Source organism: Haliotis asinina, chromosome 14 (assembly GCF_037392515.1).
Source record: "Haliotis asinina isolate JCU_RB_2024 chromosome 14, JCU_Hal_asi_v2, whole genome shotgun sequence".
In the NCBI taxonomy this organism is placed as follows: domain Eukaryota; kingdom Metazoa; phylum Mollusca; class Gastropoda; order Lepetellida; family Haliotidae; genus Haliotis; species Haliotis asinina.
In genome coordinates this window covers 17,178,934-17,305,353 of record NC_090293.1, presented here as the reverse complement: position 1 = coordinate 17,305,353, position 126,420 = coordinate 17,178,934, and the positions used below count along the sequence as shown (strand labels likewise).

Here is a 126,420-nt window from a genome sequence, read left to right as displayed (position 1 = left end):
ACTACCCCATGCCGGTACATGAAATACAGTATCCATCTGCCTTGTGAGAACGGAAACACATGAGAATGAATTCGGCATAAATAACAAAATAGACGTTCAAAATATACCATTAACAAGTAGGGGACATTCCATTTTGCGAGCATACCACTACCCCATGCCGGTACATGAAATACAGTATCCATCTGCCTTGTGAGAACGGAAACACATGAGAATGAATTCGGCATAAATAACAAAATAGACGTTCAAAATATACCATTAACAAGTAGGGGACATTCCATTTTGCGAGCATACCACTACCCAATGCCGGTACATGAAATACAGTATCCATCTGCCTTGTGAGAACGGAAACACATGAGAATGAATTCGGCATAAATAACAAAATAGACGTTCAAAATATACCATTAACAAGTAGGGGACATTCCATTTTGCGAGCATACCACTACCCAATGCCGGTACATGAAATACAGTATCCATCTGCCTTGTGAGAACGGAAACACATGAGAATGAATTCGGCATAAATAACAAAATAGACGTTCAAAATATACCATTAACAAGTAGGGGACATTCCATTTTGCGAGCATACCACTACCCAATGCCGGTACATGAAATACAGTATCCATCTGCCTTGTGAGAACGGAAACACATGAGAATGAATTCGGCATAAATAACAAAATAGACGTTCAAAATATACCATTAACAAGTAGGGGACATTCCATTTTGCGAGCATACCACTACCCAATGCCGGTACATGAAATACAGTATCCATCTGCCTTGTGAGAACGGAAACACATGAGAATGAATTCGGCATAAATAACAAAATAGACGTTCAAAATATACCATTAACAAGTAGGGGACATTCCATTTTGCGAGCATACCACTACCCAATGCCGGTACATGAAATACAGTATCCATCTGCCTTGTGAGAACGGAAACACATGAGAATGAATTCGGCATAAATAACAAAATAGACGTTCAAAATATACCATTAACAAGTAGGGGACATTCCATTTTGCGAGCATACCACTACCCAATGCCGGTACATGAAATACAGTATCCATCTGCCTTGTGAGAACGGAAACACATGAGAATGAATTCGGCATAAATAACAAAATAGACGTTCAAAATATACCATTAACAAGTAGGGGACATTCCATTTTGCGAGCATACCACTACCCAATGCCGGTACATGAAATACAGTATCCATCTGCCTTGTGAGAACGGAAACACATGAGAATGAATTCGGCATAAATAACAAAATAGACGTTCAAAATATACCATTAACAAGTAGGGGACATTCCATTTTGCGAGCATACCACTACCCAATGCCGGTACATGAAATACAGTATCCATCTGCCTTGTGAGAACGGAAACACATGAGAATGAATTCGGCATAAATAACAAAATAGACGTTCAAAATATACCATTAACAAGTAGGGGACATTCCATTTTGCGAGCATACCACTACCCAATGCCGGTACATGAAATACAGTATCCATCTGCCTTGTGAGAACGGAAACACATGAGAATGAATTCGGCATAAATAACAAAATAGACGTTCAAAATATACCATTAACAAGTAGGGGACATTCCATTTTGCGAGCATACCACTACCCAATGCCGGTACATGAAATACAGTATCCATCTGCCTTGTGAGAACGGAAACACATGAGAATGAATTCGGCATAAATAACAAAATAGACGTTCAAAATATACCATTAACAAGTAGGGGACATTCCATTTTGCGAGCATACCACTACCCAATGCCGGTACATGAAATACAGTATCCATCTGCCTTGTGAGAACGGAAACACATGAGAATGAATTCGGCATAAATAACAAAATAGACGTTCAAAATATACCATTAACAAGTAGGGGACATTCCATTTTGCGAGCATACCACTACCCAATGCCGGTACATGAAATACAGTATCCATCTGCCTTGTGAGAACGGAAACACATGAGAATGAATTCGGCATAAATAACAAAATAGACGTTCAAAATATACCATTAACAAGTAGGGGACATTCCATTTTGCGAGCATACCACTACCCAATGCCGGTACATGAAATACAGTATCCATCTGCCTTGTGAGAACGGAAACACATGAGAATGAATTCGGCATAAATAACAAAATAGACGTTCAAAATATACCATTAACAAGTAGGGGACATTCCATTTTGCGAGCATACCACTACCCAATGCCGGTACATGAAATACAGTATCCATCTGCCTTATGAGAACGGAAACACATGAGAATGAATTCGGCATAAATAACAAAATAGACGTTCAAAATATACCATTAACAAGTAGGGGACATTCCATTTTGCGAGCATACCACTACCCAATGCCGGTACATGAAATACAGTATCCATCTGCCTTGTGAGAACGGAAACACATGAGAATGAATTCGGCATAAATAACAAAATAGACGTTCAAAATATACCATTAACAAGTAGGGGACATTCCATTTTGCGAGCATACCACTACCCAATGCCGGTACATGAAATACAGTATCCATCTGCCTTGTGAGAACGGAAACACATGAGAATGAATTCGGCATAAATAACAAAATAGACGTTCAAAATATACCATTAACAAGTAGGGGACATTCCATTTTGCGAGCATACCACTACCCAATGCCGGTACATGAAATACAGTATCCATCTGCCTTGTGAGAACGGAAACACATGAGAATGAATTCGGCATAAATAACAAAATAGACGTTCAAAATATACCATTAACAAGTAGGGGACATTCCATTTTGCGAGCATACCACTACCCAATGCCGGTACATGAAATACAGTATCCATCTGCCTTATGAGAACGGAAACACATGAGAATGAATTCGGCATAAATAACAAAATAGACGTTCAAAATATACCATTAACAAGTAGGGGACATTCCATTTTGCGAGCATACCACTACCCAATGCCGGTACATGAAATACAGTATCCATCTGCCTTGTGAGAACGGAAACACATGAGAATGAATTCGGCATAAATAACAAAATAGACGTTCAAAATATACCATTAACAAGTAGGGGACATTCCATTTTGCGAGCATACCACTACCCAATGCCGGTACATGAAATACAGTATCCATCTGCCTTGTGAGAACGGAAACACATGAGAATGAATTCGGCATAAATAACAAAATAGACGTTCAAAATATACCATTAACAAGTAGGGGACATTCCATTTTGCGAGCATACCACTACCCAATGCCGGTACATGAAATACAGTATCCATCTGCCTTGTGAGAACGGAAACACATGAGAATGAATTCGGCATAAATAACAAAATAGACGTTCAAAATATACCATTAACAAGTAGGGGACATTCCATTTTGCGAGCATACCACTACCCAATGCCGGTACATGAAATACAGTATCCATCTGCCTTATGAGAACGGAAACACATGAGAATGAATTCGGCATAAATAACAAAATAGACGTTCAAAATATACCATTAACAAGTAGGGGACATTCCATTTTGCGAGCATACCACTACCCAATGCCGGTACATGAAATACAGTATCCATCTGCCTTGTGAGAACGGAAACACATGAGAATGAATTCGGCATAAATAACAAAATAGACGTTCAAAATATACCATTAACAAGTAGGGGACATTCCATTTTGCGAGCATACCACTACCCAATGCCGGTACATGAAATACAGTATCCATCTGCCTTATGAGAACGGAAACACATGAGAATGAATTCGGCATAAATAACAAAATAGACGTTCAAAATATACCATTAACAAGTAGGGGACATTCCATTTTGCGAGCATACCACTACCCAATGCCGGTACATGAAATACAGTATCCATCTGCCTTGTGAGAACGGAAACACATGAGAATGAATTCGGCATAAATAACAAAATAGACGTTCAAAATATACCATTAACAAGTAGGGGACATTCCATTTTGCGAGCATACCACTACCCAATGCCGGTACATGAAATACAGTATCCATCTGCCTTGTGAGAACGGAAACACATGAGAATGAATTCGGCATAAATAACAAAATAGACGTTCAAAATATACCATTAACAAGTAGGGGACATTCCATTTTGCGAGCATACCACTACCCAATGCCGGTACATGAAATACAGTATCCATCTGCCTTGTGAGAACGGAAACACATGAGAATGAATTCGGCATAAATAACAAAATAGACGTTCAAAATATACCATTAACAAGTAGGGGACATTCCATTTTGCGAGCATACCACTACCCAATGCCGGTACATGAAATACAGTATCCATCTGCCTTGTGAGAACGGAAACACATGAGAATGAATTCGGCATAAATAACAAAATAGACGTTCAAAATATACCATTAACAAGTAGGGGACATTCCATTTTGCGAGCATACCACTACCCAATGCCGGTACATGAAATACAGTATCCATCTGCCTTGTGAGAACGGAAACACATGAGAATGAATTCGGCATAAATAACAAAATAGACGTTCAAAATATACCATTAACAAGTAGGGGACATTCCATTTTGCGAGCATACCACTACCCAATGCCGGTACATGAAATACAGTATCCATCTGCCTTGTGAGAACGGAAACACATGAGAATGAATTCGGCATAAATAACAAAATAGACGTTCAAAATATACCATTAACAAGTAGGGGACATTCCATTTTGCGAGCATACCACTACCCAATGCCGGTACATGAAATACAGTATCCATCTGCCTTGTGAGAACGGAAACACATGAGAATGAATTCGGCATAAATAACAAAATAGACGTTCAAAATATACCATTAACAAGTAGGGGACATTCCATTTTGCGAGCATACCACTACCCAATGCCGGTACATGAAATACAGTATCCATCTGCCTTGTGAGAACGGAAACACATGAGAATGAATTCGGCATAAATAACAAAATAGACGTTCAAAATATACCATTAACAAGTAGGGGACATTCCATTTTGCGAGCATACCACTACCCAATGCCGGTACATGAAATACAGTATCCATCTGCCTTGTGAGAACGGAAACACATGAGAATGAATTCGGCATAAATAACAAAATAGACGTTCAAAATATACCATTAACAAGTAGGGGACATTCCATTTTGCGAGCATACCACTACCCAATGCCGGTACATGAAATACAGTATCCATCTGCCTTGTGAGAACGGAAACACATGAGAATGAATTCGGCATAAATAACAAAATAGACGTTCAAAATATACCATTAACAAGTAGGGGACATTCCATTTTGCGAGCATACCACTACCCAATGCCGGTACATGAAATACAGTATCCATCTGCCTTGTGAGAACGGAAACACATGAGAATGGAATTCGGCATAAATAACAAAATAGACGTTCAAATATACCATTAACAAGTAGGGGACATTCCATTTTGCGAGCATACCACTACCCCATGCCGGTACATGAAATACAGTATCCATCTGCCTTGTGAGAACGGAAACACATGAGAATGAATTCGGCATAAATAACAAAATAGACGTTCAAAATATACCATTAACAAGTAGGGGACATTCCATTTTGCGAGCATACCACTACCCCATGCCGGTACATGAAATACAGTATCCATCTGCCTTGTGAGAACGGAAACACATGAGAATGAATTCGGCATAAATAACAAAATAGACGTTCAAAATATACCATTAACAAGTAGGGGACATTCCATTTTGCGAGCATACCACTACCCAATGCCGGTACATGAAATACAGTATCCATCTGCCTTGTGAGAACGGAACACATGAGAATGAATTCGGCATAAATAACAAAATAGACGTTCAAAATATACCATTAACAAGTAGGGGACATTCCATTTTGCGAGCATACCACTACCCAATGCCGGTACATGAAATACAGTATCCATCTGCCTTGTGAGAACGGAAACACATGAGAATGAATTCGGCATAAATAACAAAATAGACGTTCAAAATATACCATTAACAAGTAGGGGACATTCCATTTTGCGAGCATACCACTACCCAATGCCGGTACATGAAATACAGTATCCATCTGCCTTGTGAGAACGGAAACACATGAGAATGAATTCGGCATAAATAACAAAATAGACGTTCAAAATATACCATTAACAAGTAGGGGACATTCCATTTTGCGAGCATACCACTACCCAATGCCGGTACATGAAATACAGTATCCATCTGCCTTGTGAGAACGGAAACACATGAGAATGAATTCGCATAAATAACAAAATAGACGTTCAAAATATACCATTAACAAGTAGGGGACATTCCATTTTGCGAGCATACCACTACCCAATGCCGGTACATGAAATACAGTATCCATCTGCCTTGTGAGAACGGAAACACATGAGAATGAATTCGGCATAAATAACAAAATAGACGTTCAAAATATACCATTAACAAGTAGGGGACATTCCATTTTGCGAGCATACCACTACCCAATGCCGGTACATGAAATACAGTATCCATCTGCCTTGTGAGAACGGAAACACATGAGAATGAATTCGGCATAAATAACAAAATAGACGTTCAAAATATACCATTAACAAGTAGGGGACATTCCATTTTGCGAGCATACCACTACCCCATGCCGGTACATGAAATACAGTATCCATCTGCCTTGTGAGAACGGAAACACATGAGAATGAATTCGGCATAAATAACAAAATAGACGTTCAAAATATACCATTAACAAGTAGGGGACATTCCATTTTGCGAGCATACCACTACCCAATGCCGGTACATGAAATACAGTATCCATCTGCCTTGTGAGAACGGAAACACATGAGAATGAATTCGGCATAAATAACAAAATAGACGTTCAAAATATACCATTAACAAGTAGGGGACATTCCATTTTGCGAGCATACCACTACCCAATGCCGGTACATGAAATACAGTATCCATCTGCCTTGTGAGAACGGAAACACATGAGAATGAATTCGGCATAAATAACAAAATAGACGTTCAAAATATACCATTAACAAGTAGGGGACATTCCATTTTGCGAGCATACCACTACCCAATGCCGGTACATGAAATACAGTATCCATCTGCTTTGTGAGAACGGAAACACATGAGAATGAATTCGGCATAAATAACAAAATAGACGTTCAAAATATACCATTAACAAGTAGGGGACATTCCATTTTGCGAGCATACCACTACCCAATGCCGGTACATGAAATACAGTATCCATCTGCCTTGTGAGAACGGAAACACATGAGAATGAATCCGGCATAAATAACAAAATAGACGTTCAAAATATACCATTAACAAGTAGGGGACATTCCATTTTGCGAGCATACCACTACCCAATGCCGGTACATGAAATACAGTATCCATCTGCCTTGTGAGAACGGAAACACATGAGAATGAATTCGGCATAAATAACAAAATAGACGTTCAAAATATACCATTAACAAGTAGGGGACATTCCATTTTGCGAGCATACCACTACCCAATGCCGGTACATGAAATACAGTATCCATCTGCCTTGTGAGAACGGAAACACATGAGAATGAATTCGGCATAAATAACAAAATAGACGTTCAAAATATACCATTAACAAGTAGGGGACATTCCATTTTGCGAGCATACCACTACCCAATGCCGGTACATGAAATACAGTATCCATCTGCCTTGTGAGAACGGAAACACATGAGAATGAATTCGGCATAAATAACAAAATAGACGTTCAAAATATACCATTAACAAGTAGGGGACATTCCATTTTGCGAGCATACCACTACCCAATGCCGGTACATGAAATACAGTATCCATCTGCCTTGTGAGAACGGAAACACATGAGAATGAATTCGGCATAAATAACAAAATAGACGTTCAAAATATACCATTAACAAGTAGGGGACATTCCATTTTGCGAGCATACCACTACCCAATGCCGGTACATGAAATACAGTATCCATCTGCCTTATGAGAACGGAAACACATGAGAATGAATTCGGCATAAATAACAAAATAGACGTTCAAAATATACCATTAACAAGTAGGGGACATTCCATTTTGGAACATCGAAATTTCAGAATACGGACACTGTATATGTGTGAACCAACCAATATCTACATACAGATCATTTATATTTTTTTTCAAATACAAAATGTGATGTATATGTCGCATAAAGGGTTTTCTAGACATTTAGAACTTCAGACTGAATGTCCAATATTGGGGCATATTTGTCGGGCCTTCGTCCTAACCAAAGTCTATTCAAAATAGACCAATGACAGGTAGACTTTACAGACCAATGAAGAAGCTCAGTTTGTTCGAAAGGTTCGTATCCTTTTCAAGTAGAGCGTCATATTGGTTCCTCCTTTGGTTCATGTTTTTGGTAAACGCTTTGGCAGCTTCCATAAGTTGTGATCTTTCACCGTTTAATATATATCTTGGCCGTATCTGGAAAGCTAAACAAGTTTTATTTCCAAACATCCTACTTAAGCTTAAAGGTGTATTCCACCCATTGCAAAATTTAACTTCCTGAAAATACGTCTGTTTATCAGTTAGTGGAAACTTAAATGGTCAGACCTTTCAAAGCCATACCAAGAACATCCCTGTTGTCAACACTGTGGACTTCGTCTGTAGACAGATCCATTCCGCACCAAGAGTTGATGAAGTCATTTGACTCTTATCAGTCATTCAGGATATAACATTGTCCTTGTTTTAAAAGTTTTAGAGGCTGTGGAAGGGGGCATGGACTCTCCAAAATCTAGCTTTTGTCCTTTCCTTGTTGACGTCAACCAAAGAAACCTTTACTACTGTCATGAACTCAGTGTGGTGTAACTCGGTGTGGCTTTTGTTGAACTAAAAAATAACTGTAAAGAGTATTTCCATCAGAAGCTGTGACAATGCATCTGACACAGCCAAAATAATTCATAAACATACGAAATATAGATCGACAAAGGCTGAAGGTCAACTAAATTATGAAGCACTTTTCCACAGTATAGATGTCCCGGGGTAGAATAGGCTTTCAGCAACCTATGCTTGCCATAAAAGGCGACTATGCATGTCGTAAGAGGCGACTAACGGGATCGGGTGGTCAGGCTCGCTGACTTGGTTGACACGTGTCATCGGTTCCCAAATGTGCAGATCGATGTTCATGCTGTTGATCACTGGATTGTCTTGTCCAGACTTGATTATTAATCGACCGCCGCCATACAGCTGGACTATTGCTGAGTGCGCTGCAAAACTAAACTCACTCACTCACTGCAGGTATTTAGATTCATATGCCTTTAACTTTCTCAGAATGCACATACAAGCAGTATGGGAAATAGTTGCTAGCAACGCCTGAAAGTTACTAGCCCATAAAATAATTCACTAGTCCGAAATTTGAATGCAGACAATGGTTTCATAATATGACTGGGAATTAAACATTTTTATCAGGCCATAATCTTGCATGATTTAAAAGTGTTTTTTACCTTAACAAGTCGGAGAGGGTGATATACCTACAAAAAGACCCCATGAAAATTCACCAGCAAGTGGAGATTTACTGGCCTGACTGGCCAGTGATTATTTCTCACACTGCATGTAGGTCAAAGGTTACTGATATGGAGGAATTCGTAACCAATGAAAGATAATAAAAGAGTGGAGTCTGAAAATTCCATTCATCAATTTACTTCAGCAAATATAGAGTATCTTGCATTGAAAGATATAACATCAGTTTTGGCACAGAGTAGATTCTGAATCTGACAAAAACTAGCTGTCTTCCATACATAAAGGCTAAAGTCTCCTGATGGAGATGTGGGCTGTTATATCATCATCATTATCATCATCATCATCATCATCATCGCACATGTAACCTTAGAACTCAATGAATAAGATGTGACAGATTACTATACATGGTGGTATAGGAGGTGATATCTACAATACTGGAATGTGAACTCCCCATATGTGGAAGAATACTGTTTACATTCCCAGCTACAAATATATTGCCTGTAGTATTATAAATGGGGACAATTACTTATCACATGAATATAGTGACTGCCTACTGAAAAATATTCAGGCAGTCTTTTCACATAAACACATCTTCCAATCTTCACTATTCAACACAAGTGAAAACTGTATCAGTTCAGAAAGATCACATTGTTTTCTCTTGACATCTTCCAGAGTCAGAAACTGATTGATTTAGCCCACCTTTACCTGCATGGACATGCACACACAAACACCATCAAAATGTTTATATATATTTTGTTGCATTTTTTACCATCAAATTTAAGTACTCTTAAGAGAAATATATTCAAAACCCCATTGAATGAAATAGAAATATTCAGCTTTACTTTACATTGTCATTAGCATTAAATTAACATTTAGGAGCAAAAATCAGCACAATGACTTAGAACGAAACCGATAAATTTGGAAGCTATTTGAATTTAACATTTACATGTTGTATATTTGTGTGAAAACCAATAGAGTTTAATATTATCTTAAATAGAGTATTTTACCCACAAAGGCTGAAGGTCAACAAAATTATGAAGAGAGGAGAGGATCTGAGTAATATACTTTAACCAAAAAATATATGATCTATAAAAAACATCATTACTTTTTGTAAACTACTCTCAATACATCAATAAATGTAAATTATCACACACAAAGGAAACAACTTTTGGATTATATGATATATTGTTTTTTTTCAAGTACTTTATACACCTGGGTGACAATCCCGTTTCAGTGAAATCACATACATGTAAGAAATACGTTTCTGTCCTGACTCTCTAATAGTTAGAATCAAGTATTATGTACTGGAAAGATTTTAAGAAATAGTAGAGGGCATGACAATGAGATTGTCATGTTTCATAACTTGAAAAAGAAGAAAGATCAAATAAACTCCAAATTCATTCCCTGCTTGACAGGAGTGTCACTAAATCTGCCATTCCCTGCTTGACAAGCCTGTGACTCAATCTGCCATTCCCTGCTTGACAGGAGCGTGACTCAATCTGCCATTCCCTGTTTGACAAGTGTGTGACTCAATTTGCCATTCCCACTTTGACAGGAGTGAAACTCGATCAGCCATCCCTTGCTTGACATGAGTGTGACTCAATCTGCCATTGCCTACTTTGAGAGTAGTGTGACTCAATCTGCCATTCCTTGCTTGACAGGGGAGATCTCAATATGTCATTGTCTGCTTGACAGGAGAGTGACTCAATCTGCTTGACAGAGGAGGATCTCAATATGCCATTCTCTGCTTGACAGGACTGTGACTCAATATACCATTCACTGCATTGAGAGGAGTTTGACTCAATCTGCCCTGCTTCACAGGACCAGGACTCTATCTGCAGTGAGGTTTGATTCATTTTGACATTCACTATTTGAAAGGGCATGCCTCATCAGCCATTCCCTACTTGGAGAGAAGTGGATGACTCAATCTGCCATCCTTGTATATAGTGAACCTCATACCACCCCGTTTGGACTGACCAAATCGGTGTCAATCCTCCCTTTGCATCACACACAACCCAAATACAACATTGCTGGATACATCAGAAACTGGACATCACTGAGACGGGTCAATGTAAATTCTTACAGCTTAAGGATCTTCTTAACATGTGAGACCTTCAGTCAACATCAGGCTCCTGCCGATGAACAATCATCATCGCTCAAGTAAATTGCAGCAGGTTCAGAAGAGGGGGGATGGGATATCGTCGAAGGGATATAAAAAACGTCTGTCACAAATACTGTCCGTCGTACCCCTTCCTACACCTGACTACAATCTACACCAACCCCTGCCAATTCATAGGGGGAGCTTGATGTTGACCTCTGACCTCATATGCTGGAACATCTGACAGCTATAAGAGATTTCACTGAATCATCTTGGGATGGAAACAATCTGCTATTCCAACCTGGAGATGTAAAGGGCGAGCAAATCTGCCATTCCCTGCTTGTAATGGGGAGGAGGTGGTACAAGATCTGACACACCCTACTCAATAGGGGTGTGGCTCAATCTGTCATTCCCTGCTTGCAATTGGAAAGGAGGCGGTGGTGCAATCTGACACACCCTACTTAATAAGGGTGTTGCTCATGACCCTATTCGAGAGGGTTGTGGCTCGATCTGCCATTCCCTGCTTGGAAAAAGAGGTGGTGTTCAATCTGACACATCCTACTACATTGGGGTGTGGCTCAATCTCCCATTCCCTGCTTGAAAAGGAGGAGGTGGTTTAATCTGACACACCCTACTCAATATGGGTGTGGCTCAATCTCCCATTCCCTGCTTGAAAAGGAGGAGGTGGTTTAATCTGACACACCCTACTCAATAGGGGTGAGGCTCAATTTGGCATTCACTGCTTGGAAAGGAGGCGGTGGTTTAATCTGACACACCCTACTCAATATGGGTGTGGCTCAATCTGCCATTCCCTGCTTGGAAAGGAGGAGGTGGTTTAATCTGACACACCCTACTTGGAAGGTTTGTGGCTCAACCTCCCAATCCCTGCTTGGTTCAATCTGACACACCATTCGTAACAGAGGTGTGACACAATATGCTATTCCCTGCGTGGAGAAGATGGGTGTGACTCAATCCGCAATTCCACATTTGGAGAAGAGGGGTGTGACTCAATCTTTCATTCCCTGCTTGACAGAAGTGTGACTCAACCAGCCATTCCTTACCTGGCAGGAAAAAGGTGACTCAATGTGCCATCCTTCTATATATGGAACCCTCATCACCACTAGCCTCACTTTACATCAAACACAACCTGCCCTCAACCAAGTACGATTTCAGAAAGTGATTATGAAGGAATGACTTGGAGGCTAACACATACAACTCCAGATAAAAGAGGGGCGTAATTGCAAACAGTAATCAAGGAGTAATTTCACTACTGAATCTAAGAACACTTTCAAGGTTATGTTGATACATTTTAAGTTCTGTTGTCACCCAGGTGTCTTTCTTACTAAAACAATCCATGGAGAAATAGAAGCACATTTCATCATATATATCCTTTCACACATACAATGTGCCTCATAAGTCCATGTAACCATGGTTACACAATTCTCAATAAATCATATCCAAAGATCATCTACAGCACTATACATTATAAGTTACTATCAAAGAAATATCACAGATCCAATAACATTGTTCATATAAGAACAGTAAAAAAATATCCATGTAACAATAAACAAATATCCAAAGTTATATCACAGTTCTATGGCAATATCAAGTTCATCGCTTAGTCCGTTAGGGGTAATCATTTGTAGCTATCTGGATGCTGTTTCAGTTGAAGCTGATGAAGTTCTTGGAACTCTCATTGGGAAGCTGCTTGGAGAGCTTCCTCTTCAGGAAAGACCGCTTGACCTTGTACTTTTTGTTTGTGGAGACAAGTTGTTCGGGGAAGTAGCCATAGACCTTCCTCTTGACCAGCTTTCCCTTCTTGATGTATCCATACACACGACCAGCAACGGCAGCTTCAGTCACATAGATCTTACGTCCTGGAAAAGACAAAATATTGTGACTACTTTGGCGTGGTATGAGTATTGTTTAACAAAACTGTTATTAGTGTGGTTACTGTCTGACCAAATTGTTATTGATGTGGATATTGCTTAACAAAATTGTTATTGGTGTGATTCTTCTTTTACAGAATTTTTACTGGTGTGGTTAACATTTTACCAAAACACAGCAACATTCTGGACAAAAAACAGGAGCATTTTCAAAATCAAATCAGAACAACATAACCCAGTGGAAGAGACTTTGAGCAAAACGCCAACATAAAATGAATGTGGGCTTTGACAGGCACAGTAGTGAACTATAGATTTATTCAGCACACCTGCTTTGAAAGAGATCTCATCCTCAGCGCGAGCAGCAAAGTCCTTGACAGCATAAACCTTGACCTTCTGACCTTGTGCCAAGTTTCTAATATCGGAGGCTTTGGTTTGTCTTTGTGACTGGTCCTCATCAGAGTCAGAGTCAGAGTCAGAGTCTGCTGAAACAATTATTAATTCATTTCAGGATTACTCATATAAGTAAGTTTCTGAACTTCGCAAGCCTTTCTAGAAAGACAAACATTCCTTTCATTTTATTTACACAATGCTGTTTTAAAAATGGTCAGTGTTATATATATCTTTGGGATTGCACTTTCAAAGTAAACATCAGATTCTAGTACTTTTCATCTGATACAAAGAGTATACTTCACTCATGATAACAGCTACAATTACAGAAGCCTTTACCAGCACATCTGACACAAAGTTTACATTCTACTCGTGATAAAACAGCTACACTTACAAAGGCCCTGACCAGTTCATCTAGCACAAAGTGCATATTCAACCCATAATCCAACACCTATACTTACAGTTCGCTTTGGCACATTCCACAGTTGTCTCCTTCACGATGGGAGCAGCCATCTGTCTCCTCTCTGTCACAACATTAGGAATCTCCACATCAGGCAGGTAGCGGACATCCTTTGGATTTGGGGTGGTAAATGTCACATGACGAGAATATCTTGCTGCCTCTGTAAGAATAATTTGGTAAGCTGCCATTGTTCACCCACATCACAGCACTTCACATAAGAGAGTGAGAAACATTCACAGAGATACTGACAGACTGCATGAGCAGGGACGTGTTGCCAACTGATCATAATCAGTCACATCCGAGATTCAAACCAACCATCTGCAGATTAGAACATGACAAAGGTAGACAACTATGCACAGAATTCCCTTGACAAATGAAGTTCATCTGGGAACATTCTCCATTATCCAAAGTATTTTGGGGGAAACAATAAACAACAGAATAGGACCTAAATCAACTTTCAGAATATGAGTCAAGAGGTATTTTTTCTATACAAAGACAAGAAGCGAAACATTCAGTCTGCAAACGTTGGTTTGCTGTAGTAAGTTTAGTATTACACTGCTTTTAGCAATATTCCAGAAATATCACGGCAGGGAACACCAGAAAAGGGCTTCACATGTGTTCATGGTAGGTTTTGTAAGAGTACATGCAGAAATAAAATTATTAATATGTAGTCTTTTGTGCGTAAAGTTTTCATTACAGTCCTTAACCATTTCATAATTTACTGGGTTTTTTTTGCATATTGCTGGTTTAAGGCTTTTTAAAGGTCACATGCAACAAAAAAATAAAACATAATTGAAATACAACTATCAATTATTCATGACATATAATATACACAGCTGCTTGTAAAAAAACAAATAAACAAAATTATAAGAGTACAATCGCGATTCAAAAGTGCAATATTTTGTACTTGAGTTTACTTCCCTCGAAACAAGCCGAAACGAACCCAGTCATAGTAGGTGGGGGTGCAGTCAAGTGTAACAACGAATTCCGATTGGCCGGTCCATTTGCTGATACACTGAGGGCTCATTGTGTGTACAGAAAAATTATGTGTTTGATGAGCATTTTAGAAGTATGGCGAGTCACAAGAAAGTAACATTCTTTATGGATAACGTCTTTTATTGTACTTACTGCGTCGTTTCAGTATGGATTCATATATCGTGGTCAAACAAAATCATATGCACTAGAAGAAGTTGTTATCCATAAAGAATGTATATAGAGATGTTGGGTTTTGTTGTCTGAATTTGCGTTCGATTCAATAAAAAATCATCTCTGTAGAGATGGTGAACTACTGCGCGGCTGGAAACTGTCATTCGTCCAAGTACAAAGCAGGACTCGAAACTGACAAGAGTTTCCATCAGATCCAGTCATCCGACAAAAATGGATGTACACGTAGTTTGTTTGCAATCCATAGACATAAAACATGTCATGTGTACAAGTATCACACCCGCCTAATTACATAATATGGCAGAGACAGGACTCGGGTGCACGAGTCATAAATCAATTTATTTTGTTTATGGCATATAGCCAAATAGGTGTTAAGTTCAAATTGCGTGTGGTCAATGATTGAAGCTGTGTACTGTATATTGTCATTAGAAGACAGGCAGGCAGACATATAGGTGTCAATAAATCAGACACTGAGCTTTCTCTGTGACAGAGGCTGCTTACCTCAATCAACAAGTTTTTTTTATGTAACGAGTAGATTATTTACTTGTTTGTGTACACAACCAAGACTAGACTACTGCTCATGACCTCATACTCTGGGTAGGCATACTGTTTCAAGCTCCGCGAACCTATTCACTATGCATGGGCGCAGCGCAGCACAGCTGTTGAAACCACTTTTTCCCCCCAGCGCTGGGGGAAATTTAGTGAATCGTTTGAACTCGGGCAGGCTTTTTTTTCATGTTCTTTTTTCAACTTTCTAGGTTGAATTGGCATTTTTGATGAGTTGTTTTGGTAAGTGCATACCGAAAGGTATCAGGATCTGCAAAGTTGTATTTTACGTTACATGTGACCTTTAAAATTAAGTTGATCAGATTCTACGCGTCCAAATATGCACACTAAATATTTTTTGCACTGTTTTTATTATTTTTTTGTGTGTGAAGAAAGCAGGTTTCTATGTTAATGCCAACACTGTTCACACATTGTTCCTATGTGGGGAATCGAATCTGGACCTTCGGTGTGATGAGCGAAAACATTAACCTATGGCTACCCCACCGCCCCTAGTTTGCTGTAAGGTACCAGGGCACACAATACGCCAGGACATGCCTGTTAGTTATTCTATCAAGGTGTTCTCCCATCAGGGCACCAAGACACACAATACACCAGGTCATGCCTGTTAGTCAGTCTACCAAGGTGTTCTCCCATCAGGGCACCAAGAGACACAATACACCAGGTCATGCCTGTTAGTCAGTCTACCAAGGTGTTCTCCCATCAGGGCACCAAGAGACACAATACACCAGGTCATGCCTGTTAGTCATTCTACCAAGGTGTTCTCCCATCAGGGCACCAAGACATACAATACACCAGGTGATGCCTGTCAGTCAATCTACCAAGGTGTTCTCCCACAGATCATCGACCCAGATCTCACCCAGATCAGTGACAGGAGACCTCACCCAGATCACACACAGAAGACCTAACACAGGTCACTAATGGAAGACCTAAAATAGAATGATATGAAAAGAGCTTATTTCAGAATTGTTGCTGTGAACTAAGAATGTAAAACTCACTTGGTTTCATCTCAGTTGCAGGATCTACTGTGGTCTGCACAAACACTGTTGTGTTGTCTTGGGCTGGCAGTACTTGCCTGTAACGCAGACATATCACTGTCAAGACAGCTCAAGCACACCACTATCTTAACAGCTCACAATATCACAGTCTTGAGATCCAAAGATCGAACACATCTAGAGAGCTCACAGTCAACAATATCTAGAGGGCTTCTGCACATCACTGTCTGAAGAGCTAATGACATTACTGTCTGAGAACCTAATGAACATCCCTTTCTAAAGAGCTAACATGTCCCACTGTCTACAGACCTAACAAATATCACAGTCTGGAGAGTAAAAACACATCACTGTCTGGAGACCATTCACACATACTTGTCTGGAGATCGAAATTGAAATACAGATACACAGATTTGGAATAACGTTGCAAAATTCCTTCCTATTGCAAATCCAGTACTTTTATGTCAAAGACCTAGTTGTTCATCGGAAGTGTTTTTCATCATTACAATCATGATAAATATTACTATTGTGAAAGAATGAACTTACACAATGTCGATCTCAACAGATGGGTCCACTTTAGCTGTCTCCTGAGATGACTCTTTATCCTCGGCTTCCTTCTCTTTATCCCCAGCTTCCTTCTCTTTATCCTCAGCTTCCTTCTCAGGCAACACTTCAGATGGGTGAGGCTGTATCAGTACAAAAAATGCTCACATATTTCTGAGCTTAACCCTGATACACAACACCCAAGCCCAATGTTTCACCTCCACTCACAAACATTAGGTTTAGGTGGTCCAGTGTAGAGAGCAGCATATTTTGATAATTTCTGGAATGAATCATTGATCATATGGACTGGTGGATGAAATGTGCTGTCGATACAATGAGTTATATTGTGCTTCCCTCAGTTCATAGGGATTTTTTTTCTATGTGCCTCCTCTACATATGTACATACTGGACCCACATTTGCCAACCACAAACCCTAGATACCCACCCTGACACAAAACACCCATCCTATCCATCAACATGTTTCCCTATGCCCATCCCCAAAAGCCCATCGTTCAACTATTTCCACATTTGCACAACACTTTTGACTCTCACAAGCTACCACTATCCTTCAAAAAGTTACTTTTATGAACCTGACACCTCAAACAAACACAAACGTCTGTCTTTAAAGAACAAAGGACTCACAAGCCAATTTTCGCACACCTTTTTCCTTTAAAATACTACCCTAAAAAATTCATCATCCCCAAATGTCTTACCCTCATCCTCCATTGTGTTAACCAACATATGCAGTACATCAGTCATGTTGCTCCACTCACCTCTTCCCTGGGGAACTTGTGTTGATACACATAAAACACATTGTAGAGATCAATCTCTTTCTGTAAGTTGTACTTCTGGAGGTGGGAGATTCCTTTGTCATATAACTGCCCCAGCACTTCATTCCTGGAGTAAGATGACAACAATTTGTCCATGGTGTACAGCTTATTCAGCAGGAACATGGTTTGAATGTCACGTGTGCAGTGTGCAATGTATCTGGCACATTTTGCTAGCCAGTTGGGCTATCTATGTCTGAAAGTTTCTAGTCCCTAAAATAAATTCACATGTCCGAATTTGAATGTAGACAGATTTCATCATTAAGCTGCTAAGATGATGAACACTCTTATCAGGCCATCATCTTGCATGATTTAAAAGTGTATTATAACTTAACAAGTCGTACAGAGTGACATATTTACAAAGTGACCCCTATGAAATTTCACTTGCCAGTTGGGCCTGTGACTATAGAGGTGCACTGGCTTGACTGGATTTTTACTTGCCACAGGCTTGTGGACCAGTGACTGTGGAGATTTACTGACCCCACTGGATTTTCACAATTGTACTTCGCACACTGCACATGGGACTACAGAACCCTTATGGCTGCTATGTATATCAGAGCTTCATGTTTACCTTCTGCACACATTGGATTCATACATTTGCCTCTCATTACACAAAGACATATTGAATATTGTTGACAACTGATTATCAATCACCATATGTAAAAAAATCGATATAAAGCTCTTTGTCTGTTGCTGAAATTTTGGGAAATAACAAACATATAATATACCTCAGGATTTTACCTTGATTCTTCACTTATTAACTAATTTTAGCACTGACATACTTTGTGTACATGAATGTGCTGAGAGACTTACAGGACCTCTATTCTTCTGGTAAATAATTTGGTACAATTGTACAGTCTGCGTGTCATGTATATTTTTTTCTGCATCACTCTCACAAATTTGCACTTATAGGATGTATATTTAAAAATATATATTTAAAATCCTGATACACAATTCTAGCCTGGATATTCACTGGGCCACAGTGTCCAGTCTAGGCTGTGCCCTTGCCCCATTCGCTCACTGAAAGTTCATGTGGCGCACTTTAAAAAATACTGGCAGGCTGTGGTGGCACATTCAAGACATTAAATTTAAATGTGAACTGCTTGTTGTTTGTTTTCAAGCGTTAACTCAGGCAAAACTCAAAACGCAGACTTAGTTTAGCTTTAACAAACTGATTAAACTGACTTCTCTCATTGATGTGATTATGTTTTGAGTAGCAAGAACTCTGCACATCACTTTCAGTTGCAATCTATTTCACTTGACCATGCAAACCATAAAATTCAACATCATGATGTTCTAATGAAGATCTGATGTGCTTTGTAAAACAGATTCCAATTGGTCGGTTTCTTTGAGAGAACCAATCACATTACATGCAGCAGTTTTACACTTTTCTTGCCATGGGGTACACATCAGCCATCTCTGTCAATTGGAAATTCTTTCTTTTTTTATCGAAAAAGCAAAAACCTTGTCACGATGACAATACAGAGAGGACAACCAACCATGACAATGATAACCGAAAAGAAGATGGGTCTGAGGAGGAAGGGCAGGATAAAGTATCAGGTTCACATGTTTTCCAAAAATGTAATTTTCTGAATAAAACTGATATTTTATACTTATCCTGACTCATGCTTATTTGCTTATCTCCTCCCTCTAAGTGAAGATAGTGGAACACCTGATATCCCTTGAAATTCCCTTTTTGAAGCAGACGTATAATCACACTCACCCACAGAAAGCCTCCCCGTTTTGCACCACACTGGTCACATGACCAGCCCTGTTTGTCACTCTCTCCATAATTCCATAAGCACACAATGAAAAAAATTGCAGAAAATCCAAAGTGTCTGAGTGGTAGGTGAGGGAACAAGTGTTATGGATGATCAAGTTCTTTATTTTCACAATGGCGACATTTCTGTATGGATTCTTATACTGTTTTCAAGCATAAATGCCTCTAAAACAGTGTCTGAGAGGGGCAGTAGTTAGGGCTTGACGTAATGAGTCAAGATAAGTAGAAAATATCAATTTTATTAAGAAAATTACATGTTTTTCCTTATAAGGACTCATGCTTATTATGCTTACAGACCACGATGGAATCTGTTGGCTGCTATATAAGTACGTCCAGTAATTTCAATCACTCCGGGAACTGTACTTTTGGCTGTAATTCAGTCCTGTTCTTCCAATATTCATCCATGAAACTGGGGTAGGGGTGGGTAATATCACATCCAGTCAAACTTCTTTGACTGGAATGTGATGATATATAGATCAGTGACTACTGCAACTGTATGTCAAGATTCCTATAAAGACAAGTTGCGACCCTTCACATGTACAAGTATCTTCATTAGGAGTACTGAAGAATAATCACTTATGCTAGTCTGTTCGGGACATGGACTCAACCATTTCACTCCACAGAGCGTTGTGGTCTCAACAAGTCACATGATAAAGAGTGTGATTTCAGACATACTAGTTCCTTCCCCCAGCTAGCTGTCTATAGCAACTCTTTCTTCATGATATCCTCATCACGGAATTGTGACCCTTCTTCATGTATGAGTAACTCCTTTACAAGTACAGGGTTATGATCACTCTTGATAACTCAGCGCCTTTATGGAACCATAAGTTGTTGTGGTACAACAAGTGTCCCAAACTGGTGGACACTGACTTCGTCAGTGGCGTCGTACCAGTATCTTCATTACGAGTACAGGGTCATAACCACTCATGCTAGTCTGAACTCTCAACCATTATACTCCGCAGAGCATCTCAACAAGTCACGTGATAAAAGAGTGAGTGTAACTCATCACGTGATAAAAGAGTGAGTGTAACTCAGCTAGGAATCGTTAGCTACTGTGCAACAAGAAGTGGCCTAAATTCGTGAATCCCAGTGACATCCTCCGTGGCTATGTCCCATGGTAGCGGTTGGTAGTCACTGTATTTGATTTCCCAAAGCAGCCCTCCACTATAGATGCTAGTGAGCAGTTTCCATGTAGAGCAAGTGTAGATACCATGACTCTCACTTCATGAGAAGTGCTGCTGCTTCGCCCCAGATCCCCAGACGGTGATGACAGAGCTGAGCACTTTTAAGTAGGTTGATAGTGTGGAACCTTTAAGTCCTCTAGTATGCTGTAGGTGACAAAAGTAGTCCGCTACTTGAGGATGTGTGGTTTTGTTGCAGTGAAGCCCTTCCGCTTGGTTTATGTCTCAAATTGCATCCATTTATCGTTGTATAAGGAGTGAGTAGATCCACGTAGAACTAAAGTGACTAAGTTCGCCGATCAAGTGGAATATCCTTGATGTTTCAAGCAGATTTTGATACGATCAATACATGTAGTTGGAACAATGTCAGAGCACTTGTTTGGTGTGCGGATGGACGAGTAGGTTCTTCCATTCTGAGAGTCTCAGTGATGGTTGTCCTTGTTCATCGATGAATACTGGAAACCATTCCCTCCGTGGGCAGTAGGCGTGACAAAAGTCAGTTGCATGATCATCATCTATTTTACCTTAGCAATGACCTTTAGTAGTACGACTGGAGGTGCGAATGTGTTCTTTCCTTCCCAAGAGATGCTGAGAGTGACTGTTGACTAAGCAGCTAAGTACTGGAGATACAATGTTGGTGTCTGTTGAACCTGTTGACAAATACGTCTATCTGTGGTGACCCGAATGTTTGACTAACGAGTAGACATGCGTTCTGATGTCTCCATTCTCTTGGAGACAGTTGTAAAGAATGTGATATGTCTGCCACGTTGTCTGATGTTGCATGCCCCTGGGATATGTGTGTGTGTGTGTGTGTGGTCGATAATGTCGATGAGTTGAAAGGTTAGCTGTAGCAGTCTGTGAAATCATGTTGAGCCTTGCTTATTTATGTAGAATGCTAGTGTGGAGTTATCATTGTGGACCATCAGTAGTCTGTTCCTCAATGCGGTCAACCATTGTCATACTGCATTGATTACAACTTTCATCTCCACGTGGTTGACATGCAGAGTGCTTGCGTTGCTTGCTCAAATTCTTGAAGCAACCTTGTTGTTCAAGTGGGCACCCCAACCTTGTATTAATGCATCTATACAGAGATGACTGCTGCAGTTTAGCTAAATAAGTCTCTGCAACTCTGCACTCAAGTGAGTGGACCGAGAAGACACTGCCACTGTGGTCTGAGTGTCATAGTGGTAACGGAGAGAGTAGAATTTGCGGTATCATGGCTTGAATCTTGTCTCAACACTTTCATGTTGCAAAGAATTTCCTTCCCAGAATTACGCCAGATTCAACTCTGACTTCATCTTCCGGTAATGCGATACCATTCTGTGGATACCATGCTCATTGTTGCAGGAACATTTCAATCAGCTAAATATTCAAAATATTACTATTCATGAAGACTTTCATTGAAAGTCATCCCTGCGCCGAATGTCTGTGTGCATCCCTGAGTGGTCGTCATTCTGTGAATGCTTCCATGCAGGCCTGTGTGTGGAGACCACATCAGGCAAAGATGACAAATGATGATGACATCTGTGACAATCAGGGGGTGGAGTCAGGTGGGGGCTGCAGCAGGATACATGCATGCGTGCACTCGCAGAGTCGATGAGGGGTGCATTCTCTAAACTGTGTCTAGATGATACAGTTGATGGTGAAGATCTTCCTCTAATTGCATTGAGATGATACAGCCTCTTCTTCTTCCGATGGACCTGTTGCAACTGTTGAAACGTCATTGTTGAAAATAGACTCTTCGAAGGTTGCAGCGTTGTTGTAGATGCAGTAAATGAAGGTCTGGTAGATCAGGGATTTACCTTGAGTCCTATATTTGAGGATGTATTGCAGAGATGCCAACCCCAAAGTGTTGCAAATAGTAGTTTCAACATTCAAAATTAGTAGTTTGACCATAAAATTAGTAGTCAAATAAATACTTAAAATCATGATGGATTCTGAGAAAAAAATGAATGATATTAGTATTATTATGGTCACGTGGTTAAATTATTCCCACAGGAACTAAATGTGTCAAATCGCAAAGGTATTGAAATCAGCTTCACTAAAATTACGTTTATTACTTGCAATCATTCCAGTTCAAATATGTCATTAAATATGATGAATGGAAGGTATGTGAAGTCCAAAAATGTATTTCATCGTTGAAAATATATGTTTTTGTCTACATATCCAAATCTTAATGCATTTTATTCAAATTTCATAGGATTTCTAGTGGAATCGCATTGGTGTAGTTTGAAGTTAAAATTTGTAGCGACTGATAAAATCATAGAAGTTGGCATCTCTGGTATTGGACTCATACTCCTAAGAGAGAATAACAAACAGGGCTGGTCATGTGACCAATGTGGCTGGGAAACGGGGAGGCTTTGTAGGTGAGTGTGATAGTACATTCACTTCAAAAGAAGGGAACTTCAAAGAACTTCAAGAGGTCCACTGTCTTCGCATAGAGGGAGGAGACAAGCAAATACACATGAGTCAGGATAAGAGAAAATAACATGGTTGCAGCCTCTGTAGCCTTTACTCATGTGTAACGTTTATTACCCATCACAAAAATAATGTATTTACACAGAGTGGAACAGACAATTATTGGACCAGTACACTCAAAAGACATGCCAAATCTACAGATCAAATATCAATTGCAGCAGAGAATTTAAGCTGATGTTTAACAATGAAAAGTGACAAATCATTTTCTTACAACCAAGTAATGTCAGTTCTTATTCTAAAAATCAAATTCAAAGAATAAAATGAACACTTGTTACACTTAATACTAATAGATTTCCCAACAGTCAGACAAGTATATTGTATTCAACCTTCCTGATTGTCATTTTTCATTGTTAATCATCATTGTTGTTTCAGTGTGGCAGTTTTCCTTTTTTAAATTCATTTTGAATTAATCCTAACTGTTCAATACGTGCTGAACAAATCTTGGTTTCATTTCCTTTCTTCAAACTGTTGACTTATCTGTATGGAGACATCAAATATTGTATACTGTGTGAGTGAGTGAGTGAGTGAGTTTAGTTTTATGCCGCACTCAGCAATATTCCAACTATATGACTACAGTCTGTAAATAATTGAGTCTGGACAAGACAATCCAGTGATCAAAAGCATGAGTATCAATCTGTGCAATTGGGAACCAATGATTGTCAACCGAGTCAGCAAGTCTGACCACCCGATCCCGTTACTCGCTTCTTACGACAAGTATAGTCACCTTTTAAGGCAAGCATGGGTTGCTAAAGGCCTTTCCTACCCTGGCCCTTACAGGTACTATATATTGACGATAAGTGAACTGAAACTAGTAGCAACAAAGTACTGTATGTCTAATAACTGACAACCAGTTGCAATTGACATGACATGACCCATACTAATTTCTACATGGCCCACTTAACGGATGACAGGTAGCTATAGGCCCGTTTTTTATTAAGGTCAGAATGAACACTTGATGAACACTACAATTAACTGTTTAGAAGACTAGAGATGTTGATAAAGGGCAGAAAAAGAAATTTAATAGTGTTTAGCACTGTATGCCAAAACATCTCAAAGAGTTACAACCAAATCAATATATTGTAACGGTTTACTGGGGTAAAATGAGGAAGTTATTCTTCAGTTAAATACTAGTATAAGTAGCCTGTTGGTTCTGTGGATCACTCTCACTTTACCCTGTTAATTACAGTTTTTACTGATTAATAAATAACTTGATCACGAATGGTTGAAACAATGAACAAGAATTTATTACATATAAATTTATATGAATTAATAATGACACACATTAAAGATGACATTTTCCTCAAAACGAAACACCAAGAGCAGTTTTCAATTTCTACAGTCAGTCCTAGAAGATTTATGGGACGCTTCACTCAATTTACATATCGACGAGTGTAATCGTCTATGAATAAAAGTCTCAAGCAAAGCTTGGGCAGTTAGTCAACAACTCCCAACTATCAAGAACTGCTAACTGACGAGAGTTACGTCACAGTCCTCTTGACGTAATATGTTTACATAAACAAGCAAAATATTTCAATTTCCTATTGATGCAGTAGGGGTGCAGTACTATTACATGTAGAGCGTTATGAGTCTCAATATAAATACGGCAATGCCTTTTGATGCTCAAAATATAGAATTTGCAAAAGTGATTTTGTCAACGAACTGTGTACACATAAACTCATGACGTCATCATCAATATGGCTGCCTCCATGGATAACACATTCATAACTACTCGCCTCTTTCCGTAACCGGCTTTCCGTAATGACCCAAGTAGTTACGAATGATGGATAACATTGCTGAAGCAATAGCGCTGACAAACGGCAGTTAAATATAAGTTTTTGTCAGGTAACAAGGATATGCATTAGAGTGTACATAACACTGAATATCTATTGAATGTCATTTAAACTGTATTATGTCTCCTAATCTAAAGACTGAGGATAAATGCGATGACGCTCCCTGCCACTATGTCAGTATGGGAAAACTCGTCGCATGCAAACATCCGCGGGACCACTCCGAGGCCAAATGCCAACTTGGGCTGTATATTACAATATATTAAATTCTAAAAATACCTACCTGTTGAGTTCTATTGTCTTGCTGCTTTGTATCATCAACAGCATAACATTCTGCACGTTTTCAAGGCGAGTCCTCTCATAAGCATCTGAATCCTTCTGGAATGTTTCCATATTCTGAAATATTGGAAAATAAACTTTTCACAGCACATACTACAAAAATATGTACATTAGTTGTAATTAGTCTGAAACTGATCATATGACCACATTATCGTAACGTATGTCAACCAAATCAACAAGTCACTGAGCCTGATCTCCTGATTACAACAAGCATGAGTTATTGAAGATCAGTTCTAACCTTGATCTTATTGGGTACATATTCTTTGTATAGGTACACGATCTCACAATCTCAAAGCATGAAAGAGTAGATATTTGATGTCCCTACTTCAATGAAAGTCGTTCGTGTAGAGTTTTCCTCTTGCAGTTTTTGTCTGTAGAATTTCCTGGCCCCGTCTGCGTCACCCTCCAGTTTCCGCCAGTAGCCCAAGAGTTCTCTGAAGTTGGTGTTGGGAGTGGGGTTGAGGTCTGCTGCATCCATCTGTGGCTTGAACTGAACCATCTTGTCCTTAGCTAGGAAAAAGTCCTGAGAGCAGGGAGAACAAACAGCATTGAACATTTCACGAACGTAACTGTCTCTTGGACATGGCATGGCGTGGTATGAAGCCTATTTCTGGTGTCCTTCATGATATTGCTACCATATTGCTAAAACAGAATAAAACCATTTTCACTCACTCATTCCCTAAAGTAAAACTTTTACTAAAAGGTCAATAGAAGCAATCACCTCTTTGAGCTGGTCAATCTCCTTCTCCTGTTTCACCTGTCTCTTCTTTGTCCTTTCATAGAGATTCTGTGTGGCCTTCCTCGTAGCATTAACATCTTCTGAGTTGATGTAGCTAGGATGAACATCATGCATTCATGAATTGCTTTTCATGAAGCAACACTTTTGAATTTTGTCAGTGTATCATAGCAGTAACCTTACATATACAGTGGAAGCTGTCTAAATCGTCACGCATTGGTACTGAAGAAATAATCCGGTTTACATAAAGTGCTGGATTGTAGAGCTGATGGTAAATGTGTAAGCCATGGATGGGGACAGATTTTATGCCGGTGTTGACAACTTGCCGGATTAGACAGATGCTGGTTTTGACAGCTTCCACTGTAATGTAAACAGGTTCTAAAAACTTTCTGTTCATTCATAGCCAAAAACCCATAAGACTGGATCAAATTAAGTAAAAATATACTGAAAAGCCAAAGAAAACTATGACACATGATAGTGATGATTACAGGCAGTAAATAATCAATGACTCAATTTTTTCTGGAGCCGTGAGCTGAAGTTGGGTTTAATGGTTTCTAAAGTTAAACGTGTCAATAGCTGAAAGGGCTGACAGCTTTCTTACCAACTGTTTAGCCATCACAAGAAGCCAGGAGCCATGTTGAAATGTATTTCAATAAACACACAACATATTAGTGCCTGGAGAATTAAAATGAAATTCTGTTGCTGGTCTAAATCATATTCCATCCATTGCAGTTACAACATACTTACCTTTGAAGGGTCTTGATGGGGCCGTTGTTTGCATACATGTGGGTTAAATACTGGGAATGGAGATCCTCTTTTTCCTTCATGGACACCATCCAGATATCAATGACAGCATTCACCTGATCGTACTCCAAGTTGCTCCCTGTTCATACACAGATACCAGTACAGTGAACAGAGTTCCAGATAATTTTTCAAGCAATTGGGTATTTACTCCCATGTCTGATTGTGTACGAGTAATTGCATTTTCATGAGGAGTAACTAGCATTTTGTGTACTCCCACTAGTAAAAAGAATTGAGTACTTTTACACAGAGTTTCTTATCCTTATTGGGCATTTAACTCTTCCAAATATGTAACCATAAATAAATCTCAATGGACTAAAAGTTTTTCACAACTGTCATATTGCCAAACATTTGGCAGCCATTTCTAAATATTAATCATGGAAGTCATGTGACAGTTAGAGTAACCCTGGACAGTGGCTTCGGCTATAATAGTATATGTTTGTATAAGCATCGCTAGCCATCAGCTAATGCTGTTTAGAGTTGTGCACCACGACGAATCATACGCAAGCCGATTTAGTCATTTGAGTAAAGTACACAAGGTATTATAGACCAATCGGATTTAAGTGATTCTTACACGTTTATTGTACTCCCAGACTTGTTATTAATGGAGTAAATGTGATTTTCATTTTGAGTAAAATACACAAATACACGCCTTATCTGGATCTCTGAGTGAGACCTGTCTGAACCAGCACCCCACAGGTCCGAAATAAAATGCTGGTTGAGACAGGCCTTGGGTGCTGGATTAGACATCAGACATTTTCCAACATGGCTGCCACTTACACTTGTTAATCTCTTTATCTCTATAATGCCTTTGATCTTTTGTAATTGTGCAACAAAATGAAAGAATATTGATAATCAATATTTCTTCTTTATTCAGCACTTAGCATTATTTTTGACAACTCCAAATATACCATTTGGCTGGTCTAGCCATAGTGGCACACAAAGTGACTGATGAGAAAATAAAACCAATGCCCTTACTCTGTAAAACATCACTCACTTGAAAACAGTTAATACAATCCTAAGTGTTATGGGTGTTTGACCCACAGCGCAATCAGTACTTAAGGGGCCTTGATTGGACTGTTGATATCCATTGTGGTTTAGAAAACAGGGGTTTTAATATCTGTCAATACAGAGACAGAGATTCGAACCCCTGTAATTTAGACAGTGTTAATTACAGTTAAAATTGCTTGTTCCGACTGGAAAGTCAAGCCAGAACATGAACAGATATGTGCCGCACTAGACAATGTGTTTTATGGTCATAATAATGATTGTTGAAAAAATTTTTTATGCCAGTTTAGAAAGGAACTGTATAGAGACTATCATGTAACATCGCTACAACGATACCTTCATGTCAGTACCAGCATACCAATATACAGATTCTCAGGACACATGCACACAGAACAAGCAAACAAGCAAGTGATAGAAGGATGACTGGAAAGCTGGAGGAGAAGGTGAAAAGGTTGGGGAGTAAGTGGGGAAAAAGATGAGATTCTACTGGATATGATTTTTCAGACACACAAAACTGACAAAACAACAACACCCCACACCCATCCACCCATCCGAAACTGCAGAAACAGATATTTAGATGCTTGATACAAAACTCACAACTCACCAATCTGAGTAAGGGCTCTTGTCTTCCACTTATCCTCAAACTCATTGTAGATCTGACTAATTTTCTTCTCCACTTTGCCATAATCTGTCAGAACGTGAAGGAGGACATCCATAGACCTGAAAGCATATTTTATAAGTACAATTGGCAAATTAGTTGATGGGTTCATTTGCAGCTTGGCTGCTTACTAACAGGATCAACCCAGGATTACACGATGCCATCTAGAAAGTGGTCAAATGCAACATGTCATATTTGGGATTTGACACTTTCTTAGTAAAGTACAAATTCTAGTACTTTTTAGGTTGAGTCCCATTCGGGATTCGAACCCCCACCCCAAAGTCAGGCACCTAATTGCCAGCACACAAAGTCAGCCATTGCAACTTCCACAAGAGTGAGAGTCGGACAACTGGTAGTCTAGACTGAGTACTTTGTGTACCCTTCTGATGAGTGTAAATTGGCAGGGCTCCCACAACTGAAAGTTATGAGAAATGGCATTAGAAATGGCCTTGTGTAATCATAGTTTTCAGCTGTGGGAGCTGTACACAGTCTAGACTACCAGTTGTCCGACTTTCGGCTGAGCGGGCTAGCGGATGACTTTGCTGTCGATTAGGTGCCTGACTCTGAGGGTGCGGGTTCGAATCATGGATGGGACTCAACCAAATAAGTACTAGAATTTGTACCTTACTAAGAAGGTGAAATCCTAAATATGACATATGTTGTAGGATCAACCCAATTCAATTAATCCTCTGGGTTAATGTTCACTTGTATGCGTCACTAGTACACATGGATGTATGAAACTAGACCAAAGACCCATTTGGACTATACCTTTAAACAGATGATCATCACTGTTTGTTTTTGTCTAATTTCTTTTACCTCTAATTCATGATAAAATAATTGTCTCCATATTTCTTGTCACACTGGGTTGGTCAAACCAAAGTGCTGCTGTTGGTGGATCATTAAAGAATAACTTCAAAATGTCAATAAAAGAAGGATCTTTAATTTCATATAAAAGGTTAGAGTGGCAACTAGTCTTAACATATGTTTAGCATTGCCATGTTTAATGTAAAAAAACTGAACTCAAAACATCGCAATATATTGCTTTAAAAGACTGTGGACTGTGCATTTGAATCTTGATAATAAATCTATCAATATACTAATCATGCCAACATACCACCTAGTAGGTCGATCTTTGTTATCAACAGACAATAAACTGGACATACTGCTTTCAGATCTATTATTGTCTTAGACATCAGTACCCAGACATAGACTCTGTCAGTCTGGGTCAAATACCGTACAATGTTTTCGGGGGAACCATGTTTTTGGGGTATTTTTCCCCCCATAATTTCTTACAGTAAGATGAAATGTGAGGTGATACTTATTTACGGAATTACAGTTTTGATATTCTACTGATACGCAAGAATGTTCATGGTCATCTTTTGCGTTATTACCCCGAATACACGTTACATCATGGTATTTTTTTTCTACGTTGTATCTGGTAAAGATCTCGATGATATGTCACATGACCATTATTAAAACTATGCATTTTGTCAATAGCTTATTAGCTAAATCCCCATATGTCAGAAGGTTTTCTCCTTATCTGTGTCTTTCTAAATATACTAGTATGTTTTCTGTCCATCAAATGCATCAATACTGCCAGCCTAGAGCAGAGAGCACAGGCAGAAGAGGGCGTTACGATGGTTACCAGTCCATGGCCATTGTCAGAACTTGACAGAAGACCTTCGTAGAATGTTCAGAAACTTTAATCCACTTTACATCGGCTTCACGGAAATACCTACCGTGGTCCACGTGTAAATCTTTGAAGCGATGCCTCTGTCGATGCTCGGCAGGACTTACGCGGTTCCATGCGCTGGTCTGCCTGATCCATGTTTGATTTTTGCGCCCTTACGACTCCCTAATCCTTTCCTCCTAGACGCCTCGTGGATAATAGCCGTCGCTAAGCGCGTCACGCGAGACGGACATTTTGATTGGCTAAAGCAAGCTCCTCGCATTGATAGCGCGGCCGCAGCGGTAACACACGTTGATATGGAGCTTTGGAAAAGCATCTCATCAACTTGTTTGTCTGCTAAAACGGGCTGTTCGGTTCCCTGTGTTGTTTTAGGTGCACTCACCCTTTTGGTTAAATTTTGGCTGATGCTTTTCCTTATCGCTAATACTTGGTGACATCTCTAATTTTCAGTGACACGTTTACATAATATACATCAGTATTTTACCGTTTATTCACGCATAGAGTGTTGTTTGTGCCAACATATTTGGTAAACCCAAATATCCTCATTCAGTTTTGTTAATCGTAAAGAGATACCACCTTCTAATACAGTTCCAAGCTGTTACGTTGCTGCACATAGCCTTGAAAAGTTCACACACTCACTGACACAATCTATTGGATGTGTAGGAAAGATAGCCGTCCCACCGCCGAGACGGGTGAATTTTGTGGAAGACGGGTTAAAAATGTCTAGTCCGTCCTCATGGCGAGTCAGTTTTAGCAAACTAATGACACAACGTGCAAGATTCAGACTATGACCCTGACGTTTTGAAGATGTTGATGACTTGTCTGAAGACTAGTTCCGTGATGTTGTAACCAGCTGATCCCACTAGGAGTGATTTAACAGTCCAAGCTCTGTGCGTGCATATAAAATGATAGCTTAAAATAAGACAAACCAGTCTTAAGTCTTGAAATGATGTTTTATTTTGGGGACAGGCTAGATTTTTGCAGGACTGGTAAAAAAAATGACCAGCCAGTCCTGTGGACAGGTTAGATTTTCTACATCTTTCCTACACTGCTATTGGTCAGTTATATATGGATGCCCTTTCGCGTTTGTTTCACAGACAAAACCAGGTAATGACACTGAATGTATAATTCAATTTTTATACACCATAGCCTGTCTGCTGGCCGGAACCTGTGCACCTGAGCCTAGATTTTCGAAGCTCTCGTAGCTTTAAGATACTCGTAAGTCCTATATATTAACACTAACATTAACTTACGACTATCTTAGCGCTAAGAGAGCTTCGAAAATCTAGGCCCTGATCTACAGTCCATGAACCTTGTGTCGCTTACAAAACGTTTTGTAGTTTATGAAACACGCGTTGTAGGTCATCAAAAACGTGTGGGTGCCTGTCGACATGTTGTAGCCTATGAACCATGTGCTGTAGCCTACAGAAGACCCTGTGTTGTAGCCTATGAACCACGTGTTGTAGCCTATTGAGGACCTTGTGTTGATTTAATTTGTGGTACAGCCTATGAATCATGTGTTGCAGCCTATTGAGGACCTTGTGTTGTTGCCTGTTTAAGACTTTGTGCTGTAGCCTATGAACCATGCATGCGTTGTAGCCGATTGAAGAAATTGTGTTGTAGCCTATTGAAGCCTATTGTTGTAGCCTATTGAAGACCTTGTGTTGTAGCATATTGAAGACATTGTGTTGTAACCTGTCGAAGCTCTTGTTTCCTAGCCTATTGAAAACATTGTCTTCTAGCCGATTGAAGACTTTGTGTTGTAGCCTACTGAAGAATTGGTGTTGTAGCCTTGTTGAAGACTTTGTGTTGTAGCCTATTGAAGACCTTGTGTTGTAGCCTATTGAAGACCTTGTGTTGTAGCATATTGAAGACATTGTGTTGTAACCTGTCGAAACTCTTGTTTTCTAGCCTATTGAAAACATTGTCTTCTAGCCGATTGAAGACTTTGTGTTGTAGCTTACTGAAGAATTGGTGTTGTAGCCTTGTTGAAGACTTTGTGTTGTAGCCTTGTTGAAGACTTTGTGTTGTAGCCTGTTGAATCCTTTGTGTTGTAGTTTATTGAAGACTTTGTGTAGTAGCCTGTTGAAGACCTTGTGTTGTAGCCTATTGATGACTTTGTGTTGTAGCCTGTCGAGGCTCTTGTGTTCTAGCCTATTGAAAACATTATCTTTTAGCTAACCGATTAAAGAATTTGTGCTGTAGCCTATTGAAGAATTTGTGTTGTAGCCTTGTTGAGGACTTTGTGTTATAGCCTGTTGAATCCTTTGTGCTGTAGCCTATTGAATACATTGTGTTCTAGCCCATTGAAGACCTTGCTTTAGTAGCCTGTGGACCATGTGTTGTAGCCTATTGAAAACTTTGTGTTGTAGCCTATTGAAGACATTGTGTTGTAGCCTATTGGAAACCTTGTGTTGTATCCGGTTGAGAACTTTGTATTGTAGCCTACTGAAGACCTTTTATTGTAGCCTATTGAAGAGTTAGTGTTGTAGCCGATTGAAGACTTTGTGTTGTAGCTTACTGAAGAATTGGTGTTGTAGCCTTGTTGAAGACTTTGTGTTGTAGCCTGTTGAATCCTTTGTGTTGTAGTTTATTGAAGACTTTGTGTAGTAGCCTGTTGAAGACCTTGTGTTGTAGCCTATTGATGACTTTGTGTTGTAGCCTGTCGAGGCTCTTGTGTTCTAGCCTATTGAAAACATTATCTTTTAGCTAACCGATTAAAGAATTTGTGCTGTAGCCTATTGAAGAATTTGTGTTGTAGCCTTGTTGAGGACTTTGTGTTATAGCCTGTTGAATCCTTTGTGCTGTAGCCTATTGAATACATTGTGTTCTAGCCCATTGAAGACCTTGCTTTAGTAGCCTGTGGACCATGTGTTGTAGCCTATTGAAAACTTTGTGTTGTAGCCTATTGAAGACATTGTGTTGTAGCCTATTGGAAACCTTGTGTTGTATCCGGTTGAGAACTTTGTATTGTAGCCTACTGAAGACCTTTTATTGTAGCCTATTGAAGAGTTAGTGTTGTAGCCTATTGAAGACATTGTGTTGTTGCCTATTGAAGACTCTCTTCTTCACCTTCTTCATCTTAAAACGGCCGCTCATCACGTGGGGTCCGATTCCCTTCAGGGATACAATGTGGTGTCCCCCACCGTGACGTTGATTTAATATTGCGGTGTAAAACTGAACTCAATTACTCACTCACTCACACTTTCTCAGTGTATAAATTGCGCATATTATGGAACAGCGTCAGTGCCACAGTCTAAAAATATCATCCACGTAGATACTTCTATCTATGTGATAACCTCTGTCTGAACCATGGTCCGATTAGGCTTCCATTGAGCAAACAATGATATGTCAATAACACGTTTAACACCAGTGACCGACCGTGTTCCACTGAGTGCGTGCCTGCACAGGTTCTTATCTGAAAACAGAGCGACCTTAAACTCAACTTCCTTAACCAAGCTCCAAAATGGCGGAGAAGGTTGTGACAGACAAGAGTGGTAACACTATGACAGTGTTGGATGTAGATGGGGTGTGGTATCCAAGGACGTTCTGTGCAGAGACCCTGTCGAGCATTCCGAGCGTCTCCCTCAGGGATGACGACATACTACTGTACGGGTATCCCAGGTCAGGTGAGTGCATGGCGTAAAATGTGAAGTCTTTGCTGGGAGTCTTACTCAGCTACTCATGTGTATTCTGATTGAGGCAGCCAATGTAGCTCTACTTTAATATAGATTTCACGTGAGCGGAAACACATTCGTGGGTAAAAAGGAACAGGAAAACAAGCCCTAATTTGAAAAACAGAATTGTTGACAAAAGAATAAAAAGTGTGTTTTAGTTTTTCAAAGTTTTTGCATAGCGTATATTGACTTTCATGTATTGTATACCCATAAAACCAAATGTAAATGAGTGAAACCCTCCATACATTACACGTTTTCAACTTTATGTCTACTGCATTATCTGTCCGTTATAATCACAAAATGTAAGTACTTCATGTTTCTAAATGTTATTTCAAAGATCAAAGACCTATCTAAATATGTAACAAGTCCTTTTAATCATCATTTGCATGCGATTATGTCATGGTTTTATAAGTTTCATAAAAAAAAATTCTCTTTTCACACAGGGGCTTGTATCGCTTTGAAACGGCGTTCGAAAGACATATAGATGTATAGACCCTACCCTAGTACTTTTATATAGTACTAGGGTAGGGTCTATACATCTATATGTCTTTCGAACGCCGTTTCAAAGCGATACAAGCCCCTGTGCTTTTTATCAACTCATATGTCTGGGTTATCCATGTTTTTCTATAGTCTTAGACTTCAAAGTGGATAACTAAATAGGTGTTTATTGAAACAGGATATTCTTTCCGAGGACTTTTTTCCTACAGTCCACATTTTTCACAGTGTGTTGATTGGGCACGGTGACTTCGGTGGATACAATGTTACTGAGCCTAACTTATGGAATCCTAGTGGGGACATTGTCGCGTTGTCGCCCTCCCCAAAACAAGCAAAAGGACGCAAAATTAATCAAAGCTCGACAATGCGGCAACGCGACAGTTCAGCTACTTGTCGCACTCTAGCGTTTCGCAAAATATTTTTCTATCCACTCAAATGGCAACATGCTAGATTCCCCAGTCACATCTGTCAGTTGCTCTACTTACTTTAACTAAGTTCTGGACAATAAAGCCATGTTTTCAAAAGTTAGGTCCCTGATGAACATAACTAATACCCTTCTCACCAGTATAAACACACGATATCACGTGGACCTGGGTCTTTCCCCCTTTATCTTTCCAGACATGACATTTGCAAACATCTACTGGGACTCATAAATGGTGACTGCCTGATTGTCAGGTCACACACACACAGCCCCCCACCCCACCCCCCCCCCCCCCCCCCTGCAATTACCACCAACTTTCCGGCCCACTCAGTATATTCAGATATTCAAGCACATTCGGAAACATCCTGTTCTGACGTGACTGACTCACAAGCGCGAGAAACAACCAACAGCCCCAATTCATGTACCCCTCTAGAGAGTATTCAATTTTCAAATTTAAACATCTGTATCTATAACCCAAGTAGGTACCCTGAAGTGTAAAAACATGTCTAATTATCTCCCTATAGTCATCCCATCACCCATCAGTTAAATAAAATAAACACTTCTAATTCCAAAAAGGAAGGTAAATCTGGACCGTAAATCCTCCCCCCTACGTGCAAAATAGCTCGCCATGTTGTCCACGTCTCAACCCGTAAAAAGTGCTGTAATCTTGTTTCCTCTGATACTCTCTTGGTGTCGAATTCACCTTCTCCACATCGTACACAGGCTCTCTAAGTCTACAACCACTCTTGGTTGATAATGGAATGTCCCAGGCAATCTCAAAAACATCACAAATAATGCACTTAACCTGCCTCCTCGTGCATCGACATTGCTTGCTTGACGTCCGCCGCTAGGCGTCACTGAGGATCTGCGATATAACAACAATTTTCAAGGTCAAAACTGCGACAATGTCCCTTCTAAGATTGGATACTAAGTACCATTTCACTGAAAGTCGCGTTGTTGGACAAATGCTGGTTGTTGGGAAAGAAATCTTGTTCAAATCCGCTTTTGCGTCGACCTGCTGACGTTCCTATCAAAAATAAAGAACACGGATTAATAGTAAGTGAGGTAGTGTTTATTTTAGGCCGCACTCAGCAATATTCCAGCTGTATGGCAGCGGTCTGTAAATAATCGAGTGCGGACCAGACAATCCAGAGATCAAAAGCATGAACATCGATCTGCGCAGTTGGGAACCGATGACATGTGCCATTCAAGTCTGCGAGCCCATTTATCGCCTCCTACGGCGAGCCTAGGTTACTGGATTAATCTCATAACCCTGACCTTCACGGGCCTTAATATGTTAAGGGTACCTAAAGATTTTTGAAAGAAATGTTTACATAACACTTACATGTGGCGTTACGATGCAGGTCACCATTGGTTGTTTGAGATAGTCAACATGCTCGTGTCCCGTACCGCTGACTACGTGCCCTTCACCCTGGAGAGCGGCGTCCTTGAACTACAACCCGACTCGTCCCTCCGACGTCTCCCAAGCCCAAGGGTACTCACTACTCACGTCCAGGCCCATCTCCTGCCTCGAGAACTTCAACAGCGGAATGTGAAAACCGTGCACATCATCCGTGACCCCAGGGACGTTGCAGTTTCATGGTTTCATTTCTATCACGCATACCCCGCAGACAAGTATGAGGGAACGTGGGACGATTGGCTGCATCTATTCACTAGTAACAAATGTATGTAACTTGGGGTGTGGTTTTACGTGACGATCGCTTTTAGCAATATTCCAGCAATATCACGGCGGGATTGGGAAACGAACTGAGATCTTTGGCGTGACTACCGAAAAGCATTAATAACACTAATAAGCATTAACAACTTAGACACCATCGCTTTTATGTAACTGGTAAAAATATCAGAAAATATAAGCTGTGGAAAACCTTTTCCCTTATCCCCTGAAACAGATCAAGTTGGCCTTCGCAGGCAAAATAACGCTGATAGGTGTTCTATCCAAAAAAGAAACGCATAGACGAGAAATCTGTTGCAAAAAGGTTGTATTTTCAAACATGTATAACTCGTTAACAAATGGACATTCGTGCATGAAATTTACCCTAATTTAGAAGAAGGTAATGGATACTTTTAGATAATGGAGACACGGAGTGCCATGGTGACGACGTAGCACGACCCCGACGTCGGGTTTCCTGACTCTCAGACCAATCGCTTTCAACTGTACCGAACAGTTTGACCGGATATCCTCTGAAGTCCAAGCGCCCTGGCTGACTAACAGACTAACATTCAGACGCCTGGCAACACAAGATTGGTAATCTCCAACGTGCATTCTTTCAATAGCGATATTCCTGTCAAGATGTGACGTAGTTATATTACCATGAAACCCCTTAGAAACGAATGCCAATTTCTGAAAGTAATCTGGATTTTTGTTGCCAGACATTAAATGCTCTTTGCTGCACGATTTCAAAATTAACATTTTCAAGTAAAATCGATTGTTTACTTATGTAGTTGTGAAAAAACATGTTATCAAAACTTTTGCTACATATTTTGACGATTGTCGCAACACAATAGATTTTTATAAAAATACAAATCGCCTATGCGTTTCTTTTGAATGCATAGGTACGCTATGATAATACACTGAAAATCACTGATGACACCGGGTTCTTGCGAGAAGGGTAACACCCGTGTATTCCACCCACAAGCGTCCATGTCAGTATATGCAATACTCTAATTTGCCAGTTGACAATCAGTGAGTGAGTGGGTTTAGTTTTACACCGTACTCAGCAATATTCCAGCTATATGGCGGCGGTCTGCGAATAATCGAGTCTCGACAATAACAACAGGCGCTGGGCCTTTGGGCGGGCGGTTGTTTCGAACGCGAGTCCATGTCCTTTCACTATCAGGAATGATAAACAAATATTCAGCTGAAAAGCTGAAATTTGCCTTTGTTTACAATCACATTACACTAAACCTTATGGTTAAGTAATATTACGTTACCATATACATACAAAAAGACGTTTCGTTGCAGTTATGTGGTGTACTTGGTTTGATCACATTCGTTCCTTTGAAGAAGTGTGTGAATCACTGGACCCAAGCCGTCTTTACATTATATTTTATGAAGACCTGAAAAAGGTAAGTTCGGCTGCAATCATATCTGTTCATAACCATTCCTTGAAACTTCTGTAGTAAATTCGAAGTTGGTAAGTTTTCTCAGAGGGTTCTACCACGTGCAGGTGTTTATGAATCGTTATTTGACACAAGTAGTGATGATGGATTTATGAGTGCGTATCTTGTCCCACCTGAACACAAGTCATAAACACATGCAAGACCATGTCAATAACCCGCCCCCCTGACCAAACACGACACTGAAATCAAAACAGGTAATTGTATTTGTGATGATGTTTGTCATAGATGTGTCAAACGGTCTCCGCAGCTCAACAGGCACCTTAACGCCGTGAAAGATTTACGAACGACTTCTGTTTAGATATGTTGTAAAAGATGAAATATATACGCTCAAATAAAGTAAGAGGACTCCATTTTTAATTTGCGATTGAAAAAGTTGAGAGAGATATCGGAGTTGCTCAACGTTGATGTGATAATAATGAATGTTTTGAGAGTGCATCGCCACCTGCTCTTCCCTATGACCATGGTTGTACAGCAATCCCCCTTGAAAGATCACTGGTGTCTGACGAGAAATTTACATGTGTACGATTTTCATTTCCAAACAAAAATCCAAACTAGAAACAAAGACGAACAACTGTCAAAATTAATGGTCTGCAGTGATTTATCAACCTTCTTGAGAGCGGTCAAAGTCAAGAATGACACCCCATGCACGTGTATGGGGCTACTACGTTGTGTTCAGGAGTGGCGATAAAGGAAAATGGTGACCACTGCATCCATAAGATGTTTGTCTTTGAAAAGTTTGTTAAAGCTTATGCTTCCCATACATCTTGAAAGTTCGGGTTCCTAACCCTTTTGAAGAGTGTATTATAAATTTGAAAAAGAAGTTGGACATAAGTAACTGTCCACCAAGATTTACCCTATAAGAAAGCGAACTTGACATAGTTGAGGTGACTGTGTAACAGTGTTTAACACTCACAAAATTCCAAGCCAGACACCTGGACTGGTAACTTAAAAAAATTATCAGCCCGGACACAAACGTGCCTGTCCGGTTCTCAACACTAAACAACAAAAACATAGAAATCGGGTTTCTGAATACTTTACTTCATGTATTGTAGCGTGAGGGTTGAGCTACATGGCTTGGTTTAGAAACTAGAAATCTGTTGTACATTTGCCTCACGCCAGGATCAGAGAAAAATGAGTCATGGTCTGAGCCAGCATGTTCATGTCATTTGTTTCAGCAGCAGGAACCTGGACATCATCCTCTGCAGCTAGATGCTGCTGAAACACAATAACAACCTTCAGAGCTGTTAGGGGTAAAAATATATACCACACCACCGAACAGGCTGCTCTTGAAAATCTGACCGTCCGAGATGTAAACAGACCGTTCCGGACGGTCGGGCAAGCGGGAATTTAAACGCTGCTGTGTAACTCACTGTAAACTATCATGTTGCGTGATCTGCATATCCCTATGTTTATCATTGCCATAAAAGGCGACTCAGCTTGTCGTAAGGGGCGACTAACGGGATCGGGTGGTCAGGCTCGCTGACTTGGTTGACGCATGTCATCGGTTCCCAATTGCGCAGATCGATGCTCATGTTGTTGATCACTGGATTGCCTGGTCCAGACTCCATTATTTACAGACCGCCGCTGGAATATTGCTGGGTGCGGCGTAAAACTAAACTCACTCACTCACTCCCTATGTTTATCATTCCATATAGATAATCCTCCGCAAATACATGTCAACGCGTAAAATATAGTAAACAATATTCACTGTGGGGGACAACCCAGCCTTATACCCCTTATGGCATACCACTAAATGTGTCATGGAATCATTGGATGTCGATTACCTAAGTTGAAACATTTAGTTACCTGCATGGAATCAGTCATCAAAAGAACGTGTTGTGAAATATACTCAACAGTTGTACTCTACATTAGCTAAGTTTACATACTGATACTATCGTATAAAGGAATTACAATGAAGGAGCAAAACAGACTGCAATACAAACACAATAGCTCTATAAAGACAGTGGCGATAGCAATAAAGAGAGAGATTTCTTGGAGTATGAGATATGATGTGTCTGAGTTTACCCAGGCAGGAAAAACTTTTACTTAAGGCTCCTTCACACTTATTTTGAATTGACAGGAATCAAAGAGAATCAGCCAGAAAGAAATATTTCCAAAATTCGAACCTCATTCGTGAGAGAATGTCAAATTAAACAATATGTTCAAGCTTTGAACATAATGCTGTTTAATGTTTCAATGACGTTTTTATGCGTTTTGGCGGTGTTCCGATGATGGTTGGATTCGTTTGAAGAGCATTCGGGACGTTTTGACACCATACGAGATGTATTCGAGGTATATTCGAGCTGTACTCCAACTTCAATCGAAACATTGCGATATATTTGAAAAATATTCCCCCGGAAGTCCAGGGGTAATCGAGACACATTCGAGTTACTCATTCCGGGTGCATCCGAGACATTCCGACAGGATTTGTAGTGGCTTGTCTTTTCTATTCTCACTCGAATATGTTCAGAATACTTCGAATGCACTTCGAACGCATTAAGGTTAGTTAAAAACAGTTATACTTTTCCTGACCCATGACGTCAAGCCCTCCCAACCGCCCGTCTCAAACACGCTGCAGTCACGGTAATTCTCGTGTCGGGCATGTGGGAAGTATGGACAGTCATGGGACCGTATTGGCGGGAAAGGGAGGCTATCGAAGGGTGAGTGTATTGTGCGTCCGCTTCAAATAGATGGGAAGGATTTCAAAAGTTTCACTATCTTCGCATACAGGGAGGAGATAAGCATGATAAGCATGAGTCAGGATAAGTATAAAATATCAATTTTATTCAAAAAAATACATTTAAGCAACTGCAAAAATATTTGGGTAAGGTCAATGGTCAGTTTTACAGAAAAAAGCATTTGATAAGAAAAAATGAGCAAACTTGACAAATTATGGTTTTTTAGATTCATCATATCATTTGAAGATCATATACACTTTTGGTTGGAAACGCAACTGGGAACCGATGACATCTGTCAACCAAGTCTGCGGACCTGACCACCCGATCCCGTCAGTCGCCTCTTACGACACGCATGTGTTACTGGAGCTTACATTTTAACCCGGACCTACAAGGGACTTTAAACAGAGAAATGGCTAAGAGTAATAAATATTGTAATTGTATTTTTCGGCCCTAAAATACCCAAGAACACTGAAACAGGAAGAATTACTATTTATCACCGAATCTTTCGGATTGTATTGCTTAACATACATGTCAAATATGCTGTAAGTAGCTATTCTTGTCAGTCGCTGCGATATGGAGCCTCATTCTAAGAGTGTGGGTTTAAACCACACCCTAAAAGTAATGGAATCTGTGAAAGGGTAAAACAGAATCTATATCTGAGGCAAACATCAATATACAGCCTAACTACAGTGCAACGTCATCTTCGATCGCGCAGACGTATGAAAAAGCACAAAGACGAAATCATTTGAAATCGTGGCAAAATTACTGGAGAGGAGGCGATAAGATCTGACTTGTCTGTATAACAAACCTGTCGAAGAGGAGGGGATTCGAACACACGCGTGAAGGCCCCATTGGATTAGCAATCCATCGCCTTAGCCATTCGGCTACCTCGTCTGCCAACGAGGGGAGTGCAATGCTTCCTTTCATAAGTACGGAAAATCAACAAGATTGCATTTGCACGATACCTTCGTGCCATGAGGGTAGTCATACCTTTTCACCTTGAAGACACTGTGTAAAAAAGTACATTTTAATTATTTTTCATCTAACAAAAATAATGTTCTCGAGTTTTTACTTATGAATTTATTTTTAAACATTTTCTTCAAGAATCCACTCGAAGAAATACAGAAACTGGCTCGGTTCCTGGAGATTGATTTACCACGTGACGTCTTGGAGGAAATTGTTCAGAAATCTGAATTCAGTAAAATGAAGAGTGTGAAAGATGAGATAACAGAGAAATGGAATGGGAAGCCTGCCCAGTATAGAAAAGGTTTGTTGCCATAGTTCCGGTCATAGTCTAATAGTGAGTGAGTATTGTTTTACGTCGCATTGGCACCATGGAAGAAATGTTGCCATAACGCGGAAATGACGACACCAGAAATGGCCTCCACACATTGTACCTATATGGTGATTCGCACAGGTTCTTTGGCGTGACAAGTGAACGCTTATACCCAAGGCTACACAACCGCAACTGACCTCCAATCAACTTCTGCTGTGCCAATATATTATATAAACAACATTTGATATCTTTGCAGGTATTGTTGGGGATTGGATGAACACATTCACGCCATCACAGGAGATGATGTTCCAGGACTTGTACCGGAAGAGGATGCAGGGATCAATGTTCCAAGCGCGTTATGAACATCCTTGAATTCGTTTCATGATTACATGTTAGTATGTGATTACATACTCAGACTATGCATGGCGTGTATACCTGTCAACGTCATATTTTACTGAAAACATGAACATCTTTGCCGCCCTTGCTTGTCATTTTGAATAACAGTTTCAGGAAGTGGGGCTCACCGACATGTTTGACAATATAAATAGACGTGCTGGATATACATGAAAAGCGTCGTTAAACTTTGATTTATTGGACGAGGACGTGACACACTCGCTACAGAACTACATAGTTCTTATTCCCAAATAGGATCTGGTGAAAAATGACAAGGCGCAAAAGCCGATGAAGGATCTATAAAAAAGGCACACCCAGGGCGATTATATCAGGTCATTATTCTCGCAGTGTTATGGCTAGTAAAGGATGACCTGTAGATCAGACAAACATTGTCGACACTTCACGGGTTTGTATGGACTCGTTCGTCCGCCAACGGTGAATACATACGTTCATTATGCAATACAGATGTGACATGCCTCTATCTTAAATGAGGCTTATCGAGGCCTAACGTTGTGTCTGAGTCGTTGCCTGTATGATATTAAGTTATCTACAGGGGAATATAGCTGCACGGTTGTGGCATATGGAGTGGTGACATAAAACCAAAATATTCAGCAGCTCTAGATATTGAAAAACATGCTCAATTTAATACGTTTGTTATTGTACTGTAGTTTTAAAGAACACAATATTTTGTCACAAAATCAGCCAAAGCTAACAATCCAACCTGCGTTGAAGACTGCATGGAAACTGCTTGTTAAGCGACGTGTTCTGAGTAGGTGTAGTATAACTCTGAATAACACCTATACAGCTGATGTAATCTGGTCGGTCATTGGTCTGGTTTCCTCCCAGGTGAACAAGATTTAGCTTGACTGCCTAAATAGAGAGACGACACAGTAAAACGGAAGTATGTAGTGGGTGATTGATTCTCGCCCATGGAAACCAATGAAGTATTAACTATTGACTAATGATGGTGTGGATTTGGTTGACATACACCAATAAATATCATTTACATAACCAGCATGCAACCCTCGAGATGTTAAAAGCCCTGTTAACACTGATGATAAAAATGCTTCATGTACATGTGTACAAGTTGAGAGTAGAAAGGGAACATGGATAACAAATCAGGAATATAATAATACTCATGCTAGTTATTTCATATGCAAAGTTGAACTGCAATGTCAAAAAATGTTTACGATGAAATGAAGTTAGCAAACATTGTGAGACTATGCTGTGATGTACTTGACACTCTATAGAGAAGAACTGACATCTGTTGTATTTGTTTGTTCTGCGGAGTCCTCATACAGCCCCACTGGTACAGCATTCAACGTGATTCATCAAAGCACAGATAATTAATTGTACGAACATGCATAGGGTAGATGCACGATGCAACTTTGACGGCTTATTGATCAATAATTCTCGTCTAAACTGCTCAACTTTTGATTTGTTGGTATTCGCCATTAATGACACAAGTTTGACGGAGATTGTTTTCAGCAACCTTTCTTCGATGGAAGCCATTAAGAATAGTCCGCACAGAAGCGCATCCAGGAATGTTGAGAACGGGATACACATAAATCAACAAGTCCAGAGGTTAGTGGAAATGCTCCTCTGGGATTTTCTAGCTCCGTCCCTGTTGTCCACATATAACAATACTGTGATCCAGATATCGTTAACAGCAACACCTGCATATAGATCTATAGTCCTTGGGTCAGATCGTGGAAAAACAGGGAGAACACAGACGACGACAGAATACAGCCTTGTCTCACTCCCTTCGTCAGGTTGAAGAATGGCGTCCAATCACTCAGCGCTGATTACATAGTCCAGGGACGTGGCTACCATTATTAAAAGTAAAAAAGCCCGGACTTACACGTAATTCTTGCCAAAAAGGTTGGACATGCCTCAATAATATCTAAATATAAAGTTTTGCAACCTATCGGGCTGACACGAAAATGCTGGCTTGCTACGCGTCGTTCATGGGTTGTTGACCATTATCACAGCTTATTCGAACTATAGCTTTAGACAGTTTCTGTCCACACTGTAGAACACTTTCTTCATATCCGAGAAACAGGCCAAGCGGTGAGCTTGTCAGCTTCTGGTTTTAGAGCGTGTAAACCATACTTTTGTGCAAAGCAGCTCACATTTTACGGAATCCATTCTGGATGACCTATGATGTTCTTCGAATGAAGCCTAGATGATATTCGAGTATAAAAAAGTTCCGAATAAGTTCTTCTAGAAACTGACATGAAGTAATATCTCTCTGTAGGTGAACGGTTGAAAATATGTTTCCCTACTAGTCGTCTACGAATGACCGGCGTCAGTGTATTTGGTGTTGTCTTTGATATCCATACAGAGACAAAGTAGATCGCAACATCTATCGTCTAGTGCAAAACAAAACTCCGCTGTAAACAGACGAGAGTGCAATAACGGCCAGTTCAGAATCGCCTCCTTAACAGTACACAATAATGCCTCATGGTGGTTACCGAAGTATTGGGTTTGTGGGTATTGGATCTATTCCATGTTAAAATCTTCGGTTCTGGATTACATCATTTTTTGTGGTCATATCTTCGGTAGGCACCTATTCGGTTATTGAGTTTGTAGGTACAGAATGTATTCCATGTGAAAATCTTCGGTTCTGGGTAATGTTTACTTTTGTGTGGTCCTGTCTTCGGTTGGCACCCAATCAATAACTGGGTTTGTGTCGGGTAGGTACGGCATGTATTCAGTCTGAAAACTGCACCGATTCTGGATAGTGTTATTGTATTGTGGGCCTATCTTCGGTAGGCACCGATTCTGTTCTTGCAGTTAGGACAGTCATGCACGACGTCTTTGGTGCCGTCGACGCAGAACGGTATAAGACAACATCCTGCCCAGCATCTGGAATAGTTGGAAATACGTTTTCACGATTTACGTAATAACAATACTCACTTAATAATAATACTAATAAGAGTACTTCTATACGCCCCATCACTGGGGGACATGCTCTAAGCGTATACAAATTACAATTCATTGTTACCCTGAATAACCCAAGTCGCTTGGAGATTATAGTCACACATCCCACTGGGTACCCATTTCTGCTGAGTGACCAGAGGCAATTTTGAACAAACTGTCTTGCCTTACTAAAGTAAGACCACATGTATCACATGTGCTTGGCTCCAGGGCAAGACCGAAGTGCTGAAACTCAGGAGTCAAGGTGCCAATTGTCACCCATCCAAGACTCCGAGCGCCCATCGTTAATTTACCTAAAATGATATGTGACTTGAGCTCTATGCACAGGACCACACACCACTACAAACCATCTACCATATTACAGTCCAGGATCGGATGGTCAGACTCGCTGACTTGGATGACATCGAATCTCAACTGCGCAGATCGATGCTCATGTTGCTGATCACTGGATTGTCTGATCCAGACTCGATTATTTACAGACCGCCGCCATATAGCTGGAATATAGCTGACTGCGGCGTAAAACTAAACTCACTCACTATTGCTATTATTACCCGAGAAAACAAATGACGCATGCTGCAGCCCATGTACAGGTGCCGATTTCGTGTGTTGTGGAGGTGACGATAAAGGCGTTGCAGTAAGGACAATGTATTTGCGCCGGGCTCTCTCCCAGGCGACCGGTATACGTCATCGAAGACAGCTGTGTCACAACTACGGCTGTAGTACAGTTAGAATGTCGTTAGAATTCAAGGAATACAAAAGTGGAACAGTATTTACCAAAATGGTTTGTCTTTACGCGTGATAAGCAACTGTCAGCTGATGCCTTACTGAGAATGAAGAATTTCTTTTTCTCAGAAAGCATTTAACTTGGCACATGATACGAAAAATGGTGAGTTATCAGCTGAGAATGTGGATGGAATATGGAATCAAGTTGGATACATTCACTTGTGCAAGACAAATCATTACGCATGGGATAAGATATATCCGATGTGGATCAGATCAGGTTATCAGTTTACGGGGGTCACAATGTTTTTAATGCCTTTAAAGATATGAGTAATTCAATTTCTGATACACTGAAGCTAAATATAGAATGATATTGATTTGATTTGACACTTGATGTGATTGATCTAGTTCCAGTTTACATACATGCACGTGTGTTGAAAGGCTGAACAGGGTAGTGCCCGCCTTGCGGATATGCCTGCTGGCCAGTGGGATATGACGGCTGGGTTGGCGGGTAGGCTGGTTGCGCGGATGGATATGCCGGCTGAGCGGGGCTGTAAGCGCCTGTTTGGGGCTGGGAGGCAATGTCCCAGTAAGCAGGTGGTGGGTCCTCGGGAGGAGCATTGGGTGACGCCATGTTTGTTTAAGATGCAATTATCTGTAAAGAACACATATTACAAACATGAATAAAAATATTTATATACTTATATACTTATACTTGCCTTATATATGTATGTAACTACTACTACTACTACTACTACTACTACTACTACTACTACTACTACTACTACTACTACTACTACTACTACCGCCACTACTACTACTACTACTACTACTACCGCCACTACTACTACTACTACTCAGCAACATTCAGCTATATGGCAGCAGTCCAGTAGCAGCAGCAGCAGCAGCAGCAGTAGTAGTAGTGGTGGTGGTGGTGGTAGTAGTATTAGTTTCCATGTTTGTAAGATCTGGGATATTGCTGAGTGCAAAAACAAAAACTACTACATGTGTAAGTCGATTTAGTCTTATCCCCTTCATGCTGAGTACCACTTGGTCAGAAATAAGGACCATATTTGGATAAAAGTGAGTTTTAGTGTAGTTTTACGCCGCACTCAACAGCAACATTTGGATGTAACGGAGCCACGGTTCTAACCGTCGACCTTCACGATAGACGTTCTAGTCACTGGACTATGTAGACTATGAATGAAGCCTTTGTGCATAAAACATTTAATTGCAGTTTGATGCACATGTTTTATGGTTTCTTTGAAGGAAGAAGACAAGCGTTTACAGAAACCAAATCAAAATATGGGAACTGTCAAAAAGTTAAAGTATATGGAAACTTTGATATGGTACAGTAATGTTAAGTTACACTCAGCTGATATTCACACTTACGCTGTAGACAAGTGAAACCGACTCGTTTATTTGAAATAATTAATTCGCATAAAGATTCCTAGTAACAAAATAAATACATGTATGTCTAACACAACAAATTCTAACTTTTCAACAGTCACCTTTCTTATTATACTGAACTGTATTCCAGCTTTCAGAGTCGGCATTTCACAGCAATCGAGCATGACCTTTCTACAGAGATTTAAAAGCACGTCAAACGATTTAAACTTGTTTCGCCGGAGCCAATCATGAAATCAATAAAGATTGCGAAATGTTTATTCATCGGGATGACATTATTAAAGACCTCAGTAAAGATTGCGAAATGTTTAACACATATGACTATGAACTACAAACATCAAACAAATTACTAAAAAAGAATATTTGAACATACCACCTTGCCTTGTCAACGCACTACGCCACGGCGTCATTAGACGACATCGTAACACAAGTAGCGAAGTGTAGTCAAGTTAATGGTAGCGTACACATAAGACTCAGACATGTGACGTCACGTGCGATTGACAACCCGGTCGATCAACAGGGACCATTTCAATTGGTCTAAAATTAGAATGGCATTATATATTAAGAGTACAGTACACACAGGGCTCGCGTTTGTAGGAATACTTGTATTTGTACATAAAAGGTCAGGAACTGCTCATGATCATTTCACCGGCTGCATACGTCAGTCGCTCCGATATGTATTGAATACCACGACCTGGACAATGAGCGGGCTAGGCGGCTGAGTTTGTGTGCAGGCGACTTGGTGCCTGACTCTGAGGGTGTGGGTTCGAATCCCGGATGTGACTCAACCCAAAAAAAGTACTAGAATTAGTACTTTACTAAGAAAGTGAAATCCCAAATATGACATACGTTGCTGTGGACAATGCTCAGATAGAACGTGGTTGTGTATCGAGGGACGGTTCCTACTCCCTTTCACGAATTTAACCAAAAGGTTGGAAATCAAAATGACTAGTGACATGACGTCATCGGTATTTTAGTTTGTATGCGTTATTATTCAGGGTGACGAAATAATGTTAGCACATCTGCTACTGCTACGAAGCATGAACTTGCCCACAACCAGCTTTCCTTTTGTGTGGAAATGTAGCGCCTGCCTCTTGCGAAACCTTTAAGACTCGACCGAGCATACTCTATCTATGAAGATTTCAAAGAACGTCAATCAGTTCAATTCTGTTTGAACAGGGTAATGTTATTCAGGGAAACAGTAAAACTTACAGATATTTTTATAAAACACACGTGGAAGTCATTTTTCAAAAACAAAACTGACGGGATATGCAATGTGATTTAGACACAAGAGCAAATCCACCACCGAAAGACTAGTTACATGTCTATGACAGACTGGCGTTACAGCAGACAGGCCAAAGAGTGATAAACTGAAGGTCTCTACCGGTATTTCAGGGGTGTTGCCCATGAGGAACCGATACATCATTGTGACGTCATCGTGCGCCAACAGTACTGCACTTCCAGGCAGGAGACAGTGTGACCAGACGACTCCGCATTCATGGTCGCTGTGCCGATCGACATTTCAAGGGCATGACGTTGACGTGCCAACACCGACGTGCCAGACTGAGATGGACCTTCAGTGGATGGATCTCTTCAAGATCTGTCCTCAATTGAGCACCTTTGGTAATAACTGAGACGTCGTATTCGGAAACGCCAAAATCAGCCATTGACGAAGCACGCTTTGGCAGCTGCTCTGCTAAAGGAATGGCGTCGGATCCCTAATCAAGAAGCCAGAAGACTCAGCTCCTTGTCGATTTAGCATTGGTGATCGAATACAGGACAATGCACCCCAGTGTCATTCAAGTGATCTTAGATCACGATCTGCGTCGTTTTTCTTCTGTTATCCATTAAATACTGTTGCTAAATGACAGGGTTTTGCAATAAAACATTTAATGTTACCATATTTAGCTTAAGTTTTGTTTTAGACCAGAAAAATATTTAATGGCGTTTCTTTTGTACGCTAGTTTAGATTTTAGAAGAGGCAAATTTAAAACTAGTAATTAAATCTACAACAGTTTAACTACTGATGGCAATACAATGTAAAAACAGGCTATATATTGCCAACAATTGAAGGTAGATCACCATACTAGGTACCACGGGGTCTTACAGTACATTTGCTTCTTGCCTGGATCCTACCTGGATTTTCATCATTCCCTCAACTGTTAGCAATGGAGACACATCTAGCCATACATTAAAATACACATATAATTAAAATTATAATTAAAACGTGGAATGTTTAAATTTACTTTGAATGCCCTTTCAGGAGGTCAATAATTTTTCAGTACTCGAAGATACAGCTACGAACAATCTAATTCTAGTTCAAACCTCCCATGATAAAATATTTACCTATTTACAAATCATTTAACAAATCTAAATCTAAATGAATTTTAAACTGGTATTAGTAAATCGATCCTTCATAGTTCGTGATTTAAAACAGTTATCACTAGTGGTGAACCATTCAACACAGTGACACAGAAATGTGCCATTTATATTCGGACAGTTGACGTAATTCCCATAGACTTGCATGTTAATTTTGTCTTGCATAAATAAATTTCATGAATTCTATTTCCATAAGACTGAAGTCTAAATTTGCACTTTTGTGACAAGGGTTTTATCCACAATCACATAATATCTGTTTAATTTGTCGTTGCCTATTTTTCGAAATATTTAATGAACGTGTGTACAGTGCCGTGAACTGTAGAATGGCAATATACGTGATTGTGCTCTGTGACACCATGCGTAAGTTGATAAATGTGATGTCATTAGTTAAATCGTGGTCGGAAAACTGAACTGTGTACAGAGCAGAGCAGATCTCATATTTGCCTGTCAAAGTTTACAAAGATCCATTATAAAGTTAACCCATTTCATGAAAATTATTTATGCTACACGGAAATAATATGTAACCCTGTTCGAATATAACTGGCACGAGTCGGTAGTGAACTGAAAACTGAAGAAACAATATGACTTCGCCCTTAATCGATTCACATACAGGGTGACAGGTGAATGTGTATAGTGTGTGACTGAGTGAGTGAAAGTGGTGTTACCCCACTTTTTTTTCAGTGTTCCTTCAGTGCACTGAACTCATTCCACCAATGTGCAGAATCGAACCCTTATCTACGGTGTAACGAGCAAACGCTTTCACCACTGGGCTACCCAAACAGGCACAGTGCAGGATCTTCAGCATTGCGAGAAATAGATGGTATTGCAACCACGAAAAGCTTTTTTAGCTGTGAAATTTAAGAACTAGCGTATTTGTGTGATATCAGGCACGCTAGCTGTTCAACTTGAATCGCACAATTGATTATACTGTACACAACCCCCAGACTGCCCATAGTGTCACCCTTTAACCCTTGGTAAAAATGAATTCTACATACCTGATACTGTCAAACCATTGTGTCGGTAGTGAAACAGGCAGCTGAGGTGGCGTACGTGAGAACCAGTTTAGACCATGCGGGTAAGGAAACTGGGTTCTGTCTGTCAGTTTGTGATCCGACCTCTATTATCCAGGCGTCCACTGAAGTCAAATCAACAGCTTTCTTCTCTTCGTGGATTCTTTCAAAGGTCACCTCCCTAGCAACAGTTGCTACTTTGACATTGTTATTGCATTCAGGTAGCAAATAAGGGTGGAAAATGAATGTTGGCTTTATACATGTATGTGTAAATACAGAACGATGCAATTATTTATAGATACCTATTGCCCACAACAAACTGGAACTGATTTAATGTGCTCTCCCTCTCACCTGTCTACCTGCATGCACATGTGGTTGGTACAAGGGGAACACGCTTCCTCTCACCTGTCTACCTGCATGCATATGTGGTTGGTACAAGGGGAACACGCTTCCTCTCACTTGTTTACCTGCATGCATATGTGGTTGGTACAAGGGGAACACGCTTCCTCTCACCTGTCTACCTGCATGCACATGTGGTTGGTACAAGGGGAAGACACTTCCTCTCACCTGTTTACCTGCATGCACATGTGGTTGGTACAAGGGGAACACACTTCCTCTCACCTGTTTACCTGCATGCACATGTGGTTGGTACAAGGGGAACACGCTTCCTCTCACCTGTCTACTTGCATGCACATGTGGTTGGTACAAGGGGAAGACACTTCCTCTCACCTGTTTACCTGCATGCACATGTGGTTGGTACAAGGGGAACACACTTCCTCTCACCTGTTTACCTGCATGCACATGTGGTTGGTACAAGGGGAACACGCTTCCTCTCACCTGTCTACTTGCATGCACATGTGGTTGGTACAAGGGGAACACACTTCCTCTCACCTGTTTACTTGCATGCACATGTGGTTGGTACAAGGGGAACACGCTTCCTCTCACCTATCTACCTGCATGCACATGTGGTTGGTAAATGGGGAACACGCTTCCTCCCACCTGTCTACCTGCGTGCACATGTGGCTGGTACAACAAGGACAGTACTGTAACACACTCTCCCTCTGCATGCAGGTAGACATGTGAGAGGGAGAGTATGTTACAGTCCTGTCAGTGCAGTACGACCAGTCAACGCTGTGTGCCTGGATCGGTGTGCTTCTGCAGGAGCACGTATGTGTGCGTGCGTGCGTGCGTGCGTGCGTGCGTGCGTGCGTGCGTGCGTGCGTGTATGTGAAGTTGCGTGCTTGTTTCGGTGTCGATCCATCTATGTCTGTACTACTGGCGAGATTGTTACAAGATACATATAGGTTCTGTAACCAAATACATACTATGCGTCAGTCAAAAAGAAAAGCATCAACTTTCTGTGGCGCTGTCCTAAGTAGGGGAAGTAACTCTTGAAGGTCTAGGCCTAGCTGGCCCCTCTTAGTTGAGGTGAGTATACCCGTCGTGCCCTTTGACTTACGGTAGGACAAAGGGTGATTTATGATTCCTAACACCACACACCAATATGTCCAACACTGATAAGTTAATTCAAGACTAAAACTGTGAGTATGTCTGCCACTAGTGTTCGGTTCCAGTAATTTCTACGCTTAATAGCGAAGTGAAATCACGTTAGCCGAGTGTGTACAGGGGAGGCAACACTCTTGAAACGTTCGTCTTCTCAGTCAATAAATCAACAGAAGCTGGCTTCATGCAATAAGTGCAGCACAGAAAACCGAAAGTTTTTCTTCACGTTTATATTGAGTGAATACGATAAAACTGCAATGTTGTATAAGGGAAACGCTAATTACAGCGACCCAAAATTCCAGATTGCCTGTTTAACAGACTGAATCCGAATAAAGACCCCGGAAAAATCTGATGCTGATACATACACCTACAAATATATTCACAGCTAAATGGCCTTCATACTATGTAGCCATACGGGGAATCAAACCCAGGTCTTTAGCGTGACGAGCGAACGCTTAACCACTAGGCTACCTCATCGATATTTACCAACACATATTTACTCATCCACTTGTGGCGCGGTCGATGGGGTAGGCTTGTTGTTAGAGGGTTCGGCCGTCACGCCGACGACCCGGGATCGATTCCCCACATGGGTACAATGTGTGAAGCTCATTTCCAGTTTCCCCTACCGTGCTGCTGCTGGTATATTGCCGCGTAGAAACAAACTCACTCACTCACTTAGACGACTACTCCATTCCTGGCCCTGACGCTATGGCATTCAGTGACGATAAAACCGCCTCACAACGAGTCGAATGCTGGTATCAAATAATCAATAAATAATATAAATAATAGACTTTGATTTGATAATGCCATTTATTGTGAAATGTAACGATTTGTACACATTGATGTAAATTTATTCAACACACGCGGAAGTACAAGACAGTAAACATACCAAACAATTCAAACAGAAATATGTATCTATATGGACATACATGTACAGCCCCTTACGACGGATTTATCACATTTTGCATCTGATGACTGGTCAAAGCACAACTTATTTTCTTTCCAGATTACAAAATTATTTGTTTTTTAAAATAATATTTTGGATCTATAAAATCAGTTTAACAGAGTTTTAAAAATTCAATATGTCAGAACGAGGGTAGAGTTATGAGAACAAAGCAAGACTTTAACTCACTAACTTCTAAAATGCCAGTCAAGCATAATAGGCTTGTGTACGGTTATTCAATGCTTGTCTTACGACATGGTGTTAGTGTGAACGCTTAACCACTAGGCTACCTCATCGATATTTACCAACACATATTTACTCATCCACTTGTGGCGCGGTCGATGGGGTAGGCTTGTTGTTAGAGGGTTCGGCCGTCACGCCGACGACCCGGGATCGATTCCCCACATGGGTACAATGTGTGAAGCTCATTTCCAGTTTCCCCTACCGTGCTGCTGCTGGAATATTGCCGCGTACAACCAAACTCACTCACTCACTTAGACGACTGCTCCATTCCTGGCCCTGACGCTATGGCATTCAGTGACGATAAAACCGCCTCACAACGAGTCGAATGCTGGTATCAAATAATCAATAAATAATATAAATAATAGACTTTGATTTGATAATGTCATTTATTGTGAAATGTAACGATTTGTACACATTGATGTAAATTTATTCAACACACGCGGAAGTACAAGACAGTAAACATACCAAACAATTCAAACAGAAATATGTATCTATATGGACATACATGTACAGCCCCTTACGACGGATTTATCACATTTTGCATCTGATGACTGGTCAAAGCACAACTTATTTTCTTTCCAGATTACAAAATTATTTGTTTTTTAAAATAATATTTTGGATCTATAAAATCAGTTTAACAGAGTTTTAAAAATTCAATATGTCAGAACGAGGGTAGAGTTATGAGAACAAAGCAAGACTTTAACTCACTAACTTCTAAAATGCCAGTCAAGCATAATAGGCTTGTGTACGGTCATTCAATGCTTGTCTTACGACATGGTGTTAGTGTGAATCTTAAGGTGTTATCAAAGGCATGAATTTGATTTGTGGACGAGTTGTAGTTAACGATATGTTGTATCGAACCAACCCGAGCCGTCTGTAGTCCAGGTATCGATAAGTAAGGTGCAACCACGCTGTACTGAAACATAATGGGATTCGAAACCAAGATAGTTCCGTCATGCCCAAGGGAAGTAACTCTACACAGCAACTTCCGTTTCCCGTCCGCGTGGACCCGCCAAGCCTCCTGGGATGAACATTTTATCATATATCTTTACAACACGAAACCCAAATGACAAACCTCACTGGAGCTGATTCTTCAGCTGTGCTGCAGAAAACAGACGGCTCGGGTTGGTTCAAAGTATTTATATGACGTATACCAAGTACGTCAAACGCTATATAATCAGGACAAATATAAAACGTCATAATAAAAACATCCACACATCTATATATACACGTATAACATACTTCAATCTTCATTTGTATATTTGTCCCACCACATAGCTATTTTCAAAAATTTCGAAGTGGCTAAGGTAAAAGATTAGGTGCTGGAGTGGCTTGATGAGTATGAAAGCAAAAACAGATATATTCCTTAAAACAGTCGTAAAATAAACACTGGCACACATAGTAAAACTACACAAACACAATAATATTAATGGGAACCAAATTATGCAATAAGCATGTTCTGATAATATCAATTAGACACTACGTGATCAGTGTATAAGTAAAACAATGAAATAGACATTGTTAGGTAAAAACAGCTGAAGCATCCGTAACGGAGAACGTGAAAGACAGACCTATTTATACGTGCATGTGTCAAGCATGACACAGGGCCAAAATTACACCCCACAGCACGCATTAAAACGTATAAATGATGACAACAGGTGTTGTGAAAAACAAGCAAGGTATCGTAACCATTTCCTGCTTTTCCGGAAGTTACAGGTTTGCTTGAAGGTCGAGGTCACCCTAACGAACCAACGCTCCGAATAATGACTTGAAAACGACGACGCTTTTCAGCTGACCGTCGGTGACATTGTGTAGCTGGACTGAACAGTCACATGTCGGCAAATCTCTACACATCTTGATGGTGCCCAGAAAGGCTGGGTTCAAACATGGGAGGGTCCTGACCAGCTGATCTTTACTCACGGTCCACAAGACAAAATATATACCGGAATGTTTGATACATGTTGGCAAAACCTAGTATCATCAATATTTGACAGAAACATATCAAAATCTACTGAAATATATTAGAAACAACTGACCTAACGTTAAGCGGATATTTCGTATGAAAGCGAAAATGGTTTTGACAAAACAACAGAAATGTCCTGTAGATCCACCCGGGACGGTCCAGGGTAAGTAGGAGCAATATGTAAATTACCAAAAATCGACCGTGACAAACTCTGGATACGTGTGTGTATTCAGAAATGTTCAAGATGAACACAATACGAAAGCATTAGCCGAAATTCAGTTAACCTCGTTTATCACCGCGTTCTGTAAAATCACATTAAACGATGTAGGGGATCCAGAGAATGGTGCTGGGGTGCACACCCCTATTTTGTCCTTAAAGTTTATTAGATGACCACTGAAACGCTTATGAAAATGAAGTGGGTCACCACAACCCAAACCATCCCCTTTCCCAAAAAGCAGTATCCGTACCCGAAAGACAAATATTTCCCTTAGTCTTTTTCCTTCTTTATTACCCCCAAATGTAGCAAAATCGTCTTAAGTGCCGCATTTGAAATCCGTGGATTTATCGATCGCCCTCTCCATATAGTGCGTATGTCATTATCTGACTATATATTATTTAACGAAACGTAAAGGATCCTGGGATATTTTTTAATGTTTGTTCTCGTGAAGACTTGAGGACTCAAAAAAAAAATCCTTAAAAATTATTAACTTTTTACTTTTTTAAGATTCCGCATATAATATTTCAGGAGTCTAGAAAGATTCATCTTGCTCTTGAAACATTTAAAGACATAATGTTCTAGCAACTGTGAACCATACACGCAAATCCCCTAAATATCAAGTATATCAAGATAATTTGCAAAAGTTTCTCAAAATATCAAGGATATATTGCATTACACACAAAAATAAATAAAATAAAAAAAATAAAAGGTGAAATCAAAATCAAAACATAATCTATATATTTTTATAACCATCAGCTTAGTAAACCTTTAAAAGCAAATCATTGAGTATTCTCTGAAACACTACGTCACAACATGTATTTTCTTCAGTATTTGCAAAAAACATGCAAACCGTCAGTGAAAAAATGGCTTAACACATAAACTGTGTTTCCTATATCACAGATAACCTTGAGTGCAACAAAACTAATATATAAAGAACAAGACGTCGTTTTGTGTGGTGTACTTTCAGTATCATATTTACATGTTTCTCAATATATATTTGAAATTCATTTTCAGGGCGTGGGTGAAACAACATGGAGCCCAAGTCATATATAAATCAGATCTACAAGTATGATAATTACAACCCTCACTAATGACCCGCAGTTACCAAGGTCTTTGGAGTTCGATAAACTGGTAAGGAAGAATATTTTCTTTGTTTTGAAATGGTTATAAGACCACACGACTGCATGGCTTTAACAGCGAATCAATCGATGGGCGTTAGTTCAGTGGTCGTACATTGATCTCTCTTCCTAACAAGCAGCAAGTTGACAGAGGCACATTCAGTGGTATAGTGAAGTCCGGGTTGCGGTATATCCGCTTGCTTACAATCGTCGGTATGCTCCAACCTGGCTCTTGCAGTTTGGACACTGGTGGACGACGTCTTTGGTGCCATCGACGCAGAACGGGATCAGGCAACATCCGAGCCAACATCTGGAATGGCAGTAATAACAAGAGACTGAGTATGATGTCACGCTTCTATTAGCAATACATCCCAGCAATATCAGAGGGTGGGGGGAGGGTTGCTTCACATATTTACCCATGTGGGGAATTGAACTCGTGTCTTCAGCTTTACGAGCAAACGATTTAAGCATTGGGCTATGCATCGCCTCATGATATGAACGTTTCACCAACTGGTAATGTTTTTCTGGCGTTACATCCAAAGGTTCATCATAACCGAATGTTCGTTACCTAAGACTGTTTGTTTCATCAAGCCATGACTGTTCGTTACATCAGTTTGTCTGTTATGTCAAGCCATGACTGATCGTTACATCAGTTTGTTATGTCAAGCCATGATTGTTCGTTACATCAGTTTGTCTGTTATGTCAAGCCATGGCTGTTCGTTACATCAGATTGCTTCTTATATCAAGCCATGACTGTGTATACATCATAATGTTCGTTTCATCAAGAATCGACTGTTCATTACATCAGAATGTTCATTACATCAAGCCATGACAGTAGGTTACAAGTGATTGTTCGTTGCATCTGACTGTTTCTAACATGCAAAAATAGTTCCTATGTCACCTGTTCCTGATAACAAACCATTAGTAATATCCAAGTATTAGTAATATTGTGACAATATATATAGTCGATTCCATTAAATCCGACTGTGCATTACATGTAACTATTCCTTGTAGACTCATTGACACCATAGTGAGTAAATTAGTTCACAGATTCAGTCCAAACTGGATTTAACAGGCATGGAAAAGGTGTTGACAATTTTGACAGTGGGTTCCCTGGACACTGAGGATGGTATAAGTGAGTGAGTGAGTTTAGTTTTACGCTGCACTCAGCAATATTCCAGCTATATGGCGGCGGTCTGTAAATAATCGAGTCTGGACCAGACAATCCAGTGATCAACAACATTAGCAATTGGGAACCTATGACATATGCCAACCAAGTCAGCAAGCCTGACCACCCGATCCCAGTCGCCTCTTACGACAAGCATAGTGACCTTTTGTGGCAAGCATTGGTTGTTGAAGGCCTATTCTACCGGGGACCTTCACGGGTCTGAGGATGGTATTAAAGACGTACCCCACCATACAGATGATTCCAGCAGCTAGCCACGTCAGAGAACCAGTTTCATAGTAGGTGGATGTAACAATCTGAGCGTTACATCGAGGGCACTGCAGCTGGGCGGGAGACTCACCCAGTCTAGCTGGATGCAGAACCACTGTTGAAGGCTGGGCCATCACCACGGCTGAGGAGAAGAAGATATAATAATAAAAAACCCATGGGAATAATTAACCCATTAACCCCTTCTGGGTTCTTTTTATAAGCTGTGCGCTCAGTCGTTCTTACAGAAATTTGCCACGAAATATTCATGTATTTTATCAATACATATCGAATTTTAAACGAAACGGGCAAGTGTATTGGGGAACGTAGGATTAATCTTAATACAGCGGAGTAGAGCACATCACTCTTACCATTACTACTAGGCTGCTACTACTAGGCTGCTACTACTAGGCTACTAACTACTTCAGTCTGTTCTTCACTGAGACTCAGTGAATATAAACCATATACCACCCGACCTCTTCAGTAACATCATTGTGGTATCTATATTGTTTATTACATATTAAAAGTCATGCAGCACCGATCTCGCAATACAATCCCGGATATTCGTGTACTCACTGGTGCTGGCCTGACCATATCCCGGGGGTGGGGCGCCGTACCCTGGTGGAGGGGCATTGTACCCCGCTTGAGGAGGAGCATACCCAGGTTGAGTCGGAGCATACCCAGGTTGAGTCGGAGCGTACCCAGGTTGAGCTGGGGCATAGCCAGGTTGAGCCTGATAGGCTGGAGGTGGTCCTTCTGGTGATTTGTTCGACATCCTTCCTTACAGTGTTGACAGCTGAAAAAAGGATCATACTTAGTATGGTTCATAATGGACTCGTTCCCTACGCCTTGATAAAATAAAAGGGGGAGGTTGTGTCCGCGTGTGGAACGGCACGGCCTTACTCTGCACAGCGTCTAATGCAGTGCAGTGCGTGTGGAATGGCGCGGCCTTACTTTGCACAGCGTCTAATGCAGTGCAGCCAGCGTTGAAGACAAAAATAGTGTCTGCACATTATAAGATGTTCACTGGTCACGAGGGGAACATAAGCTCATGTTACCTCGATATGTTTGTTTATGTTTCCTGCATCCTTCGGGGACCAGTGAACAACGTATTTACCTTACCGAACACCTCAATGTTAATTTTGAATTGTTTGAAGCACGTGTAAACATCTTTTTGCAGCCATCGTTAGATTTTGCAGACAAGAAATGCTGATTTACAGTTACCTCCCTTCCATCAATTTGCATTCGAAGAACATCGGCAACTTCCGTACATCATACGTGATTGAATGGTTTTCGAGACAAGAAAAACTACCGTGAAGAACCAAATGAATTCGACATTCTCAGCGGGGAAAATAACAGAATGTTAATTTGGAACTGTTTGAAGCACACGTATTGGACCATAATAAGGGATACCAGAGTAAGACAACACTACACGAGAACTAGACTACAGACAAGCTAACAATCTCAACACAGGTACATTTAATTTATAATACTGTTTGTGAAGTATTTATTGCTAAGAGTACCATGCGATTTTGGTTGCGTTCATGACTCTCCGTTATTTCGCGCTGTTAGAGACTAGCTAAATCTCAAATTTGGATGGAGTTACAAGTTTAAATGCAACTTGATTGTAAATATTGCGGTTCCTGGTGCGTTATCTGATAGGTTAGAAAGCAGAAATTTCCTGTTCAGTCCAACGTCACAGAGTATCTCGCACAAGTGACTTTTATTATCACATATGTATGAACACGACTCGACAGTTAGGTAAACTTAGCCTTAACGATCAAGTCTGTCAATAAATATCAATATATACACAATCTGCTTCTGCTTGTCGTGGTTGAGCCTAGTGGTGAGCGCCTTCGCTTGCCACGCCGAAAACCCGGGTTTGATTCCCCAACTGGATACAACGTGTGAAGGCCATTTTAGGTGATCCTGCTGGTGTATATAAAAATACAACCTCGCTCACTTGTTCACACTCTCAATCTGAGATCAGCATATCTATGGTGATGTTGTTGGGATACTGCTAACTGCGGCGTAAAATTTCACTCACTTATGTAACTACTCACTCCGAGACCTGTCCATTTCTCTCTGATCTTGCTGGAATACTGCTCAAAGCGACGTAAAACCTCATTCAATCACTCACTCCTAGACCTCCAGAGAATGGCTTTTGCACCTTTTAAGATGGCATGATGTGACAAAATCGGTTTACTTAACAAAATAATGTAGAAAATAGGACTGTCATGCACAACTAGTGCCACTCACTGTCAAACACTTAATGTCCTAATGTATTGCAGTACGCTTCGCAATATGGATACGTACATCGCAACATGTAGAGGATATTGGTGCCCATGTCATACTATATGTTTCCGACACGAGTGCCTAAATTTGGTATTTACAGATATTTAGGCACGAGTGTTGAAAACATAGTATGTTAAGGGCACGAATATAATATTCTGGGCACTTATTCTCGAAACGTCCGTAGCCCTCAGAATTCTTAACTTTGGTCGTAGCCAATGTGTTAAGAATGGGCTTAGGAACTTCGTACGGTTAGCCTGTTTCTTACCGAAGTCGTTAAACTGAGGAACCTAAATCCAAGTCTACTTTCAAACATGGGCTGTAGACTTCATCGTCACAGAAAACCCGTGACGTCATGGCATTGTTCATGACGTCACATTGTCATGACAAAGTGATATTTTGCACCTTGGCATCGTATCAACAATATGAACCTCGATATGCTCGCCCTCGTAGGTAATAAATTGCAATACAATTGTGTTGCCAATACACAGTCCTAGTAACAGCTACTAGGAACATTTTTTCATTGTCAACCCAGAGGCGTGCACATTACTAGGAACCACAGACGGATCCAGAAACACAAGACGTTCCATAGCACGTGTGTATCGTTATAGCAGTATTGATCTCACTTCTAGTCCATTCTGAATGGTGTGTACTTGGGAATATACAGATGGTGTAAATATGCATGTGTATATTCCCATTGTCTTGGCTGCTAGGCTACCATAGGCGATCTTTGTGTTATTTATGGCTTGTAGCAGAAGGCAGCAGCGTGTCTGTTCATTCAAGAACAGAAAGAATATAACAGTTTCCTGACGTAGACTTACTTCTTGGCTCCCAAGGGTGGTGGCTTAGTGTTGATGTTAAAGCCTTCGCTCGTCACGCCGTAGACGATTGGTTCGATTATCCACCTGAGCACGGGGGTGAAATCCGTTTCTGTTGTTCCCTGCCCTGATATTGCTGGAATATTGCTTAAAGAGTAAATCTAAACCTTACTCACTCACTCACTCACCCTCGATCTTACAGACAGACAGACAGACAGAGAGACAGACAGACCGGAATATTGTATTTAAGCACGGGGTATATACATACATAAAAGAAACATTCAGGATAAAAAAGAAATTGACAAGAGAAACAAGAAGCAGTTTGCTTTTCTCAATTTTCCCACACTGTATGTGCTCATATGATTAAAAAGGCATTCTATTAACCCTGCACACGTGTAAAAGACACCTTATACGCGTTAATTGTCTTGTTCTTTTTCGTTTACATTTGTGAAAAGAAGTGCACGTGACTTGATCACAGTAAATCAATTGAAGAATTCCCTCCAAATGATTTGAACTTCATAATACTATAATTTTATAAAATATGTTACACTGTTACTAATGAACATGTTTGCGCCCATCTGCTTTCTGGCTGGGACGAGATATTCATATGAAATACATGGATTGCTTAAAAGAGGGAAGAAAACCTAATTGTTGTCACTGACTTAATGTCTGTCTGTTCCGCCGCGAAAGTGTCCACTAACCAATTTAAGAGTCATGTAAACACAAAACTCCGGCATCCCGACGATGTCTGACATATTTCACTACGTATTCATAATGGTTAATATTTATAACACCACGTGAGTAATCTCCATCGACGATAGCTCTGGTGTTTCCCAGACTACTTGGCGTAATGTAATTGACAAGTCATTAACATGGTTTAAACCCTCTGCCCCCATGTACAATGGATCCAGACAAGATAAAAGGTCTGTCAATAATGCATGATGGTTAATGGGATCTGAATTCGTGTCTATTGATGGATGGCGACGTGGATATTTTGCAGAATGTTTTATTGTCCAAAACTGAAAATGGACACACGTACACCACTTTCTGTCGCCCGACAACAAAGGATCATAACGTGTATTACGTTACTGAAAAATGTAATATAGATAGGACTGATTTATGAACATGCTGAAATTCAATTTGTTTAGTTAATGGTTTTATTAGTATTATATACCTTTATTGTTCTATAAACGCATGATGTTAGCTGTTTAACGCCGCATTCAGAAATCGAGTCTTCACCAGACAATCCAGTGATCAACAGAATCAGAATCGACCTAAGCAATTGGAATACCATGACATTTGCAACACAAACACAACCTGACCAACCCGTGAAGGTCCCGGGGTAGAACAGGCCTTCAGCAACCCATGCTTGCCATAAAAGGTGACTATGCTTGTCGTAAGAGGCGACTAATGGGATCGGGTGGTCAGGCTCGCTGACTTGGTTGACACATGTCATCGGTTCCCCATTGCGCAAATCGATGCTCATGTTGTTGATCACTGGATTGTCTGGTCCAGACTCGATTATTTACAGACCGTCGCCATATAGCTGGAATATTGCTAAGTGCGACGTAAAACTAAACTCACTCACTCACTCACTCACAACCTGACCACCCGATCCGGTTAATCGCTCGTTGCTGAAGATATATTCTAACCCGGATCTTCGCGGGTCCAAACCGAAAGAGTGACAATAAAGTTGGACATAGCCAACGCTCTAACCACCAGCATCCGTCTGACACAGATGCAGGGCACAGGTACTGAGAAGTCCAGCGACAGCGGATGCTGATTGCGAGAATACAGCCTGTAGCTGTGAGGCGCAACTCCCGGTTCCCGGCTACCTTTACGGTCGCCAACATGCGATATGAGAGCCCGGACCCAGCTTACTTCCGTTACCAAATTTCCAATGACACGGGTGTATTCAAGAACCAGAACCAGATCTGGTTCTAAATTGCGCGACCCCCAAATATGACTTTACTGGACCGGACCAAGTGTATGAACATGCATGGTTGTCACAGCAGCTGACAGTCGTAATGGCTGACTAATTTGGGGACGGTTACATTGAAAATTTGATACTCCTACAAGGATCATCCGTCCCCTTCTGTCAACTGACACCCATGAAACCTTTTGAAAAGCAGTATCTATGGCCATCATTCGTAACTACTCGTGACGGATGGAGTCTCGCACCCCTCTCGTGGCCAAGTTTACGACTGGGTCTTGTCTAAGCGCAAACGGGCATGGCGATGAAAACAGTCTAGTACCAAGGAAAGATAATTTCCAAACATGGCTCTAAGTATATCCTACATCCCATGGGCAAAACAGCAATACGGCCATTCCCGTTGCAAATATGTTTCATAGTTGAAAGTTGTTCATCCTTTAGCTCAACGTTTACGTTTAAATTGTGCTTGGTATAGTTTAGCGAAGTTTCAAAGTTCAACGCTTCCGCCATTCTGATGTTTTGAAATGCCTTGTACTACGTGCGATTTGATTGGTTTGCCACGATTCTTGACAATGACGGCGTACGAGAGGGATACCAGTCTTCTTGTAGGTCACGGAAAGAGGCGAGTAGGTATACGAGTAGTGTAACGGTAGCCTGTCATCAGTCGAGTCTGGGATCGGTAAACCATCGTGTGGCACGAAAGTTAGGTCAGACAATATGCATAATATCCATTTCAAGTAATAATACACATTTCATAAATTACGAGAATATTTTGTTTTAGTAAGAACGATAATGTATCAATTTATTTAAACCTAAGATCAAAGAAACCAATAGACATGACATGAAAACAATTTAGGGGAGACAACTCCGTAGGTAAAAGGATTTCGAACACAACTGGTCATTGATATTTGATAAAACTGTCAGTATTTTTTTCTACTAGTCATTTCCTGTCAGTTCTGAATTTTCATTCCCACGTGAAAGAATAACATGTTTTCCTATCTGATTTTTTCGACGTTGCACTGGCTTGATCAGAAAAGGACACTCTTATCCCGGCATACTGAAGTCAGCTAGATCAGTCCTGGATATATTCGAGGCGGTATGGTAGCCTAGTGGTCTAAATGTTCGCTCGTCCGAACCGAAGACCCAGGTTCGACTGAGCACATGGGAACAATGTGTGAAGCCGATTTTTTCTGTCCCCTGCCATGAAACTGCTGGAATGTTGCTAAAAGCGGCCCGAAACCAAACTCACTCATTCACCCATTTACTTTCATTGTTTAAATTGTTTTCCGTAACATATCTATTTAACCCCATCAAAAATAAAATATCAACACAACAACCAAGCGATCTGAACATTCTTGTACCTGGTAAGGGGTAAACATGAAAAACATGTATCAAATCTGCGCGCTGATGTCGGCAGAGAATATTGTACAGACGATGTTAATTACATATTCGGTATATTCTTTGACATCCTAAGCAAATGGTTCTGGCGCCTAGAATGGAGATTTAAAAAAGATAATGCCAGGGTAAAAAGAGAGATTAGGGTGTTACTACAATTATTATACAACCATACTTCCGGTTTGAAAACATTAGAAACGTTAACGGTATCGAAGCGTCGCCGTCACGAAATAAACGATGTTGTTATCCATATAATTTGTCAATACTATACTATTTGGCAAAACGTATTTTCGCACATCTTCAAGCTCAAACAGCAATGCAAAACCGGACGATCGATCGTCATTCCCGTTGATCGCGTGATGCTATTACATATTTTGAGAGACAATAAACCGGTATATAGCCTCGTATATTTTGTTTCACTACTGATCTGGGTTAGAATTGATCTTTAGCACCCGTGCACACTTCAAGAGGCGACTAACGGGATCGGGTGGTCTGGCTCGCTGAATTGACTGTTCTAGTCTAGGCTCGAAATAAGAGATAAACATCATGTGTTGGCCAATTTCCGGGTGATATTGAGTATTTGAAGCACGGGAATATATTTGGAACCGACGGCGTAAACAAAAACGTAAACCAAAGGGTTTTACTGTCTGCACTCATTTACATCGAGTACGGGTACAGCAAGTGTCATCGTTTGGCCGTTTCATCTGGTTCCTATGGAAGCATCTGGTGTTGCTCATTTGTGACGTCATTCTAACCTTACGTCACAATATGATTTGATGAGGTCTACGCTATTGATGACACAAAAAAATAACCAATTGTTTCGATGTTTTTACATGTCAATAAGCAGCGAACAGTCTTGCAGTTTCCGGGAATTCCGTATCATTTGAGCAAGCGACAGTGACTTTTGGTTTACAATACAATGTAAGATACTAGTAGCTGGAATATTGCTAAGTGCGGCGTAAATAAATTCACTCATTCACAATTTCACTGTTTTGGGTACGCAATAGAATACACCAAACAGTACCATTCAAAGAATCCTCGCGAGTCCAGGCGGTAGACCAGCCCATGTCACAGACTGGTTTTCAATAGAATTTAACTTGACTTGTGGACACGCCTTCCTGTTGAAGGTATTTTGTCAAATGTTAAAGCAAGTGTCCAGACAGACAGACAGACAGGCATCAAGCCAATAGCCATGACTTTTGTAAGTGGTTGCCATTTCCGACTAGCAACGGAAAGGCTAGCTGCAAAAAATAGATAAAGGAATTTGTCTTCATTGATTGGAAATCTTACTTGCATGAACTTTCAAAAACTATATCACTTGAAATTTTGTGGAGTGATATGGAGTCGTTTTCGGAAATATTTCACTTAAAACACCCGGTCGGCGAAAAAAGATAACCTTGCTGTAACCGTTATATAGTCCGCTTTCGTTCTACAACCTCTCAAATGAAATAGGTTATTAGTTTACCTGCAATACATGACTTTATTGGGAAATTAGCGGTATCGAGTGATCGAGTCCACCATGTTTGTCCTTCACCCTCAGCAGACTTGCACCAACACGATGTATCACGCCACGAAATGAAAATAATACTGGTGTTTTTAACCAATCAGAGAGCAAGCCATCGGAAAGGTAAATAAATGTTTTTCGCCGATGGGTGTTTTAAGTGAAATACGTTACTGTAGTATTTCTTCCCCGAGAGGCGATAATTTTCGTAGGCAGGTTTTTGTCGTACAAATGAAAAAGTTATCTTTTCCCAGAGTTCCAAGCGAAGTTACTCGGTACATAAAGCACTGATTTTGATAATTTTGGATTTATTCGAAAGAGAATTTATCTGGCTTTACTTCAGTAAGAATTGCGGCTGTATATTCCACAATTTCCCACTCAGAATTCGTCCATAATCCAGAGTGTGGCGTTTGACAACTTTGTGCGCGTTACATCCCTTTCCTTCCTTATAATTATATGTGTATGGATATCAGTGTAGGCATGTTGGACCCAGGACGTACTACTTTCAGCGATACAAGCCCCTGTGTTTGAAACCGGACGCCGGCGTGAAGACTTAACACTTTAACATGGGGTTGAATTCACATTTTTCAAAGTTCCACTGGACACTACTCAGTAAACTTAAACTTCATTTAACCAAATACTAGCTCCACTTGAATACAATTAACAATTTGGCTTCCTTAGCCAGTAATCTTTCTCGATTACATTTTCATTTCACCGTCAAGCTATACCTATGAAAATATTTCTGTAGTTTGTAATGACTCACATTGATACCGTGGTAAAATTTTATGTGGATGTTTACTTGACCGACCAGAGAATTCAACTCGACCCGGGCGTCGGTATTTTTCACCGCCTCATTTAACCATCAGACTGCCCCATCGTCAATATGAACATTCCGAGTAAGAATTTAGAGAATTTCACAAAATAATGAAAATGTCATCATCACTTTGTAGGGTTTTTTTTTTCAAGATCTGTGATTATATATTTTCATCAATATTGATAAAAATAGAAAGGGTCACACAGAATAGCATATTAATTTGCTGTGTCCATAAGGGATTGGATGAAGTAAGGTTATAAAAGATATATCAACCCTTACCCGACAATCAATACCGGATCACACCCAGGTGAGGTCGACAAACGGCACGTCACGTAATAGGTATTCTCGGGGTCTCGCTATACCGTGATGGAGAAATAAACTGGTAACTGACCCAATAGATCTATAATCAATTATTTAATCCATAAACACGTCTGTTTCCTGGCACTGTTATCTATGTCCAGCCTATACTGTCGTGTCAGTGTCAATATTGTTCGTCAATATCGCACGGCAACCATGACAATAAATATCACCATGAGGGCAAGGCGAGTGAGAGCTGCGTTTGGGCGATACTGACAAAGCACACTGTTCATTTGTGGTTCATGAATACCTGCTGTTTTTGAGATTACTTTCAAGAATAGCGTGACTATGAGGTCTGAGTATATTGACATCATTTCAGTGACAAATTACTGCGACGCAGGTCATAGCCGGATCTAGATCGTTGAAATAGTGGAGCGTGACGTTTCCGAAATATCTGATTACAGCGCCAAAACGTGGTCTGCAATCAGTGGCCTTTGATCGTTTCTGTGGACTTGAAAACTGCAGTCAGTTAAGCAATTGGCTTCATCAGAAGAATAAGCTATGATTTCCTTACATGCCAAGGATGGCTGCAGGTAAATATACACTTCGTAAGCACAAGACTGAGTTCAATGATTCTCTCCGTTGAACGCAATGTCAGTCACTTTCGTTAGTTGTTTTACGCCGCACTCCGCAATATTCAGCTATATGGTGGCGATCTGTAAATAATCGAGTCTGGACCAGACAATCTAGTGATCAACAACACGAACATCGATCTACGCAATTCAGTCATGTCAATCAATCAAGTCAACGAGCTTGACCATCCGGTCCCGTTATAGCTGCCTTTTACAGGCATGTGTTGGGAAGACCAGTTCTAACCCTGATCTTCACGGGTGTTACACTAAGCCATCTTACCGCTACGTTAATAGTAGGCCTTTGTTATAGTATCAAAGTTGTGACCGTCTTGGCGCTACCACCTTGTTGATAAACTGGGTAATGGGGTAGCCCAGTGGCTAAAGCGCTCGCTCGTCACGCCCAAGCCCCGGTTCGATTCCCTACATAGGCACAACGTGTGAAGCCAATTTCTGGGGTCCCCCGCTGTGATATTACTTGAAAATTGTTAAAGCGGCGTAAAACTACACTCACTCACTCATGGTTGAACCGGGCCCTGGCACTACACTGCGACCTCAGCGCTACGTGATCCTCACTCCCGTGCACATTCTAACATGCCCCTATAATAGACGTTTCCTACAATGGCGAAAACTACTGCAGCGTTTAACGAATAGTTGAGCTATGAGACAAGCAGGAACTTCGCGTTGTCGCGCTTTAGAGCGAGGGTATATTAGTAAAATTCGTCATCTGATGTCACTCTTGACGCAGCCATGATGTTAGTACTTTGTTTGATACACGCGAGGTTGGACTAAGGGAGCAGTTTGCTTCTTGGTATAGGCAGTGATTCACTGAGGACATTACAAAGTCCAAAAATCGAGCAGCAAGACTGTTTACCCGTACTCTCACATTCTGCCTTAATCTCAGGCGAGGACAGTGTTGTAGTATTGTATATGAGAATCCTTGTTTTTTCCCTGTCTGGAGGCCCGTGAAGGTCCCGGGGTAGAATAGGCCTTCAGCAACCCATGCTTGCCATAAAAGGCGACTATGCTTGTCGTAAGAGGCGACTAACGGGATCGGGTGGTCAGGCTTGCTGACTTGGTTGACACATGTCATCGGTTCCCAATTGCGCAGATCGATGGTCATGTTGTTGGTCACTGGATTGTCTGGTCCAGACTCGATTATTTACAGACCGCCGCCATATGGCTGGAATATTGCTGAGCGCGGCGTAAAGCTAAACTCACTCACTCACTCACTCCCCTGTCTGGATGAGTGAGTGAGCTTAGTTTTACGCCGCACTCAGCAATATTCCAGCTATATGGCGGCAGTCTGTAAATAATCGGGTCTGTACCAGACAATCCAGTGGTCAACGACATGAGCATCGATATGCTCAATTGGGAACAGATGACACTTTTCAATCAAGTCAGCGAGCCTGACCACCCTATCCCGTAAGTCGCCTCTTACGCCAAGCATAGTCACCTTTTATGGCAAGCATGGGTTGCTGAAGGCCTGTTCTACCCCGTGACATTCACGGGCCCCTTCCTGGATGAGGCGGTAGGGTTGCTTGGTGCTTAAATGTTCGCTCGTGACTCCAAAGACTGGGATTCACTTCCCTAGATAAGACAATGTGTAGGGCCCATGGTGATATTACTGGACTATTGCTAAAAGCGGCGTAAAACCCCACTGATCCCTGCGGGAAAGTTCCAAAAAGCGACGTTCCCCTGCTGAAACGACTTTGGTTTGAGTGCGCAAGTTTAGTTTTAAGGCGAATTCAGCAATGTTCCGACGAACTGACAGCGATGTAGATAATCGAGTCTGGACCAGACAATCCAATGATCAGAAGCATTGATCTAAGCAACTAAGCACGCAAGACGTGTCAACCAAGGTAGCGAGTCTGACCACCCCATCCCGTTAGTCGTCTCGTGCAACAGTCATGGGTTACTGAAGATCAATACTCTATCCCGGATCTTCACTGGTCGAGGTTTATTTGAGCAGTGAATATCACAGTGTATCAGCCCTATGTCTAACAAATATTCGCAGTGATGAAGGTCGCAGATGTTGAACATGAATATCTGAACCAAGGAACCGTATGTTATTGCATTTCAGTGTATTTGGCCAAAATCGGTGGATGCGATAAAAAAGCGATAACAGTGCTTTACTCTGCAGGCTATAAATGATGTAACAGAGTCACGTACTGACCCATTACACAGCAAGATCACTTCGCGTCGCGTTACAAAATTATTAATACGCAATTATGAATCACTGGTGTTGCCAAGAAACGTGTTAACAACCTCTGTGTGGTTATTGCCTCACCACAGATTACTGTAATCAATTACTCATTGCCATCCTAACAAATCGATCCGGCAATAGCTGGCCAAGGAATAATATAATTTTCAGTGTATAGCCTTATTTCTACATAGAAAAAGAAATACAGAGTTGCGACCCTTGGTCACATCAGGATGAGGTAATTGTAGACTGGAAATCCTGTTAGCCCGGATTATAGTTTAAGTTTTATATGAGCAACGCGTCCTTTCCAAACCAGATATCCTGCTCAATGCGCACAATCTGATCTTTTCTACTCTGGATAAACCAAGCTGCTGATAGTCTTACGCCTATTTCACCGGGTACCCATTTCTGGTCGGTGAACAGAGGCAAATTGAACGAACTAACACATTTGCACATTTACACATTGATTCGTTGTGGGCCAAAACTGAAAGTCAAGAGGGTCACCCATCCAAGGAGTCTCCGCGCCCAAGGGTGCTTAACTTCGACTGAATTCAACCTGAACTCTACGTACAAGACCACAGAACACATGCGATAACCACGATCTTGGGTTTCTTGATGGATGTTTGAGACCTGCGATACCTGCTTTCACGGGGACGAAAGGGTTAGCCCAGGACCAGGTTCGATTCTCGACGTGGGTATAATGTGGGCATTTCTGGTTGCTCCCGCCGTGATACTGTATTCATGCACTCAGTGAGCAAGCGGCGTAAAACTATTCTCACTAAGCGTTTTAAAACCGCACCCACTAAATTACAATCCTATGTCACGATAGCCACGTCCATCGGTATGTTATGCATCAGACAGGGACGGCACTGTCATGCTCGAGAACTACGGGTGAATATTGTTTTAGACCGTTATTAATATATTGCAGTAACATCACAGCAGGGAACACCGGAAATGGGCTTCAGAAATTTCGCCTATGTGGGAAATGGAACCCGTGTTTTCAGCGAGACAAGCCAACGCTTCAACCACTTGGCTACTTCGCCGCCCTCAAGATCTACGACCCACCAATATGCTTCTTTAGACGTCTCCAAAAGCCGTGCGCGTGTCGTCCAACTTTTGTGTCTTGACACAAGGAAGATAGTCGCATTAAAGGAAGTATAATGCATTCGTTTTCTTGGCCGCTTTCCAAAAGACGAGGTTTGTCAGTTCGCCATCGAAAGGACCCAGCAAGTATTGTGTGTGGTATGAAAGCGTTTTCTTTGAGAACCAGCCAAGCATGGCCCTTCACGCATAAGCTATTACATAATCATTCGTTGGATAGTGCTTACAACTCAACACAAAGCCTTTCATATAAGAACATCAGTATATTGGGCGCGTTACATCGCCTTCAGCAAAAAGTAACACCTTAATAAACCTACGTCACATATACATTTACAACTGGGGATTCATACACCGCCACAGTGAGTGCTTATACATCAACATGGAGAAAATGGACAAAGTCACAAATACTTCATGCCATCATAAGATATTTTAAATTGGAAATACCACAGTCTAATAACCAAGTCCGACTATTTTAAATCTGCAGGAGTCATATTGACAACAAGTAGTGGATATAATACTATATTACGGCAGCATACATTTAGCAAACAGAGTCAATGTGCAGTTTAGTCAGGCCTTGTGCTGAGTAGGGGTTGGTAGTTGTACCTCTTGCTAAGCGACACGATTCCGCGCCAGGATACAATGTGTGAAGCCTATTTCTGTTGTAACGGAGTAAACCCCAAATCCCACAGTAACGACAGGTAGATATTCTATACAGATTCTTAATCTTGTTCTGGGGTTAAAGGTGAGTGGTTTGTGGCGGACTTTCGTAAACCGGTTTACATTGAGACCTTGTGAAAGACGTGTGAGTACCCATCGGTACTGAGGATACAGTTTTTTGAGATTCAGATAATTTTGTTGCATAGTATTCACGCACCATCGGAGACAAAATGTATGTTTGTGGCCTATACTTAATGCTGACATGACTTAAAGCGACTGCTATTTTTGGACCGCAATGACGAGTCTGGGTTCAAGATATATTTGGCTGTACGCTCACCCAAGTAACAGGATTAGAGTCAGACACTTAAGAAAGAAAAAATTAGGCATCGCATGTTTTGAAAAGCAAATCAGATAATAAGAAGCAGATTTCATTACGATACCTGACACAAGTCAACGGTTATTTACGTGTTCACTGGTGGATATAAACCTGTTAATAAGCCAATATATTACAAGAAAACAACACACCTGTACTAAATTACATCAGTTATTACTTATTTATATAAACGTGATAAGATGGTTGAAAACCCGAACCACATTCAATGGCAATCAATAATACAATAGACAAATGACAAACTCCCAATGTCTGTAGAAACTAAATACATGTAGGTAGCGAACCAACATCCTTGTCTTATATCTCTCAACAGTATACTGTATCTATAAATGGCGAGTACATAACTCCATGTTTAACATCTTAACCCGAGTGAATAACAGTCGTGTATATTTGAGACGGATTTAGATAATGACGAAAAGCAACGCCTCGTTGGGATGATTTGCCTAGATACAGCTTAACAACATGACGTTACAGTTCGACCGCGCACGGAAGACCCGTTCCTCGTGCTGTTCACATTCCGTCTTACAACGGGGTGACGGTGTATGGGAAGAATCCGTGACTTGGTTGATCGCGTTTAGTACAAACTATATGTCAGCTCCGATGGTGTGTGTTGGCGATATACGAAATGTTAATGACAAATTATTAGTGTTAGTCTGAACTATCAACTTGTTTAAAAGTCTCGACAAGTTTAACTTACCTGGATGATCACGTTCAACTTAGATCCAATGAGAGTGGCTGAGAGGCTGCGCCTTCCGAGAAATCGCTTTAGGGACGAGGGCCGTGTGCAAAATATTGAGCAATGTCAGCACGTGAAGTGATGACGTAGATCAAAGCAGCTCTCTGCTCGAAAACAGGATACGTGGGGAGCGTGTCAAACTCCTTTTTTGGTTGTTTTTTTATGACGGTTTTTAGCGAAACAAAACCTACAGCAATACGGCGACAGAAATAATTTATAGTCTCACTATAATCTAATATATCGTGGAATAAGTGAACTGTTTTTCGATCCATCTTTATTTCGCCATCAAACTGACAGACTGACTATTTTATTTACATCTCACTTGTACACAACGGTATATGTAGTACATGAACTATGATGCAGTGCATACAAATACAACCGACCAATCGCCTAACGATTTATGAGAAATGTTTAAAAAAAACCCAAAAAAACAACAACAAAAAAAACACACAAATATATAAAATGTTCTTTATGTTAAAAAAGGTATCCGTTAAAAATGTGCAAAATACTTATGAAATGATATGAAAGGTTACTTCTAACGGGAATACCGACGGAGCCCTAAAATGTTGCTACAAGTTTGGGTTAAACAAAAAATAAAATCGCCGCACGTAAAAATACCGCTAAGTTGCTGTGAAACGATTAAATATCAGACCATTTTAAAAGACGCCGTTCACTCTGCTGTAGTATCGCGTTGAGTATGTGGTCCCGAGAATAACGCTTATATATATATATATATATATATATATATATATATATATATATATATATATATATATATATATATATATATATACTTTTGATAGCAACAAATAATCCCATTTAAATGAAAAAGGAGCCCCAAGGAGACTAGAGATTAAACATGAGGAAATGTAGACTTGCTTCATTTAGGGCTTTAGCACTGCAGTGAGGGCTATAGGCAGTAGGGAAAATAATGTGGTCCAGGGACAGCGAGACTGTGGTTCAGGGACAGTGAGACTGTGGTTCAGGGGCTGGGAGATTGTGGTTCAGGGGCGGGGAGATTGTGGTTTAGGGGCTGTGAGACTGTGGTTCAGGGACAGTGAGACTGTGGTTCAGAGACTGTGAGACTGTGGTTCAGGGACTGTGAGACTGTGGTTCAGGGGCTGTGAGATTGTGGTTTAGGGGCTGTGAGACTGTGGTTCAGGGACAGTGAGACTGTGGTTCAGAGACTGTGAAACTGTGGTTCAGGGACTGTGAGACTGTGGTTCGGGGGCTGTGGACTATTACTGAGCGCGGCATAAAGCTAAACTCACTCACTGAATTGAACGCACCAGAAATCGTTGCCAAACCGCCAGGTTAAGGTTTGTTGTTTCTAGGAAATTACGCAACAATATGGCTGCATACGCAATCACGATACGAAACACTGCTGCATATCTACCAAGTCTCTGTTATCTCAACTCTCACCTCATACATAACGTCATGGTGTATCGTGTTCCCACACAGCTTGTCGGCAGTAGCCAGGGGACATATCCGAGAGGCGACCAAACACTAGACTACCGCTTAGTCTCTGAACATATTAATTCTCGTAGCAACAAATAAACCCATTTAAATTGAAAAGGAGACCCAGTCATTTTGGAGAACCTGAGGAAATCTAGAATTGCTTCATTCAGGGTTTTAGCATTGCAGGGAGGGCTAGGCAGCAGGGAAAATAGTGTGGTTGAGCGACTGTGAGACAGCCTAAGCAAACACCTGTATTGAACTTATTTCCTAGTGAATGATGAGCAGTCGTGTTTGGCTCAAGTACGCAGGCAATGGCCTCAGCGACCCTGATTTGAATTACTAATACACCCGAGCGTAACTTACTCTCGGACTGTAGTTCTTACTAAATATAACAGCGTGTTATTTGTTTGGCGTAACCCGACGACAGTGACTCGCCTATTTCCGTACAAAAGGACATGGCAGTGATTCATTATCAGACTGAGTGTTTATCGCGACCATTACCCGCGAAGATCCGGGGTAGAATAAATGGTGTCAAACAACCGTCGACTAATGCATGCGGCGCCCAATGCCAAGTCGTATCCCAGTTGCAGTCACTGGAGCGTCTGGTCTAGACCGCAGCCATGTTGTTTGGTTATTGCCGATTGCAGATTTAGGTGAGTGAGTTCAGTTTTACGTCGCACTCAACGATATTACAGCTATATGGCGGCGGTCTGTAAATAATCGAGTCTGGACCAGACAATCCAGTGATCAACAGCAGTAGCATCGATCTGCGCAACTGGGAGCCGATAACGTATGCCAACCAAGTCAGCAATCCTGACCACCCGATCCCCTCAGTCGCCGCCCTTTAGACGATAGTAGTCGCTCTTAATGGCAAGCATGGGTTGCTGAAGGCCTATTCTACCCCAGACCTTCACGGGTATTAAGCAACAAACCTGACACGACGCTCACTCCATAAGGCAGCTGTAGGCAGAATGGAAGTCAGCCTCTGGTTGAACCCCGTTCATTGTCTAACAGCTACTAAAAGCCCGTCAGCACACTACAGCACGTTATCTCAGGTGGTAATTAGTTAAGTCAATGACGAGGCTCCTGACTACACAGGAGAATGACAGATGTGATAAGTCCACCTGCTGATATCATATAGAAGAGTAATATCTGAGATTACAGCTGGTAGCAAAGGTGTTTCTGTTGAGGGTTTAGAAAAGTGTTCAAACCTGTCTTCATTCTTCTTGTTTTATTCTATAACGCGTACAACACATTATATAACAAAACACCGAAAAGGCAATCAGGTGCTTAAAGTGTACAACACATTATATAACAAGTATACTATCCAAAAATAAAAAGAAACCTGTTGCGAGAAAAGACGAGAAATCTGTTGCGAAAATGTTGTATTTTTAATCATGTATAACTCGTCCACAAAAAGAATTTAGTGCATGAAATGCTACATTAGTTTAGAGGAAGGTAATGTCGGATAGTTTACAAAAAAAGATAGTTTGTTGTTTAAACTGTACATTGCATAACAAATACACTGAAGGGTGGTCTGGTGGTTACAGTGTACAACACAATGTATAACAAAAGGCATTGAAAGGATGGTCTGGAGGTAAAAGTGTACAACATGTTATATAACAAACACATCGATGTGACTGATGTAACCAAACGGTTAAAGCGACAATTGCAATGTACGTAATAAAAGTGGTGGGCGAGCTGGCTAAGGCGCCATGCTAGTGATCCAGTCAGGTTGAGGTGTCAGGATCGAACCCACCTGTGACCGGGTGTAAAAACCTTGGAGTCAACATTGTGTGCAGACGCTTTCATTGTTGTCACAACCCCTAGTGTACAGTACACAACCCTGTGCGCTTAAAAGAACCCACGAATCCGTTGGTATATGTTGGTGGCCACATGCATACACTTAATTAAGGGTACAGCAACGTGCTGTGAACGTGGACAAAGTACTGTGACTATGTGTCCCAGTCCACCCAGCTGTTAAATAGGATGAGAGAGCCATAATAAACTCGGTGCGCCAAGTGGCAGCAAGAGTTGTATACTCCCCAGGGAGTTGAGATTGAAATATGATGTGCTGTTCAGATTGACATGATCGAGGGGAAAATGCCAGCGCCTTGAGCATGCACTAGTGCGTGGATATGTGCGCTATATAAATATCTTATATCACATTATCGCCATATCATATCATATCAAACAGTGATAAATATAACCGAAATCATAATCTTAACCATCTTCTTCTCCATCTTCTTGAGAACACCGAGCGTGTCTTCAAATTTGTCTCTAACATGTGTATTTATTCAGGACACGAAAAGTGTTTATCTATGGCGGGGTGTCTCTCATAGCGTGTCTAACAGTCCCTTCATCTCCGCCTTTCAGTCCAGCTCTTTCATCACTATTAAAGCCGTTAATGAAGCAGGTCTAGAGTTTAACTATTTCAATTCATCAATCCGAGGATTATAGTGCCGGGTATATGACCTCATAACAAGCTTGTGTATGGATTCGAACAGGCTTATGAGGCTCAACAAAGTAAGGCAAGAACAACTATGCTATCCTATTGAGACACCTGGACTGAACCGGGAGATGTACTTATCCAGTTGCAGAATAGTTTTGACCTAGGATGACCAACAACTGCCCTGCCGTTTCCTCCTTAGTAATTAGTTGTGTCCGAGTAGCATCCGGCATTTCACCTCCAAATGAATGGGTGCTGTACAATTGCCAGATGCTTTGAAAGTGATGAAGGCTACCCACAGTCACCGTGTTATTATCTAAACCTCGGGTCAGTTCAAAGGATACGGGCAAAGTAGTAGAACAGGTCAAGGGCACATTTCAGCTAGAAAAGCGTAAAAACCGTCCATGTACCATTAAAAATAGTAGGTGATACTCCATTTGCTAGTATACCTCTAGACAGGGTCAATGTATATTTGATAAATTAATATATATCCATACACGTGAAACGTTTCCAAGGGAATGAAATGAATTGTCATATTTTCCTTCAATTTCTCCTCATCATCTGTTTCCTCTTTGGCTTCATCGTTATCCTTTTATCAATCTTGTAAATCCAATATCCCCTACTTTTTTATGGTATATTAGCAATAATCCCATCATTACTGTGGGCAGCCATGATTGTATTTCAATGAATGAATGAATGAATGAATGACGAATACATATAGTACATAGAGAATCTCACCCAAGTGTCCACTGATATCAATTATAGCAACACAAGTGCAAGTTGATAAAGTTACAAATATCCGAGGCTTATATGTCTTTATCAACGTGTGTTGATACATAATTGATAGCTTTAGCTTTCAAGGAAAAATGTGCATCTCTGAATACTGTGCTACCATTAGACGTGTAGCGCGGCGATGGCATAGCATTGTGGCGTCATCAACTTCATGACGTCATACCATTGTACAAAATGTACTGTCAAAACGATGTCACATAGGCGATACTTAGGAGATAAACATCATGTGTTGGCCAATTTCCGGGTGTTATTGAGTATTTGAAGCACGGGAATGCATTTGGAACCGACGGCGTCAGCGACATTGTAAACAAAAAAGTAAACCAAAGGGGTTTTACTGTCTGCACTCGTTTACATCGAGTATGAGTACAGCAGTAAAGTGTCATCAGCTGGCCGTTTCAGCTGGTTCCCATGGTAGCATCTGGAGTTGCTCATTTGTGACGTCATTCTAACTTTACGTCACAATATGATTTGAATGACGTCACCACTGTTGATGACACAACAAAACAATTGTTTACGTGTAAATACGCAGTGAATAGTCTTGCAGTTTCCGGGAATCTAATACCATTTGATCATGTTTTTCAACCAATCAGATTACAGAACACAGTGACTTTTGGTTTACAATGTGTGATCTCACACAAGCAATAAAAATGGTATTTACCGGAAGCGAGGTTTCACTTCCAACACAAATTGATAGAAATTGTTTGCTAAAGAGTGGTGACACTCAGCTTTCCACGAGTCAGGCAAGGCGTAGTGCCATTGCGACAGCGGCATTAGCACCATGACGTCAAAACTGTGAATCATGATGACATCATACGTCTAGTGGTATTAAGCGGCCTTCACACGACAAACTAAAGTTTGACAACACATGTTGTTGAAATTTTAAAAGTTGTCCAACTTTCTCTCAACTGTCACACTTTCGTGTCCAGTGAGCACCATGTCCCTATCGGTACGGCCACGTGACAATGTCGTTGACTGAGATCGGTCGTTACTTAACAACACGAGTTTGACAACACTTCAGACTACAAACTCGAGTCTGAAAACACCTAAAGTTTGAAGGAAAGTTGGGGAGAATACAGACCGATCCTATTTCTCGACAACAGTTTGACAACTCTGAAATTAGTGTTGGTGGAGTGGTGTAGTAAAACTATACATTGTAATGTTAAGACCGCTATACACTAGTGTAATATGTAATATTGCTGTAAAAATATTACATTACAATAACTTCCACGGGAGAGTAATAAACGTAGTATATATTTTATATATTTTCATCCCATTTAGTGGACATAGTAAAAGCTTGCATTGCAGTCAAATGTATTTTGTTTGCTTTTTACTGCCTTAGTGGCATAACAGATTAACTAATGAAATAATCTGTGTGCTTCTTTTGAGTACTAAATGTGATACATGGTTTCTGACATTGGAGACTGATGGTTGTTTGGATTTTGTTCCCAATTTCAGTTAAGTTTAATGAGATTTCACTGGACGCACTTATTCAATCTTCAGTATCAACCTGTCACCTGTAAAGTTTCCGAGTGCAATACGATCTCATACGAAGGTGCCGTCAGTTGGTGATTTTTCATGGGGTCATGTTTTAGATATATCATATATCACTCTCTCCGACTTGTTAACCTACAATACAAGATTATGGTCGGATAAATGATGATATTTTACTTTTCTGTAATCCTTTGCTTAGTGGACAATGCACAATGATTTCTTTACACTGAATAGGATCCCCAGTGAGATGTGAGATTCAGACCAGGAGGAAATCAAGACTTGCTTAATTCGGGGCTGAAGCGATGCAGAGAGAGCTAGGCAGGCAACATAATGTGGTTCTGGGTCTCTGAAGCGGTCTATGAAACGTGGTGAACAGGTGTTCAACTAGTCTGTCGTACAGACCCTGAAGTATACATATCCGAGAAAGCCCATGCAAGTCTAGAAAATGTGGCAAGTCTAGATTTCCATAGCTTCTGAAAATGAAGAAAGTCTCAGGGCTCCATTTCATTATATTATTTTTTTTCACTATGAACTTCTTTTTTTTTCAGTAAAATATGTTCATTTCAGAGACTAGCTGTTAGTCTAGTGTTCAACGTGAGTGCTTCTGACCCAAGAGAACAACGAGGTGAATAGCACCCGAGGCTGATAGAGAGCTACCCGACGATCAGGTTTCTCATTATGTCCCATCCTTGCCTTCACCATGGGTCAATGGGTCGGAGTTAACCAACCGCAACGAACATATGACAGACGTCTGTCTTCGAGCTCCACTCGTTTCCTCTCGGGTCCACTCGGCATATTCCGTTATTTCCATGTTTTTCAATCCTTCCGAAGAAGGAATGGGTAACCTCTGCGTCACGTGTGATGGTGTTGAGGAATGTGTGCCTTCTATTCATGTATCCTAGGAAAACTTATTCCCCAACAGTTTTTTTATTGTTAAAAAATCCAACGTGTGACAATGTAACGAATGATTTAACTGGAATCGAATTAATGTTTCAGAATAAGAGTGACCACTCCTGCTCAGGACCGATTCATCCGGGTGTATAACCTACGTCACCGATTTGCTAGAGCAAAGGGTATTGCCGGACAGGTGCCTGGTCTTCGAAGAATTTTCGACCAAACCGACAGAAATCGTCGAAGAGAAGTGTGAATTCGAGCATATCGACCAAAAGTTGCAGTTGAACCTGTCCTGACTCGACTACAAAGACAACGACGTTCCTGTGGTTCAACAGAGTGCAGGCATGTAACCTGGAACGCGTTTGGTTCCACGAAGAATCGTGTTTCCTGCCACGACGGGATGGGAGACACACATTTTCACGAGAGCTTCAATCGTCAGCTGATAAACTTTCAGGGTAGAAGAACAATAGATAAACTGATAAACTTTCAGGGTAGAAGAACAATGGATAAACTGATAAACATTCAGGGTAGAAAAACAATGGATAAACTGATAAACTTTCAAGGTAGAAGAACAATGGATAAACTGATAAACTTTCAGGGTAGAAGAACTACACTTTCTGGGTAAAAGGGGGACATGTGTCATCCAATCAGCGAGCCTTGCTGCAAGTAGCCACGTTCTTTCACAAAATTTCACCCGTTCTGAACTGAATGGGCGTCCGTGAATATTTGTGGATGATTTCGAAGTCATACGACTTGTTCCATCAAGGTTTTAACACGTGACAGACATGTGGAGAAAATTATTTGTTATCTACAACCTAGCTCATTAGTGAGTGAGTATGGCTTTTCTCCACTTTTAGCAACTTTCCAGTATTATCACCCAGGTGGACACCAGGAATGGGCTTTAGACATTTTGCCCATATAGAGAATGAAACCCGGGCCTTCGGCGTGCCGATCGAACGCTTTAACCATCAGGCTATTCCACCTCGGCCCATATGAATATGTTTACACATCTGTCACTACTTGGGACCCCAGCTTAATATCGTGTGATAATGTAAATCAAACTGTCAACAAATGACACCAAGTACTGGCACCCTTAGAGTTGTTTCCCCTTAGTTACTAACGCAGAAGGCGCTCTAATGTTTTTGTTGTTGAACGTTTGAAAATTGCGTCTTGAATTTTTTTCAATCAACACAAATATTTATTATCCCAGATAATTATTACATGCACATTTCCTGCCTCTCCAAAACAAATATTTATATGTGATTAGTTGTGTCCAGTTATCGGCAAGTCTCCACTTTTTGTGTAGGAAGCTTTCCATTAATATGTCACTTGCTCGAGCGTCCGTTAAATTTTGTCGTGCTTACCAAACGACAAGTTCTAATCATTTCCTTGCGACCGCGTGGCGTATTAAGACAAACAATGCGTCGATGGGAAAATAACCGTCGTTTTCGGGGGCCGAGTTACAATCCGTGGACGGGCCGGAAATCAACAAGAATATCTCTGTTAATTTTGAGCAGTATCTGTCACACTTCAGAGCAGGTAGTCGAAGACCGTGCGTTTGAGGCTGTCATACTGGGGATAATCTTTTGAAATTAGTCTCGAGGAATATATAAGATGGTGAAGGCATGATCAGATCGGTCCTTTTGAGCTACAACACAGTTTCATCAATAGAGAAGATCTCAGAGGTAAGAATTTCGTTGGTTTTTTAAAACATGTATAAATGATACATTGCCCAGCTGTGTTATTTGCTTTCGCGTTAGTCCATTCTGATGTCCAAGCCGAGATCAACCTTATAATTAGCGGCCTGTGTGAACCTGTATGAAATTTATACATTGTTGTCATATGATAAATTGATACACTTAATGCTAAATGAGAATGCGGCAAAATTGAACTTTACGAGGGGAAGTCAATAAGTTCATAGAAGTGGGTGCTGATATATCCTTGGTGATGTTGTCATTGGTGTCATTATTGAGTTGATTCATCTGTGACTCTGTATACTGATACCCAACCTTCCTCGAGCATTTACTTGAGACATAGAGCCTTTAAAAGACGATTACCCTGCACAAATCATGGAAACCTCCAAAACTGAGTTTCGTGCAGTTATCAAGTTTCTCACTAAAGAAGGTGTGAATGCAACCGAAATCCACAAACGCATGATCAATGTGTATGGCGAGGAAGCCCCTCAATATTCCACTGTGGCAAAATGGTCAGCTGAGTTTAAGCGAGGTCGCAGCTCCTTGGAAGATGACCCACGGTCAGGAAGACCTTCTGAAGCCATTACAGAAGATACAATTGCCCGGATCCAACGCTTAATTATATCCGATCGGAGAATAAAGGTGGACGAGATAGCTTCAGAGTGTGGCATTTCACATGGAAGTGTTTGCACAGTGATCCATGAACACCTGCACATGTCCAAGGTATCCGCAAGATGGGTCCCTCGTAACCTAAATGCACATGATCGTCACCAGAGAGTTGAATCCAGTCGTGAGCTGTTGGACATCTACAACGCTGATCCTGATAACTTTCATGCTCGTCTGGTTACTGGGGATGAAACCTGGATTCATCACTGGGATCCCGAAACCAAACAAGAATCCATGCAGTGGAAGCACAAGCATTCTCCTGCACCCAAGAAGTTCAAAACACAACCTTCTGCTGGCAAGATCATGGCAACCGTTTTCTGGGATTCAAAGGGTGTGATTCTCATAGACTATAAACCACCTAAAACTACGATCACAGGGGCTTACTATGCTGACTTGTTGAAAAGATTGAGAGCGGCCATCAAAGAGAAGAGGCGTGGGAAGTTGACAGCTGGAGTCATGCTTCTCCACGACAATGCACCAGTCCACAAGAGCCGTGTTGCACAAGCTTCTCTTCAACAATGTGGCTTCGAACAACTAAACCATCCCCCATACAGTCCAGATCTGGCCCCCAGCGACTACTATCTGTTTCGCAATTTGAAATCTCACTTGTGTGGAACAAGATTTGCCAATGATGATGACCTCAAGGCAACAACAGAGGCGTGGCTGAGGGACCAATCTGAAGACTTCTATTTCAAGGGCATAGACAGTCTCAAAGACAAATGGGCAAAATGCATCGAGGTTCAGGGAGACTATATTGAAAAATAAATCCAATATCACAACCATTGTGTTCTGTTTTATATCGAGTTCTATGAACATATTGACTTCCCCTCGTATATTGACTTGGAAAGAAATATGACCGCTTCGTCGTCTAAAGTTGAAAAACTTTACGATAAACAGAATCTTATCCTTGTGCCCCTTGGTTTCAAAATTTACAAACATCAGTTTGTTAAAGTTCAACATAGTAAAACCTCCAAACAAATTTGTGGAGCACGTCAAAGTATGGACTTAGACAAGAATGTCTGCGATAAAATATTTTAAATCTGTACCAAGGCTGAAACATTGTTGATCGAATAACTTATCTTCAAGAGTCTGTAACATATTTTTTAGGAAAGTGGATGTCAGGTTCATTTTCATGCTTTTATACGAGGGGTTAAATGGTCATTGAGTACCATTTTCAGGTCAAAAGGTGTGTGTGTGTGTGTGTGTGTGTGTGTGTGTGTGTGTGTGCGCGCGCGCGCGCGCGTGCGTGTGTGTGTGATGGATGGGTGGGCGTTGTGGTGGGTGGGGACTTGTACATCAGTCTGTCTACATATTCCGAGTATGTTTACATTAACACAATCTCTGAGTTCTATGTTTTAATATTTTATTTGTAATTTAGATATCATTTTTTGGTAATATATGTTGATTTCAGAGTCAGGATGTTTGTCTAGAGGTACATGGAAATCTGCTATGAAAACATACGCGATTTTATTTTTTAAATTTTAAATTTCGACATAAAGGGACAGTTGGAATGTTGACGCCATTCCTCTTGCCATACAGTCTTGTGGACATTTACTGTCTTGTCGATGTACAGGCGTATATGTGAAACAGGAGAATTGGTTCAATCGGTCTCTTGGTTTCATGCTAAAGGAAACTGGCCATTGGCAATGTGTGACATACGCCAACAACCCAGCTATACATCAGGGGTGGTAGCTTCAAAATATTACCAGCCCAAAATGAATTTAACCAGACCAGGCACCAATATATGGTGAATTCACACAATGTAAAATCTACCAGACCGGGCTGTCTAGTTGTAAATTAGACCGTCCGCCAGAAATCAAACCAGCTCGGGTAGACGGGATTTAGTTCATGCACTACCAGTGGACCATCATAGATATCAGATCCTCGAAGTACCAAAAGCCTTTCCCCATCTTTGCGTTTTGCTATTCCGAGCAGAAAATAGTTCAGAGCGGAGTTGAACAAGATTCACTCACTAGCCCATGATGCCTTGATGACCCCCCACCCCCATCCCACCCCACACACACCCGAAAACAAAAGAAAAAAGTTAACATTGATATATAATGTTGTGCGAGGAAATGGTTCCGGAATATGTGGCCACTACTGTGTTGTAAACGGTTATATACACACGTTGTCGTTGTGACGTTTCAGATGGGCCGATGGTGTACAATGTTGCTGCTGGCAATGGTTACCATGTACGGAATGACGTTTTCTGACCCGATCCTCCAGAGACTGAGACGTGCCGATGGAAAACCCAAAGCGTGAGTTCTCCTTAGTTTCTTTTTCTTATTGTTTAAAGCAACTCCAGTATTATGGAAGAGGCTAGTGTTTAATCACGCTTGGACCAGACGATCCAGTGATTGCCATCATGAGCGGCGGACTACGTAACTGTGAACCAGTGATCATCATAAGTTCAGACCCCCTCGACCCCTCTTACAACAAACATAGAATGCTGAAGCGTTGTTTAGTACCCCGAGCCCTGTGGGTGAATTTGTGCTATGCATTTGATAATCGGAATTAGATCTGATCGCAAATTTTTTTGGTGTATTTATTTTCCGTTGAAACCTCGTTATTACGTTTTGTCGTTATTGGGATAACGCAATACACAGGTTGAGGGCGGTTGGGTAGCCTACTGGTTAAAACGTTCGCTCGTCATGCCGAAGACCCGGGTTCGATTCCCTACATGGGTACAACGTGTAAAAACCATTTCTGGTGTCCCCAATCGCGATATTTCTGGAATGTTGTTAAAAGCGGCGTAAAACCATACTCACTCATTCACATAGGTTAATCATGCAGGTCGAAGAGTTTCGTTAATTACATGTCTTGGTAGTGGACAGACGCTCATGATATCAATCTCTGGACTGTTTGACCAAGACACGGTTATTTGCACAGGGAGCGTCATAGAGATGGAATATTGCTGTGCGGTGTTAAACTACATACACTGTTCCTTAATAACTGACTAATAACACACCAGGCAAAGGTGTATATAGCTGTATAGCCGTGGGAGAACCGAGAAGGAATTAGAAACGCTACAATCAGCACCTCCGTGTATATGTTGCCAGGTGTATCTATTCACAGATGCCCTGATGAGAAGACCATATTACCTTAATTACGCGTTTTAATACTGCTTGAAATTACATAATATAGATAGAGCATTTGTACATTACACAAATAAACAACGTTTTTAAGGGTAAATCTTTATGAGATACAAAACCACTGGAATGCCGTCACTTTTAGCTTTGCTATATTGCCCAGACACCTTGGTTCACTTTGTCTTTGTTGGGTGAATGAGTGAGTCAGTTTAATTTCACGCCGCACTCAACAGTACTCCAGCTATGTGGCGACGGTCTGTAAATAATCGAATCCGGACCAGACAATCCAGAGATCAACAGCGTTAACATCGATCTGCTGAAATGAGAACCGATGACATGTGTCAACCAAGTCAGCGAGCCTGACCACCCAATCCCGTTAGTCGCCTCTTAAGACAAGCACAGTCGCCTTTTATGGCAAGCATGAGTTGCTGAAGACCTATTCTACCCCGGTACCTTCACGGGTCGCTTGGCGTCCGCGTTTTCCTGAACAGACAACGTGGCGCATTACTGGGGAAGCTGGGTAAGGGTTCGCGTCATAGGGCTATTTGTCAATTTATCCGCGTAAAGTTCCGGGTTAAATCTTCAACAATCCATGCTTGTCGAAATAGGAGACTAACGGAATCGGGCTTGTTGACTCACATCATTGTATTCCAGTTGCACAGATCGAAGCTCATGCTGTTGATCACTGGATTGTCTGGTCCAAACAGGATTATTGGCAGACCGCTGCTACAAAGCTGGAATATTGTTGTCTTATAGCAAAACAGCAGAAGCCTACAGGAGAAATATAGTCGATCTGAGCACTGATTCGCTGGTCATAAATAGCGACTACCCTTGCTGAAGTTCACTTCTACTCCAGGTTTGGAGAAGATATGTGCAGGTCAGCCTGGTTCCCCGAGTCTGTTGCGCCTGCTCTAAAGTTCCAACTTAGGAGCAGTAGCGCAGGCGCAGCAGACTCAGGGAACTAGGCTGGGTACAGATACATGAGGTACTGACACCGGTAGATATCGTAAAAATTCAGTCAACTTTCTTCTGTTGCAGCGTCCCCCCAGGCATGAGTGTGGAGAGCTTCGTGCATTCGTGTGAGCTCTGTGGCATGTTCTACGGCAGCACCTACAACTACGACTGTCTTAACGACATCACATTCAGGACATTCCGTGGATGTCAAATTGCTATAAGTTAACGCCATTCTTTGTACGGGGACGTCATGAACATCGAGTCTGTGGGGGGCGCTGTGAGGGGACGTTTTCTGAGTGCTGTCTTGAGAATACACCTATACCAGTGGCGAGGGCACGCTGGAGCCGAGGCGGTGATAGGTTAAGATGATATGATGTTGTATGCAAATACTTGAAGCCTTAAACAATTTATGACGGAAGTAATTGAGGAATTACATCTAAAGATTATGTAATTGAAGATACACTTCAAGATTTGCACACAATATTTGTTCACGAAGAACGCCTATTGTCATGTTTTACTTCTCACTTGGAATAAAATATCATGCTTAACCGTGACCTTTTTATTGACAGACCCGAAATATTTTCATATATCACTGAAGGGTGTTATGGCATCCAGAATCGGGTGATGCTTTACTTCTTTTGAGTAGTATATTTATGTACAGGTGTGTAAATGTGCACAGGTGCACCGTAGTGTACATGATATGCGTCATTTACAACGAACCACGCTTAAGTGTGTGGAGTGAGTGAGTGAGTTTGGTTTTACGCCACTTTTAGCAATATTCCAGCAATATCACGGCGGTGCACAGCAGGAATGGGCTTCACACATTTTACACTTGTAGGAAATCGAACCCAAGTCTTCGGCGTGATGAGCAATCACTGTAACAACTGGACTACCACACTGGGGACGTGGTGCTATCAAATCCACATTCGGATTACAAGTATTGGTCTTCGACAAGCCATACCTGTCGTAAGAACAGATATCGATAGATATAAATATATTCCCCTTTCTCATTTCCGCACGCCCCAACACTATAACGCGATACTAACGTTTAGTTAATAGTTTATACTCTAGAGAAAATGCTACTTCGACTATATATATACTCAAAATATGCACGAATTGTTTTGCATTTCAAAGTTTTGTTTTTCTGTCGGAGAAAAGGTGTAACGTTCCATAGAAATCAACGGGTTTTTCACGTCAAACAAACTAGAATGTCAAAATAAAATCCCGACCCATTTTTATTTGAAAACGCGATGAATATCATTATTAATATGGATATTAATTTTATACGGGCGAAGAGGTAACTGACGGGGTGGGCTGGTCAGACTCGCTTGCTTGGTTGACACATGCCACCGCATCCCAGTTGCGCAGATCGATGCTCATGGAATATTGCTGACTGTGGTTTACGCAACAAACGAGCGATTAAATAACTATAGTCAGGAAAAGCGTGAAGACCCCGGTTAGAATTGATCTTCAGTAACCCATGCTTGACGAGGCGACTAACGGGATCGGATGGTCAGGCTCGCTGACTTAGATGACCCGTGTTATCGGTTCCCAGTTGTGCTGATCGATGCTAATGCTGTGGATTGTCTGGCCCAGAGTCGATTATATACAGACCGCATATGTTGTTCAATGCGGCGTAAAACTAAACTACTAGAACTCATGGACCCGTGATCACGAACGACAACTCTGCAGGTTAAACACCTGTGTCTAAAACCACTGGGCCACGTGTATCCCAGTGCGTGGTAGTACGTGTTTATAGTTTGCGCCGCTTTCAGCATAATATCTTACCAGTATCATGGCAAGGGGCACCAGAAATGAGACTGACACATTGTACCAATATCGGGAATGAAACCTGGGTCTCCAGTGTGACAGGGAACGTTGCAGCCATTGAACTACCCTACCGCACCTTGAATTGTAATGAAACTAGCTGGTTGGCAAACGACCGACAAACTGCATGTTCATTATTTTTTTATGTTTCTGACCTCCAAACTGTTGCTGACGATGGACGGGAGGGCGTAAAAACAACAACAACAACGTTTGTCTTCTTCTTTTCATGCTGGTGACAGAAAATGACCCTACTGCAACAGCCAGACCATGAAAAGAGACTTTTCTTATTGCGAAAATTCTTTTTTTTGCTCAATTTTGGTCAGTTCATAATATATCATTAAATATAAGGGAATCCCGAGAGAATGCACGTATTGACTTTTAACTAAATAAGGTATGCTACAAACTTTAATAAAGTCCCTTTAAATGTCATATTTGATCGTAATTCAACAATAAAGTCAGTTTTTCAAACCTGTCCTCTTGTTTATTTTTGAAGAGATCGCTTTTGGGGGGGTTTTAGCTAGGTCAAAGGCTGCCTTCCTCTGGTAGCATACCAGATGTAGGTCCACAGTTTGTTGTCATTTTCACGCTCAATACGAACTGACACGACAGAAGATAACGGGGAAAACGCCATGAAAGATCAGTATATTGTCACGGCATTTCCTGTGACAGAACACGAGGCAGTGTAAGCCTCGGGAGTCATAGCTGTATATCAGCCTTCATCTCATATCAGCCCTTATGTAATATCAGACGTCAATTCTTCAACTGTTATCGCATTCAAATTTACCAAATAGCTACCATACTACCACCGACCTTGATGTAAGAAGAATCAGAGATACACCTCCAACCGACTGACCCCGTTATTACGCATACCTGACAATTGAAGATATGTTTCATATGACAGATATATACTATCTAGTTATAGCTTTCTAGTCTGACTTTCATTCAACAGTTCCCGAAGAAATCTTTAAGTGTTATGTCTGTTTGTTAGGAATTAGCCTAGAAACTGTGTTTATAATCAAATATGTTTTTGATGGCATAATTTTGAGTTTAACACAAACATGTAGATATGTGTATGCATTTATTCATATTTTTACGTAATTAACATGTAGTACTTATATACAAGGACTGAATATAATCATGCATGTGTAATGTAATATTAAAGTACACACAGACCATCATACAAAAATATTAGAATATTAGATACATTCAAGACGAAATGCATAACAATACTTTCACATTTTGCGCACTGTATCTGCTCATTGGCGAAAAAAAATTAAAAGATTTCAGTATATGCGATGAAAATACACTGCAGGCTTAAAATTGTGATATTCAGATATCTAGCCTCAGGCCTAAATTACCGATTGCAAAACGTCAACAAAAACGACAAAACATTACCTGAAGAAAACAATCAGCTTATTCCACCGCCTCGAGTCGAATGGCTTTTTCCAATTCATTCTTGCAAAACAGGCAGTCATGGCTATATCTGGTGCACCATGGAATCACGGAACAAATGCTTCAGGACTTAACACTTGATATACATGTATCATCGGTCAAGGGAAAAGTCATTCTGTCCGTATGTACCAGCGTGAACATCAACGGTGATGGCGAAGGCTATTTACTGGTTAACTGTCTCTAAGTGTTTAGTACTGCTCCCATCGCGCACAAGGCATGCGCTGTCAGTTTAAGGTTGTAGGGTCCAAGCGGGTTAGTCAAGGGAAGATAAATCATAAAAGATCACCCATAAGAAATTATTGCTGACGGCGACATTTTGTGAAATATTTTCTCGTCGGGAGAAAAAAATGGGTCGGTCGGTTTGAAGCACAGAAATAGATACGGACGTCCTCAGAGTGTCCCTTAGTGAGTTCGGCGTTATGCCGCCTGTAGCAACATTCCAGCCATATCACAGCAGGGGACAGAAGAAATGTACTTCACACATTGTATCCACTTGGGTAATGAACCCGGGACCTCGGTGTGTCGAGCGAACACCGTAACCACTAGGCTACCCTCTCGTCCCACTCATTAGAAACACGTGGGTGGTAAGATTACGATCACGAAGAAGCTGGGCTGGATTAAATAAAACATTAATAAACTATTTCACTATTATTCAGTATTTTACTCTCTGACTTGACTGACCATGGGTACAATGTGTGAGGCCCATTTTCTGGTGTCCCCCGAATTAAACGGCTGTTGAGACAAAGTAAATATTTGAATTGCATCGAGGATATATACTGCGACGATGCTGTACCGAAGTTGTACTTTTTGTGTCATATTTGTTGCACGATGCAGTGAATAAGTAAAATGTAAAGTGCTTCTCCGAGCAGAATTTGAAATGATGGAACTTTATTCAGTTCTTGACTTCAAATTTACTTGTCAACAGAAGTATCTGACGCACTATATATAGGTTAGAGACTGTAACCCCATGTGTATAGTGATTTGGGCATGTAAAGGTAAGTGTAAAGTGTTTCTGAAATCTCAGACAATGCCACAAATCTCTAAAGGATCTGGTACCTCGTGCTCATTGCATCGCAATACAAAACACAGACACGCATGCGTGGATTTTATGACCGCTTCAAATGTGGAACTGTTGGCGTGATTAGCTGTCCTTTCCCGCCCAAAAAGGCAAAAATACGAATACGCAAAACAATCCACCAAGAGAAAAGAAAACCCCTAAAAACATAAAATAACCCAATCAAACACACGCACGCACGCCCACACACACACACACACAAACTCACACCTGAATGAATAAGTGACTGACAGAATTCTCTGATATGAAATAGACTACCCTTCACCGAAAGCACAACAAACAGTAAGATTCTGTGCACGAGGGGCTATGAAAAGGTTTTTGTGTCGAAAATACTGTTGATATGTGCATGATAAAAATAACTGTATGATATAGGAGGCTTTGAGTTCTGGGTGCTCGTACTGCTGTCAATCGCACTTCGCCAGGTGGCCCTCGAGGACCAAAAACTTTATGACTCATATCACTCAAGCCTGACCATTTCTGCCGTTTCTTTAGCGGTACATGTGATTTGATGTCCCGTGACCGGAAGCAAGCGCCATGTGCATGTCACCATCATGAGAATGATATAAACCTTCTTCAATATCAGTTTTTCATCAGAAGTATTTTAGGCTCAAAACCTTTCGATGGACTCTTGTACCATTAGAGTTTTGTTTTACTCTCAAACAGCGATATTCTGTATTTGGGGAAAGTCGGACAGTTAATACATAACGACGTAACAACGAACACAATATTTCATGAATTTATTACAAACACGATGTATAGCAGTTCATATGCAAATATCGAGTATTACATATGATAATAAAGAGATTTTGTTATTAATATGTATGAAATTCAGTATATTTACAATCAACAGCGAGATGCTAGGACGTAATCCGCACTGCTTCTACATTCTATATTGTATATCTACCAGAGAGATATACTAATGGGACTATTTGCCCGTTGATAAACTTGGAGTGAATGCAAATTTCTTTACGCCGTTTTAAGCGGTAATTCAGCAATATCGTTTGGGGACATCAGACATGGGCCTCACACATTCTGCTTGGAATTGGACCCGTCTACAGCCTGACGAGCGAACGCGTCAACAAAAGACTACCCCTGTGCATCGGGCGACGTCACCCTCAGGTCCACAACACTACGTGGTAAACAACTTCTACTACAACGTAACTATAATGGTGACCTTTGCCGGAAATTTGTACGATTGTCAAAAGAGTGAGTTTGGTTTTACGCCGCTTTTAGCAATATTCCAGCAATGGGCTTCACGTACTGAACCCATGTGGAGAATCGAACCTGGATCTTCGGCGTGACGAGCGAATGCTTTACCACTCGGCTACCCCACCGCCCCACGATTTTAAAGACAGCCACGAGATAACTAATGTTAAGAAAGTGTTATTCACAACAACTGGATAAACTGAATGGTGGTCAAAGGCTGACATTAAACAAAAGGAAGCTGTATCAATGCATAACAAAATCGATACTTCACTGGTCACATAAACCCACCATTTCTCTGTTGTCATTGTTACATCACTGTACATGTCCTCATTATAGAACAACGTCATGTCAACCATAATGTGCCTAAATACGTCAGATTCTACAATATCTTTGACAAAGACTCACAAAAGGATTTCGTATCAGATTCATTAGTTTTTAGTTTAACATAACGTATAAACTGGCCTCAGTCTCCGTACTGGCTATAGCTATATCCTTATTGCGTCTTTGAGAGGAAATTTAGAAGTTGTGAAGATTAAGGAAAATTATGTTCTATGGATAGTCAACTTCACTATTTGAATGAGAGCGACGTTTCGATTCAGTTTACCCCGTTATCAATCATGGTATAAAAAGAGTTGTAAAAAGGAAAAATAATATATATACTCACTACTTGTTGAGTAATTACGCGCTCACTGCAACAAAGAAGTTGAGTATCCATAGAACTTGGTTTTCCTGTATATAAACTAGCGTGCAAAAGAAACGGCACCAAAATAAAAATGATTGTAAATAGTCAAAATAATTGTCAGTCTGTTTGATGATAGTTAAAACACATCTCTCGGACACAGCATGTCTATTCCCAGTGAACGCTTGCACTTGCATTTTATATTTTGTGAAAAAAAACCCCGAATTTATGCGCATAAAATAGAAATTGTGCACAAGGTTACCAGTATCAAATTAGGGTATAAACGCTGACGAAGTTCATTCTCTTACATCATGTAAATCGATTGGCAACCAGAGCAATCGGCATCCTAAAGGCGGGAGCAACACCAGAGCGCGTGGCTAGGACCATGGGATGCTGCAAACCCATCATCGTCAGACTTGTCACACGTGTAAGACAGACTGGCAGTACTTCAGACAGGCCAAAGAGTGGTAGACTGAAGGTCACTATACCCAACAAGAAACCGGTATTTACGGGTGTTTCACACGTGGAACCGTTACGTCACTGTGACGTCACTGAGCGCCACAGCCTTGGACATCCAGTCGCAGATACACTGGCCAGGCGCGTCAGTATTCATGGCTTCAAGGGCATGACGTTGACGTGCCAACACTAAGGTGCCACACTGGCAGCAGCGGTAGAGTGCTTTTTAGTGACGAAGACAGGTTCAAGCTCTGCACGATCATCCCTTAATTGAGCACTTTGGGACCAACTCGGACGTCGTATTTCAAAAACGCCAAAATCAGCCATTGACGAGGAACGCATGGCAGCTGGTGTCGGACTCCTGATTAAGAGGACTCACCAACGCAGCCGGGTTCAGGCCTGCATCACTTTTGGGGTTTGCAACACCCGGTTTTGAACAATATGTGCTGCCAAGAAAGTTGCAAAAACTCCCAGTCGATTCTGCATTGGTGATCGAATACTGGATAATGCACCTCAATGTCATTCATGTGCCATTAGTTCATTAGTTGCGTCATTTTTCTCCTTGTTATCCATTACATACTGCTGTTGAATGATTGCATTTCACAAAAAATATTCAATGGTACCGTAATTTGCTTTTGTATTGTTATAGACCTGAAAAATATTTGGTGGCGTTTCTTTTGGACGCTAGTTTACCTATTAGAGGTGAAATGATACGACAGTGCAGAACTGTACCAAGATAGGCTCGCCACACAAGACGATTTACAACTTTTGTATCGCAATACCAACGATGACTGTTGATGTAAAACGTGAAGAAAACAAAACTGTTCGAGAAATCAGATTCTCCAATACTTGATTGGCTCAAATTAGTAACCCCGGCTCATGCTTCTTCTCATCTTAACCCATTTTCACTGTTTGAACTTTAAATGCAAGTGATTCAAGGTTGTTTTTCAACTGCATAAAGAGTGAGAATGTGAATTAATCAAACAAAAGTGCTATGACATGAAATCGTATCGCGCCAATATTACCGAGATATGTATAGAATCGCGGCCGCATTGTATCCTTGATCACCTAATGGCTATTAGCATATATCAATCTACCGCACTAAACTCATTCACCGAGTCATTACATCGTGTAAGTCGTGTATACTCTCCATTCCTCCATCACTGCTGCTATTTTTAACCAACCAATCAAGAAGCCGCCTGCTTTCCTCGAGATGGGAACCGTCGAATTTTCAGACCAATGAGCATTCAGATTACATGCGTCAGAATTGCCATTAGTAAAGGAAGTTGTTCAAAACAAGCGTTGGGGACGTGAGGAACATTCTGCAAACGCGCATTCTCTGTAAACAAATCCTTGAACGTACTGATCGAGAGACTGTTACAGAAGAACATTGAATTAAAAGTGGTGCTGATTCATCGATGAACTGTCTTCATAACAATGTCTTCAGACAATGCTGGTTGAGATGTCCGGCTGTTGTTACTGTTAGTGATAATGTACATCGTCACTTTCACCTATCTTCAGACCTGGTTTTATGTCCCGTCAGTCATACTATATCTATCGGTTTCCTACACATATCCGTGTTACATATTCAAACAAAATCTTATTAATTCACATTTTTCTTAAAAGACACGAGATTAACATGAAATGAATGAAGTGGAACCTTTGTAGTAAAGACACCGTCAGTTCTGAACGATAATCTGCACCCCCTAATCCGGACCATCTTCCGCTGTTAATGACACACAACCCGATGTGTAGGAAATGGATAAATTGCGTATTTCCAGTTCGAATTATAGGGGTTTCACTTTATGGAGTATGCATAACAATGCCTTCCTCCCATGGACGTTAGAAGCATAATTCCACATTAATCCTATATTGGGAGTATTTCCACATGGAACACAAACGGCTGAGAAGAAATCACAAAATGTCACACAGATCCAACACAGTTCACCTGTTAAGGGGTTACGTAGCTTCCATACAGTCCACCCGTAACATACATGTAACATTGATTCACCGTAGGTCGTAAAATACGTAACATGTCTCTGACACAGTTGTCACGTGACATTTACGTTACATGGCTCATAAGGTACATGTCACATGGGATTACCCTCGTTTGCCCGTAACGTACGTCACATGGCTCCACCATACTTCACCCGTTACCTACGTGTTAGATGGCTTCACCCTCGTTCTCCCGTAACGTACATGCCACATGGCTCCACCATACTTCACCCGTTACCTACGTGTTAGATGGCTTCACCCTCGTTCTCCCGTAACGTACATGCCACATGGCTCCACCATACTTGTGAACATCCGTTACCTAGGTGTCATATGGCTTCACCAAAGCTCACCCATAACCTACAGGTCACAAGGATCCACCACGGTTCTCCCGTAACCTACACGTAACATTGCTCCTCTAAAGCTAACTGTAACCTACATGTAACATGGCTCCACCATTCGGTTCACCTGTAACCTATCCGGCTTCAGTAAGCTCCATGTAACACAATTCACAACACGACTCCATCAATATAGCTCGCCGAATCCTGAGTATTACGTCCAGGTACATACACACAACATTCACTTCGTTATTCGCCACCACATTCCTTCTCTGGCTCCGTCAAGAATACACTCTTAGCACTGGAGTTCAGAAGCTGGGACTTCATCTCCTCGTCCCGTATCAACCGACTAACGCTTGTCCTCAACTCCATTCCGTTTGTCACACCACGCGGTTTGCTGATTAGGGAGCGGTCATTGTGTATGACAATAGGGAGAATTCCGTGTTCCTCTTCAGTCTCCACAATGACGTCACGCTTCACTTCTCTACTCCTTTCAGTCGTCCTCTTTTGGACTGGTAACTCAGGACGAATCTTCCCTTTAGGAGTTTTTACCACAAAGAAGGGATCGACCTGAAAGATGATACTAAATGTATCATTTTCATGAACACATCATATTTTCATGTATATTAATCATGTCATATTCCGACAATGGACGACAATAAACTTTGCTGAGTTATGTCGCTTAACATACCCAAAATCCGCTTGTCACTGGTTCGACTCCAAAATCGATTGCACTGCATGGTCTGCGAGCACGTTTCATAGTTTTGTTGCGTACCTGAATGAGTGGGTGCGTATGGTTTTACTTCAGCAATATCACTCACTCCAGGGACACCAGAAATGGACTTCACAAATTGTACACATGTGAGGAATCGAACTCGGGTCTTCGATGTGAAGAGCGAACGCCTTAACCACTACCGCCCTTTCTTGTGTACGTCCAGCTTTAAGCCTACTTAGTTCTCTTTTGTCATGCATTCGCGGGCCAGCCCGATATACTGAATTCAGGGGACTATTCGTTCATGTTAAACAGGTTTGGATTTCTGGAAAAACCCTGCACTCGAATTCGTCGAAAGCTAAAACTGGGTTTTGAAACTTCGAAACCATCTCCGAGGCAGGTTTCGCGGTTTCGATGGCGCGTTCTCTCACAACAAACATGACGGAAACGAAAGGAAATGGCAGTTAAACAAACATTCATTGTTCTGAGAACTAGGAAAATATTATTTAAAACCACTTTCTATTATGTAACTTGTACACATATAATTACTTGTAACAGCATAATTACATAATCATAGACAAATATTTATCTCCAAAAGTATCTCTTTATTATTATTTATTAATTCTCTGATAAAATTACCAATAAATATTACCTTAATCAAAACTCGACATACTTACATGAGGCTGGATAATCGAAACCAAAATCAGTTTCGCAATAATAGAACAGGGTCTAGATTTTCAAAGCTCTCTTAACGCTAAGATAGTCGTAAGTTAATGTTAATGTATGGCACTCTTAGCGCTAAGAGAGGTTCGAAAACCCTGACCCAGACCTTTCGTAATTCCGACGTCACATATAAAGGACATAAATGGGCCTGGGGCCTGTTTCACAACCCGATTGCAGTGCTCGTACCTCACGGTACAATCTCTTTGTGAAACGGGCATCTGCTGTCTGAAACATCACGATGGTCTCGTTTTAGGGCGAGACCGGTCAAAAGGTGCCTAATATCGCCCTCAAGGCACCACGATTAGCTGCGCAGAGTTGCGTCCCTTACTCGAGACAAAGACCTGCGCTTGAGATTCGGATCCTTTTCGTCACGGTTTAGTGTTGAGGCTTGTTAACATCATAGTAAACGCCCATTACATACATAGTAGTGAAATAAGATATGTACAGTTCATAACACAAAACCTGCTCACTACTCACATATGATCTGGTGTTCTTAGAGGTAAGTCGCCCTGTTTTTTCCTCAGCTTCGTCATCAAACCCAGGCCACCGAGCCCACCCACTGGTCCCCTTTACCGTGGCGGGTAGGTGGGCGATGGCGAACCCGGACTGTTCCAACTCTACCGTCCGCACCACGCTCTTCTTGTACGACGTCCAGATGGTGTCCTTGAATACCTTCTCGCAGATCTCCGAGTTCGATGGGATACTGCACCAGTAGAGAAGGTGAGTGAGTGAGTAACTTTTTAACATGCATGCAGGCCACCCTGATGTATCAGGCTTCATAATCACATGTGGGTGGGTGTTGTTTTATGCCCCTGCTATTAATATTCTATCAACATCACGTCCGGAAACACAAGCGTTAGGTTTCCCAGACTGCACCCAAATCAAGAATCGAACCCGATCCTCAATGTGAGAAGCAAACGCTTTAACCACTGGGCTAATGAGTTAGTATTGTTTTACGTCGTTTTTAGCAATATCACAGCTATATCATGGCGGTGGACAGCAGAAATGTGCGTCACACATTGCACCTATGTGAGGAATCGAACCAGGCTTTTCGGCATGACAAGCCAACGCTTTAACCACTAGGTTATACTACCACACCACCACTGGGCTGATAACCACAAGCAAAAAAGCAAAAAGGGATATAAATGTGTAAAGTAGTAACTCCAGTATTTGTATTTGAATTATTTGGTCAACCTTATTTATTCTTATCATGGAAACACACTCACTCAATGGGTGTGTAGTCCTTTTTCAGGTAGTCCTCGACCTGCCTCCTCGGACACATCCTCTTGAATGTCCTCACAGCAACCCTGAGCACCTTGACACCTTCACTTAACAGTGTGATGGGAACGATGGAGGAGGAGGGCTCCAGCGACAGCAGACGCAGGTCCTACAACGACGGTTATGTAACTTCATCTGGCCTAGTCCACAGACTCTTGTGTCTTTGCTTTAATTGTTACTAACCAGTCAGTTGATAATACGAATGACAGACACCACAGGAAAATAATCAAGCCTGGACCAGACAATCCAGTGATCAATAGCATGATCTACCCTGAAACCCAGTCATTCTTACTTCACCTCAAGCGTAGAATAACTGGGCAGTTCTGGGCTACCCCGACGGGAAATAAGTTTCCTTCCAACGGGGAATAAATTTCCTCTTGAGCCTGCTATAGTGTATTTATACTTTTTGGTTATATGGTAGATATTTTTTCTGGGACTGAATATCATAAGTCTGCTGTTCAAACATCCCTCCCCCGAACCTTTCCCTAATCTCCACCCCCTGCATCACCTCTACCCTCACCGTGCTTTCTCCTTCCCTAAGGCAGCCTACACAGGCTTGTTTCTTCTTCCCTCCCCCGACCTCCTCATTCTCCGGCTTCCGGTAGTGCAGTTCCTTGTCCATCATGCCTTTGGCCGTCAGGTCCAGCATGTCGCTGACACTGAACCGCTTCAGCAACGACACCCGGCCCTAGGTACACAAAAAAACCAATCCACGTATTGGTACTGATCATCCAAAATTCAGATAAGAAGCAGTTTATTATTTCACGGTGACTTAAGACGTAAAGAGTGAGTGAGTTTGGTTTTATGCCGCTTCAAACAATATTCCAGGAATACCACATGTTGTCAGGTTGATGTTAGAAGGAAGTCCGAAGTGAAACAGGTCTCAGATGTTGACCTCTTTGGGCAAACCCACGAATACTATTTTACAAACCCTCAAAAGTAATCTCGCCAAGGTGTATCTCAACCCAGTACTACAGGACACGACTCGGCATAGCGAACGTTGCCTTAGAAGACTTGAAATCAACTTTCCTATAGTGACGCTTAGTCTCTGAATATATGTAACCTTGATAAAAATGTCTCTTTTCAAATTGAAAAAGATCCGGAGTGAGATAGGAGATTCAGAACCTGAACTTGAGGAAACCCACACATGCATCTTTTAGTGACGTAGGTTCGGCTGGGCGAAAGGGAAAATAATGTGATTCAAGGACTGTGAGATAGATTATCATGCTCCCAATATCAGTCAATAATATGACATAAATTAAATCGTAAACATAAGACTAAGATATTTATTTTTTAGCGTTACCCATGGAATTACGACACGGTGCGGCCAACATGTAGAGCTCGGTCCACAAAGGTTCGAATCTCTGTATGGACAATAACTCATTACATAAATACTAATGGATGTAGGGGTAGAATTTTCTCTTTTTCATATCTTCACTGCTATCGTTCAAATTTGAAATATATGTTAATCATAACATATATAAACAATATACAAAGTCTTGATTTTTATTTTTAAAAATATTATCCAAAAAGGGATTCGAACCGCTTTGCTCGGTCTTTGACTCTGCAACCCAGGATGTCCTGGTTGCCGAGGATGCCTTTAAACGATCTACTTACGGTCATGACGAAATACACGTAGTTGGCCTTTGACCAGTCCTGCTCTATGGTGCGACCGTGGGGGATATAGAGCACCTGCGAGTTGAAGCACAGGCTCTCAAACTGCTCAGGGTCCCAGCCATTGAAGATGGGAAACCTCCTAAAGCAGAAGAAAACAGGTGTTGTCAGATATAAGTGAGTAGTTCTATAAATGTGTCGTTTTCCCGGCGAGTATTTACAGATACATATACCTTTCAGGTTATTTCAAAACTCGCCACTTTGAAAACAAATTTATGTACAAACAAGAATCTTATTCTCTTACTAAAATAATCACCGGGCTCTTGTTGTCTTCCTAAAAGCATGTATATGAATTTCATATTGATTTAATATGTGACATTTCGGGTTCATATAGATGGGGACTACTGCAGTGTCGATATACATTTCACTCACTTCATGTCAACAGTTATATACTGTGACGTCATAAAATATATTATCTTACCTCATACATAAATGTCGTTTTGTGATTGGCTATAAGTGCTTTTCTATTGTTTTCAATGTTCCCCACTTAACAGCGAGATGCATTGCAATGTACCCCGCTGCTAATGGCATCTCATTCGGTACTTCGTGGTAGTTCTTCTTTATCTCGAGTAGCATTAAATCAGGCAGAAATTACCGATGTTGAATGCACATCGATGGAAGGGAGATAACTCTAAATTTGTTTTTGTTGTGTCGTCTGCAAAGTCTCGCGATGGCTACGAAAAAGATTTCAAATGTAGTCCCGGAGAATAACAAGACGGGGAATTACTCCGCGGCGTGTTTACTGTGACAATATCGGCGGGAAAAAAGCTGCAAGATATCGATACCGAGATCCTCGATATCTCCAGGGTATACGTTCTGATAACTCTCCACTATATCATGGATGCATCTACCGCCCTGTCGGATGAATTTATTACCTCCCTTGTCTGGCTTTTTATCCAGTGTCTACGCTGGAAAGTTCAGCGAACAACTTTCGCTTTTCCAAATAATCTAACTGATTAAACATGGCAGTACAAATGATGCAGAGGAACTCTGAAGGAGGTAGGAGTGCATGTATTTTTTAAAAGTTTCCGACCTGTCAGTTTGTCTGCATGATTTCCTCCAAATCTGAGTGGCACTGCGAACGAACTTTCGCGGTTGCAACTGCTGTTTTTGCTCATACTTGTAGAATCATTATTACACCCCACAATATGTGACATTGTCAGTACCATTTGGCATGTAGAATCATTATTACACCCCACAATATATGACATTGTCAGTACCATTTGGTATGTAGAATCATTATTACACCCCACAATATATGACATTGTCAGTACCATTTGCCTTGTAGAATCATTATTACACCCCACAATATATGACATTGTCAGTACCATTTGGTATGTAGAATCATTATTACACCCCATAATATGTGACACTATCAGTACCATTTGGTATGTAGAATCATTATTACACGCCACAATATATGATATTGGCAGTACCATTTGGTATGTAGAATCATTATTACACACGACAATATATGACATTGGCAGTACCAGTTTGTATGTAGAATCATTATTACATCCCACAATGTATGACACTGTCAGTATCACTTTGGTATATAGAATCATTACCACACCCCACAATATATGACATTGTCAGTACCATTTGGTATGTAGAATCATTATTACACCCCACAATATATGACATTGTCAGTACCATTTGCCTTGTAGAATCATTAGTAAGTAAATATATTCTGTACTAGAGAGACAACAGTGCTTACTTTGCAAACGCCATTTTCTCTGACAGCTCCACCTTGAATATCCCTGGACACACATCCATGAAGGTGGTCTTGTCGATCTGGAACAACTCCGTCGGCTCCCGACAGATCACACAGGCCGATCTCTCCCCGTCTCCCATCAGGGCGATCTCCTGGGAACAGAATCACACAGGTTATCTCAAAAGGTCAATACCGGAAAAGAATCAGTCGCGACTATGGGCCACAACAGCGGCCACTGGGTTAACAGGAAACGGATGGAAGAATATCATATGGATTACTCACTGAAAATTAGCAATGGTAATTTGTGTGAGGAAAAACGGTAGTAACGTCTTGCTCTACCAGTAGTATCTGTCAGTCATACTACTTTTGTTATTTTATTGTTTGTTGCCTAACGCTTCAACATTACTTGTGCCATATGGATCTGTAAACAAGGGACCTGATAATCCAGTGATCAGTATTATCAGCAATGATGATTATGGTTGCTGTGCTACTGTTTCAACCAGGATGTGTGGAAACCCATGTGAATATCATGGGATCCGACAAACACACAGCAACATCACCCACACTATGGTGTAGCTTCTGATGTTTACGTAGATGTATATGTATGCATGCGTACGTGTACGTAATACTGACAATGCATTCACGGCAGAGTTATGGTCACGTGATGGAAACGGTTGTTCTTTAACATGGTCATTTAATAGAAAACTGGATCAGTTGATGAAATGGGCCTAGATGCACTAAGCTGTCTTAGTGCTGCGACAATCTTAAGCTTGTGGAAGAGAATGGGAGCTGCAACCGTCGTGACACTAAGATCGCTTTGTGCAACTGAGCCCTCGTCGTATAATACGGAAATCAGCAATCACACTTTAACCACTAGCCTAAACAATCGTCCCAGATGTGGAAGGAACGTCGGACAGATAGTGGACACACGAACACGTGCAGACACCTAGTTGCTGGTATACTAACGTGCAGACACCTTGTTGCTGGTATACTAACGTGCAGACACCTTGTTGCTGGTATACTAACGTGCAGTATCATTGGAGAAAATAGTGTGGCTATGTGTCCCAGTTCGCCTTGTAGCAAATGGGGACTTTTTGAGTATACGGCTACATGATAACTCGTTGCGTCTTACAGTCTGCATGAGTTGAATACTCCCCCCAGTGATCACCACCATCATCATCAACAACAACAACAGCAACAAAAACAACAACAACATCAAATGATGCAGGTTTTACATGTTTGCGACTTTTGTAAGACCACGGGTGTTATTTACAATCCCAGAAACACGATCAGGACGAAACGGGATTAAGACATGCGAGCGGTTACTGGATCCTGAACTCCTCCACTACCACACAGCCATACAGTACAGCAGACTGTTTCAACGACCAAGTCGAATGATGCTGACTGGATGTATTGAAATCTACACCACAGACTGTTAACATAACGTTTGACAAAGGAGTGATCAACGACGTTTGTTCGTCAGATAGTATGACGTCAATAATGATCAAACGTTTTAGATTAGCATTACAAACACGAAGCATCCAAAATCTATTTTGGAGCATTACACTCAGTTGATACTAAAGTAGGAAAGTTCAAATATGTCAGTCTTACACTTATGAATGCAAGCCATTGTTGACAACAAATAGATAACTGTTAAAACACCGACAAACACCATGCGTTTTTGTTTCAACATTATGAACCTCAAACATTATATTATCGATTTGAAATAATTAAAAACGTTTTTAGTACACAGTCGTCAATATAGTTCTCTGTCGACGTTGAATAAATGAAGTCATGAAGATACCTGTCATAAATCTCTCACTGCACTGGTGCCGCTACCAAGAAACAATATGAGTTTTACGACTACCGTAAGGTGAATACTTACTTAAAGGACTCGACCACGGATACTACAAGAGTCAATGTCTTATCAAGAAAGTTTTTGTGTCCATTTTTAAAACTGAAATTAAATAATCAACATTTTAAATTGATTAACAGCTTTTGATCTCATAAACATACACATAACGAATAGGTAAGATTATATCAATTGAAAATGACAGTCATCTTTATCTCAAATGTTTTATCACTGACAAACATCTCTTTGAATTTGCTGAAATAAAATGGCAAAAAAAATGAGATAAAATTATTTGAAAATAATCAAACGTTTTCATCTCAAATATTTATGTGCTGATAAATATTTCTTTGAACTGCCAACTCAAAAATGGGTCAGGATGTATTTTAAGAAAGATAGCAAATGAATTTATCATAAACTGTGAAATGAACACATTCCCAGTGGGATATTTTTTTCCCACAAATGTTCTTAAAAAATTAATTCATTTTTAAACTCTACTGTTTGAAATGTGAAAATATATAAACAACCAAAATAATAATACAACCCAACACATCCGAATCTATTTCTGTCTGACTGATTATTTGATCTACATCTATTATTTTTGTGAATATTACGAGACAACTTTCAAATACATGACAACGTCAATACCTTCTGAGAGTAAATTAATTTCATTCCTCTCGATATATATTGGAAACATGATAAATTGATAAAACATAGAGACTATTCATCATCATCATCAACAACAACATCATCATCATCAACAACAACATCATCATCATCATCATCATCAAATCTTTATCGACACGTGAATGTCCAGAGTAGAATAGGTCTTCAGCAATCCATGCTTGCCATAAAATGCAACTATGCTTGGCGTAAGAGGAGACTAACGGGATCGGGTGGTCAGACTCGCTGACTTGGTTGACACATGATATCGGTTCCCAATTGCTCATGCTGTTGATCACTGCTTGTCTGGTCCAGACTTTATTATTTACAGACCGCCATCATATAGCCGGAATAATGCTGAGCATGGCGTAAAACTAAACTCACTCACTCACTCTCTCAAATCTTTATTATATATGAAGGTCACACGTCCATATATATACATATTAAAATACATATTCCAAACAGGTATGAAGGCGTTAAGGAAACAGGAACCAATTTCCCACAGTTGACTATTCAGACATATTGATCATATATTTTCCCTTCTGAGTGTTTGGTGTGGGACTCTTCTTAACAACAAGTTACTTTTTGCAAGAGATACAATTTATGAGCAGAGATACAGTTTATGAACACACATTTAAGACAAAAATCACGTTTGGCCACCCTATTCCTAGAATATATTCCCATCCCTGATAAGGACGAAGTCCCTAAGCGGACCACTTTCAGTCATCCTGACCTATGACACAGAAACCGTCACTAGACAAATAATCAGTAGAATAAAAAATATACAAACATACCTGTAATTAAACCTACCTTTGACATGTGCTCTCTAAACAAAGACCCATGTTTACAAGGTAAGGTATCAAGCACGCCATATATGATCTCCATTGCTACAACTGGAACGCTGATCTGATGCCAGGGGTAATATGAGATATCTCCCCCAAATCTTAATCACCTTATATTACCTGTCCATGTGTTACGCGAAGAACGTAATTAATGATAACTATCTGTGTAAATTGATATGGTCGTAGTTCCCCTAAAACTTTCTGTACGACCTTCAAGAATGCGTTAGTAATTCATGATTGAAGATGGTTGTTGGGTTAGTAGTATATTTGTGATGGTACATGTGCAATAAAGGTGTTCTGTATGTTTTGATATGTTAAAATTGAGTCTCTGTAGAGTGTGCTAAAATTAAAATAAAACATAATTAATTAGACTATTTTAGAACATTTGACGAAGATAAGGTGTATTTATAATACAATATTAACGATTCTCAGTGAGTGGTGTGTGTTTCTCCGACACTATTGATTAATACTAGTTGCCAACGACTCTGTTTAGCAGTATCATTGTATTAAACAAATAACATTTCACAAAAATGTACACTTACCTTGTCCATAATTTGTATCAATAGGGAAAACTAAGATTCGGATACAATTATCGGTCACTACGGTTTGGTCCTTCCTTCTTTGAACACAAGGAGCAGTGATTGTTGAATCATAAAATATTCATTTCATTTACACGCTCTATTTATTCTAACTTAATTCAAGCGATCACTGAGGCCAACGCTTTGTTTACGCTGCGTTTTCAGAAGTACTATGGTATCAAAACACAAATGAGATGAGTGAATGAATCTTTAACGACCAACAACACGTAGGTGTTACCAAAGTCCGTGACGTTCAAGGACATTTGACCTGTGCACACCGGAAGATGCTGGAGAAAGGGGGATTATGGGATCGGAACCAAACATGTATTCCCTCGGGAGAGTGATGCAGCGTGTAGGAATGATTTAATCTGATTTGTAACTTATCGATACGGCGTTTTAATCAAGCCAGGCTTATCTTCCCTTGTTTGGGGATTAATTTGTTGGCTTGGGTTGGATGAGAGTGACCGAGCGTGATTGTTTTATCAAGTGTTATCAGACAGTGGAGACTCCCTGTTATCAGGAAACAGCGGTGGATGAGTGGGTTAGAGGGCTGACTTTGTGTGTGTGCTGGTGATTAGGTGCCTGACTTTAAGGAACTGAACCCAACAAAAGTACAGAGTCTGTACTTTACTGAGAAAGTGTAAGCTCAAATATAACACGTGTAATATTTGACCAATATATAAGTTGCACTGTATATTCATCCCTGTTTTCAAGAATTTTGCCATAGACGCGCCTGCGCATGGATATTCGGCACAGACTGGGAAGAGAATTCTTAAACAACAACTATAACGTAATGGTATGCATCATTAAATTTGTTTGTCCACTAACACGTGTCTGCATCATTTTATGGGCGCTTCATTGTACTTCTTGCCGCCTGGTAAAATCAAAGAGAAAGCCATCAGCATCAGGCACGTATGACGTCATGTCACATGACGCTCCCTCTGCTCATTAACTGTCGGATATTTCTTTAACAGGTGGGAATACGAGAACGCTTTTTGTGTTTCTTTGCGATATCCTCAGAGGATTTGACATCCTCATCCAAAGGATTCTCCGTTCCTAAACCTCAAATGACAACATGTGGTCTTACCACCCGATTTTACCATCCTCATTCAAGAGGATTCTCCGTTCCTAAACCTCAAATGACAACATGTGGTCTTACCACCCGATTTTACCATCCTCATTCAAGAGGATTCTCAGTTCCTAAACCTCAAATGACAACATGTGGTCTTACCACCCGATTTTACCATCCTCATTCAAGAGGATTCTCAGTTCCTAAACCTCAAATGACAACATGTGGTCTTACCACCCGATTTTACCATCCTCATTCAAGAGGATTCTCCGTTCCTAAACCTCAAATGACAACATGTGGTCTTACCACCCGATTTTACCATCCTCATTCAAGAGGATTCTCCGTTCCTAAACCTCAAATGACAACATGTGGTCTTACCACCCGATTTTACCATCCTCATTCAAGAGGATCCTCCGTTCCTAAACCTCAAATGACAACATGTGGTCTTACCACCCGATTTTACCATCCTCATCCAAAGGATTCTCCGTTCCTAAACCTCAAATGACAACATGTGGTCTTACCACCCGATTTTACCATCCTCATCCAAAGGATTCTCCGTTCCTAAACCTCAAATGACAACATGTGGTCTTACCACCCGATTTTACCATCCTCATTCAAGAGGATTCTCCGTTCCTAAACCTCAAATGACAACATGTGGTCTTACCACCCGATTTTACCATCCTCATTCAAGAGGATTCTCCGTTCCTAAACCATAACATGTGGCCTTACCCCCAAAGGACTTACTATCCTCTCCCAAATATTCTCCGTTCTTATACCTCCAGTCACAACACGTGGCCTTACCTCAAAGGATTTTCAATCCTCATCCAAAGGATTCTCCGTTCCTCAGCGACCTATCAAATCATATGTGTTCTCCAGTTGTGAGATAACATCACGTCGAGAGGCTTACCCCAAAGGATTCTCCGTTCCTCAGCGACCTATCATGTGTATTCTCCAGTTGTGAGATAACATAACACCGAGAGGCTTACCCCAAAGGATTCTCCGTTCCTCAGCGACCTATCATGTGTATTCTCCAGTTGTGAGATAACATCACGTCGAGAGGCTTACCCCAAAGGATTCTCCGTTCCTCAGCGACCTATCATGTGTATTCTCCATTAGTGAGATAATATGACGCGGAGAGGCTTACCCCAAAGGATTCTCCGTTCCTGATGATGTTCTCTGTAGTGGTAGTGACGGTGCCGGTGTATGGGTCCTCCAAGTCGATCTGGATAAACACGGACCCCGTGAAGATGAAGTAAAAGTCTTGTCCATAGTGACCCTGTCTCAATATCACCCGGCCGGCATCACACCTGGAGGAAGCCATATATTGGGGGTCAGTGAATTGGCTGTGTGGTCGAGGTTGTCAACTTTTCATATAGTATGTGTTTGTATGTGTGTGTGTGCGTGCATGCGTGCGTACGTGTGTGTGCTTCCTTATACTAATCCTTTCTTATACTTAATTTTTTGGTGTTTCCTGAAATGCCATTAAGTTAACATTGCATTTTTACCCCTTTCAAACACAGGATGCTGTCTCATTGTCTACCAGTCCTTGTCGTTTATTAATCCTTGATACCAAGGTCCATGCAGACTAACATACAAATTTAACTACCGGCTCTAAATTGCTGACGCGGCAGTAGATCAAACAAACGACCTGTAACGGCGGTCTGTAAATGGAATAAGGACCAGAAAATCCTATGATAAATTTCATGAGCATCGTTCTATGCAATTGGGATTTGATGACATGCGGTACACAAGTCCGCGAAATTGACCATCCGATGCTGTCTCGTACGACAAGCAAGGGTTGTTCAACACCATTTATAACTCGGAGCACCTTATCAGTCAGTGGTAACAATAATCAACTGAATTCCAGGAATTTTAATGAATCAGATCATATTTTCTTCATTTGTTACGCGATCGCAATACAGAATTCAGTTGAACAGCTCCTACCTTTCCTCACACTTGCAAAAGTAATATTTGGTTTGCTCGTAGAGTTCGAAATTTAAAACTTTATTAAGGATTAGACGTAAAACACAATACAAAAAGTGAACTCACTGAGTGTACCGGATGACCTTGCACATCTTTAGGCGCATGTCCTCGGTGAACTTCTCTTTGAAACTGCGCATGTTCAGTAGAAGTGTATGTAACCGCTGAACTTCCTCTTCAGTGCGGAACTTGGGGTGTTTGATTGTGACTGCCTGGGCCCACAAAGGCACTCGGGATGTCTGAACAATAAATAAAGATATTACTGACACAGATTCTCAGTGAATCCTCATCTACAGATTTAATAAATCAACACTTGTAAATTTAAATGTAAACCGGCTAATTGAGATTCCAACGTAAAGGGAAAGGGATGTCCGCCATTAAACACATTCATACTGACTTGTTGAATCAGCAAACGTAAATTTTAAACCAAACCAAATGGTTTTAACCAAAGAAAAAGGAAAATTGCGTCTAAACACAAACCTGTATCCCAACTGCTTAATATTTTTGGTAGTGATTTGGAAAGAATAAATGACAATGAAAGTATTGAACGAATACACGTATACCATCTACACGCTCGTTCTTGAATTCCAGTATGATCTGTACCATGTGTGATTTTTTAATCCCAGTCCTGACACGTAATATGTCTGGTACAGAAATTAGCAATATTCATTCACTCATTCAAATATATTTTATCCCTTGCAGGATAGGCAAAGTAAATCAAGAACGGGATCGGAGTCGTTGCCTTTATACTGCAATTAGATAATTGTACAGTTCATTCTGAGTCAGCATCTTTTGAGGATAATCATCGTATTGTAACAAAATACCTATGGGATATTATTGATGTCAAACGTTCTTTCATGCATTGTAGGAAACCTGTCTGTATTAAGAATTCTTTCAAAATATCTTCCCACCCCTGCCCATCCCACTTATCCCCAACCCTAAGATCTCAACGTCTCGTGTTGTACGTGTCGTTATAAAAGATACTTATCAGTAAGGTGATCTAACATTACGACCGGTCTGTGAAATACCGGCTTAGTACTGGCCTTCTGTAACCCATGCTTGTCGAAAGAGGCGACTAACAGGATTGTCAGGCTCGCTGACTTGGTTGACACATGACATCGTATACCACTCGCGTATGTGTTGATCACTGGATAGTCTGGTCCAGACTTGATTACTTTCAAACCGATGTCATGCAGATGACTGCGGCGTTAAACAACAAGCAAGCAAGCCTATTGCTCTAAACCTGCTTTGAAATATTCCTAAGTACGATGTTTTGACTCATTTCACCTCGCCTTACTTCGACGCCCCCATTTCTGCTCCATTACCTGGCCCTCTCTCCACTCCCACCAATTCCTCTTCTATACCGCCGAATACCTCTCAACAATACTTGGCTGATGAACCCAGTGCCTACTGCCCCTCACATTTCAAACGTTAACCTTTACTTTAACTTCAGAAAGATTGTACAAAAGATAGAGGTTAATATTCGTATTGATACTGTTTTGGCGCACCGCTCGCTTCCTGGAAAACCAAGACTTGTCAAAGAACAGTTGTTGCGTTGGGTCATCGTTGCCGGCGCTGGGACCGCTGATGTTGATGTAGTACATCTCTGAGATTGGCGTCTGTTCCGTTTTCTGCATCGAGAGCTTTTGCATGTCCAGGCATAGCTTGACCACGGCCTTGATGACACGGGAGTACCATGCGAAGGTTCTTGTCCGCTGAAACAGTGACATATGTGAGTCAGAGGCAGTGGGGTAGCCTAATGGTTAAAGCTTTTGCTCGTCAAATCGAAGACCCGGGTTCGATTAACCATGGATACAATTCGTGAAGCCCATCTCTGGTGACCCCCGCCGTGATATTGGTGAAGGTAAAAGCGGCCTAAAACCCAATTCACTCACTACAGTCGTTGTATCGAAAGTGTTCAGGATCTATATATTTCGAGTTATCCTAGTTTCAACATAACCGCAAGATGATGACTAAATCAAATATACTCAGAGGCCATGCTTTACTTACGGAAAACCACGAGTTCGATGCACCACAGGTTCGACCTAACGACGTGCGACATTTCTACATTTCACAACTGCAACATATTAGCCCCTGATGTCAATTCAAGGCATTTTTAGAGAAGAAGTCACGTGGTGTTTATCTACTTTATTTGACTTCAGTTCCCAGGAGGAATGTTACAGCCAGATTGTGAAATCAGTCATTTCGTAAATTTCAGCCATTTCATGAAATGACTATGGGGGTCAGCCATTTCACGTCATTTTGTGTAACAACATTCAATATAATTCAGACATTTCATGAAATTTCACTTAATAATTTTCACAAACAGTTACAACTATTCTGACAGCGACTGTTGCACTTCCTCCTGGCTTTGAAGCATTTCTTTGTTTGACATTAGCTGTGTCCACAGCATCCACACCCCACACCCCCTGTCCACCACGTATAGATGAAAGAAACTTTCATGATATGTGACTGAGTTATATTGATTGTTTTGTCACACAAAATGCCTCAAAATGGCTCACCCTCTTAGTCATTTCACAAAATGACTGACCTCACAATCTGACTGTAACATACACGCACAGTTTATTGTTACTTCTCTTGGTGTGGCTAGAAGCTGTTTCGGCTATACTGTAAACTACGTTTATTACGAATACGCTTATGACGAACTGGGTGTTTTTTGCCTGACCACTTGCTGTGATTTTCAGTCGGAATGCTTACAATGAGCTAAATTTGTGGACTGGTCCTTTTGAGTTATAGCCTTTCAATACAACCTTTATGGATAACAACTTCTTTATTTCCCGAGTCTTGTTCTGTTAGTAAGCAGGAATGATCCAGTGATCCTGTGTGACAACGGTAGAAGACGCTGTACCGAAACGATGCACTGACGAAATAAAGAAGTTGTTATCCATAAACTTTGTCAGTCTTGTACTTCCAAACTTCTAACATGTCACTCAAAGAAGTCAACGTTGCAACCGCTGTTTGCTATTCTTACTCATTTTGTAATGGTGAATTAAATTGAACGGAACACCATGTACATTCGGTGTAATAATGAAACAGAATCGCGAATGGGACTTATACCCATGAAAGATTCGAACTCCACCTCCTCACGAACAGCGAGCACACTAATCCTTTAGAACCATCACTGAAACTGGTGTTTCGCTTACTAACATTTGTGCACCCAGCCCCTACACGTGTCACGATTCCAACTATCACCTGCTATCACCAGTGTCAAAGCATATTACAATGTGCAGCTTTCATATCTAACGCCAGATAATCTTTTGCAGTTTCAATAAGATCTGCCTTTAGCTTTGTGACCTCCACCCAGTGCGATTCGTCATACACTGGGCGTCAAGCATTGCGTGAACAATGGCACAAGCACCGCCGTTCAAACCGATTGACATTCACTCAATGAAGGTTCATACCCCATTGAACCCACACAAAGTCAAAATCGATTCATTGATATATAGGTACACTTGCTAATACCACTCACTGCTTGTGATAGTTGAAGGATTGCGTTGGTAATACAATACCAACTTTCTTGCCCACACACGCTAACACACGCACGCACACACGCACACACACGCACACGCACCCCAAACAGGGCCGTCATAGTCGTTTGCAATTTCATAATCATGTTTCTTTAATATACATTGACGTGACACATACGCATGCACGTGTGCACAGATCTTTCCGTCCGGATAACTGGATCATTTTTTAATGGACAAATATGGGAATGGTTTGAAAATTCGCCGTCCGGGTCCGGAAGCGCGGTGTCCGGTTAAGCGAGTACAGTTAATGAACGTGAGTTTCGTTTCACATAAAAATCGTCCGGAAGACGGGGTTTCCGGATAAGTGGGGTCCGAGTAAACGGGGTTCGACTGTGTATGTTATTTGAGATTACATTTTCTCATCTTGAATGGAACTCAATCTCTAAAGTAATAGACTCTGTCCTTTACTGAGAAAATGTAACACCACGTGTAACATTCTTCATCGTAACTAATTATAGAAGGACAGCGATCGCGAGGTTAATAGAAATGTCACGTACAAGTGTTTTCCAGTTTTCTGGTATTTTGCGTTCATCATTGGGGAACATATTGATTGACAGTAGAGCTAACAATGGTTTTAAGACCGTAAATTTCATTTACAACTTTCATATGCAAAGGTCGATATTTGTGTCAGCAACATGATAATTAGTAGTAAACTAAAGCAGTAAACAGTGTGCTAAAGGACTTTGTGAAACGTGACATAGGAATACATATTTCATTGCCGGACGTCGTAAGATCGATATCGTTAGTGATATATTATTGATTTCTCTTAGTCTGGGAAAGTGTCGATGTCTGTTCAGGTTAAGCTGTGTACAACAACAACGTAATCTGTCTTGACAGGTATTACAGACAGCGTTGTAAATGGCACGACAAACCCCTGAACAAATCTTTTTGTTTTCCACACACTTGCTCGCCACCTTGGGTCAGTTACCCCGATAATTCGGACCTGATCATTAGGTGCGTCTGTCAAACAGCGTCATAACCCTTTACAAGATCTTAGCAAATCCCATATACCTCAGTGTACTAGTAAATGATAAGCACACATTGCTGGATCCCTATCAAATAGAGAATATCCGTTTGCGCTAAGGTGGGTATCTTGCACACCCCGTAATATAACCGCCACCTGTGCATACAATCATAGCAGTCTACGTGATTCTGTTGAGTGAGTGAGATTATTTTTACGCCGCACTCAGCAATGTTACATCTATACGACGGCGGTCTGTAAACTATTGAGTCATGACCAGACAATCCAGTGATCAACATCAAGAGCATCATTGGGAACCGCCAACCAAGTCAGCTAGCTTCACCTCCTATTTCCGCCTATTTTCTGGCACATCACTATCTCTCTCTTAAGAGAAGCATGGTTCACTGAATTCGAAGATGAATTCTAACCATCACGGGTCACTAATACTATGAAAAAGGGATATTTGTAATGGGCTTTAATTCATTCCCTGAAGCAAAAACAGCTTACCCTGTCACTGGACCTAAGTACACTTGATTTTTTCTCTCAGCTCTTTAGGGAGTATACAACCCAAACCTGGGCTGGGCGGCACATTACTATCTCACCCATTCACTTTATGAGAAGGACCCTATGCCGACTGGCACTGCAAGAGCTACATATTCCGGTATGTTGACCGAAGCTCTAGAAACGGTCAGGAATCCAGGTACAGAACACACCTATCCAGCGATTGTTTGCCGTCAACGTTGCTTAAGTGGTGTCCACCATAAATGGGCACTGGTCAACGATGAATCACCGACACAGACGACGTAGACAAAGACTCGTGAAACCGGACACGTGACAATCGTGTCTAAATGATTATGATTAAACCCAATAATGGTCTCATTCGAAAGCAGAAAGGTAAATTCTATGTAAGCGAATATATGTAGTGATCAGTCTGAGTTTAGTTTTAGCTTTCGCAATATTCCGCCAATATAAAGGCCGGGGATACCAGAAAATGGGCGTACCCATGTCGGGAATCGAACCCAGGGTCTCCGGCATAACGAGCGCTCCCTTTAACCACTACTCCAAAGCTCCTGTGCAGTGACACGTTGCATTACTGTTTAATGAACTGAATAAAAGTATATCAAGAATAGTTAAAATATTTGCCCAGTAACGAAAAAGAATAACAGATGTGTGGTCACCTTGTGCTACACCTTGTATGTTTATGAAACATGTACTATCAGATAGATTTCTGACAAACATATTTTAATGAGAGGTGTTATACGCCTTATCCACCGGATAACATATATACTTAAACCCACGCTTTGAGCTACAATATATACATGTATATGTGGATTTTTGGGGTGTGAATCAGGCAGTGAGAGTCAAACAGTGTATGAACATCACTCTAAGCCCTGACGTTCACACACACTATACGTCTCCTATTAGAGGTTTTATTTCCGTGAACTCATACAATGAGAAATGAATTCATTTGGTAAGGTATTCCATACAACCAGTCACATTCTTCATTAGATGACACAAATTGTTATATAGTGTAGGTAATGTAAGACTAAAGTTCACTGTCAGTCAACATAATCTTTTAAGAAAGACCACGCGTTATTTTATGTTCTTCATGCTCTCATGTCATTACTGCATGTGAGTGAGTGAGTTAGGTTTTACGCCAAATTTAGATTCAAGTAATATCACTGAGGAGGTTTTACGCCAAATTTAGATTCAAGTAATATCACTGAGGGGGACACCAGACAAGGGTTTCACGCATGCAAACCGGGTCCTCGGCTTGACAGGCGAACGGCCTAACCGCAAGGCTACCCTACCACCCCCATTACTGCAAATACAAAGGCAATTGTGTTAATATGAGTGAGTATTGTTTTACACTGTAGTTTGCAGCATCAGCATATTGGGGATGCCAGAAATGGGTGGGTTAATATTTATAGTTACCTCGACAATATTTCAGCCATACCGTGACTTTTAAAAGCTCTAATATCTTGATAACCGCAATTACAAAAATATGTTCACATTACGCCAAGTTCCAACGTAAGAAGCCGGGACTTATGGACGGTTTAAGCACCAAGGCTACCTCGCCGCCCTCGTGTTAATCTAAGCAAACATGCATTATATTTTTTGCCATTGTTGTAAGTGGCTGATTGATCAGAATGTGTTGATGTCAATCAGAGATAACAATGATTGATTGTGAACGAGTCGAGCAAACTTCCGCAATGAAATGAACATTGCGACAAGCCCCTAGCAGGTATTGCAGTGTTTGCAGCTTCTCAATGTAGATGAATTACAGGTGCAGCAGTTAATTGGCGTGACGAGCAGGCAGGTATTCAGCCCTCTGTTTAGCAACAGAAGCTGTCCTCGTGCTAGATCTAGAGTGACTCCAGTCTCCATTTCTGTTTTCTCAATCACAGTGAGTGAGTTTAGTTTTACGCCGCACTCAACAATAGTCCAGCTACACTGCGGTGGTCTGTAAATGATCCAGTCTAGACCACACAATCCAGTGATCAAGAACATGAGCATCGACCTGCGCAGCTGGGAACCGATGACGTGTCAACTAAGTCAGCGAGCCTGACCCACCCGATCCCATTAGTAGCCTCATACGATAAGTACAATCGCCTTTTATGGCAAGCATGGGTTGCTGAAGACCTATTCGCCTCCCCGGACCTTCACGGGTCGAGTCACAGAGGAACGGTGGTGTAGCCTAATGTTTAACGCATTCGCTCGTTCCGCCGAAGGCCCTGGTTCGAATTCCCATATGAGTACACTGTAAAGCCTGTTTGTGTTCTTACTCACTCTTTATCACAGCGTAGCGTCTTTGGCACACGTCATAACACTTACTGATTGTGTTATTGGTGATATGCTGGTACTGACCACAATGATACTATGTATTTTTCAACAGTTCAACTTATTCTCAGCAAAGGTGTGGTGGGGCTGAAGTGCCCTGACGATTTCCCCACATCAAAATAATTTGGATCGAAAAACGTAGTTTTCGGTCGTCATGTTAGTGGACTGATACTTACGGTATCAACCTATGCAGAGTAATTTCTTCCGCACCTGTATTCCAAAAAATGAGACTGAACGTAGGAAGATAAGGTGTTGACGTAACTGACTGCAGCACAAAACAACGTGCTAATAATATGAAAAGGTGTTGGGGCCTAGAAGTTGGACACACGTGCAAAACCAAGTTTCCCTGATCCTCCCCACGGAGTTGAATTCCGAAAGCCGAGTAAAAATAACAATAGCCCATTGTAAATGTGATGAGCTCCTACAGAAGAACATTCCTGGTGTATTGCTGGACTAGTGCTAAAAACCACCTAAAACTAATCTCACTTATTCTTTCCTTAGTAACCAGGAACTAATGGTATCGTAAGGAAATGTGATTTTATGCTTTTATTGATTTTTTGGCCCTTGTGAAACTCTGTACTCGAAGGCATGGTATATTTTGATGTCAGTTGTTTTACTTATGTAAATGTTTGATATTCAGTTCTGCGAATTTTAATCACATAAACGCAATCGGGGTGCGTTCCCGTTTATGAATAACGTCACACTGTCGCATGACGCTATGTAAGCAACGTCAAACAAACATGGTGGATAGGTACCATGTTATCCGTTGGGGATGAGTGATATAGGTTTTACGCCACGTTTAGCAATATTCCAGCAATATGACTGCAGAAGCTACCAGAAATGAGTTTCAGATATACACACAAACGATGAATTGAACGCTGGTTTTCGGGTGAAGAGCGAACGCTTTAACCGCGAACCTACCCCACTGTCCAAATCCTGTGGGGTACAGTTAAACCATTGTCACATTCTCGTTACAAATCTAAACAAAACTCACCCTTCTCTTGGCAGACGCCTCCGATTCCTCGGCATTTTCAGTGGCATCAGCCATCTCCTGAAGACGTCGGTTGCTGTGCCGAGACCTCCGCGAGTCAGTGGAACGCTTGCTTCTTCTGGATTCTGAGGACCCTCTTGATTCCAAGGCCTGGCGACGCCGGTACTTAGCCTGGCTCCATTTGCGTATCCTGGACACCGTGTCGGATACCTGATAGAAGGAACTGAACGATGGTCTGGGGCCCGTGTGTAAGATAGCAGTAATCGGATTTTGTTTACTCGATGGGCGGGAATTATTGTAATTTACGATAACAGCCGGCTTTGTTACATTCTGCGCGTTAAGACGAGCCTCCTTGCCTCTCAGCACACGGTTCGGACGGTCTACAGCACTAGTTGGTCGGGAGGTTGGTGTTCCGCTCTGAGGTCGGGGTTTGGCTCCGCTTAATGGACGCCCTTGTTTGCTCTTGTTGTTGTCCGGTGATCCACTTAATTGACGTAGCCTGTGTCCATTCCAGTGTCTGTTCTTAGTACCGTCACCATTTAAAGGAGGACCAGTCTGACAACTGCCACTTGAAGGTCTACCGTGAGACTTAGTTCCAGATAACGGTCTTCGATGGCTGATATCAGAATTACCTCGGATGTTTCGAAGTCGTTCTTCGATGAGCTCAGTAAGGGCCTCGGCAGTTGCGATAGCGTTGTCGGTCTCAGTCGTCACGTCATCGTCGACGACAGGTTTGGGCCTCACTCTACGACTCACAGCTCTTGCTCTTTCTAAACCACGGATATCGGCACTACCTGGTCGCGAGTTCTCTTTAGACTCTGGTTCGTCCTCTTCGACAATTACGTCATTCCTCTTGGTTCCGTAACCTTGTCCCGACCCTTCTGGAAAAGGAGTCACTGGTATTCTGTCCCCAGAACCACCACCCTCGTTCGAAGCGTTCCTGTCCCCGACCGTAGTGTCGTTTGTCAAGCCCGATGGCGTTCTTTGTTGCCGAGCCTCCGTCAATGAATTATCCATGTTATTGAATGTATACGTTCGCTGCTAGCTTTAATCTTTTGTTAGAGACATTAAATAGATATCTCTGTCAATACAGAGTAGGGTGTTGACGAGAAATCGAACTTCCACGGAGGTGCATGGTTATTTATCAGCCAGTTAAGAATCCTCTATGTAGTAGACGACCCAATGACTGAAATATAAACAGCATATGTCATGATTAGATTATCTCCGGTGTAGACGACGCTCGTCTTCACGTCGTCAAGAGAAAAGTATGTTGGTTACACAAAGGACTGAACAGAAGCTCCCTACAGTGCGTGTTCAATGAAGCATGACTATGTATTAGTATTGTCAATGGTTCTAGACTTATTCAATATTTATTGTCACTGTAAGGATCTTATGTCATACGAAAGGCAATTTGGTTGTTATAAGACGACAGATCGATTCTAGCTGTTTTAATGAATCTGATACTGAAAGGTTGTATATTTGTAAGGACAAGACCAGCTGGTCGTATAAAATCGAAGAATCGATTCCAGCTCAATGTCTAACAAATGGTATGGAGTTCGGTTTTACGGCGCTTTACACAGTAGTCAAGCGAATTATTTTGAGTGAGAGAGTTTAGTTTTACGCCAAGTTTCGTAATATATACTCTTAAAAAAAGTAGGGGAACCTAAACCCATTGAGGGACGTTACAATGACATTCATCTTGTGTATGCAGCATCATCCGTACCACACGCAAACTCAAAGCATTGGAAGCACTTGCACAACGTCGGGGCCTCCTACACGTGCATGGGGTGTCTTATGAATCTTGACGTTTTTCAGGTTCTTGAGATAATTTTCTTGCATCTGTGCATGGTCGGGGTTTTCAGGGTCAAATCACACACTACTGAATGAAAATTGTAAACCTGAAATTTTCATGTCATACTCCAGTCACCTAACAAGGCGATAACTGACCGAACAACTTTGCTTTGAATGAAATCCATGTGGTGATGCTTTCTCCAAACATCCGTTATTATTGCATCAACATTGATTCCATCCCATATATCTCCCAGTTTCGACAATCGTACATTCAAAGTACAGTTCCCTTACTACTTTTGAAGAGTATATCAGCAACATCACGACGGGACGACGAGACACCGGAAATGGACGAATGTCTTTGAGATTTTCCTAATTGATGAAGCTATTGGGCAGACCTAGAAATATAATCAGAACATCCGGGATTCGAACCTAGCTACGACCACTGTCTGTACAGCGAATCGCAGTCCCTCCGACGATGTTCCAGATGCGACCCCGAAATTGGTGGGAGCGTGAGAGAATATAGTGAATATAGCGACTCCACCACCCTTGGGCCACACATAACCAAGCCACTGAGTGAATGTAACGACATCGTCGACTAACGGGATCGGATGTGACAGTGAGTTTCGGTTACGCTGCACTGAGCTATATTCCAGCTAATATGGCGGCGGTCTGCATATATTCGAGTCTTGACCAGACAATCCAGTGATCAACAGCATCAATATATGCAGCAGGGATCTGACGACATGTGTCAACCATATGAGCGCGTCTGACCACCCGATCCCCTTAGTCGCCTCTTGCGACAAGCATGGGTTACTGACTATCAATTCTAACCGGGATCTTCACGGGTCTCGACGGATTCAAGAGTTGGCTTGTGAGAGTTCTCTCTTCACAGTAGCAGCCGCGATTTAACGGGAGTATCCACGTTGTCACATATCCCAATAAAACATCAGATGCTTGCAGTGAAACCATGGTAGTGACAGAAAATGGTAATCAATCACTTGTTGGTTCGTAATAACTTTGGCTTGACTTGTTATGACTTGGAGTCATTTTAGGTTACTTCACACCAGATTCCATCGTCTGTATCCAGTTCTCCATACAACATTCCTGTATGCTGTCTTTCATAATGCACATCTCACGTAGGTTTTATGGACTGACATTTTCTTTATTGTAATCTATAAAACCTCTTCACCATACCAACTTCTAAATGCCAGGAATTTGATATTACTTTTAATTATGAAACAATAGATTATAATGCACGAATATGCACAATGTCATGCTGGCAAAGGCGCCGTATGTCGCCATGCAGAGTTGCGTCCCTTGAATTACTTTCACATGTTGGTTTGACTCTCGTTCGTCCCAGTTATGTCTCTGGGGTTTTAAGCCCCATGCATATGGTGAGGGGTTTCACCATCGTAGTAAACTTCTAAGCCGTGCATAACTTCGGGATCTCCTGCCACTTCAAACAGACCTGCTGTTGATATAACGGGAATACTGTTCAAACTGATGTCAAACCAAAATCACTAACTAGTGACAATAACCCCCGTGAAGGTTTGGGTTGAAACTGATCTTCAGTAACCGATGCATGTCGTAAGAGGCGACTAACGGGATCGAACTAACGTAGGTGGGTGGTGATGCTGTTGATCACTGGATTGTCTGGTCCAACCTCGGTGTATGCAGACCGGCGGCATATGGCTGGAATAGAGCTGAATGACAGTATCCACATACAAACAATAATTATGAAGTAGTAGGGATACAACCACAATGTGCTCCTCAAGAATTTGACATCCATAAAAACTCTCTACCTGAAACAGTTAAAATGTCACTCACCGTAACTGGCATCGCTTCATAACGTCAGTTACACCCGTTAACGTGTCTCAATGTGAAATCGACATGGTTGTCATCTTACTGAATACACAAGCTCATCACAGCTGTCACAACACCACGCGTCCAGCAATATACAACGGTTGACAGGTGCGATCAAATACGACCAAGTTGTACATTCACATATCGTTCCCAGACTGTCCCTTATCGCTTTGAATTCTATATTAAGCATGATAACTGCAATATCCCCCATTAGATCAATCGGCAGGTTCGACAGATTATCTCGTATTACCCACGTCAATGCATTATGATATTGGGGTGCTTTCTGTTCACGAAGGAATGCCACTTGAAATGGTAAATTGAGCTGAAATCGACACAGAAGGGTAGGGTTTTCAGGGGAGGGAGAGTGGGGAGGGAGAGTGGGGAGGTTATGTGAAGAGATATGAAATGTGTGCAAATATCTGTTATCTACTGTTTAAGGGCTGGTGCGCCCTCTGATTGGTTGTGTTAACGGGTGGTTGTGTGTCTATACTAGTGTAAGTAGACATTTCACTAACAGCCGATCCGGATGGACCTAATCGGTTCGTCTCAGTCAAAACGTTTCAGAAGTTTTCGACAACGCATCCATCAAAGCAATGTTTTTACAATGTCGTCTTTCGCAAGTTCTTTTTATATTTTTGACGGGATATGTTTATTCAAGGGGTGAGGAGGTATTTTTATCTTAAACTACTTTGGAGTGAGTGAGTGAGTTTAGATTTACGCCGCACTAAGCAATATTACAGCTATATGGCGGCGGTCTGTAAATAATCGTGTCTGGACCAGACAATCTAGTGATCAACAACATGAGCATCGATCTGCGCAATTGGGAACCGATAACATGTGTCAACCAAGTCAGCGAACCTGACCACCCGATCCCGTTAGTCGCCTCTTACGACAAGCTGAGTCGCCTTTTATGGCAAGCATGGGTTGCTGAAGGCCTATTCTACCCCGGGACCTTCACGGGTCAAACTACTTTGGAAAATGTACAAAAACACTGACGTAAAAACGTACATGCGACATGACAGGACTAGTTTGTGTTTCATGAATATGTCTCAGTTTATGATTCTGCTGCTAATGGAAATGGTAGTAGATCGTGCCTTGGGGAACGAGATATAACAGGAAATTTAGGCCTCTTGAAAAGGTTTATCAGGTTATCATCAGTATCACTACATAAATTTCTTTGAACCACGTCTGAACCAAACTTATAAAATAATGTATTTATTTCAAAATAATACATGCCATGTTAACATGAACAGAGCACAATACTATCATCTGCAACAGCACTACATCAACTGCCTCAGTATATTTTATGATGCCGACCATTCTACCCAATACCACGAAGCGTGTAAGTCTGCTTTTTAGGAAGCTGTTGGAGTAAAAGATTTAACTGATAATCCCACGAGTTCTTTATCATCAAGGGGCGGTAGGGTAGCCTAGTGGTTTAAGCGTTTGCTCGTCTCGCCGGAGATCTGGGTTCGATTCCGCATAAGGGTACAATATGTGAAGCCCATTCTGATGGCCCCCGTCGTGATGTTGCTGGCATATTGCTAAAAGGCGCGTAAAACTAAACTCACTCAATCAGAGGGACCATGAAATCTACAAAAAATACAATACGTGGCCACGGCCAAAAACAGTTCGTTGTTCGTTGTACTTCGGTACAAAGAGTGTTCGTCATAAATAAGCGACGTGAAACCCCATTCACTCGCTCATTCATTACCATCAAGCTCAAAGCAAGGGAGACAATCATATTCTCGTGCACCGTACTGCACATCAACTTCCTCACTCGTACAAAACTCAGTAGTCCCTCTTGTATGATTTATCCTTGTGAATAACATTGTGTATCACCTGGTCCATGTGAATAACATTGTGTATCACCTGGTCCATGTGAATAACATTGTGTACCACCTGGTCCATGTGAATAACATTGTGTATCACCTGGTCCATGTGAATAACATTGTGTATCACCTGGTCCATAAAATGCGACAGTGTACCTTTTAGTGTTAGCTGAGGATGAGAGGATATCAACAATAATAGTGACAATGCGTTTGTCAACCGACATTTGACGCCACACCGCAGACCCGGTTTCGATTGCCCACGAGTACAATGTGTAACGACCATATCTGTTGTCCCCTGACGAGATATTTCTAAAATATTGCTAAAACGGCGTAAAACCATGTCCACTCACTCACATATCTAGAAACACGTTTTCAGTTCTAGGGCATACTAAGTTGATTGCAAAAAAGACACTCTGTCCAGCACCATAAAGCATTTCCCGCGAAACGCCCGCATTACAAAATTAAGAAAAATACGCTAGACCCGTTACAATACTAATGTGTCAAGAGAGGCACATATTTTGAAATGAACAATGTACTTGCAGCTTTGTATTTAGTATTGACTTGTAATAAATATCTTTCGACTTAATTGATTATCGTCAAGATAACGAGGTTTTTCAGAGATCCAATCATGTATTTTTAGCACTACTTTGATTTTTACGCTCGGAATGTGATCGAAACTAAGGTTACTTTCTACCTTTACTGATTTGATTTTTTATGGAAAATCGATACATAACTTGTAGCTTAACGGTCATATTAACAACGCCACGAAGCTATCACGGGTATCATGATTTTATGAATTATCATAATCAATTTCATGCCAGGTGAAAAATTATATCCGTCATGCCAGGCATACGCTCTCTGTACAGCCGATTTGATTATCAATACAATCTGTAGTGGACACCCTCTAAACCGACATCGCATGGGATCGGTGAAAATGTCCGGTTTAGAGGGATGTCCGTTTAGGAGTTTTCAGAAACTCAGTTCATAATTGAACCACACACAGACACAATTAAACAAACACTGTGAAATGCATGTATATACAGAGTTAGGCCAAGTCTCGTTAGTCGTTAATCCGACCGCCGTTTATCCGACAATCAGACCCAACGCCGATTGTTATTGTATCGGGCTTGTGTCCATCAGTAATAAATCATCTGTCCTCTTTTTCAGCTGGAAAAGCCCTTCTTTCCTTATCCTTCTTCCTTCTAACGTTCATGAATCATGCTTGATCCTTCATGTCACGATAACCTACAGTTTCACCTCTTGCTGTTGCAGCGCTTTGCGCAAAGGAATGTTAACACCAGTTTTTATACAAAATCTAAGTCAAAGATTCCCTAACTCATTTTGTAGAAACAGTGTGAAAGTACGTATACACAGTGTAGTCTATTTTGTTTTTATTGGTTTAACTTTAAAAAAATGGATCTGCAGATTTTATTAAGGACCGGTACGTTACGTCAACGGGCGGCAGTAGGCCCTGGTGGCCAACTGGCAAATTGAAGTATTGCAAACACTGAACTCAGTCCTTGCTCCCTTAGTTAAAAATCGTGGTTAAAAATATTTACGAAACAATAACCACAAAATTAAACTTTATATTATTTCTGTGAACAGAAATTGTTTTTTTAATGTTTGACGGATTTGATTTAGTTTATTTGCTTTGGGTTTCTGCGTAAACTACATGTATATAGGGAACGGATACCACAGTTCTTGTTGGATCACATATTTTACAGGCGCTTTGTTTACTTTCGTTTTCAAGGCTTCTTGTCCGTGTCACATTACTGGATGTGGGGCGAATGGAGGCTACAGATGGGGATTTCCACCCAAGCTTGTCATGGGCGTAGAACTAAAACAGCAACTACACGGAACAACTGAGGCCCTAATATGGCGCAGATCGTAAAGCATGACACTATAGTGAGACCCGAAACCAAATATTTGTGAAATCAGTCCCGAAACAGAACATGTACATCGCACTGTGCTGAACTGTCCGCTGAGCATACTGGAGTTACCTCCCTTAGGTAGCATCGCAAAGTCGTGAGAATTGAGTTATTATTAACGAACGTTTAAATACATACTACTTAACAAACAATTATTATACGTCTTAATCCCAAAAATGACATAAAAGAAACATCTAAAGCTTATCATTTTGTTAAAATACCTCGCTTCAGTTGCTAACGATCGCCTCTGGCGCTGATCTGACTGTTAAATACCAGGTTTATGACGAACACTCTTAAACCGAAGTAACGGATACAACGAACTGTTTTTGGCCCCGGTCACATATCGTATTTTAGTAGAATTCATGGTCCCTCTGAGTGAGCGAGTTTAGTTTTACGCGGCTTTTAGCAATATTCCAGCAATATCACGACAAGGGACACCAGAAATGGGCTTCACACATCGTACCCATGTAGGGAATCGAACCCATGTCTACCACGTAGACGCTTGAACCACTAGACTTCCACACACACCTACATCCCCTACCCCTGCCCCCATCGTCCATCTGACTTTGTTATGACCACAGTCTCCCGTATCGCCTTAGTATTTGTTTTGATAAAGAATTGGTCAAGTGACAATATATACTTGTTACAACATTCAGTTGGAATTAATAAGAAGAATTTCTTGATGATTTTTTTCTTACCTCATGTTGGACCAAATTCCATTCACCAGTGTCAGTATCCGCATGCACATTCAAGTCACACAGTTTACACTTGTATCACACGGTACACAGTAGAACATGTCTACAGAAAGTCGACCTCACCTCGAACACCCTTAGCTATATCTTTCTCCTCAAGGCCGACAAACACCGTTTGTAGTGATACCGACTCATTGATAAAATCATTCATGCTCTCAATCATTCATTGAAAGGAAGTCGTAAGGTGTTCATTTTATTTCCCGATAATATGTATGCAGTAATGCCCAGTCCATGGGTAGATACAGGGGCGCTTTTAATCCGTCATGAATGAGTTGCACGCTTAATGTCGTTAGCCATTTTGTAGATTTTATTTGACGGTTCACGAACAAACAATGTTACTATGTGACTTGGCAGGTCTCAGAACTATTTTGTAGTATTGTGTGTTAGCAATGGAGAAAACAGCCCGCCGCGGGTTCAATCAGATAAGTAGTAAACACATTCATTTCTCTTCAGTGCACCGACCGTTCACGTTAAGTGTGGCATTATGACTACGGTATGCCGCCGACGGCCACGCCGACAGTTTATGATGTATGGCCTGTAGTCCATGCGGGTCTACAAGGTGAAACTATATTCTGAAGTAATGTTGAATTGTCGATAAATAAAGAAGTACAAGGAACACGCTTGTGGTTGTGTTGTCTGAGACGCACCGATATTGTCTCTGTACCCGACTGGTAAACGCCGACATGTCGCTTCTGTTACAGCTATATCCTTTAGTGAATATTATACGCCGAGCCACTGTTCCTGCCTGCCAGTAATGTTTACTTCTAACAGTAACTGACA

At 41.1% G+C, this 126,420-nt stretch overlaps 5 protein-coding genes across 6 annotated transcripts; 1 reads left to right on the top strand and 4 right to left on the bottom strand.

The window, feature by feature from the left end:
- Positions 1-13,197: 13,197 nt before the first annotated feature.
- On the bottom strand, positions 13,198-30,954 carry LOC137260673 (protein kinase C and casein kinase substrate in neurons 2 protein-like). The gene is made up of 12 exons (XM_067798269.1): positions 30,866-30,954; positions 29,073-29,188; positions 27,407-27,542; positions 26,645-26,756; positions 26,249-26,446; positions 25,868-25,980; positions 18,305-18,428; positions 17,535-17,674; positions 16,995-17,071; positions 14,270-14,428; positions 13,748-13,903; positions 13,198-13,412 (listed from the first exon to the last, which is right to left on the bottom strand). Exons 1-12 carry the CDS (start codon positions 30,952-30,954, stop codon positions 13,198-13,200), a joined length of 1,635 nt encoding a protein of 544 aa, XP_067654370.1.
- A 3,320-nt stretch (positions 30,955-34,274) lies between these two features.
- On the top strand, positions 34,275-44,322 carry LOC137262303 (sulfotransferase 1 family member D1-like). The gene is made up of 5 exons (XM_067800126.1): positions 34,275-34,445; positions 36,774-37,094; positions 38,393-38,496; positions 42,333-42,495; positions 42,761-44,322. Exons 1-5 carry the CDS (start codon positions 34,283-34,285, stop codon positions 42,874-42,876), a joined length of 867 nt encoding a protein of 288 aa, XP_067656227.1. The 5' UTR covers positions 34,275-34,282; the 3' UTR covers positions 42,877-44,322.
- Positions 44,323-45,659: 1,337 nt separating this feature from the next.
- On the bottom strand, positions 45,660-47,191 carry LOC137260672 (lipopolysaccharide-induced tumor necrosis factor-alpha factor homolog). The gene is made up of 3 exons (XM_067798268.1): positions 46,981-47,191; positions 46,389-46,551; positions 45,660-45,765 (listed from the first exon to the last, which is right to left on the bottom strand). The coding sequence occupies exons 1-3, from the start codon at positions 47,189-47,191 to the stop codon at positions 45,660-45,662; spliced, it is 480 nt and encodes a 159-aa protein (XP_067654369.1).
- A 7,218-nt stretch (positions 47,192-54,409) lies between these two features.
- On the bottom strand, positions 54,410-73,610 carry LOC137261654 (lipopolysaccharide-induced tumor necrosis factor-alpha factor homolog). 2 transcript variants are annotated; one of them, XM_067799433.1, is made up of 5 exons: positions 73,501-73,528; positions 60,583-60,704; positions 59,349-59,568; positions 58,752-58,917; positions 54,410-57,650 (listed from the first exon to the last, which is right to left on the bottom strand). In XM_067799433.1, the coding sequence occupies exons 3-5, from the start codon at positions 59,545-59,547 to the stop codon at positions 57,542-57,544; spliced, it is 474 nt and encodes a 157-aa protein (XP_067655534.1). In that variant the 5' UTR covers positions 59,548-59,568; positions 60,583-60,704; positions 73,501-73,528; the 3' UTR covers positions 54,410-57,541. The 2 variants fall into 2 exon arrangements, with proteins under 2 accessions (XP_067655534.1, XP_067655533.1); XM_067799432.1 differs by lacking the exon at positions 60,583-60,704 and having other exon boundaries at positions 73,501-73,610.
- A 22,502-nt stretch (positions 73,611-96,112) lies between these two features.
- LOC137262046 (uncharacterized) lies at positions 96,113-118,491 on the bottom strand. The gene is made up of 10 exons (XM_067799837.1): positions 117,478-118,491; positions 110,642-110,848; positions 109,203-109,372; positions 108,298-108,460; positions 102,156-102,304; positions 100,382-100,520; positions 99,285-99,452; positions 98,713-98,873; positions 97,964-98,189; positions 96,113-96,621 (listed from the first exon to the last, which is right to left on the bottom strand). Exons 1-10 carry the CDS (start codon positions 118,489-118,491, stop codon positions 96,301-96,303), a joined length of 2,718 nt encoding a protein of 905 aa, XP_067655938.1. The 3' UTR covers positions 96,113-96,300.
- Positions 118,492-126,420: the final 7,929 nt, after the last annotated feature.

What these genes read in the sequence shown, in the direction of transcription:
- LOC137260673 (XM_067798269.1), bottom strand. Translation starts at nt 30,954, where the DNA reads ATGGATCAGGCAGACCAGCGCATGGAACCGCGTAAGTCCTGCCGAGCA. An exon ending in AAGACAATAGAACTCAACAG is followed by an intron (nt 18,429 to 25,867) that starts GTAGGTATTTTT and finishes ATCTTACTCCAG; the next exon opens with GAATGAAGTGCTGGGGCAGT. An exon ending in TCTGTTGAGATCGACATTGT is followed by an intron (nt 17,072 to 17,534) that starts GTAAGTTCATTC and finishes TCTGCGTTACAG; the next exon opens with GCAAGTACTGCCAGCCCAAG.
- LOC137262046 (XM_067799837.1), bottom strand. Translation starts at nt 118,491, where the DNA reads ATGGATAATTCATTGACGGAGGCTCGGCAACAAAGAACGCCATCGGGC. An exon ending in AGGCGTCTGCCAAGAGAAGG is followed by an intron (nt 110,849 to 117,477) that starts GTGAGTTTTGTT and finishes TCACTGTTTCAG; the next exon opens with CGGACAAGAACCTTCGCATG. An exon ending in GGTTTTCCAGGAAGCGAGCG is followed by an intron (nt 109,373 to 110,641) that starts GTGCGCCAAAAC and finishes TTTATTGTTCAG; the next exon opens with ACATCCCGAGTGCCTTTGTG.
- LOC137262303 (XM_067800126.1), top strand. Translation starts at nt 34,283, where the DNA reads ATGGCGGAGAAGGTTGTGACAGACAAGAGTGGTAACACTATGACAGTG. An exon ending in TCTATTCACTAGTAACAAAT is followed by an intron (nt 37,095 to 38,392) that starts GTATGTAACTTG and finishes GTTTCGTTGCAG; the next exon opens with TTATGTGGTGTACTTGGTTT. An exon ending in TTTATGAAGACCTGAAAAAG is followed by an intron (nt 38,497 to 42,332) that starts GTAAGTTCGGCT and finishes ATTTTCTTCAAG; the next exon opens with AATCCACTCGAAGAAATACA.
- LOC137261654 (XM_067799432.1), bottom strand. Translation starts at nt 59,547, where the DNA reads ATGTCGAACAAATCACCAGAAGGACCACCTCCAGCCTATCAGGCTCAA. An exon ending in ATATGGTCAGGCCAGCACCA is followed by an intron (nt 58,918 to 59,348) that starts GTGAGTACACGA and finishes TCTTCTCCTCAG; the next exon opens with CCGTGGTGATGGCCCAGCCT. An exon ending in GGAATCATCTGTATGGTGGG is followed by an intron (nt 57,651 to 58,751) that starts GTACGTCTTTAA and finishes CTGCCATTCCAG; the next exon opens with ATGTTGGCTCGGATGTTGCC.
- LOC137260672 (XM_067798268.1), bottom strand. Translation starts at nt 47,191, where the DNA reads ATGGCGTCACCCAATGCTCCTCCCGAGGACCCACCACCTGCTTACTGG. An exon ending in GCCTTTCAACACACGTGCAT is followed by an intron (nt 46,552 to 46,980) that starts GTATGTAAACTG and finishes ACTGTACTACAG; the next exon opens with CCGTAGTTGTGACACAGCTG. An exon ending in TGCGTCATTTGTTTTCTCGG is followed by an intron (nt 45,766 to 46,388) that starts GTAATAATAGCA and finishes CAACTATTCCAG; the next exon opens with ATGCTGGGCAGGATGTTGTC.